Genomic DNA, 119,197 nt, shown 5'->3' with positions numbered 1-119,197 from the left:
TGATTCTAAACAAGGCTTCATTGTGAAATGACCCATTTACAGAGATTTATTGGGGATACAAGTGCAATCACTTTTCATGTTCAACCTTCCAGTGTTTCATATTGTTTTTCCCATTCTTTTCCTATTGAAGAAAAGCCACAGACTGGGAAACAAAATAAGAACCTGCAGTACTCCTAATGTTGCTGAACTATAACATCCAATAGCCCTATTCAGCATAACCAGTGGCATATTTGGGGTTTTAATTCAACATTATCTGGGAAATCACTTCTGGGTCATGTAACAGGCCAAACGAATTTTACCTTTTAAGAACAGTGTGTTTGCTGGTAATGAAAACATACAACATAAGCAACATATATACTTTCTATGTTGCCACATAAACCATTTGTCCAAAACAAGAGTCTCTTTAACTTATAATTATGAAATAAGCTTCAAAAATGAGGAATGATGATCTGAAAGAAATTTTCAGAGGCCATGAGGAAGTATTTGAGTAGGGTTTGTGTGTATAATGTATTCTTCTGCCCATTCCCCTTTCTTTCTGATTCCTTTGTAAACCGTCTAGCTTTTACAGCAAATTACTTCTTGGTATGTGTACATACATGTAAGGGCCTGGCTCATTATTGTGTTTGTGCCTGCACTTTCCCTCAAACCCAGCTGGCTAATGTTTTGAGAGGGAGGATGAAAGTACTTGGGCATACTTTGCCCCCATGGTAGGTGGGATGACTCAGATGCTTGAATCATCAGATGCCATCTGAAAATATCTCTTCTGCTAAGCCTACTAAGCTTAGCTTTGGACATGTTTGGGGCTGCGTTAGAAGGGTATGTGGAAAACAAGCAATGTCGGACCAGATGGCCAGTGAGGTACATGATACTGAAGATTCATCCACATTAGGTTTCCATATGTTTGATCTTCTGTTGTAACTCTGACACAGCATAAAACATGTCTAAACCCCTGTTTTGCCTGACTCAGGCACAAGCAGGTGTATACTATTTGCACAACACAATTATTTGAGTCATTGGTGGTGGTATCTCATGGGAATAGAAGGAGCCAATTCTCTCATGCAATTAATTTAGATTTACTCAAAAGACATCTAATTTTTGCACTGTACTTAAAACTACACCACCCAGCTTGTTATGTTGTGGAAAGGGGGGGGGGAACCCTTATGAGAAAAAGAGCACATAAAAAAGCAGGTTTACTACCGAAGCATTATAGCCTCTCTAAATCAGTTGATGATATAATAATGTTTGCTGGTCCTCTCACAATAAGGACACATTAAAGGATGGCAGGTGACTTCGGGCCATTTATTCTCACTCAGACCAACCCTTCTCACAAGACTATTGTTTGGGGAAAATAGGAGGGAGTATTAGGTTTGTTCACCGCCTTGAGTTACATACATGCAAAGATACCAATTGGGTAAAAATTTAGTAATAATGACAATGAAGTGTTCATGAAATACCACCATGCATTTCTTGGAAAAATTAGTGGGGATTCTGTATTCCAAAACATGATTTTTTAACCAAGTTAGTATGATGCTATGCTCCCAGAGCTATTAGTTGTTAGGTCCCTTGACTGGCTAATGAGTTATGTATCTCGAGAATCCCTTTCCTTTGTAGCATTTTCTTTAACAATAGCAATAGCACTACTGCTTCACAGTGCTTTACAGCCCTTTCTAAGTGGTTTAGAGTCAGCATATTGCCCCTAACAATCTGGGTTCTCATTTTACTGACCTCAGAAGTATGGAAAGCTGAGTCAACCTTGAGCCTGGTGAGAATCAAACTGCTGGCAGTCAGAATTAGCCAGCAAAACTGCATTTTAACCACCACAGCTTTAGCATCTGGTTAGATCCCTAGTTCTTTCCATGCTCTTCACTTGATCAGGCTGACACTGGGCTATCATGTTGAGTTATGACTAGTTTCTAAAAACACTGACAAATTGTAATACATATAGGAAAGAAGGGCCAGGGTCATTATTGTTTTGAAAATAAGTTGACCAAGAAATCTTGGTTTACTAAGGCCTGGAGAAAATATGCTAAAGATGATTATGGAGAGGCTAGACTTATTTTGTTGCTCTGCAGACTATAACACCAGGTCCACATTTTAATTAAACTTTGAAGAAGTGCCTAACTCTGAGATTTCTTGGTTAAAATTGTAAAAAAGGATATTCTTGCCATTGTTGAAGATATAGTCAGGTATGCCAAAAAATGTTGCTTTATAATATTGCATTTCTTTCATTTAAGAAGCATTCACAACCAGGATACAATTGAGGAGGAAGATTTTATATAATGAAATAAACTTGATGAGAGGAGGTGATTGATCAGGTCAGTCACCTCTTCAACTTTTCTATTTTGTATTGCATTGGGATAGGACATTTGGAGGCTAAACATCATTATGCCTGGCAGGAAGGGAGAAGTAATGGCAGAGATAACTTTCAGTTCTGATTGTTCCATGCCCTATAGGTAGCCACATAATAATACCCCATTACTATAATTTTTCTGATGTTCTAGTGGTAGATCCTGTTAGGCCACTGGAAATTCTAAATCAAAAACATCTTCAGAATGTGCATTTTTTTCCTACCCAAAAATCGCTGTGTATCTTTAGTATTGTTGTTCAATACTGTAAATAATATTATGAATCATTAGTGGGCAGTTTTGACTGTAAAGTGCATTCTGAATAAAGATGGAGAAAAAACCTGAATTTATAAAGACACTGAAAACATTAATAGAAATATTGTCCAAGATTTTACTGCAAACCAATGGGTTTGGTCACAAAAATGGTACATATAACCATGTTAAGTACATTACAATGGTGGTATACATTATGAGCCTTTAAAGTTTTTTTTTTCTTTTAAATATTCATTTAGCATTGCAATCAACTGTACACATCTTTTTACAAATACATACAACAAGTAATGCAAGCAAACAATACCCATAAATAATGCCCAAGTTTACAGATTATGAACAAAAAAAATGAACTAACCCAAAAGATTAGCAGACAACAGCTGGGGCATTTTGGTCCATAGAAACCATTTCTAAAAATAGAAATATTTATATACATATCTTTCTGTATATATATATTTCCATAGCAGCAATGCTTTCTTCAAGCATTTGGGATACAAGTAGTTGAAGCCCATTTGAACTATATATTTTTTACATATTTTTCTTAAAAAAATCACTATCTACATTTATTAATTTATTGTCTTCCAAATATGGAAGGAACGATCAATGCCCCACACTGCCCTCCAAGTGTCACATAGACACCTCTGAGCTAAGTCCATCTGTGGGAATATACAAATCACACTCCTGCCATTTGTCCATGTTACACACTTGCTCACACATGAATCCAAAAGCACTCTTGTGATAAAAACTTCAGAGTTCACAAAGATCTCAACGTCCGGAGGGGGAAAAAAGGCACGTCTTCATAAAGTTCTCTTCACATCCAGAAAGATCTCCAAGTTGGGGGCGCTATGCTCACCAATCAAGGACACTCAAGGAGTTTTGTTCTGAGGCTTATACTTTAGAGCAATCTATGGCAGCAGCTGCATTTTTTCCCTTCTCCTTTTAGTACTTGCAACCGTGATGTAGCACCACTTGGGTGACTGCGAAGAACCAGTAGTGAAATGTCATGAGTTCACTCAAAAGGAGTTAAATGTGCTCTTCCAGTTGGACAAGAACAACACCCCCCCTTCAAAAAAAAAAAAAGCTTTCAGCAAACGATAAAGAGTTTGAAATTAAGGCTGCAAAGCTGCCACACAGTGGGAAGATGTGCAAAAAAATTTTATCTTTCAAGATGACCAGGCAACTGGCAGCTCGATCAGAATGCCAAAAGAACGATTATTATTTTTTTTAAAAAAAAGAAAAGAAATCACAAAATTCAAAGGAAAGAATCCATGGGGGGAGCATAGGAAAAGCCCAGAAATGCTTCGGCAGCCTCTTTGACACTGGCAGTGATGAGGATGCTGTCTGAAGACTGGCCAATGGAGTTTGGGACAGGCTCCTCTGTAAACTCAGGGTCAAAGTGTCGCAGATCATTGGGCCCGCTCTGCAAGAAAATGAGAGGTATTTGGTTGTTAAATGGTAAGCTGCAAGGACACTTAATGCTACACTGTCTTCCAATTCAAAAGTGAACACTCAAGGATCTGATGAAGCCACATTTTCCTAAGAGTAATTGGAAACCAATTCTCAGGTTTCTTCTCACTGTTGACCATTCCTGAGGTCATATAAGGTCCAAGCCAACTTTCTGCATTCGGGAGCAGTCAAAGGTGCTGAAACTGCAGCTGCCAGAATTCCCAGCTAATGTAGCCAAATAATTCTGGAAGTTGTAGTTCCAGGTTATCTGAAGGCTGGCTACCAAGGTTTTAAGCATTTTAGGCACTCTGTATAGGGGAGGTGTGTGTGTGTAACATGCCAATATTAATTAGTCCTGGTGGTTCTCAAAACTAACACCCAAAAGGCATGCTCATTCAGTAGCCTATGCAGACAAAAGGCTGGATCCACAAATTCTGCTGTAGATACCAGAACAGCTTCCCATTTCTCTGCAGCCTCCTCTACCTCTTGAATAAGTCTAAGAAACACTTAGGACAAAATTTACAAAAGGAACTTTTCCTGCAGCCTATCTAGATCCAACCTGCCTATCTTGTCCAGGACAGCCTCAGTACCAAAGAACATTTACTTTTAACAGCAGGGCAAATTCAAAACTAAATTACTATGGAATTTAGGCCCACTGAAGCCAGTGAATTTGCTTTCATGTGTATGATAATGAGACTTATCACCAGTGTCCAGCAGACCTCTGAAAATCATTTGATAACTGAAACGCCTCTTTAAATCCACTACTGTGCTCTCGGGTTTAAAAAGCAAACCTTTTAAATTATTAGTTAACTCAAAGTGGTGGAAAAAATACTCTGATGTATGTTTGTGTGTGTATAAAAAGAATTTTTGTTTTTTGCCTTGCATTGGGCAAATCAATAGATGTATTATAACTGTATTTTGTAGGCTATAAAGCTTCTAATCTAGCAGAGACATGTTTAAGTCTTCTGTTAAGTCAAATGCAGGGTTTTTTTCCCCTCCAGTGATGGGTTATTAAGTGTCTGGAGAACTGAGACCTCCTGTGGAATCCTGGTGTGAACTCTGACACTTGTTCTTGATTTATGGACACATACACTTCTGACATCCCCAATAAAATAAATCTTCCCTGGCAATTATGCAATTAGAGAAGAGCCTGTAGTACAGTGGACTAAAGCACTGTTATTAACATCTGCTGCTTGCAATTACTGCAAGTTCAAATCTCACCAGGCTCAAGGTTGACTCAGCCTTCCCTCCTTTCAAAGGTAGGTGAAATGAGGACCCAGATTGTGGGGGCAATAAGATGACTTTGTATAAATATACAAAAGTATGAAGGCTATTGCTTAACGCATTGTAAGCCGCCCTGAGTCTCTGGAGAAGGGCAGCATATAAATTAAAGCAAAAAAAGAGAGCTCTTACCACATTTGGGTTAAAAGGTGGTGTAATCTTCTTATTTATAAGATCATCCCAGTTAATTGGAGAGAAGAAAATGTGATTCTTAATCTCCATCTGTTGAAATAATGGAAATTACATTAGTTTAAATGCAAAGAACTGAAACCATCTAGACAAAATCTCAAATGCCTTTCACCTCTTTTCAAAAGTTATACTTACAAAGTCTTCCTTTGCTCCTAGCCTCTTAGTTCTGTCCTTCTGCAAAAGTCCTTCCAAAAGGTGTCTAGCAGAGTTGGTGATATTTGGCTTCAGTTGTAGAGGTTTGTTCAAGATGTTGTCATACATTTCTGCTGTGTTTCTGCTGTAGAAAGGGGGCTGCAAGAAGAGTAGGAATAGTTACTATCCATTGTCTAACCTTACTGTTGTTATTTATTGATTTCCAAAGTTTTGCATCTTGTCTTTCCTCTGGGAGTTCAAGGTATCATGCATGCCACTCCTTTCTCCAATTTTGTCCACAACCACTTGTGATGTAAGCTAGACTGCAATCCTACTGAAATATTTTAACCACCCCACCATACAGTCTCTGAGCTTTGATGCAAGACTTACTTTAATGCAATATCCATTAAATAGCCAGATTGGTCTAATGGTTACTGCACCAGGCTAGAAACCAGGAAAATGAGTTCTAGTCCGATTTTAGGTATGAAAGCTGGCTGGATTATTTTGGTCTCTCTCTCAGCCCAACTTATCTTACAAGGTTGTTGTGGGGAAATAAGGGAAGGAAATGTATTAGGTATGTTTGCTACCTCGAGTTATTTATAAAAATAAGGGAAGATTTAAAAGAACATTTTTTTCTTGAATTATCAAACCCATTAGGAGAGGGCTGCTGAAGAACCTCACCAGCAAATATGGGCATCGCTGATATTGCTCCATAAACTCCAACTGACTTTCAGTAGCACCAAAGGTTTTTATTTATTTCCTCTACTATAATTACTGGAGTGGCAAACATTCCCAGCAAGCAGATTAAATATGTCGTTTCTGTTCTTACTTACCAATCCATAAAGCATCTCGTACAAAACTGCCCCAAGGCACCACCAGTCCACAGTCCGGTCATAAGGTTGCTTGTGAAGGACTTCAGGGGCAAGGTACTATTGGACACAAATGAAAGAATGGGAACATTTGATTAGAAAAAAACCTGAAGGCTAATGGCAAATCTAAGATAAACCTACCCTTCTTTAGGCATTTTGCTCAAGGCAGACATGGGGAACCTGCAACCCTACATTATGACTCCAATTCTCTTGACCACTATCTTGTCAACTAAGATGGATTAGATACAGAGGACCCAGGTTCCTCACTGAAAAAGCAAAATGCCTGGGGCTCACATATGTGAACTAGGGGCCAAGTCAATCTGGACAGTCAAACCAGTTTCTGCACCTTGAGCATTCTCTACAGGAACTCCAATAGAATTTTCTCTTTTTTTTAACCCTCTAGTGGCATATCCATCAAACAACACCACCCATTTTCACAAGGCTAGTACATAATGTCCTATAGTCTCATCAGGGAAACTCCTGCCATCGTCATGCAGTTGCACACTTACAACACTATCATGGGAGAAAGCAGAACTCAAGACTTACTTCAGGAGTGCCACAAAATGTGGAAGTTGTGCCGTTGTGTTCAATGTTCTCTTTGCAGAGTCCAAAGTCAGTCAAAACAATGTGGCCCTGAGAATCGAGCAAAATGTTCTCTGGCTTCAAGTCCCTGTGGCAAAGAATATGAAAGACGGGTCAGCTTCAAAATGTTACCTATCTGAAACTCTTGTCATTTGCAGTTGTCCAATTTACAAGCTTTTTCCCAAATAAGTCACTGTCACTATAGTTTTCTAGATGTTTTTTTACCCACGTCCAGTCCATATCCAGAAACAGCAACCCCTAACCCCTAATTATTTAGGAGTATAAAATTACTGATCTGAAAGCCCATAGCTAGCATTTTGGCAAAACAGCTTGTAAATTAGAACTCCGTTCTAATTTAATATGCATTCATTAAGTAGGGTGCTTACCGGTATACAATGTTCAAAGAATGCAGGTAACCCAGTGCACTAGCTATTTCAGCAGCATAAAAACGAGCTCTTGGCTCCAGGAAGCAACGTTCCCTCTGGAGATGGTAGAACAACTGCAAGATAAGAAAGGGGGGGGGGAATCTATTAGTGATCCCCAAACCTTTGAACAATAAATTTAATTAAGCACAGACACTAAATTAGAGAGGATAATTGTCGGAAATGGCCTAGTAATCCTCTGGCTATTTCCTGCTATTAGAGGCTGGCAAGCAGGAGACTGAATCTAGCATCTCTACCTTTAGAGTCCCCCTTTTTTTTATAACAAACAAGGGCACTTAAGTGTGTGTTACTCTGGACTGACTTCTACTTTCCAGCAAGAACCTAACTCCATTCAACTACCCTTCCCTTTGGAGGGCCCAGGTGTCCTTTTTTTGCTCACCTCTCCACCGTTGATGTAGTCTAGGACAAAATACAATTTGTCAGCTGTCTGGAAGGAAAAGTGAAGTCCCACCAGGAAAGGATGCTTCACATTCTTAAGGAGGACATTGCGTTCAGACATAATATGTTTCTCCTGGAAAATAAGAAGAGGTATGGAATCAATTGTTAGTATTCGCCAGAACAACACAACTGAATTGTTATAAAGCAAACCAAGTGACCGCAAGAAAAATCCTAAATTTATACCAACTCAAGAGGGCATAAAACAGCAACTAAGCACCTTTGGATTGATTTTCCACATTCTGCTTCAAAGTGGTGACTTTAAAAGTGGACATTCTGTAGGCTTTAAGATTTGTCTTTTCTGCTTCCTGTCTACTATTTGTTTACCATTGCGCTTTAGGAGGAGTTCTGGGAAGCTGAAAGCTTACTCATTATATTGTAATTTATGAACTGCCCTAAGGTAGAATTATTTTCTTGCTTGGAATTTATTTGGAACAAGATTAAGTCAATATTTACCTCCTTCTTTTTCAGGATTGCTTTTTTCTGGAGTACTTTTACTGCATAGAATTGTTCTTCTGCCTTGTGCCTTGCAAGGAGAACCTGAAAGAAACCAAAGTTCTTGTAAGTTTAAGGGCGATTTCAAAAAACCAAATTAAAACTACAATTTCCTTTTTGATAGTTGCAAAAATACAGCTCAGTATAATTATAGGCTTAAAGTTTTGTATCTGAAGGGCAATACTTTAAAGACAGAGTTAGGCAATGAAGCCATCAAACCCCTCTTGAAGATAATCCAAATTCTCTCAGGCTTTAAGATAAATTGTTCTTTCTCAAGAATACCAATTTAACTGCACTTATTCAATTTATTTTCTCAACTTCATACTAAGACAAATGTCTTGGATGAGACTGACTCTCCCAAGGCCATGGGGATGCATTTTAAAATCAGTCTTCAGAACAAAGGATCCATCTGACTATAAAAGCAATGAATGTTTTATCCTTAAAAAGCAATAAGGAAAATCAAGACATAGCTTACCTTTCCAAAACTACCTTTCCCAATAACTTTCAGGAAATGGAAATCTGATGGTTTAGCATGAGGGTTAGATGATGGGCCAAGGTTGATTTGCTGAGATGGACTAGGCTGCAATGGGAAAAAAAAATCAAAAGTGTTAGATTTTTGTACTGAAATAGTTGGATACAGACTTAAAAAACAACAAATACAATTGTAATCTATTTTGTGATGGGGCTTCAGAAAACACGCCCACTTGGGCTTCAGGGAAATAAAATGCTTATTTAAAAATGTTGCCACATTTCCTGCTTTAAATGAGGCAGAGACATGAGACGTGGCTCTTTAAAAAATCTTCCCTTTTAAATTAGCATGCTGGTTCTTTATTTTAAAACATCTCTTTCCAAGTTCAATATACATGGAACTAAGGCCACTTACTGGAGGAGAAGGATTGGCATTCATAAGTTCTGGTTCTTGAGGCTGGGAAATCTTCAGAATTGATTGTACTTCAGGACTGCAAGGATAAGACAGAATGGAATTAGTCCAATTACAACATGCCTGGAATATGGAAATTATCTCACCGCAAGGCGGCAGGCTAACTCTAGTTGAGCAAAATTCAGGCTGGTAAGCTTAGAAAAGGCGATTGAAACAGCTTATTAGGTTTCAAAGGTAAGATGGAAAAAGAGACACAACACAAACCTGAGCAAACAGACTCAGGTTTCTTCTGTAATTGTAAGTCAGAGAAAAGGAATGGCAGAGAGATCAAAAAAATTCAAACAAGATGCCATTTCTCTGGATAGTTTTAGTCCCTATTGGGGCAACAGAAACACATACTATTTTCTAAAGCCAGTACACGCCCTGGCCCTTCTCAAAAACAACTCCCACTGAGTTCAACGAGATTTGCTTGTAAGTAAGTGGCATAGGATTGCAGTCACTATAACATACTTTTATAGTGAAACTCTTCACAAAGAGTTATTAAAGCATCCACACGCACATTCTTAAGTCTACTTCCTAAATATGCTGAACTCAGTGGAACCTGACTCTGTGTAAGTTATCAATAGACTAGAAGTTCAATTTACAAACAGATCGTGTTTCAACTCCTCTCCTCCCTGGGGAAGAAGTTAGGTAACATCGCACAAGGCTATAATTAAATTGTTAACTTCCGTGGCATCTATCATGCAGAAAAGCAAAACATACTTACTGTTTGCATGCATAGGAGTTGGTGGCTATTTTTTGAATGAAGTCGTTCAGCCCCATTCTTCTCTGTTTCATGAAAGCTGCAAATAAGAAAACACAGAAAATGAATTCCGATCAATCGACAACTTCCTTCGTGTTTTTAAAAAATTACATTTATTTAGATGCTCTTTAAATTTATTTAAATTTTAAAAAATTAAAATTAGATGCTTCTTGTAAATGTATTTATTTAGGCGCTCTTTCATCCGGCACTCGGAAAATAATCTCAAAGGAAATCTTTTTGTGTGAGCGGCTGAGGCGGCGACGCGGCTGGGTGACCCTCGTTCGATCCCCCTTACTCACCGATCAAAATCGCCACCATTCCTCTCATCTTTGAATAAGTTAGGGTGGATCCCGAAGCTTCAGTTTTGACCGTCATCGCAGAGCGAGTAAAAAAAAAAAAAAAAGACGATAGCAATAATCCAAGCCGAAGGGTGGAAAAAAACCAGATCGATCTACGACCGAGTTAAGCGAATGAGCGAGTCAGCAAGCCAAGCCAGCCCGCCAGCCAGCCCAGGGAAAAAGCGCAAAAAGGATGCTTAGCAAGCTCAGCCTTTCTCGGGCTGCAAAGAAAACTCCCGTCTCAGGCGCTTGCCAAAGCCTTTATATAAACGAGGGCCCGGCGCTTAGCAGTGGGAGGAGGAGAGGAAAAAGGGGAGGAGCCCGCAGGGAACAATGAGGAAGAGTCTGAGTCGCCGTTCCGGGCGCCCGGGAGCCGCCAGAAGATACGCAAAGCCTGGCGCCCAGCCGCAGGCAGCGCGCGGACCGCCCTTCCCTTCCTTCCTCCTTTCGCTTTGACGTTTCCAAGAGTCAGGCCAGGCGGGCCTGCGGGAGGGGAGGGGAGGGGAGGGGAAGGGAAGGGAGGGAGGGGCAACTCAGAAGCTTTTTTCAGGAGGTTAGGAAAAAGCAGTGCGACGTTGGGGTCGGAATCTAGGAAGGTTAGAGAGGGTATTTTTTGTTAGTCCTGGGATCTTTGTGGGGGGAGGGGGGGGGAAGAGGGAGGGAGAGCGCGCGAAAGCAATAAGGGATTAATTAATTCTCCTTTTTTTCCCCCTCCCCCACTCGCCTATTGAGAACTAGGGTGACCTTGGCTGCGTTCGTCGAGGGTAACGCAGCGGGGAAGGGGGCTTGGCGCGGTTTACAATTAGGCAAAATTGGCCACTTAGGACGGATTGCTCCGTTCCAAACGCAGCGCGGTTCTAAGACGGTGCGAGGCTCGGGGTGGGGAGTTCGGGTCCGTCTTAAGTATTTTGTAGCTTTCCTTTAAGACTTTCACTAGTGGGATAAATGAATGCCTTTGGCCACACCCTGCCATCTCTGTAGCGACTGTTAGTGTGGCACCCCTCGCCCCCCATTCCTGAATCGGATGCTGGGTGTCGCTTAAAAACTCTCGAGGAAGGGTTTAGACCAAAGGAGTGTGTCTTTGTGTTTGTTTGTTTGTTTGTTTGTTTGTTTCTCCCGTGCATCCGTCTCTTTCCCCCCCCCCGCTTCCTTTTGCCACAGCCCCGAGGAAAACCTATCTCTTATCTACTTGCAGCATGGTGGCATTTTTCTTCTGTCAGAAATGCCCCTAGGGGGAGACCTTATTGCAGGATCAGCTTGTACTACAGATAAGAATGGTCCTTGCGACATTCCCCCGAGTACTGTAGTTCGCAACTTTTGCCCCTGAGGAAACTCGCAAACGGAGCGTGACGCTGGCAGCTCGTTTTCGCTTTTCTTTCCCCACCCCCACCCCCCCGGGATCTGCACAGCTCGGCCCCCGAACAATATTCTCCGTTACTAGTCATAGGAACAGAGCCTTACGACGCGCGTTTTTGTCTTAGTCAGCCTTCTGCAATCTGGTGCGCGCTCCCCCCCCCTCAAGTGGTGGGCTTGCAATGTCAGAATTCCCAGCCAGCCATTGCAGGCTGGTTGCCGGAGGGCGCCTGGTTGGGAAACTAGTCTGCCCGTTGCTTAATCCTGTAAACTGTTTTAAGTGACAGCTTAGTTATAGAACATAGGAAACATGAAACTTCTAAGTGCCGGTACACTGCATTCAAAGTGTTTTGCGAGTAATTCCTCTCTCCCTATCTGCGCTCGCATATACATTGAACGTTTCCCGTTTCCTTTAAGAGTTTGGCTTCCTAATTCAGTTACTCCGTGCAACACACCTATATAGGAATACATCTCATTAAAGTCCGTATGAATTATACAGTAAACACGGTCGGTGTGGTCATTTTCGCTTCTATTCCAAAGCATCGGAATCCGCAAAGCATTTTGGCAACCTGTAGTTCCAAATTGTCTTTAGAGTTCCCTTCTCCAGTAATTGGCATTTAAAACTGGCAGCCTCTTTGCAAACCAGACCAGACTCCCCCTTCCCTTTCTCTTTAAAAAAAACCCACCTCAGAGCAAATTCCGGCAATGAAACAATAACCGCTGGAGCCTAAGCAAAGCCTGGGCTTATCAGATGGTATTTATTAATGACCCAAAAGCGTACCAAACACAGCAGCAGACAGAGTGGTTGTCCATTGGCTACAATAGCTGGCTCCATCTCAACAACCAGCTTTAAAAGGAATCCTTAACCAAAGGAGGCATCCGGGGGCGGGAAGGGGGATTAAGTCTGCTGCCACTCAAACTCATCAAAGTCAGAATCGGTGGGGGTGGGAGGGAGGAAGCTCGTGGTTTTCCAGAAGGCAAGGCAGTCAAGTAGCCCCCAAGAAAGGAGAAAGTGTAACAATCGTCTATCCATCCATTTCTTACCAAAATCCTCACCAGAAATAACTGCACTTTTTTTTCTTCTTCCTTGAGCCTCAATAATCCCTTCTTCCGTATCAGGTCTTTTAATGCCCGTTAAGTCTTTCGCCTCCGTTACGAAGAAAGGGGGAGCGGAGAAGTCCGGCTCGCGCGGCTCAAACTTTGTCCCGCAGCAAAAGCGACCGCAGCAGCGAGAGTCAGGGGTTGGTCAGGAATGCCTTTTCAGTCAAGGAACCGCAGGGAGGGACTCAGGGAAACTGCGATTTCCTGCCCGGCTTTCTCAATTCAACAAACAAGAGCCCCTTGGAAGCAAGACCTTGGAGTTCACGCGGCTGCCTTGGGCTGTTCCCGAGAACACTTGGAGCCAAAACGTTCCAATACAAGTCGATAGATAAATAAATAAAATAATAAGCGGAGGGGGAAGGAGAAAAAACCCGCACGATCTTCCCGAGCCGAAGAAAGCAATGGAAATTTCCATACAGTATTTGCAAAAGTCATGGAAGGAAACAGGAGAAAAAAAAGTTGATTGCTTTACCCTATTATTATCACTGTGATCCCAGAAGAACAATGCGTCCCTCTGAAAGACTATTTATGTATTTATACGGCCGCTGCAATACAGCGGAACCCGAGAGGTTTGTTTATGAATGGATTAGGCCCAGATATCACCGGCCGGTGATCCAAAAACGCAGGTGGCAGGCAAGGCCCAGTCTTGCAGAACAGATAATTGGGGAGCGCGAATGGGTGAGGGGGGGGGTGCTGCGACATCTCATCACCCCGAAAATGACGCCAGCAGAATCCCTAGCCCCAAAGACGCTTTTTATCTTCAAGGGAGACCCACAGACCTTTTGATGGAACCGGAACGGATGCCCCACCTGGTAGAGGCCTTGGTCCCTTATTGATAAGATTGCATTAAATAATATAGAATCGATTACATAACATATAAGGGGGGAGGAGATAGCAGCCTTCTCCACAGAATAGATCTTGTTGATTGATCAACTTTATTTTGTTGATTGTAACTCTGCCGTCAGGTACTGCCTCTGTGGTAACCTTCCCCACATATTTTTTGGGGGGTTCTCCAATCACACTTAATAAGGATGGGTGGGAATATAGGGGAACTTTGGAGGCCACTGATTTGGAGGGTGATGAAGCTTCAAATTTCATCCCTTTGCATCTTTCACCGTTCTTGCAACTTTACGCTTTGGGATCAAGTTATGAGACAAGTTCTCAGAAGGAATGCTATTGAATAACCCGAACGGGTGTTTTTCGCGTGCTTCTTTCTCAGGCTACCCACGACTCCTAGACGAGATTTGGGAGGAATGACTGCTAATTGGATTTCTTTTCTTTCCTTTTTTTTTTTTTTTTTTTTTTTACAAACTCTGCCCCTCCCCTCTTCCAACGTAACGTCTGCGCGCGCGCGCGCGCCCGAAAACATTTTTCGCTGCCGGGAAGCGGAACGGATGCTTTTGAAGTGCAGGTTACGCCGCAGAAGAACAACTCTTCCCTAAAGGGAAGAGCGCGCGACGGAGGCTGAGCTGAACCGTCCTCCTGTCCCACTGCTAATTCTCTCTGGCTTGGCAAATGCAAGTTTGCAAAACGCAGCAAGGTCTCCGTTTGGTTAATTTGGCATCTAGAAGCTCGTGTAGCCGAATAATGAGAGCAACCGAGGCTTAAAAGACATCAAGATCAGCTGCATTTCAGCAACAATTGCACAGCAGTCATAGCGCACAAAGCCAGTTCATTGGAAGTTCAGCCCCCCCGAGTCAAAAGATTGCCAGATGGCTTCTGTTTTCCAGCAGGGCTTGCTTTAGCGAAGAAAGGCAGAGCGCCCCCTGTAGCCGACTGCAACGTCCCCTTATAAACCATACATTCCATTGCTGACAACGCGCATGCTCCGTCACAGTTTTTCCTTTTCAGCCAACACAAGAAATTTCATCAAGGCACAGAAGCCATGAAAATATACTGCCGGTACTGTATTAGTTCCCAAATCGGAGGCAGGAAACATTAAGCCCTCCAACTAATGCTGAGCTACAACTCCTGGCAGCATCGCCAGCAAAGACCAGAAGTGATGAATTCAGGGATCTGTACTTCTGTAAGGTGCACAACAAGGTCATTCATTTCTAATTTGAGTTCCTTTCTTTCTTGGTCTATTTGTCAGCATTCCTTTTCAAGGTTGTCGAACTATGGAATTAGCTATTCCAAGTCTCAATGATACTCAATGGGTGCCATCAGAGCAAATGCTCTTGGAACAATTTAGATGTTCCGGCACCCCTATACTTACAAAAGGAAGAAAAGCCCAGGATCATGTCAATTAGTTCCAATCAACTATCTGTCGTAACATTATGCAAAGGATAATGGAAAGCACCTATAAAACTGAAGGAAGCCAATTCTTACAACATGTGGACACTATGGGGGGGGGGGGGGCGGGGAAGCTTTAAAAGATGTGCAATCCCACATCTCTATTTGAGGCTTGTCTAAAGCCTGAAGAGCTACTTGCAGCTGTATTCAGAGTGTTAGCCAGGCTGCCTCAATATATGACAGGTTTCACACACATTACAGTCTGAGTGAACAAATCTAGTTCAAAGATTTTGTCTACTTGCTCAAGCCAAAGAGAGCTCTTTAACTGAACTTACAAACCCATTCATAGTCTCAGTGCTACTTCATCCTTTTCCAGAGTCTTTTCTCTTTAAAAGCCCTGAAAGGAAACTAAAGTCGGCATAAGAAGCTGAGTTCAAAACAACTATAGCTACTACACCACCACCACCCTTCTCTGAAGACATTTAGATCCACTACAACTTCCTCCATCTCATTCCTTCAGTTTGCTTTCAAAGAGGGTTTTTCCATCATTTCCACAGCACCAAAAAAAAAGGAAGAAAAGAAAAAGAGTCCAATCCTTGTATGGCTTGCTTACTTGATAAAAGTAATTACAATTTGTAAGTATCCCTCCCCCTTCCAAAGTTTCAATCACTGTTCCTCCAGATAAATTGTTGAAAAAGTCCCCCCCCCCTCTTAATGAATAATCAAACAAAAGAACTGTTAGGAAAACTAATTAACCAACCTTTTAGTGAAGGCTTTTCTTCTTTCCCTCTCATGGTTTTCTCTTCCCCTCTCTCCTTTTCCTCAAGATCCCACAACAGCAGTGCCGTTCTGTACTTTTAAATCCTTTCGTTTGTTATAATTCCCAACAATACGTCTCCTTTGGACTACTGTCCGGCTCCCAATCAGCTTGACAGGAGGCGGGCGATGAAGGAAAGAAACCAGCTGATCTAGCTGCCCACTTTATGAACCTTGCATTAAAGGTGATTTACACACGGAGAACTAAAGTTCAGCGTTAGCCACGTTGTTGCAACATAACCCTGAAATTTACTGAAATCATCCCTTGCTTATTATGTACACAACATGCCCACACGCACACCCGGTGTGCAACTAGAAATGCAGGTCGCCTATAATTAATGCATTTGTAACTGCAGCCCAGCAAGACTTGAATCAAAACACAACTAAAGAACAGAAGAGTGTTATCACTCTATATAGAAGAGTGTTTTTTATATATATATAAAAAACAGCATCAGGAGCTGGGGAAGGCGATCCCGATATGCTTTTTGGGTATACCGTTCATGCACTATTTCAGTGGATGTGATTTGTGGATTGGAATCGCTAGGCTAGAGTTTCGAGGCAAGATTTTATAGCACTGTTTAATCGCACGATTCGCTGCAGCAAACATCCAGCAGCCGATTCCCAAACCGGTTAAGTATTTGCAACTATAGAGAAGACAGAATGACTCCTTAGGGCTCCGGGTTTGGGGATCGCCGCCGAAAGATAGCGGGGACAGATGTTCCCCTGCTGCTGCTAGCGGGGTGGGGGGAGGGAGGTATGCTATTTCGGCGTCAAAACTGCGCGAGAGGACGGCTGCCGCCGGTGTCATCCCGTTCCTCCCTCCCCACCCAGCCAGCCTCCCACGCCACTTCCCCTTTCTCTTTTTAGCAGCGGAGGGAGACATCTGGGCTCCCGAACATGTGTCGTTTCAAAGGAAAGAGAAGTTGTTGAGACTGGGCTTTCCTGCCGGCCCAGGGGTGGAGGCTGGAGCAGGCGTCCCTCTTCCAGTCCTGGCACCAAGCACTTCCGAACAGGAAAGCGAGAGACACACGGCGAGGGCTTTCCCGCCTCCGGAGCCCGAAACCCAGCCTGCGGCCGCTGAACGCCTCTGTTTCTCTCGCTCTCCCCGCAGAGGGAAGGAGGACAGACGGCGAAGTCTCGAGTTCTCGCACCAGACTTCGGCTGCAACCTTTAAAGGGGACGCGGGGGGCGCTCGAGTTCACATTCTGAAGAGATGGTGGGGGGTGGGAAGGGGATTTCTGCGTGGCTGTCGAGGCCAGCCTTGTGACCTCATGGAGACCCGTTTTTAGGGTCCATGATGACATTTAGGGTCCCTGTGACAATCGCACCTTTCTCTGAGTAGGAACTAAGGCCAATAGATGAGAGTAGGCCTGCTAACACTCTGCCATCTGTTCTAGGAAGCGATGGGCACGCTAGGCGTTGAAAAAGGAGGCTCAGTTTGGCAGGGTGCTCTGAGGTGGAGGGTGAAGTCTGCAACACAACTCGCTAAGCTGAGGCGGGTGACTTCTAGCCGCAAATCCCCACCCTCACCCTACAAGACACGAGGAATTCCCTGTGCGGACTTCAGGCCTTGATGATTAAGTAAAATCTCCTGAACCTGTCACTTCGATTAGTATTGCACTCTCCACTTTAGACAAATCCTCTTCCACACATTGGCTATTTTCTGTTAAAGGCTCTGCAGCACTTTGGACTTGATTTCCAAAAGATACTTTATAGTGCATAGGGCTATGAATGGCGATTGTATCATTCTGGGAAGAGCTGTGTCTCTGTACAGACCTAGAGATAGGTGCTATGTTTGCACTTCTGTGCATCTAAAGCACTTTTTTGGAATCAAATCTGCTCAACTCTAATTTCTCCTTCCTTCCTTCCTTCCTTCCTTCCTTCCTTCCTTCCTTCCTTCCTTCCTTCCTTCTCTGATACTTTCTAAAGAATATCAAAAAATCCAAACTAGCTGAGTTATTGATAAGAAAAATTCTAAAACCCGGATTGGACAATAGTTACATTAGGCTAAACCAAGATCACCAAACACCTTTCAGATTTTCCAGAATATTAATTAGATAAAATACTGAACAAAGGAAGGAGAGTGAAAGGATAACCGTTTTGGATTATTCAAGCAATGGAGTCTACTTCTTCTTATAGACTTCAGGTGGAAAATGTGAGAAACCATTGCATATATTCAAACTGAAAATAAATGTATTACATCTAAGTAGTAGCCAGCTCTCCCCGTTCCCTTTGTTTATTAATCATTGTGTATGATGAGAGATTCTAAAGAATCTGAAAGCTTACACACTAATAAGAGTGAACTGTCTAATAATAATATTCTAACATGGATTTTAGTAGGAAAAAAAAGTTAGGTTGAACATATTCGTCTCTATTTTGGAATAAACGTGTATAGGTAGTCCTCAACTTACAACCATTCATTTAGCAACCATTCAAAAATTACAACAACACTGAAAAAAGTTACTTACAACCAGTCTTCATGCTTAAGACCATCACAGCATCCCCATGGTCATGTAATCAAAATCTGGGCCCTTGGCAACCAGCATGTATTTAGGACGGTTGCATCCCGGGGTCATATCGCCATTCCCACCTGGCTTCTGACAAGCCAAGTTAATGGGAGGGAGCCAGGTTCACTTAACAATTATATGATTCACTTAATAACTGTAGTAATTCAATTAACAACCATGGCAAAAAAAGATTGTAAAATCATGTGCGACTCACTAAATAACTGACTTGCTTTACAACGGAAATTCTGATTCCAATTATGGTCGTATGTTGAGGACTATCCAGTACATTGGTAACCATCATCATAAGTATACACCAGTGTAGCTTTGCCTTATACCTACTTGCCAACACTGAAATAGAAATGTCCTAACCTCCTTCTCCTCTTCTAAAGTCCTATTTCAAAACAGAGAATTTGTTGATGGTGGACACATATACTGTACACACACAGCCTTGAAGGCTGTCCCCTAAAGTGGAACAGTTAAAATGCACCATATTACTGGTATTGGTTTGGGAACGGGTGATGGGGGATTTTTGTGGATATTATTGAGCTGAGTTTGAAGCTGGGCGATTTTTGACTTGCACCTTGCAACAACTTATTTTTATTACTTCCATATTGCTAATATATTGCCTGGCACAAAAGGAAAGCCCAACATACAATCCTTTACTGTTCTTGTATGTAAACTTAGGGAAGTTTCTTACAAATGATTGTGATGGAAGGGTGGGTGGGTGATACTAAGAGACAATAGGTTACAACAGTCTTAACACAGATTCTATATGGTTCTGAAGCTGGAGTCTTATGTGCAAGGCTACCAGAGCATGATGTATATAGTCTCTAGGCTATGAACCCTCTACGCCAGAAGTGAAGTAGACCTACGTTAAAGTGATTTGTAACCATCTCTGAAATAGCTGTATGATAACATTTTGTTATGTGTTACTCTAATACAGTTCAGTGGAAATTCCAAGTAATATAGGAAATTGTGCTAGTATTTTTCTAACTTTTATCTTATCTGCAAAGTACTCCCTACTTCCCACCCATGCTATATTTGTTAGATTCTGACTGTCTAAATGTTAAGAGTGTACCTTAAGTGTACCTGAGGCCAATTCTCTCCCCCCCCCCCAAATTAGGAAATAAATGCTTAGACTGCAGTGTACTGATGTACTGATTGCTGCATTAATGAGATATCTTTCTTCTTTTTTTTTTAAGCAAAAGTAGTTGTTACTACTGCAAAGGTATTGCATCAGCATTGCAGGCAAACAAGCTAGTGGAAATAACTGGGAATTACATAAAATTATACCGTCTATCTACAAAAAAAAAATCATAGAGTTGGAAGGGGCCACTTAGGTCCAACCCATTCTTACTGCTATATCCAAATTAAAGCTTATCAAATGACTATCCATACTCTGTTGGAAATAAACACAGACAAGATTTAAAAAAAACACCACTTCTGTCTCTCAGATTTGTGAGAGACTGCATTTCTTACTGTGCAGAGACTTTAGTCATTTACTAATCTTATCTAAGAGACATATGTATAGCATCTTTCAACAGACAGATCTACAATTAATGTATCAGGACTTTTGGAAATTTCCATCACCAATAGCCAATGGTTGAGGGTGATGAGAGTTGTAGTCCAATATATCTTGAGAACATTGGATTGGAGATTGCTGTCCATCATATTTTCTAGTTGAAAAGTATCTACTTAGCAGCGTTCATACCAACAAAAAAAAAAATGGTAAAGACAAAAAAATGGGCTTATTAGTTTGCAAACTATAAGAAAGTATTCGTTAAACATTGAATCCACCGTTATATAATAAAGTATTTTAGTCTTATTTAAGACTCTGCTTCTCCCAGATTTGAATAAAAGGAAACAATGCCAATCCAGGGGTTTCCATTTATTAATATTTAAATATTATACAGGTAGTCCTTGACTTACAACTGGTTATTTACTACTATTCAAAGTTACAATGCCTCTCCCAGAGCTATTTATGACCTGTTTTCAAAGTTACAACAGCTGCACACACAACCCAGAGTTACATGATAGGTTTGTGTGTGTTTGGTAACAGGCTCACCTTTATGGCCGCTTGTAGCTTCCCTCAATAATATGATCACAATTTGTGACATTTTTTTGGTAGTTAGTTTCCAGTATTTACTTCTGATTTCTGGCAAAAAACACCCATCTGGGAAAATGGATTAACTGAATGACTTTTGTGTTTGCTTAATGATCACCCTGTTAGCTTAATCATTGTCAAAAAAGTTGTAATTCTGAAATCAATTGCGTGATGTCTCAATTTATGTCCAGGCTCAATTAAAGTTGTATGTCGAGGACTACCTGTTCAGTCTGCTCTTAGGATATTTGCTCAGTGCTAAGCCCCACTGGATTTATAGTTTGTCTGTTTATATATTTATTATATTTTTAGTTATCTCAGTGACCAAAAATCACTGAGTAAAGTATTTAATACTGGGTAGATAATAATTCAAAACAATGTTAGTAAAATTTCTTCATTAATGTACCATCTCCTGCATTTTTGGAACATTTTCTGCTTGAAATGTTAAATGACGGGGTGATAACTTTGTCCACATAAGGGTTATTGTCATAGGATAGTCATTTAGTTTTCTGGGGTTATTAATTCCACTTGCTTTGCCAACAGGATTACAAGTCAGCAATAGCCCAATGGATAATGAATAAGGAATGTACAGAACGTTTTTACTGCTTTAAGACTTGATCTTGTCAAAAGGTTGCCAGAATCCTCAAACAGAATTGGCTGAAAGAGTTCTGCTAAGCTGGTTTGAGTGCCATCATCCAGATAAACAATACTTCCCAGACAAAAATAAATCCATTGTCTGTTTGATTGTACCCCAGTGCCAATCCTATGGCAGGATCAATGAAAAACTTTAATGTTCTGGGATTATAGAGGCAGGATGAGGAGTGTTCCTGGACAGAATAATTCCCCTATATGGAAAATCATGGTTTCTCTTCGTTTGTTCTGTGCTTAAAATGGTTCTGAAAAACCATGATTTCCTATTTAGATACTTCCACTTTTTGGTTGTTCATTGAAAAAACCCTTGCAGAGTAAATTATCAGAGTCTACTGTATATATGTCACAAATATTTGAGCATGGGATCCATGTAGTATCAATATAGAATTATTTAATTAATTAATTTATATAGCTACTCATCTCCCCCCAAAGGAGACTCTGGCCGGTGTATAATAATAAAATTCAGCCCTGAAGCTTATAATTAAATTTAGACCTATATGTATTCCTAATATGGATAGTATATAGATCTCTTTTCTTTCGTTTTTCCTGATTTAGTTTTTCTTACTTTTTATTGTGTTTATTTTAATCAATATGCAGTCTGTAGATTCCTTTTTTTCATTATTTTTTCTGCTTGTGCTGTAGTTAATTTATATTCCACTCTTTAAAATGTTTTGGTTTAACAAAAGGACTTGGGTATAATGCTACTGAGTTCACAAAGATACAAACAATGAGTATAAGATAGCTTCAAATATATACTAAACATTAAGTCGGGCTTCAGGCACGGACACAGCATGGAAACGGCATTGGTCGCCCTGGTGAATGATCTCTGGCGGGCCCGGGACAGGGGTTATTTCTCTGCTCTGGTCCTACTTGACCTCTCAGCGGCTTTTGATACCATCGACCATGGTATCTTACTGCGACGACTCGGGGGGTTGGGAGTGGGGGGCACTGTTTTACAGTGGTTCTCCTCCTACCTCTCAGGCCGTATGTAGTTTGTCTGGGCAGGGGGGCAGAGATCCTCCTCAAGGAGGATCTTGTGGGGTTCCTCGGGGTTCGGTTCTCTCCCCCTTGCTCTTTAACATCTATATGAAGCCGCTGGGTGAGATCATTCGGAGTTTCGGGGTGAGTTACCATCAATATGCTGATGATACTCAGCTTTACATCTCCACCCCGGAAGTTCTATTCACATGTTGGTCCTTTAGGTCTTCCAACAGTGCATCTACTATCACCGTTATTGAACCTGTCCAACTTGCTTTAGGTCATTCTTTTTCCTTCCATCTTTCCCAGCACTATTGACTTCCAGAGGACTAGAACTTCACATAATGTGTTTGAAATATGAAATATGATAATTTGAGCCTGATTATCTGTGAGTGAGTGTGCTGTGAGTTGATTTGTTCTAGACTCCATATCCATTTTTCAAATCTTTCATAGCTACTATACTAAGCCTCTGACTGCTAGTTTCTCTACTGTTGATAGGTGATCCTAAAAAGTGGAAGCTATCCACAACTTCATTATCTTCTTAGTCCATTCTAAGGCTGGTTGCTGTGGCTATTTTTATTAATTAAATCTTTTTATATTTAATCTTAGTTCCATTTTTAAAAAAGTGATCTCCTTGACTCCCATTACTAGAGCTTGCAGAATAATTGCATTTTCAGCAATTAGAATAGCACATGTTACCTGTTGTTTCATTTTGTCATTGTTTTAACACTCTGCTTATAGTCTGTTCTTGAATTCATTACATTTTAAACTGCTTATTGAGATTTTGGCCAAGTGTTCCTAGGTTTAAAAGGTAAGAAATGTTTTCATAGTCATTCTTAAGATTTGTCTGTCTGATGTAAATAACAAAAGAAATGTTCTCAGCTTTATCTAAAACAAGATTACCTTAAAGTTGTTTTTAAATAACTCAGATCCCCTGGGTTACTCCCCCAGATAAGCATTCACAAAACCCCTTTGTAGCTATTCTGATAATCCTTGTTTTGTTATAAAAGCATAACAAAAGTACATATTAAATTTTTGCTTTTGAGAGATGTACTTAGGCCTCCGGGGCTTTGACCTTTCTGAGGTCACACTGACAGAAGATCTACAGTCACATCATATCAATGAGTGTTGACCCACTTATTTGTGGAATGTTTGCCTATACATGTTGCAATTGACAAGACAATTCATGGTTCTCTGGGGCAATTGCCTTGAATGCACCGAGAATTGTGCTTTAAAAAAACCTTCATATTCATAACTCGATGTTTATTAAAAAAATATGATCACATAAGTGGGAATGCATCGGTTAACACTGCTCTATTACTGGCAAGCTGTGTCAAAATGTGATGATGGCAGTACTACAGTCATGTCATAAAAATAGGATTAGGAACAATAGAAACCATCCCTAATGCATTCATAGATCAAATTTCAGCAAAAAAAAGGGAGGTATGTCTATTCGCTGTGATAACTGGTGGAAGTCACCATACCCAGAAGTAAAGAAAAATAATTTAAGGAGAACCTCAGTTCAGTAGTTCCATTAGTAAACCGACAATTTATCAACACTCTAGGGTAATTTTAACATCTTGCTTCCAAAGATGATTTATCTTGTCTTTCTGAAATTCTTCCTGGATTCTCTACAGATTTAGAAGATGTTTTACTGTCAGGCTTGAGCCAGACAAGAGATCAATACTTTAAATAAGTTTACTTCAAGAGATTGCATTTTAAATATGAGTGTCTTAGAAAAATTGTGTTTGTAGGATCCAATCTGAGTCAATCACCGGGACCAGAGATTTAATCTTCTGAGCTTTCGGATTCTTGCTGGAGTCCGTTCTCAGGGCACTTCTGTCTCACATTCCAATAGAGAGAATTTCCCCGAGGATGGGCTCCAGCATAAGTCCGAAAGCTCAAAATACTAAACCTCTCCTCCTGGTGACTGACCCAGATTGGATCTTGCAACATGATCGTGGGACACGTATATTTGCCTTCATTCGTAAATGTGTTTCTGTGTGTGGGCCTGTGCAGCAACTACTGTAAAAAATATGGGTCTTATGCTTTAGCAGTCGCTGACGTTCCTGCAATCTTAGCTTCCTTAAGAGGTAAAGCATTTACCTCTTAAGGAAAGAGGTAAATGCTTTTAAGCAGGATGTTGATGACATCTTGCTTCTTCATCCTGTTCTTCACATTTAGCTAGGCAAACATGAGCACCTTAAAATTGAATAGTTCCTTCTTTCTTTGTTAGTAGCTGTCACATTGATTCCTTTCTCTTCTTTTTATTTTGGATATACAGGTAGTATATCGACTCAAATTACAACCACAATTGAGCCAAAAATTTATGTTGCTGAGTAAGACATTTGTTAAATGAGTTTTGCCCCATTTTACAAGCTTTCTTGCCTCATTTGTTAAGTGAATCCCTGCAGTTGATAAGTTAGTAACATAGTTGTTAAATGAATCTGGCTTCCCCATTGACTTTGCTTGTCAGAAGGTCACAAAAGGTGATCCCATGAGACCCCGGAACACTGCAACTGTCATTAATATGAGTCAGTTGCTAAGAATCTAAATTTTGATCACATGATCATGGGGAGGCTGCAAAGGTCATAACTATGAAAAACTGTCATAAGTCACCTTCTTTCAGTGCCATTGTAACTTTGAACGGTCACTAAATGAACTGTTGTAAATTGAGAACTACCTGTACTGGAACCCTTTTTATTATTGTAGGAAGTTAGCACCCACCCCTTTCCTGGAAGAGTGAAATATTTTAGGAAATATGAAAAAGGCAGAATATTATATTTCCCTGGATGAGAAATGGAGAAGCATATTTTGAAGCAGCTCCCATCTTCCTGCCCCCACCCTTTGTCAATGGACCATTAAGGCTTGGGCCAGTCTATTCTACATAACAAAGATCTACCTCCTTCAGGCAGAGCCATAGTAGGAATTGCCAAAGATCCAACAAAGATAGGATTAGCCCTCTAATAGCAGCAGAAACTCACCACATGTGACCTGGGAAGCACATGTGACCATCAACCAGCAAGGCTAGCTAAGACCCTCACCCCCTGGGAGTCTGACAACCAATCAGGATACTCTTTCTGGCCCCCAAGAAATGCAAAGCCAGAAAGAGCATAAAAACCCATGGACTCGCTGTATTCCTCCCCTTTTCTGTTCAGGAACTCAAGCCATGTGATCCTGTCCACCATTAAACCATCTTTCCAAGCAGTCTCCATGTTTCCACTGTCTTTTTCCCCACTTGGAGCAGAACCTAGAAGGAGATTTCTTCCAATATTATCATTCAGTATTCTCAGTTTTAAGTTTTTACCTAATAATACCTTTCAATTCCAGGCTATCGATATGTACCCTTCCTTGATGAACTATCCCTCTTTAGTTTTTTTAGTCTGCATTGGTCTGCTCAAATCTTCACAAAGTAATTTATATATATACAGAAAGCCTCTATAGCCCCCTCTTTTTTACATAAATCAATTTTTCTATTTCCGATAGAACTATTAGTATTGCTTTTTTTAGGATATTTAACCTTAGCCAGCTTCAGTCTTCTTAAAATCTAGAACTCTAGCATTATAGGGGACGTGGTGGCTCAGTGGCTAAGATGCTGAGCTTGTTGATCGAAAGGTCGGCAATTCAGCAGTTTGAATCCCTAGTGCCACGTAACAGGGTGAGCTCCCATTACTTGTCCCAGCTTCTGCCAACCTACCAGTTTGAAAGCATGTAAAAAATGCAAGTAGAAAAATAGGGACCACCTTTGATGGGAAGGTAACAGTGTTCCGTGTGCCTTGGTGTTTAGTCATGCCGGCCACATGACCATGGAGATGTCATCGGCCAGCGCTGGCTCTTCGGCTTTGAAATGGAGATGAGCACCGCCCCCTAGAGTTGGGAAGGACTAGCACATATATGCGAGGGGAACTTTTATCTTTACCTTTTATCACCAATGCTTCTGCTACTTCCCCTTCCTCAACTAAATCTTGTCTTTTCAAGGACAATTGATCTTTTGGTTCCTCTTTACTGAAGGAGAAAGTTATCAACAAGACAAATCCAGAATTTTAGGAGAATTGCACTTTGCAGAATTTGTCTTCCAACTAGTATCTGAGTAATTCATGTACCATATGTATCATATTTTAAAATGAATATAAAATGGGAAGTAATGTTGTTCAGTAGAGAAAAAGTTAATCTTTTCTTCCAGCCCTAGGGTCCAAAGCTATTGAGGCTTCCTTACATTGTTTACATAGCTAAAGACCATATAGATTACCATCTCAACAAGTTTGGCTCTGAATCTCTATTAAAAAGAGAGAGAAATACACTGAAATCAAGGCCAGAAAATAATATTTTTCTTCTTTGACTTAAAAACATTATTCTTGAGCCATGTGAGTCTGATAAATTATATTTCAAAAAACGGCTAACCTGGAGTAGAGAATTGCTTGAATATTGGGATAGCCAAAGAAAATATGAAGAATATTGGATGGCCTCTTGTAATAGTTCAAGTTGGACATGGATTTATTAAAGAGCTGAATGTCCAGAACACACCTAATATGTCTTTTTTTAAAAAAAGAAGTCTGTTTTATTAGATCTTTGTCTACTATGGTGAATTCTTTGATGAAGAAAACAAAAATGTAGGGACAAGAAGCACAAGGTAATGACTCTTATTTTATGCAGATAAAAGGACAATAGATGCTGTATTTGTTTTTGCTTTCCAGGAGCCCAAAAATATTTGCTGATCATTTCTGTTTAGATGGTAGCTTAAATTATCCTTTCTCCTCTGATCTACCACAGCACAATTAGTACAGTAGTTAGCCGTCATTTTCTGACATAGTTGTATTCACATCTTATCTGGTGATGCCATGGATTGATCCTGGAGGAGGATTGTATAACTCAGCTAGTATCCTTCCAAATGTTATGATTTCCCAATTGAAAGATGTGGTTGGCGAAAAGTTAAAACGGCCAATGAGGAAAAACTTTCATTCCCGCCAGACTTCGGTGGGACAGTTGATCAGCAACTGAAACTCAGCCAATTCACATGATAGATGCATATCAAACAAAGCGTATAACTATGAAAAACTATAGATACCAGACAGTGATGGATTTCGACTGGTGTTACCATCTGTTTGCTTCATGCACGTGCATCACACACGCTTTGTTTGCACGCACGTCAAACCAATGGTGGGTTCCTCCCGGTTCGGTCCGGTTCGGCCGAGCAGGTAGTGGTGACGATATGACATCACCGAACCGGTTCTCCCCCCCCCCGCCCTCCCACCCACCCACCCACCCACGTTATTCTTACCTTTTATTTGGTCCCACCACCTATCTATTGCTGACTCCTGAGTCCCAGCTGATGACTAGAGGGAAAAAAACTGTTTAAACTCTTGCCGCGGGGCTTCAAAGGGCTGTCCTACAGCTGATCAGTGTTAAAAGCAAACAAATGAGTTGGGTTGTAAGTGCGAGGACTGGTTGTAAGTGCGAGGACCTTCCAGAAATGACTCTGACCAGCTAGCCACGCCCACCTAGTCACATGACCTCCAAGCCACACCCACAAAATAAGCCACGCCTACAGAATCGGTAGTAAAAAAATTTAGAACCCACCCCTGCGCCAAACCTGCGCTCCAGACAAGCGCAGTGTATTGAAGAACAGCTGAGACTCGGCAATCCGCCCTGCCGTGCCTTTCAGCTGGGTTAAAAATGACCGAATATAAGGTATGCATAACGCAGGGGCAGGCAGGGGGGCCAAGCTAACTGTCAGAAAGAACCAGTTCGCTCTCACCTCACCATCTCCGCTACCGGTTCGCCCGAACCAGGGAGAACCGGTAGCAACCCACTACTGATACCAGAATCTCTTTCCTTGCACCAGTCTCCAATTATTTGCTGTGCTTCAACAAATGTAAACATTCTTAACATAAAAGGAATATTCCAACCATGCTAGTGGCAAAAAAAAATACAATTTAGACAGAGGTGAGTTTCACATATTTTTACGACTGGTTCCCTGCGCACCAAAAATGTGAGTGTGCGTCTTCCGCTCATTTGCCTGGCCTTCTGCGCATGTGCTTTGCTCACGTGCATGGCTTGCACACAAGCACTGCTTGAAAAACGTGGCTAAATGGGATGGCATTGCGCCGGGGTGAGTGGGCGGGACCACCCCACCCACAGGTCACCACTATCGGTTCGCCCGAACCAGTTGAAACCAGATGAATACCATCACTGAATTTGGAGTGAAATTGTTGATCAATAGCTCAAGAACAAGAGGATCAATCCACTGTTGGATTCAGGCAGTGTTTATTTTCAATGTTGGGTTGGAAGAATCGTAATCAACATTTTAGCAAGTAGTTTTAAGAAAGCACGTTCTTCTGGAGCCCAGAAAAACAGAAGCTGAATCTGTAATCTGCTGATTTATACAGTCACGGTAGAGTTTCTTTTAAGTTGAGCATAACCCTTGGTGATTACGTGGAAAGGTTTAAGTTGTCTTCTTGTTAACAATATGGAATGTTTTTATGGGATTTTGTTTTTAAATTTTCCAGCTGGCTTGTAACTCCAGGATTTCTTGGTGATATCTCATCAAAGTCCTATTCAGATCTGACTCTGGTTTTTGAGATCAACCAAGGATAGCAAGGCACTGTGTGGATATATCTTACTTCAATTATACATGACATCAAAAGAATTCAGATATGCAATTCAAAGATTTTTTTGCTTGCCTATCTACATATTTTAAATATATAGAGTAAGATGCACAAATATTGCTAAAATATCTGATGGGGTCATTTTCTTAAGATATTAGAATTATATGGATCATGACAATCAATTTCCATATCTATAAAACTGATTGAAAGTTGATTCTGAGCCCTAGACTTTACCCTAAATCCTCATTTTCACCTGGACAGAAGAACTGCTTTCCAAGAACAAAAATGAAGACATGCACATCTAAAACTTTGTTATCAACATTGCATTTGATAAAAAGTAGTACTACAAATTACTGTATCTGTTTTGCGTCCGGCATTTAAGCATTAACATTGCGCCACAAAACTGCTTGTTCTCATAAGACTGTAAATTACCCTATGGTAAGGGCGGCCAATAAATTGTATAAGCAACAAACAAACAAATAATGTTTTCATATATCAGGGAATTAGACAATTGACATCATACTTAGTTTCAATTAATTAATCAATAGTGGAGTTCTTGGTGCTCTGTGAACTTGGTTGTTTGCTTGAAGAAGTTTCATTACCCAACTGAGTAACATCATCTGCAAGCAAACAACCAAGATCAGAGAGCACCAGAAATTGTACAGTTGAACCCTGAGCTACATATACATATACATATACATATACATATACATATATAAAAATCTTGCATAAAAATCTTGGTTTACATAGGAAGAACCTGGCTAAAGAGAAATACATATATATATATATATATATATATATATGAATTAATTGATTAGTATAGTACCCTCCTGTGCAAATTATCAAGCTACTAAAACTAATAACGTGAAAAATACAGATACCCTTACTTTATTTTAAATAACATGTAGAAATATCAGTCATCATACTAAAAAAAAAGAAATCCTACTAGCCTAGATCTATGGATCACTTCAGATCCATGTGCTGTTCTGCCTGTAATTTAATTCATTTTAAAAGAGAATTATCTGCCCTGTGAAAGACAGTCTCCCTGGGGACAAATAAAAAAAAAACCTGCATCAAATACCTAAGGGTTTCTTATGAACAAAGCCTTAAGAATGTAAGGTTAGCTTTTTCATTTAGATACAAATCACAGGAACCCATCCCCTTCAGCTCCTATCATCAAACAATAGAGTCCTTGAGACAATTGCTACACTTTTGAAAGAAAAAAAAGCACACAATGGAACTAGAAGCACCCAATAAACTAAATGGGCAATTGCATAAGCCTTTTCTCAGATTGCCTAAATTTATTTTTAGTATTATTGTGTTTTTTTAGCCTAAGAAGATTTCTCTTTAGTTTTCTCCATCTCTTTCCACAGCTGTTTTTGCTTTCAGATCTCCCCAAAACAAACTATTGCAAACATTCCTAAGAACTTGATATTTTTTGCCAATTAGACATATGATTCCCTCTGCCATCAGGTTTGCCAAAATTCTCTGTATCCAAGTTGCATAAGCCAAAATGTATAATAATTCTTCAAGCTGCATTTTTATACAAATACTGTATCATTTTGCTTTTCTGCCCACAAGATACACCAGGTATCTTTATATTTAACAATATAAAATACATAAAATAAAAATCCAGTGGAAAGAAAAGAGACAAGCATTTTAAAGGCAAATCTATTTGCTTTTACATAAACTTCTGAGATCACAATCCAGTATAAACCTTTGAGAGGATTACTGTTGGAGGAGATGAAGAAAAGGAATAAAAGAATCGGGGAATAAAGACAGAAAAAGTGAGAGACAGAATTGCTTTGAGGAGCGAGCAAACTTTAAGTGGCATTTAAGAATGACATGGATAATCTTGTTTTGAATAGCTGTTAACATATACAGTGTGATGGGGGGAGATATCTGTGTTTAATCAGTAATATTAAGCATTCTAAGAAATTCTGAGTCACAATTTCTGTGGAATTTAACTTTTGTCATTCGGATTCTCGAGTATCATCATTTTGAAATTATATGGGCAAAGCAGCCTGAGGAACTGAAAATTCCTCCCACCAGTTGGGCAACCCTTTGAATCTAAATAGTCAGATTTTGCCTATTTATACTTTTGTGTAGATAGGTAACCTGCTTGTCCAGTGTAAAAACGAAATGGGCCATTGTCACCTAATCCTGTTGCAAAAGTTTTAACAGGGCTACATTTGAATGAAAGGTCAGGTTCATGACCGTCAAGTTAAACTTGAATCATAGACATATTTTGCCCTTCCTTCTTAACAGAGTATTTTTATGATAGACATCTCCATCTAGCTCATACCGTGGTATTCTTGGGAAATCTCCCTTCTAAGTACAGTAGAACTGCTGGTCACGACCATAATTTATTCCATAACTTTGGTCGCAACCCAATTTGATCAAGACCCAAACCTAATTTTGGAAATTTGGTGCTTACCAAAAAAAAAAAAAAAATGGCCCAGAAGGGGAAATTGGCCATGGGGAAAAAAAAAACAATTTGTGAATTTTTTGGTCAGAGCCCGATTTGGTCATGGTCAGAAGCGTTCGTGACCAGAGGTTCTACTATATGAAGCAGCCCCATCACTTCTTAGGTTCAAAGCCGAAGGCCTGGTCAGCAAGTGAGGCCAACTGTTGAGGATAGGAACTGGAATGAAAGATCATCTCCAAGGGATCTTTACACAAAATTATACAAAGGAAATAAAATATTTAATATTACATATATTAACAGCTGCCTGCATAGCTTATGTCCAAAATTGGAAAAAAGAAAATACACCAACAGAGGAGGAGTTGATAAAAAAAATTTTGGAATGTGCAGAGATGGATAAATTGACAAAAGAACTCAAAGAAAAAGAGGATACAGAATACTATAACATTTGGTATAGATGGTATGAGTGGTTGGAGGAAAGGAAAAATGAAGAAGAAAAATAAGGGGGAGTTAAAGAAATGTCAAAAACAATGGGAAAAATTGGTAAAATACAATTTAGTGATTGAAATGAAAAAGAGAAATATGTTGTAAATGAAATGATGGGGACAGATCAGGGGTGAAATGTAAAATTTGTTACTACCGGTTCTGTGGGCGTGGCTTGGGGGGGAGTAATGTGACTGGGTGGGCGTGGCCAACTTTTTTTTTTAACTTTTCAAAGCATTTTTTCTAATGCTTTGAAAAGCCTCTGCCGATCAGGCAACTCAGCTGGGATCGTCGGAGAATTTTCAAAGCATTTTTTTACCACCTCTTTGGCCAAGAGGTTGCAGAAAAAAATGCTTTGAAAAGCCTTTGATGATTCCAGCTGAGCCTTGCGATCATCAGAGGCTCTTTTTTTTTTTTTACTTTTAAAAGCATTTTTTTGTCGGAAGAGGTTGTAGAAAAAATGCTTTTAAAAGTATATAAAAAAAAGCTTCTGATGATCGTGCGGCTCAGCTGGGCATGGTGGGGGGGGGCAGCACAGGGATTTTTGCTACTGGTTCTCCGAACCACCCGCCACCATCATTACCAGATTAGGCAATCCGGTCCGAACCGGGAGCATTTCACCCCTGGGACAGATAGTAATATGGAATAAGATGAAGCAAAATTCGTAGAAATAGTAAATAATAAGGAAGGACCACTATGAAAAAGCTGTAAAAAGAGTCTTGTATATAAATGTTGTATGTCTTGTATTGTTTTACTGTGTTATAATAAATAAACTTAAAAAAAAAGAAATTAAAAAAAAGAAAGATAATCTCCAAAATCAGAATTTATCATGGTTTCTACAGTACAAGCAACATGTGATGAGTTGATCACCAACTCATTGAATATGAAGAGAGGTTAGACAAATAAACTAATACTAGATACTGGTTATACACTGCCACCCATCACTGGGGAAGAAGAAACTTAGGACAGCAAGAAGAGTAGACATCTGATAAGTTAAATCTCTATTCATTCCAATATGACCCTTCTTCTGTTCTTTCTCAGGCAGAGGAACCTGTCAATCAGTGGTTAAGATGTTAGTATAGAGTTTGAGAACTCCAGACTAAACTCTCTCCTCAGTCATGGCAGTTCTCTGGCTAACTTTGAGTCAGTCACTCTCTCGTAGCATAGCATGACTCACAAAGTTGTGGTTGTGGCAAAGGGGAGGAATCAATCATGTGCTGTGTTTAGATATAAGCCCACAATAAAACCTTAAAACCAAAAATACTAAGCCATCATTCATAGGTTTGCCTTTGAACTTTGCTAGGGGTGGGGAGTAATAGTCTATACAGCTATACATTTCTGGACTATAGGAAGGAGATAGTGTTCTGAAGCTTATGTTTTTGCTTTCTTATCAAAGGCAAGAACTTTTCTATACTTACCAGAGTCATCACTATTCCAGAAAGTTCTCTGATCAGGTTGTGTCAGCAAATCTTCTTTGCCATAGAGTTCTTTTATCTATAAACCAGAAAGAAGAAAATAGAATTTATTGTAGAGTATTGTGTCCTGAAAACATTAGAAACCCTTTCTATGAAAAACAAGGAAGTCTTTTAAAGAAAAAAAAACCATAGGAAGAAATAAGACTTCCATGAAATATAAACCTAATCAACCAGCATGGAAGAATTTCCCCCTACATTTCCTTCTTTGATTGATTTAAAGTTTACAGCATTAGAAAAAAATCGTATTTCAATCTTACCAGTCAAGCAGTTTGCACATGCCTAACTGGTGTCCCTTTGGCAAATTAAAATTCTCTGTATGGATTAAGAGAGAAGTTAGATTATCTCCATCCTCTTTCCTTCCATACAGCGTGGACTGCTGGTTAAAATAAACACTGTAATAAACAGAGATAGTGGAGATCTTTATTCAATTCTAGGATTCAGCCTAATCACCAGAGTTGGAAGGTTGAATCCTGGTATCCCAAAGGGGAAATCTATGTTATTAACTTATGATTGATGCCTTACATGTAGGAAAATCCAATTATAGATTATGTAGGAATTCCTCTAATATAGCATTTCTCAGCTTTCTAGCTGGGGATGATGCACCACCCAGAGGGCAGCAGATTGAAATGGCTATTTTCGTATATATGATGTTTATAAATACTAATGTAAAGTATGCATCCTGAACAAATGTCACATCCTGCTAGTGGATGCTAGTACTAACCACAATCTTATGAGTGAATCCATAATCAAGTTATGCCTCCCATCCACCTTTTGGTTCAAAACATTCTTATGTGATGTTGCAGATAATTGACTAAGCTGAAAGAAGGAGGAAGGCCTTGTTCGTTGCCACAACATACTTCCTGTATATACTGAGAATGGAGTTTTGAATCTTGTGTATTTCAGTGAACTATATTGGGCACTCTTGTGTGAGTAAGGATAGGATTACCTTATGAATGGTGAGATGTATCCAGCATTTTATTTTGCTTTGATGATAGTGGTATTTTTAGATACAAAGCTTAGTTCCTAGTAATTACTTGATTCATCCCCTCCTCTCCCATCTAATCTCATTTTATCTCACTGCAGTTTAGATGACCACCTATCTTAAACAAATAACTCTTGACAACTAAAAAAAAACAATACACATGAGAAACCCTACAGTAAAACGAATATAAAACAAGACCAAACTACTGTAGTTCAATGATAACCAAGGCACAATAACCATGGTGTCTCAGGAACTAACTTATACATCAAAACACACATATCAAACTCTGCCAACCTGGCCCGAACACCTGGGGAAAACCAGGTATTCATGGCCTTCCAGAGAGCTAAGAGTGTTTGGGCCATCTGGATCTTAGGAGAAAGTCTGTCTTATAGCTTAGGGTACTACAACAAACAAGGCTCATCTGTTGGGTCCCACCAGATGACATTGTTTTACAGAAGAGACTTGGAGCTCACACACTCAGAAACCACTGAAGACAGATGGTTCCACAAGTACACAATGCAGGGCTCTAAAGATGACAGCCAGCTCCTTGAATTACACCTGGAAACATTGGGAGCCAGTGCAGCTCAGTGCAGGTGTGCCCATATGATGCAGCTCTAGCATCATATGGGCACACCTTGGTGCATCCAAGTTACATGTGCAGCTGTAATCTGGACCTGCTAAAGCCCTCCAATGTTTCCCAAGGCTGCATCATGTAGAACCTATTGCAATACAGTAATCCATTCAGGAAGTGACTAATGCATTAGGGACTATAAACAGGGCCTCTCAATCCAGAAACCCGATCCAATCCAGGAACCCAGATCATATATCAACTGTTTAGTGGAGCAGAAATGTATTTAATGATGGATGGAATATCTTCAATTTCAGGAAGTCCCAAATTCCACAATGATTCAATCTTGCTAGAATTGAGATGTAGTTCATTCTTCATTGTCCAGATCTTCACCAGCCCCAGGTACCAGGAAAGAACTTTGATGGCATACATATACAGCCCAGGCCAAAGATGATACCTCATCCTGTGCCAGTTAATGATCTCACCCACAGCTTCATGCAGATGTTAAGTAGGAGAGAGTTGAACTCTGGGATATTGTACATTTAAGGGCTCTAGGGCTAGACTTCTCCCACTTCCTCTAGGGACCTTTGAAAATGTTAACCTATCATCCTCTGAACAACTTTACCCAAATAAGGAAGGTTTGAATCTCAATAAAAATTATCCAGGATTGTTGGATACAAAAATGGCTTCTTAAAGAGCAGCTGGACTACCACCTCCTTCAAAACAGAGGGAATGTATTTTTTCTCTTCAGTTTTGTCATTTAAAACACATTTCCTCCAGCTAATAGAATTCTTATATGCTTTTTTGATGCCTCCCAAAGGTATGTTCTAATTTTTTTTAAGTGGACATAAAAAATAGAGATAGAGATACAATGTTTAGATTAGGTTAAGTTAGTCTGGATAACCAGATGATTGAGGGTTTTCTCCTATGTGATTGTCTGGTACACTTAAGCTCTGGCAGATTATAGCTAAAGCTGGTCAGATACTTTAAAGTGCTAGCAAGACTGGTTGATCAGAATTCCAAAACTCTGTGCAGTCTATTATGTTATGATACATTGCAAACAGAACCTCCAATTTTCTAGGTTCATTCTCCTTTGACCAACAGAAATACAATAGAAATACAAGCTGGGACATGATCTACCCAAATGATTCTTATTTATGCAGTAAGACTCCAATGATTATTGAGGTAGTGGAATGCATTCCTTAGTGGAAATTTTTTATGAATTCATTACCATAATTGGTACATTATAATACTGTACGAGAAACTACAGAATAGTAGAATTCTTTTAATTTACAAGTGGCTTTTGTTTTGGAAATTTCCTTAAAGCAATTTTCAGAAAGATGCCAAGTGTTTTATTTCACAAAACCAGATAACAATAAGTCATAAAAACAGCTAACCACAAACTTCACAATTAAAGACTCCATCAGCAAACCCCATAAAGAATTACTGTACATTGAATCCCCCCTCCTCCCACTCAAAGAAATACCTATTAAGAAAAGGAGTATCTGGACTTCCGGTTTCCTTGTCTTCGGCGTCGGCGGTGCTCTTTGAAGCTCCGCCAGCCCCGCCGCCTGTAGAGCCGCTTCGAGACGAAGAAGCGGCTCGAAAACTTCTAGATCCTAAAGGATTGAAGAAGAGAGATCGCAGGGCACAGGTTGAGCCCCTGTAACCCCCCAGGGAAGTTTCTGGGGAGAGAACAGGCGTGGCTCCCTTCCAGCCTGCTGAAACTCCGGGCGACGTGGGACGATTCTGCCTTTGCAGAACAAGCCGGCTGCAGGAAACTTAAAGCGAAAGAACCGGCTCTAATAAACAGCGAAACTACCTGAATCCTGAAATTTGGAAACGCAAGTATCAGCACTTTATTGACTTTCAATTTGAGAAATGTGAGTGAGTGAAAGTGCTTGGGAAAAAAAAATATGGCGCCTAGCCTCAGAGTTAACGAGCCAGTGAATGTGGATTGGTGAAGTTATCTTGTTTTGTTACAAAGTTTCCAAGTTGCTACAAAGTTGCCTTGCTTGTTATAAGAGAAACAACAATTTCTCCCCTTTTAATACTGGACTTTGCTTTATTTTAGTCTTTATTTGATCAAATCTGGGGGACTTTTTTAGAAGTCTTTGTGCAGGAGGGAAAGGAAAAGGAACTTCCCTCTTTAGAAAAACTAGATCACGAGCCAGGATGGCTTCAAAGAAGCAGGAAGGGAAGGCATCAGGGGGGGGATCCCCCACACACAAACATGAAACGCAACTTCCCCCTGCTCAACAGCTACAAACTCAGAAAAAAGAATTTGATGTGGGAGATTTAAAAGAATTTATTTCTAAAACTTTGGATGATAAATTTCAAAAATCTCAACAGGAGATAGATGATAAACTTCAAAAATCACATCAGGAATTTATGCAGGAAATTAATGAAGTTAAAGACATGGTGAAACAGAATCAAAATAAGGTGACCAAAAAAATTTCAGAAGTGGCGTCTGGCCTGGCAAAATTTATTGGGACAGTTGATTTTAAAGTTGAAGAATTTAAATCAGAAGTTAATGTTAAGATGAAAGATAATGATTATAAAATTGATGAGGTTGACAATAAAATGCAGAGAATTGAAGATGAGATTGTTATGATACAATTCCGGGCGATGGAATTCGCCATACGGCTTCGGGGAATTCGAGAGGAGGAGAGACAGGATTTGAGACAAGTTTGCTCTGAAGCCTTGGCTAAGATTTTACAAGCTAATCCTGATTTGGTATTTCATAAAATAGATAAAATATACAGAGTGAACTCTTGGGTGGCCAGACAAAGACAACTGCCCAGAGATGTGGTCATATACTTTACTGATAGAGAAATTAGAAATGATATCCTGCAAAAATCTTTTCACACTTCTGTACAAGTGGGGGGTTCACGACTTGAAATTTTTAAAGAATTACCTCCTAAAATGCTGAAAGCTAGAAAAGAATTTGGTTTTCTTGTTAAGGAATTGAAAAATTTACAGATACCCTTCCGGTGGGACGCACCAGCTGGGATAATTTTTAGATACAAGGGAGAAGGATATCGGTTGAATACCGTGGAGAAGGCACAACATTTTTATAGTACTATACTTAAGGAAAGAACTCCATCTCCACGTACATCTACAGTTTTGGAGATTAAGGAGAGTGAAGAGAGGCAATTGAAAGAACAGTCTAAGCAGGAATTAGAAACAGTGCAAGGTGCAGAAGGAGGTTTTCTGAGTGAGCCTTTGCTGGATTCTTCTCCAATTTTGGATTTGATTCAGTTGGCTGAAGTTAAAGATCAACGGATAACTAGAGCTCAATCCAAGCTATTTAAACAAAAGCAACAACAACAACAGGAAAGACAAGACAAGAAGGCAGTTAAGAGTACCGTACAAGAGAGTGGCGCTATGGGAGGAGCGAGATCGAAGCTTTCGGAGGAACTTCAAATATATTGCTCCGCGCTCCAGAAAGAGGCTGATGACCTTTAAGTGTCTATCTTGGAATGTCAATGGGTTGAATTCAGCACAGAAAAGGAAGAAATTATTTACATATTTGAAACAATTTAATAATGATATAATATGTTTACAAGAAACGCATATAACCACTCAAGATCAAAAATATTTGATAACCTCAAAACTAGGAGCACATTTTATATCTTCAACTTCGCAGAAAAAGAATGGTGTGGTTATTTATGTAAATAAAAAATTAACAGCGAAAGTTATAGAAGCAGATCAAGATGGTAGATTTGTAGCAATTGAATTGCTTACAGCAAATGGCCAAATTCTTTTGATTGGAATTTATGCTCCCAACCAACAACAGGACTATTTTTATAAGATGTTACATACTAAAATATTGCAATGGGACTATAGATCTATTTTAATAATGGGAGACTGGAATGGAGTAATTGATTCTAAACTAGATAAAAAGAGCTTGGCAAAGTCTAGAATTAGACTACCACAGACTTTTTTTGATATGAAAGAAGATATGGAATTAAAAGATGTTTGGAGAATACATAATTCAAATGTATTGGATTACACTTTTTTTTCTGATAGACATAGATCCTTTTCTAGGATTGATTTTATCCTGTTGTCAAATGATCTACTTGTTAAGACAAAAAGAACAAAGATTTTTCCAAGAACTTTGACTGACCATAGCCCTGTATGGATAGAAATTGAGATGGATAAGGTTGAGAGACGTTCTTGGAGATTAAATGAGAATTTGTTTAGATATGAAAAAAATACAATAGAACTTAAAAAGCATTTGAAAGAATTTTTTGAAATAAATTTGAATAAAGGTACTCCAATTGAAATTGTTTGGGACGCAAGTAAAGCTTATATGAGAGGGGTACTTATCTATATGAACTCTAAACATAGACAGTTTCGACAAAAGAAAAGAATTGAGTTGGAAATGGAAATAAAGAATAAAGAACAGTTATTTATTAAAAATCCAACAGATGAAAGAACTCGAAGTGCTATAAAACTTTTGAAAGACCAATTTCAAATGCTTATGGCGGAACAAGTTGCAACAAGTCTACAATACGCGAAGCATAATACATTTTGCAACGCTAACAAACCGGGCAGATGGTTGGCTTACACATTGAGGAAAAAACAAAGTATACGGACTATCGATAGTATTGTTATTGGCGGGAAAGAAATCTTTCAACAAAAATTAATTAAAGAAGCTTTTGTGGACTATTATACTAAATTATATGCTAAAGAAGAGGTGCAGAATGGACTTATAGAAAAATATTTAAATGATAAGAGAGTTACAAAAATTACTGATCAACAAAAGGAAAGAATGAATTATCCCATAACAGAGGAGGAGATAACAGCAGCAATTAAACAGTTAAAAACAGCCAAAGCTCCTGGCACGGATGGTTTGACTGCAGTGTATTACAAAACTTTACAAGCTGAAATGGTGGGACAACTTAGAGATTTATTTTGTAACATTCAACAAGGGGGTAAAATACCCCCATCTTGGACAACTGCTTATATATCTTTGATACCAAAAGAACAAGTTGGTCCTAAAAAACCAGAGAATTATAGACCAATATCTCTTTTGAATACAGACTATAAAATTTATGCGAAGGTATTAGCCAACAGGTTGATGCCAGTAATCCAAAAGGTGATTCATGAGGACCAAGCGGGATTTATTGAAGGCAGATATATGAAGGACAATGTAAGGCAAGTAATAGATTTATTGGAATATCTTGATAAGAATAAACAGATTCCTGCAGTGCTGGCTTTTTTGGACGCAGAGAAGGCCTTTGATAGAGTGGATTGGAATTTTCTACTAAAGACTTTAAAAAAGATGGACTTTGGGGACCAATTTATACAGGCGATCTCAGCAATTTATCAAGAGCAAAAGGCACAAATTATTATTAATGGAAGTTTGACGACAGAGTTTAAAATTGAAAAAGGAACAAGACAGGGATGTCCGTTGTCCCCACTTTTATTTATTTTAACATTGGAAGTCTTGCTAAACACAATACGGGACTCTAAAATTTTGAAAGGCATAATGATAAGGCAAGAGGATTATAGAATAAAGGCATTTGCAGATGATCTGGTTGTTACCCTATCACAACCAATGGAATCAATAATCTTGATGAATGACATTATACAAGACTATGGTAGAGTCTCAGGTTTTAGACTGAATTCAAAAAAGACTAAAATGATAGTTAAAAATATGACACAAGATCGTAAACATGAGCTTGAAAGGAGGGCAGGTTTTGAAATTGTACCTAAGGTAAAATATCTTGGAGTTCAGGTTGCAGAATCAAATTTGAAATTGTTTCAAAATAATTATGAGGTGTTGTGGCGAGAGGTCCAGAAAGATATGGAGACTTGGAAAAAGCTGCAACTGTCTTTACTTGGAAGAATAGCAGCAGTTAAGATGAACATTTTGCCAAGATTTCTGTTTTTGTTTCAAATGATCCCGGTGCTTAAAAGTGATAAACAATTGAAAGTTTGGCAGTCTGGTGTGAATAAATTTGTCTGGAACGAGAAGAAGCCGAGAGTGAAACTGAAAATTATGCAAGATGTTCCAGAAAGAGGAGGTCTTAAACTCCCAAACCTACAGTTATATTATGATGCGGCAGCTTTAACTCTAACAAGTGATTGGTTTGGAAGTAAAAAGACTGGAATACTGAATGCAGAAAGTTTTGATCTTGAATTTGGATGGCATGCTTATTTATTTTATGACGACAAAGTAGATAAAGTATTTAAAAGTCATATACTTAGAGACTCCTTGATGAGAGTTTGGAAGAAGCACCGACTCAAATGGGATTACAAAATACCACTATGGCTGGATCTTGGTCATACTTTGTGGAATACAAATATAATGTCACTCGGGGGGTTTTTATACAAAGAGGTTCTTTTTACAGATGCGGGCAGATGGCAGCTGAAGACATTACAGACACTGTTGGATGAAGGGCTTAATCTAACTTGGCTACAATATAATCAATTACAATTGAGATGGAAAGAGGACCAAAAAACTGGTATTATGTTGCATGAGGAAGAATTGGTTAGACATATAAGAGAGAAAGGTCCAATGCATATTAAAAGGCTTTATAATGTTTTGCTAGAAAGGGATTCAGAAACTGAATTAGTTAAAGATTGTATGATTAAGTGGGCACAAAATTTTGAAGAACCAGTGATGTTGGAAACATGGGAAAAAATTTGGGTTCAGAATGTTAAATTTACACAGTCCCAGAACTTGAGGGAAAATTTCTATAAAATGTTTTATAGATGGCATTTAGATCCCAAAAAGTTGTCATGTATGTACCCTAATGTTCAGCCAAAATGTTGGAGATGCGAATGTTTGGATGCTACGTATTATCATGTTTGGTGGACCTGTAGGAAAGTTAAGGCTTTTTGGATAAAAATTTGGTGGGTTATGCAGAATGTTTTGAAGAAAAAAATTCAATTTTCTCCACAACTGTTTTTATTGGGTATAGTTAAGGGTTTTACACGGGGTGAAATAAAACTAATATTGTATATGATAACAGCAGCAAGATTGTTGATAGGTAAATATTGGAAGAATGAAGCCTTGCCTACTATCGAGGAATGGACTTTGAAGATGGCTAGTTTTGCAGAGATGGCGAAGATTTCAGCGTATTTAAAAGACTGTTCACAAGAGACTTATGAATGGGAATGGAAAAGGTGGATAGAATATGTTCAGAACAAATATCAAACTAGAAAGTATCAAATAGCTTTTATTTGAAAATAATGTATTAGAAATATTTTAATGTAAAGAGATAAAGAGGAAAAATTATATAGGGGGAGGGACGGGTTCAGGCTTATATATTAGTGTTATTAGTTATGAGTATGTAATAGGGAAGTCTGGGGGGGGGAGGGTTAGGGAGGGTTAGGGAGGATGGGAAGTTTGGGGAGGGAGGTGGGGGGTGAAAAAGGGGGTGAAAATGTAATTGTAAAACTTTTGCAATAAAAAAAAAAAAAAGAAAAGGAGTATCTGTATCTTTTCAATGGAAAGTCAGAATAAAAATGTAATTAAAAAAAAAAAAACAGAGCATCATGGCACCAGCCCAGTCATGCAAAAGCCAGCTGCTTTGACCAAATGGCTTGTTGGAATAATACGACCATTGTCAGGCAATGAAATGCCACTGGAAGCCTTGGGCCTGGCCCTTAGCTGACTCTTGATTATGATAACCAAGAAAGTTTTCGTGCGAGAAAAAGAACAGAAAATGCAATCGCTTCACACTTGTTGTTTCTCAGAATTTCTGTTTATGGCCATTCTACTTTAGCCAAAAGAATGTGTAAAATCAGGTGTTTTCTATTCTATCTGCATAAGTATCAGTGGTGGGTTGCCCCCGGTTTGGACCGGTTCTATAGAACCGGTAGTAAAACCGGTGGGAGGCTCCGCCCATTGACCCCGATGTCATCAGGAAGTTTCTGCGCATGCGCGTGGCCCTGTTGCGAACTGGTAGTAAAGGTAAGTAGAACCCACCCCTGATAAACATGATGATCAAAGCAACTTAAAAAGGTAACTGCAAATTATGCCCAAGAACTTTGGACCTCTATGCTTCAGCTTGCATGATTAACATGAGCTAGTATAGTATTGGTTGGGCAATTACAAAGATAGTGGGGAACTCTTCAGACGTTTCTTAAGATGCCTTAAGCAGATAGCAGAAATATTAATTTGAGATAGAGCAAGTAGGTACTATACTTCTCAGCCCAAATTTGACTAATATTTTTCATTGCATATGTACAAAGATCTATTTCAGCTACACAGGTAATCTGTATGATTGTAATTGTTCTTTTCCAGGTCATGAAGAATAATAACAATTGAAGAATAATAAGACTAATAATATATACCCTGAATGCTGTTCTCATTGGGGGCAAGCAATGTTATATCAAGTGCAGAAAAGGAATAAGGGACAACAGTATCTTTATCTCCTGGGCCTCCATTCAGATGCAATGGACAACATTTTACTTAAAATTTCCCCCCTCCCCCAAACCACAAAATCCATTGTCCAGTCTGGATAATCAATGTAACTGATAGCATTTTAAATTTTCTATTGATTTATGCGTTTATGCATTTATTTATGCATTTACTTATTTAATTTATATTCCACCCATCTCATTATATACAGCTACCCTGGGAAACTTTCAACAGCTATTATGTCATTTATGTAATAATGTTAATTATATTTTACATCATTTGCACCAACTTACATAGCTTGCACAAATGACATAAAAATTACATTATTACAGAAACAAAATCAAATGACATAAATTTGTGTATAAGGAAATTTTCATTTAATGGACACCCATTCCCAGAAGTAATCTGTTACATTGAAGTTTTACTGTAGAAGAAATGTAAAAGAAATGAAGGATATGAAATTAAAAAATGAAATTTCATAAAATGAAATTTGCACTTTAAAGAAATATTAACTAACAAAGAGGTGTCATCATCTCTATATTCAAACTGTTACTGTTTTGATCCAATTTTAATTCCAGCTACTGCCTTTTCCAATACCTTCTTTTACTGTATATATTTTAATCATTTTTACATACAGAGAATCAATATTCATCCATTGTAAACCAATGTTTGTTTTTAATTTAGCAACTTATTTCTTATGTCATATTCCCCTAGATGCTATTTTTCATCCAGACACAAAGTCTGTTTAACCTCCATGAAGTTGCTTAATCACGAGTTGAATTTGCAACAAAAAAGTTTATCATCCTTCTGGCAATTTTAACAATGGACTATGGAGTTTTGAACAATATTCTTTCAACATTTTCAGCAGCTTTCATTCAAAATCAATCACAGCTTGCTTTCTCTTTTCATCTATAGTTATCCTTTCCCTTTTTTAGAGCATTGTTTCTTCTACCACAGGAAAAAAAACTGACACTAATTTATTTGGTTTTGCTTACAACAGTTGAAATGAAGTACTGGCAATATTTTGAATTCATTTGTTTTCTATAAACGCTGCACATCAGCTCTGGCCAACTCTTGGGTTTAACTGTTTTCCATTTCAATCTTTCTGTAGTCCTGGAATTTGCCTTGATGGTCTTGGGAATCACACTGGTCAAGAGTAGAGCCATGGAAATTTAAACAAACAGGCCACTCAGTGTTTTTTCATGATACTATTCAAAGTATTAATTTGGAAAGTCTGAGTTACAATTTAGGATTTTGCTTGTCCATCTCTGCTTCGTTCTGGATGGCCAATCTTTGAAAATATTGCTTTCATAACTCAGTGGGGCCTAGGACAACTAGCTGTGGCCATCTTGCCACGGCCAACTTGCTGCGGGATAAGTCACCGTGGACAATTCCATGGGGGATAACCACTCAATAAATGTTATCTGCCACTATTTCTTTGACATTATTTTCATTTTTGTCCATTTCTTCAGAATAATTTTAGCTTCTATATCATTGGTCGCGGCGAGTTGTCCTGCAATGAGCTGGCCACAGTGAGTTGTCCTACGGTGAGTTGTCCATGGTGAGATGCTAGCACCAGTTGGCTGTGGTGAATTGTCCCATTCTGGATCAGTGACAGTTTTGTTACAGAATTCTGCAGAACCTGATCCTTTCTCTGTGCTGTATATTTAACATAAAACTGCAAAGAGTAAGAATCTGAACATTTCATTTCAAAATATTAGCAAGTGTGCCCAATTTTTATCTCTTTCTCTTTTATTAAAATCCCAGTGAACAAATGCCTGAAAAAACTAATGGACTAGATGGGGACTTATAAATTGAAGTTCAATACAAATCAAATGGAAGAAGAGTTAGACATACATTCCATTTGGAAAAGTCTTCTGTAATTGGAAATGTGTTTCTTGATGCATCTGAAACAGTAAGTGTGCATTATAGGGTAATTTTGATGTAATAAATTCATTATCAGAAAGGCTGAAAATGTCCTTTCTGTCATACAAATATATAAAGTTATATCTGCAATATTTCTAGACATCTTTTGGGATAGTGGTATGTCTGGTCTGGCTATCTAAAGTCAGCCTCATTGCTAGCAATCAATGACCTGTTTTTGCTTACATTTGCTTATCCAGATTAGTGTTCTCTACTTTTCCACTTGGAAAGAAGTAACAATCACATTTATACCAGTAAAATTTGATGCAGGATGTTTCTGTGCAATGTATTCAGTTCAAAACTGGCTTATAAATAGTTGGGCTCAAGTCACTGTATATTTATATAATAAACAACTGACCGACCATATCTCCAGTTTGAGTCATGCAACAGATTTATAATTCCCCTTAGTGTGTCATTTGTTCTGCTATTTACTACTTGCAGAGAAGAGGAGGAGCAGCTGTGTACTGTACAGTTTTATGTTGTTAATCAGACTCACACAATTTTATCTTTCCAGTTGCAGGCTGCCCCCCTTTGCCATTCCCTATGAGATAACTCTTTTGTCCTCTACAGTTCGGACAGATAAATATTATCCTCAATAACGTGTCAGTCCATTATAAAGCCATGAAGGCATATACTTATAATTTAAAATTAAACCTCAGAATGCACACCTTGCTCCTCCAGCTCATTCTTCTGCTCTCAATTGCTCCAACTATGCAAACAAAGAAAATAAAAAGTCATTCCCCCCCCTTTTTCAATTTGGGACATTTTTTCCCCCTTTTCATTTAAATTCAACAGTTATTTAAATGGTGTTACATCCAGGATTGCTTGCTACAATGACTTGTATAGTATAATGATTTGATAATAACCAAAAACTGATGTTGAATCCTGGAGCTACAGCGTCTCACAGCCTGGTATCAAGGACTCCTCCTTATTTGGGTCGAGTATCAAGGTTTTAATTCATACTCTATTGTTTATCATCTAAATTATGAATGGCAAGGAGACCTGCTTTCTCTGTTTTTACAAAATCCCCCCCAAATGATAAACCCATCTTTATATGCCTCTGTAGAGTCCATTTTTCCTAAGAGGTCTGTAAGGGGCGTGCATAAGTGCACCAGCGTGCCTACCATCTCTGTCCTAATATTCCTTTTTACTTACTCTTTTCATGTATTCAAATTATGTTTATACTTTTACCTGTTATCTTATATACGCTTGACAAATAAACTTATGATTATGATTATGATTTTCTTCTGGAAGGTCTTTGGTGAGCTTCTAGCAAGCATGGGCTTTAGACTTGAGATGGTTTCAGTTGTGGATTTAATCTGAATATTTTAAGGATTCATTTTAAACATATTTTAATTTGATCTGGGCTATTTGAAAAAGAACAATAGTAATGTTTAAAATAAAGGGGAAAAAACATTTCTTAACTACAGGTAGGACTCACATTTAACCATAGTAATTGTGACTGTAATTTCCATTGCTTAGCATTGTGATTGCAAAGTGCAATAACACACGATCACATTGATTAATGACAACAATCCTGGGAGTCCCTGTTGCTGCTGTTAATTGAGGATCATGGGTCATTAAGTGAGGACCTCACAGGGCTGGGGCTTGCAACTTCCTGCCAGCTTCCAACAAGCGAAGTCAATGGGGAAGACGTCAGAAAATTGCAAGCCCCAGTCATGACAAGCCTTTCCTTAGGCAGCTCACCAGCAAGCTGGTGGGCAGGTGAGTGCTATTTAGTCTGGATAGAGGGTGGGTGCTATGGATGAATGCAAGCATGAATGCATGCAGGTGGGATGGAGGCTGTGGCCCAGTGCAAATGCAGCTGCAACGGTACTGTGAGTTGGCACAAGGATGGGCATGTGTGCATATATGCATTATGGAGTATGGGCAGGCTAGTGTGCACTACTGAGTATGAGATCCTACAGCAGGGTTCCTCAGAAGGATTGACCCGCAACCTTGCCTGTTGGCTTCTTCGTTGACTTTGATTGTGGGAAGCCACCAGGGAAGGTTATGAATGGGGATCACATAACCATGGGGCACTGCGACCATCATTAAGTACTTGAATCAAGATCCCATAGCCGCAGGGGTGCTCTGACAGTCACAACTTAATGACTGGTTGTAAATACCACTCATTCAGTGCCATTAGTGAACTTATCTGTGATTAGTGCAGATATGGGATGCAAACACACATGTATGAAGGTTTTTGTAAGCAAGTAAGTAAAAAGCTGTTGATCTTTCTAGCAATTATTCTATCTTTCAGGCTGTTTTCAGCCCATTTTGCAATGTGACTGGATCAGAGACTGAGATGAATGCCAGCTGAGAGGACAGAACAGTGAATTCTGCTCTTAAGACTTACTTGAGGGCAGAAATCATCCACTAGGGAAGGCTGCCGTAGAGGAAGCAATACTAGATTATATTCTATGTCCAAACAAAACACTATATACATATATTTCTCTCCCATTATACCTCCCCAGAGGCAAAGATTTGATCACTCTTGATTCTGCTGAAATCACATTAGCACAATGTTTACATCAACTGTCAGCCTTGTTGTTGAAAAGGGACCATTTAGGAAATAACTTGAAACTCTGACTGCAAAACTGTATTTTCCATTTCAGAGTGTTGGCCTGCCAAGTTAAACGATGACTTAGAGGCTTTTGCCAAGTCAGATAAACATAACACTTTGGACGCCAACTGCTATTGGACTTAACAGTGAAGAACACTGAAAATGGCAAATTCTAATTGCTTCTCCAATAGCATGTTAACTTTTCAGATGAAATAGCTAAACTCTGCAGCTGAGCAAATGAGCTAAAATGTAACCCATTTTCTAGGGCGGATGGGAAAAGGAAGAAAGAAAATCACGAATTTGTAAACTTAAAAGAGCTGCCAGACTTTTAAGTGCTTGGAGGGCATCTTAAATCACAATATCAGTTTCACAAATTTGCCAGGCCTAACCAAAATTATCCTCACGCTTTTCTCAAGAAAAACTCAGGTGTCAAATTTCATTGATTCATTTATTTACTTATTTTTTCCCTGTATATCCAGCTACTTTTTTTAGGACAAAAAGGAATGATCCAAAGAGAACGGAACCTGTGTCAATTTCGAATCCCATTTGTTCATCCCCCTGGAGTATCCTCAGATCAGAAACTCCAAAATGTAGAGCATCAAATGGTGACGGCATAATTTGCCATCATGTTTTGGAAGGGAGAGGGTGAGGAAACCTTTGAAATAATAGTTTTAAAACATCCTAACCTAACAACAGCCTACAAAAGCGACTTCTGTCAACTAATATGATGTTATGTCATTTTTTAAAAAAACTGCAGCTTTTTTAAAAAAACTGTTTCCTCAACTTTTCCATAGCCCCCAGAATTGAAAACTCAAAGTAGTGCACAGAAGAATGATGTCTTAGACCCATATTAACCATAGTGGGATGGCAAGTGGGAATGAATTTGGGAGACAGGAGGAAGAGCTGCAATCTAGACAATGGTCCAATAAAATTTGAGTCTAAAAGAGCGGGGGTGTGGAAAGAGTCTCAGAAGGAATTAGTTTTCTTAGTTTTCAGTACAGGTAGTCTTCAATTTACAAAGATCTATTTCAGATACATAGGTAATCTGCATGATGGTAATTGTTCTTTTCTAGGTCGTGAAGAATAATAACAAAAGTGACTTAAGACAATGGGGAAATCCAATTTTTTTTACTACTGGTTCTGTGGGCGTGGCTTGGTGGGCATGGTGTGGCTTGGTGGGCATGGCAGAGGAAGGATACTGCAAAATCCCACTCCAGGGGAAGGATACTGCAAAATCTCCATTCACTCCCCACTCCTGGGGGAAGGATACTGCAAAATCTCCATTCCCACCCCATTCCAGGGGAAGAATACTGCAAAATCCCTATTACCTCCCCATTCCTGGGGGAAGGATATTGCAAAATCTCCATTCCCACCCCACTCTGGGGCCAGCCAGAGGTGGTATTTGCCGGTTCTCCAAACTGCTCAAAATTTCCGCTACTGGTTCTCCAGAACCTGTCAGAACCTGCTGGATTTCACCTCTGACTTAAAACCATTTTTTCATACTTATGGCCATTACAGCATCCCCATGGTCACATGATCAAAATTCAGATGCTTGGCAACTGACATGTATTTATGACGGATGCAGCATGGATTTATTTATTTATTTATTAGTCATTTTTCTATGCTGCCCACTCTCCGAGGACTCTGGGTGGCTTACACCAAAGACAGTATACTAAATAGCATATTGCCCCCTAATAATCTGGGTCCTCATTTTACCCACCTCGGAAGGATGGAAGGCTGAGTCAACCTTGAGCCGGTGAGATTTGATCCGCTGATCTGCTGAACTAGCAGTCAGCTGAAGTAGCTGCAGTACTGCACTCTAACCACTGCGCCACCTCGGCTCACTGATTCCCCTTTTGCAATCTTCTGTCAAGCCAAGTCAATGGGGAAAGTCAGATTCCCTTAACAACCGTGTTCCTAACTTAACAATTGCAGCGATTCACTTCACAACTGTGGCAAGAAAGATCATAAAACGGGACAAATTTCACTTAACAACTGTCACACTTAGCAACAGAAATTTTGGGCTCAACGGTGGCTGTAAATTGAGGACTACCTGGAGTGAAAGTGAGGGGTGAGAGGGGTACCTTCAGACTTTCAAGATTCTGTTAATAAAGGTAGAGTACTGGTGTTCCCCGTTGCCCTTCTTGCCTAGGTGACCTCTCAAGGCTACCATCAGTCTTGCTAGTCTGTGGCTCTTCCTCCTGTCTCCCAAGGCTACTCCCACACATCATTATAGTGTTGGAATGAGATCTTTTTGAGGTTTTCCACACATTGACAGCAAGGGGGAAGGGAGACACTGCTTTTTTTAAAAAAGAAAACCCTATTGCCATCTCAAGTAGTTTCTTTTCTAATGGATTTTTACAATGGAACTACCAAAATACGACTTCAGTAACAGAGTGGTCAATGCCTGGAATGCACTACCTAACTCTGTGGTTTCTTCCCCAAACCCCCAAAACTTTAACCTTAAACTGTCTACTGCTGACCTCACCCCATTCCTAAGAGGTCTGTAAGGGGTGTGCTTAAGTGCACCAGTGTGCCCACCGTCCCTGTCCTAATATTCCTTTTTACTCTTACTCTTTTCATGTATTCAAATTATGTTTATACTTTTACCTGTTATCTTATATATGCTTGAAAAATAAATAAATAATAATAATAATAAAAAAAAAAATTGTTGCCACCACCTGAAAAAAGAGCTCTGGCTGTCAGAGGCAACTGTGGGGAAGCAGGGTAAGAAAGGCAGATACTAGGTAGGACAAGGCAACAGGGAGGTCCAAGACAGTGGTGGGTTGCTCCCGGTTCTGTCCGGTACTTTAGAACCGGTAAGTCAAAGCGGCCATAGGCCCCACCGTCCCACCCGGATGTCATAATTGATGATCTGTGTGTGCACGTGCTCCCATTGTGAAGCGGTAGTAAAGGTAAGTAGAATCCCACCCCTGGTCCAAGGCTTCATGCTTACTAGATGTCAACTCTGAAGCGGACCTGGCTGAGGCCATCTTAGAGGGTTGCCACACAACAGGGGAAAGGACAGGGAGGAGGGAAATAGCTAGATGAGGATTTGTAGCCAAAAAAATAAGTTTTCCTGTGGGAACCAAGGACATTCCAACAAGTGGCTGGACAGAGGAGGAGTGAAGTAACTAAGCAACCGGCCAGCACCTTGACTGAACAACGTGACCAGTGACTTGGGAGAAGGGGGAACTTTTACATTTTAATTAGGTAAAAACCAAAGGAACTTTCAGAGTCACTTTTCACCAGTTGTGCCAATATGATGTATCCAATAAATTGTTCTTTGAGGAATATGCTTGCCTCAGAGTTATGTGTTTTCTCGGAGAAGAGAAAACCCAAGCAGTAGAGATTACTGACAGGAACAAAAACCTTGAGCAATGCCTGTCAGGAGATCACTACAGATAGTCCTCAACTTAGGACCACAATTGAACCCAAAATTTATGTTGTGAAGTGAAAAATTTGTTAAGTGAGTTTTGCCCCACTTTATGATTTTTCTGACCACATTTGTTAAGTGAATCACTGCAGTTGTTAAATTAGTAACACGGTTGTTAAGTGAATCTGGCTTCCCCGTTGGCTTTACTTGCCAGAAGGTTGCCAAAGGGGATCACATGATCCCGGGGCACTGCAACCATCATAAATATGAGTCAGTTGTCAAGCATCTGAATCAGTGGTGAAATCCAAATTTTTTTACTACCGGTTCTGTGGGCGTGGCTTGGTGGGCATGGCAGGGGAAGGATACTGCAAAATCCCCATTATCTCCCCACTCCTGGGGGAAGGATATTGCAAAATCTGCATTCCCATCCCACTCTGGGGCCAGCCAGAGGTGGTATTTGCTGGTTCTTTGAACTACTCAAAATTTCCACTATCGGTTCTCCAGAACCTGTCAGAACCTGCTGGATTTCACACCTGATCTGAATGTAAATCATGTGACCATGGGGATGCTACAATGGTCATAAGTGTGAAAAATGGTCATAGGTCACTTTTTGCAGTGCCGTTGTAAAATCGAATTGTCACTAAATAAACTGTTATAAATCAGTGACTACCTGTATTCATACTTGAGCTAAGAAAGGGGGAAAAAAAATTGTTCCCTGGCTTAGATCTCTTTGGCGGCCAAAACAGAACTTGGTTGTGGAAGCACAAGTGCCATAGCTAAATGGGAAGGGAAGATTGGTAGGATCCAATTTGAAACTATGCAGGTGTCTCACTTGCCTCAGAATATTCACACAGGAGTTATATAGTTGTCCTTGATTTACAATCACAATTGGAGCTGGAATTTTGGCCCTAAATCAGGGTAATTGATAAAAAGAGCCTGGATAGCTCAACAGACAGAGCTCTGTAATTTAACACCAGCTGTCTGCAATTAAAAGTAAGATCGAATTTTGCCAGGCTCAAGGTTGACTCAGCCTTCCATCCTTTCTAAGGTAGGTAAATTGAGGACCCAGTTTGTGGGGGCAATAAGCTGACTTTATACAAAATATACAAAAGTATGAAGGCTATTGCTTAACGCATTGTAAGCCTCCCTGAGTCTCCGGAGAAGGGCGGCATATAAATCAAATTAAAAAAAAAAAGCTGGTCATTATGTGACCTGACTCGATTTTGCCATTGTTTTTACAACAGTTGGAAAGCGAGACATCACAGTCGCGAAGCAAACCTTGTGGTCATTAAATGAATCCAGCATATCCAATGGCTGCTTTCTTCACAGAAAATGTTAAAAAAAAAGTCACTAATTGCGATTTGCAATTACAGGATGTTACAACCACTTGTTAATGTGGTCATATGACTGCAGGGGTGGTGGCCGTATGATATTTTATGATAGTCAGAAGTGCTTTTAGGGGCTATATGTCAAGCACTTTTTCTGAAACTTCTGATAAAAAATGAAGATGACACAGATTAAATGTGCAGCCCTCTACATATCATGCATATGCTCTACCCCAGATATTTTTTGACCTTTCTGAATGTTTATTGGCTTTAAAAAAAAAAAGATTAACAAAATTGCAAGGGACTTTATAGGTCATCTAGTCCAGCGGTCACCAACTGCTGGAGGGAAGTGCCGCTGGTGGCAAAAAGCCGGAGGGTCTTGTTCCAGTGGGACTGCATCATGACGTGGAATTGGCTGACCATCTCAGCCCGCTGAGCCTCCAGGTACCAGTACATGTCCTTGCACTCCCGCAGGACTTCCCTCTGCTTGGAAAGCCTATGCTCCTAGTCCTCAGTGAGGTGCTTCTGCTGAGCCTCCTTCTCAGTCAGATCCAATTTGAATTTCCAGCTGTTTTGCCAACTCTTTCTTGTGAGGCGCCCTTTGACGTGAGTGACATCGAGTTGGCTATGCCCACCCAGTCACATGCCCACCTAGCCACGCCCACCCAGCCTGTCATTAGGCAGATCATATTAGTGGTCCGCGAGATTTAAAATTATGAATTTAGTGGTCCCTGAGGTCTGAAAGGTTGGGGACCCCTGATCTAGTCCAACCCCCCACCCAAGATGACTCTAAGTAAAGGATTAGTTTAGATGACTTGGAGCCTACTTTCTTGTAACTGTGTACATGAATCAGCTATTAAAAACATGTTTCTGCAGCAATTAATAAAATAACTTTTGAATCTATGGAGAAAATATTTGGAGCTGGTTATTGATTTTTTAATTTTTTTCTGAAACAGTAAAATCAGGAGTTTGTCTTTTTTCCCCCCTCTCTTTTTGATATAAGCATATCACACTGCTTTAATTTTGCTAATCACACTTCCAAGGTAAACAAACAAGCAAGCAAGCAAAGACAGTTAATTTTGGCTGAGAAAATCTTCCTGAAGGGCTTAGGCATTCCCATGCTAATCTAAGAGTTGTATAACCTGTTGTTAGAGAAGGAAAACATAACCCATATTAAGTTAAATGAAAACTGGTCTTCAAACTTGTTTTGTTAGCTCTTTCAAAGCTAGCTTACTCACAGTAGGCTCTATTATATAATAATGCATAATTTCCTTTGTTTTGAAATACGCCAAAACAAAGTGCAGAATTAAGTATAACCTTCATTGATGAAGTTTACGTAAAGTCAGAAGTCAAATGGATAAACAAAATCATGTAATATTTCATAGCTTCGTCAAAAACTCTTGATAGGATATGAATCAGTATTTCCCTACTCACAAGTCACTTCCCGACTCACAACTACTTGTTTTGTCTTCCAAAATTCTGTGCAACATGTCTGTCTGTCTATCTGTCTGTCCATCTATTCCTCCAAATCAATCCCATGCTCCTATGCCAGAATTTTAAGGCTAAACTAACAAAAATCAAGATGATATAGCAGATGTCTAGAAGACTAAGATGGCTCAGGAATTGATAGCATAGGTAGGACCTCTGCAACACTGTCCTGACATTTTCTCTTATGTCTTCATTTCAAATGTACATCCTGTTTTAGGACACAGTTAGAAGTCCTAAGAGCAAATGATATAAATTTAGTGTACCAACCTTACTAAGATTCAGATGTAGCAGTGAAGATTCAGATATTTGACAAAAAAAGAGAGCATTCCTAGTACACCTTGGTTAATGCTCAGAGACCCCTGAAAAGTGCATGGGCCCATGGCTATCTGCGGGAGGTCACAAACCTTTGTGGCTTACATTCAGGTACTCCCAAGGATTACCTTCTCCAATCAACCTGCCTGGCCTGTGTATCCTGGGAGAAGTTGCCCGTGATCGCTCACTTCCCCAAAGTTGACTCATAAGTACTGCTTTTCAGAGACAATGCCAATGTTATGGAATATCCTCTCTTTGGAAATCATGTTGCTATTATTATTGTTATGGTCCATCACACAGATAGCCAGATGTTGAGACTGGATGTGGCATTTTTATCCACCTATCAAGTCCTTTCCAAAGACCTGGGATAGGCAGATGTTGACGTTTGATGGTGTTATAGGAATTGTCGCAGGATGTAAGCTGTTCCAAGTAAAGTTGCTTTCTGCAATTGACTGATGATGAATTTGTCAATGCTGATGATGTTCAAATCATGCTCCAATTGTTTTGGGATTGCATCTGTTATTATTGGTATTATCTTTCCTTTCTTTTGCCACAATCGTTCTATTTCTATTTGCAAGTCTTTGTGTTTTCTTATCTTCTCCAGTTCCTTCTTTTCTATTCTGTTGTCTTCAGGTACTGCCATGCCCACTACCCTTATTATTATTATATTTTCATGCTGCCTTCTTATATATATAACTCAAGGCATACCTAATACTCCTACCTCCTATTGTCCTCACAACAACAACCATGCAAAATGGATTGGGCTGAGGGAGAGTGACTGGCCCAAAGTTGCCTAACCATCTTTCATCCCTAAGGCAGGTCCAGGTCTCACACTCTCTGGGTTCTAGGGTAGCACCTTAACCATTACTGTGCACCAACTTGGCTCACCTTCCAGAATTATTGAAAATCAAACTACTTCAGAGGACCTCCAATGAGTCCTGCTAAATCAATCCCCCTTTGCCATCTACAGTACAGGGAAAGAAATTTGAGGAGCAAATCACATTCTGCTAAAACTTTTCCATGAGCGCACAAGCATAATAAAAACCAGTTATTGCAGTGCCTTTGTATAACTTGCACAAGAATGCCTGCATAATGTTACACAAGTGACTTTTTTATTTCTCTAATTTTGTAAAATTCCATATTAGTAAGAAACGTTACTGTTAGAGCTCAGCTTTTGAAGAATAATTAGATGATATGATTCCACATTTTTATTATCTCCCTGCACTTTCTTCTCCTTCCATGACTTTAATTTGTTGTCAGATTTCCCACCCAAGCCCAAACAGCTCAGCTGTTTTGAGATTTGTCCATTTAGCATTTTATTTGATGACTTCTTCACAGTATGAATTTCCGCTGTCTGAGAAACCTGAATTTAGACTCCAGAATGCACACATAGAAAAAAAGTGCATTTGGATATTAATCATGACAAGTAAATGTTCATTTACCCATTGGATTCTATTCTTATAATAAGATTGCTGCAACAATAGAACACAATAGTGCATATCTACTGAGAAATAAGTTTTGTCGAGCAGAAGAGGACATATTACCAGAGAGGTCTGTGTAGGGATGCAGCTTTAATTCATGGAGTCATACAGTTGGAAGGGGATTTATTGTCCATTTAGTGCAACCTACTGCTTAACACAGGATCCTCTAGATCATGGGCATCAAACTTGCCGTGTCACATTGCCAACATGTGACGTTTCATGATGTTTTTTCCCTTTGCGGAGCTGGTGTGGGTGTGGCCTGTGTGTGATGCATCCAGCCCACAGGCCACCAGTTTGACACCCCTGCTCTAGATTCTAGAAGATCACTGAGAAACCTCTGACAAATCTCATCAACCTCTGATGAGGTAAAAGGTAAAAGTTTTCTCTGTCCAGTCATGTCCGACTCTAAGGGATGACGCTAATCTTGTTTCTTAGCCAAGGGAGCCAACGTTGTCCAAAGACACTTCCATGATCATGTGGCCAGTATGACTATACATCGAAGCACACGTAATGCTGTTACCTTCCCACCAAAGTGGTACCTGTTTATCAACTCTCATTTGCATGCAGTCGAACTGCTTGACGGGCAGGAGCTGAGGAAAGTAATGAGAGATCTCCCTGTCACACAACACTTGGGTCTCAAACCCTGGCTGAAAAGCTCAATGTTTTTAGCCACTGAGCTATCATGCCCCTATATAAGGAAACAAAGTCTCATTACTGTACGTCAAGAGGCAGCCTGCTCCAGTGACTGACACTTCATACAGTCAAGATGTCTAGTGTCAAGATTTGCTAATGTCTAGCAAAAATCACTTCCTAGTAGTTTGAATATATTGTTTTTGGTTTTGCCCTTTGGGACTACAGCCTCTCTCTCATGCGACAACTTTTCAAATGTTCGAAACTTGCTTTTATGTTCTGTCTTCTGTTGAATAACCAGATCCTTTGATTGTTCCTCAGAAGGTTTGATTTCCAGATTTCTCACCATCTCGACAGCCGTCCTATGAACTTGCTCCAATTTGTCATTCCATTTTTAAAACTGGGGGGCCCAGAACTGGAATCAGTATTGTGAGATCTGACCAGGACAAATAAATGTAGTATTATTATAATTTGTGAACTGGATTCTACGTTCCTGTTAATACAGCCAGAAATAGCATTTGCTTTTTCAGCAGCTATTTTATGCTGTTGGCTCAAGTACAAAAATTGGACAAGAAGGGACAGAGCCCTATCGCTGAACCATTAATGATCATTCTTTGGATGTACTCTGGCCTTGGATACTTAAATTTATTGAAATTAGCTAAGCTTATTTGTATATGTATGCCTTTGAGTCAATCCTGGCTACTGCAGACTACCTGGACATGACCCTGTAATTTTCTTGGAAACATTTTCAGAAGTAGTTTGTCCTTGTCTTCTTCCTCAGGCTGAGAGAGAGCAAGAGAGTTGATGTCATCCAGCTGACTTTCTGCCTAAGGCAAAACGACTAGAACTCATAGCTTACTAGCTATGGTGTCTCTAACCCTTATTGTACACCAAACTGGCTCTCGAATACTTTTATAGCAGGGCTGTCAAACTCGCGGCCCATGGGACAGATGTGTCACACACAGGCCATGCCCACGCCTGGTTTAGCAAAGGGGGGGGTGAAAGTCCTGATACATCACGTGATGCTGCCGTGACTGCCGCGAGTTTGACATCCCTGTTTTATAGGCTTTCTTTTTCAGTCCTAAGTTGCAGCTTCCTCTTTCTTCCAGGAGTGTATACAGTGATAATGATCAGCTAGATTTCCATCACCCTTCTAAGAGAAGACTGATGTAAAATGCAAGTTCTGCCTTTTCACCATTCCCCATTGTCAATTCACCACTTCCTTCATTTAACCGACCTATATGTTCTCTAGTTCTCTTTTTGTTTCTAACGTACCCATATAACTCTTTTTTGGTGTTTTGTATCTCTTGCTAGTCTCAACTCATTTTGAGCTTTAACTTCCCTGCTGCAGTTCCTATGTTTCTGGAGACTATCTTATTTCTTCTTTGCTTATGTGTTCCTCCTTTCCATTTCCTGTATATGTCGCTATTTCTGCTGAGTATTTTAGAAAGCTCTACTTCTAGCCATGATGACTTCTTGAAATTTCTCAAATTTTCCATTCTTTCAGAAATTGTGATTGTGCTTTCCATATCTTATTTTACAGAATTTTCCATCACTCCCAGACACTTTTCTCCTTTAGAATTATTAGATCTTACCTACCTTCCCTTGGATTTCATCAAGATTTACTCTTCTGGAATCCAATATATTGGCCTGATTCTTTTCAATTCCTCCCTCTGGATATCATGAATTCAGTGATAATGATTGCTTTCCCCCCCAAGGTACCCATTCACCTTCCTTTCTTGAAAAAAATCCTTCAATTTGGTAAGGATTTAGTCCAGGGTAGTAGAATCTCTTTTCTTTCTTTTACTTTCTGATAGACAAAGTTATCAGCAAGAAAGGGCAAACATTTGTCAGATATCTGACTCTTGGGCAGAATTATATTCCCAAAGATGTCAAATTAATTTGGATTCCCATTATCACTGTTTCGTGAAAGACTTATCTTCTGATGCAGAAGAAATTTCTTCTACAGTGTATAATAAACTCCCACAATGGCATCATGTTAGTTTCTCTCTCCTTTTATTTTTACTCAAACACATTAAAAAATACCACCATGCTTCCAGTTCCTGAAATTCTGTGCAAAGATATTTTTTCTTTACATACAGTGAAACATTCTCACACTTTCTGTTGACTCTATTCATTCTGAATAGGTTGGAGTTTTCAAGGGCTATTTGACAGCCATGACTATCATCCTACCCTGTTTGAATGACTTATCTTGGGCATCTCTGAAAGATCAAAAATTTATCCCAGGACTTCCAATGGATTCTAGCTAGGCCAACATTAGGCTTACACATTACCCTCAGTTTTTTGTGACACAGCCAGTGGTACAATCAGATAATTTCAAGTTCTGGATTTAAGGCACACAAGCTCCTTCTTAATTTTCAATGGAAATGTGTATTATTCCATACCATTCAAATTGTCCTAGGCCAGTCAGCTAAGCTTTGGAGATTTTCTTTTATTTTGCTCAGGGAGACCTGGACTTCTGTTGCAAAGTTCTTCCTTGAGGCCCCAGGAATATGTAATCATTTGTTTACTGGCAAATTCACTATACCAGTTTCATCATTAATAATGTTATAATGCCTATACTCCCTATTTTATGAATGCACAGACCAGCATGAACTCAAGAACAAACTGAACAGGTCCATTTTCATCCTGAAGCTGAATATCAGAATCATGCTGCTGGATCAGACCAAAGGCTACTTATTTCAATAATTTGTTTCTCACAGTGGCCAACCATATTCCTTTGGGGAGTTGTAAACATGATTAAAATTGTTTCCCTCTCTCACCATTAATCCCTTGGGACTGATCTTTGGAAGCTTGGGGCTTCATGAGTTACATTAAATCTTCAAAAATATAAATCTTGATACCCCGTTGAATTTCCCCAATCAACTTTGAAGTCATCAAAGCTGGAAAGCAAATTGTCTACAACTTCTTGGAATGGCATAATGCTACTAGGCCCTATGACATATGATTAAAATTGCTTGGAGAATGAATCTCATATGCCACAAAATCTGGATGTAAATTATTCTTCTGACAATACATTGCACCAAATAATAGTTTAGTTAATCATGCTTGGATGAATAACTTACAGTTGGCCTAGTTTTAATATAAAGTTCAGTTAGTTACACTGGTTTATTGACTACAACTGCTGTCTTAAATACAAACACATTTAGCCAAAACAACTACCCACATTAGTGCAAATTATGAATATATATATGGAGAAGGGGGGAAGGAATTCATTTGCTTTAAATTTCCATGTTCCCATTAAGACCCCAGGCAATGCTTTAAACCGGATCACAGTGTTTACTGTTTCATTTTTATTAAACAATACTGTTGTCTCCCCTGCCTCTTAACATTTCTCTAGAATCTCCGGCAGAATCTTTCACATGACCTGCAAGGAGCCCTTTCACACAATACAAACAGAAAGGTGCTACAGTGATCGGGTCAAGAGATGGTAAGATATGGGGAAGTCGAAAGAACATGTTCTTCCACCTGGCATTGTCTTTCAATGCAGAGTCAACATAGACAATAAAGACTGGACTGTGGATTTCGTGAGAGGCTCAACTGCTTTTGAAAGATCTGCCTCACTCTTGCATCAGTGAGCTGCAGCTCCATTTCCATTCCCGTAAATTTACTATGTTCCTTTATGATCACGTTCTCACTATAAAATGTAGAAGTCAAGCCTTTCTGAAGAAATATATGTTTCAGAGACTCTTTGGGGGATTTTTGAGCAAGGGCCCTTTCCTGCCTTGTTCCTAAATTATGAAATGCACCAGGTACATTAGGCCTTTTCCTCATTCATACTGCCTTTCAAAGAGAAGCAATGGCATGTCTCTTTTGGCAGCCTTTAATTGCTAATTATTTTAGCACTGGTTTTTAGCGTGTATTTGGGAGCCCTTAGTTGTACTGTACTAAGCTACCACAGGTGTCTGGCTGAATAGAAAGGTAGGGTATTATTGTGGCCCGCCAGTGGCCTGCACGGATCGTGGCTGAGCCCGATAAAGAGGAGGCTGGTGTGGTGTCGCGCCAGCAGCCTGCACAGCCAGCACTCGCATCGGACAGCGAGGAGGCTGAAGAGGATGTGATGCCAGAGGCAGAGACTCAGCCAGGGCCTTCAGAACGTCCAGGGGCTCCTTCCAGTGGAGAGAGCGAAGTGGAGGAGCCTCTCCTCAATGCTCAGGCATGCAGGGCTGCCAAAAGGCAGGAGTGGCTACTCAGGAGGAGGAGGTCTACTCGAGAGAAGAGCTTGAGGATAATTGGCCACTCCCTTAGCCTATTTAGGTCGCACGCAGCTAGTGCGTTCTTGCTGGAAACAACTTGTATTATTATCAGAGTATTTTGGTTTATCATATCTTGTTTTCTGGGCTGGTTGCCAACCTTTGCCGGTCCTGTTTATTCTTGTTACTTAATAAATTTGATAAGGACCGTTGGTGTGTGTCAATATCCTCGGAAATCCGGAGCTGGGGCAGAACAGGTATAAAGTATAAACCAAATAATTAAAACAGACAAATAAGCGAGCATTTCTTAGGGTGAGAAATCTAAGTACAGCCACCAATATGCAAGAAAGAGGCCTGCTTACATTGCAGCTTCGGGGTCCTTCCCAGGAACAGGATTCAGAATCCTGTGAGATGATCCCTTTTGGAAACGTGTGATCATTGAAGCACATCTGACAAAATGGGACTTCAATGTCAGGCTCCCCCTGAGGTATGTGCATCACAGTGGCGCCCGGATATTTAAGACTGCTTGTCTGATGTTTTTCCATGCTAACCATTGGGCTCTTGATCCATCTTCGTACCTGTAAATATAAAACAAGACCTGTAAATATAAAGTCTGTAAATATCCTTTCTTGGATATTTTCTATTATTGCCTTTTTCCTCATGGAAATTTAAAAGTCACAACGAACAAGATTGGGATGTAACCTTCAAAGAAAATAACAGCTTTAGAGATTCGGTGTGATACATTTTGGAAGTACCTGTTCATTTTTTGGCTCAGTGGATTTTATTTTATTCTCCTCATAGCTGGACTGTCATGCTGATTTACCTTCTCATTACTTTCTGTTATATGGAATGGAGCATAATGGAAATATATTGGCGGGATTTGAGAGAGTCAATTCTGAGCTTCCAGTGAAGCATCCCCATCCATATCTGCGAGGCTTTAAGTCTCATAATTCCCAGCCAGCATGATCGCTGGTTGGGGATAGTGGAAACTGTGTTAGCCACAGACACGAGCCCATTGTAGAAAATTGTCTTTGGCCCTTTATCTTTTCCCCTTCTATCTCCAACTGTTTCTGGCTTGAAGATATTCTGGAATGCTATTCTTTAATTTTTTAAACAATACCATATCAGAAAGATGTCTTCTCTTTTATCTCTGTGTATTTGTTTGTGTGTGTCTGTGTGTGTAGCTTTCTTTGTGCCCTACACATCCCTTAATCAATGTTCATCCCATGACCTGGTTTCAGCCTCCTAAGTAGGGTTGCCAGGTCTGCTTCCAAAAAATGGGGGGAGGGGGGGTTAAGTAGTAAAAAAATAAAAAAAAAATTACAATTAAATTATATATTTTCTTACAAACATTTTAACACGTATTAAAATAATCACTTCAAAACTTTACTCAAAATTCAAAACATCAAATATACTATAATAATATGTGAAATATTAAATTACATTTTACTTTGCTGTCGTGTGTATTTTTTATTTGACTGCGCAGCTTTGTTCAATTCTTTGTGTTTAAGGAATAATTCTTTAATTTCAGTACAACGTTGAGAAATATTAAAAAATATACAAAGTTCACTTCGAACTGATGGTACAAGCAGTCGGTTACGTTCGTCAGTCCACAAATTTTCCATGACGCTGAAAATTCGTTCAACATTTGCATTTGATACCGGAATTGATGCACAATCCTGGAACAGTTTCAGTAAACTCGGAGCTGGCTCTTTCTTGAAAAAGTATGTTTGAGCCGCTATTTGAGCGGAGAATCGAGTTCAATGGATATTCGATCTTTGTCTCATTCTAACTTATGAAAAAAAAAGACAAAACGCGATTCTCCTATCCTTATTCTCTTAGACTGTACAGCTTTAGATTACGTACCATTTCATCATAAAGCTTTTGAATTAAAAAAATGTCCACTATTTTGTGAAAAAAAAAATAGTGAACATAATGTGAAAAAAGCGGACTGTCCGCTCAAATAGTGGACACCTGGCAAGGGTACTCCTAAGTGTTTTATTTTTCCATAGAAAAGACAGCCAATGATTCATTCTCAAGACACTGAGGTGATGCGCGTAGCCAAGCTGAATTGTTTATTAAATGTGCATTAGTATTTGTGCAGGTTTTTAAAATTGCAGCCATTGGTGGGGGATGAAGGAAGAAGAGAGCAAAACCATGCTGTGGAGAGCAGGGGTTAAACCCTTCTCTTGTTGCAGGGAAGATAAATATCTATTGCTCCTCTCCCAGAAGACAAGCCTGCAGTTGGATGTATCTATACATGGGGATGGATCTTAAACTATATTACTGGGTTGCTAAGCTGAGGAGGAAAGCACTTGATGACTAATTAATTACAGTAACACAAGATGGTTTGACCAATTCCCCATGCAACTTCCTGTACCACACACGGTGTCACTCAGCAAAGCAATTGGGATGGCTTTTGTTTATATGTACTGGAGTACAGCCAGGCTTATGCTCTGAATGAAGCAATTAACCATTTCATGAATCATCCTGTGTATTGTACAAACCCCTGAGAGTAAACCTGGCACTTGGTTGCCAAGGAGTCATGGTAAACAGCTCCTATAAAATACAGACTCAAATGGTGACTGATGAATTACTCAAATCACATTTATAGGGCTGTGGGGTTTTTTTTTAAATCACATAAACAAACCTCTCTATGGACACAAGACAAATAAAGAGCATGCCTGTCATTTTCCCATGCTTTCTATGTTTGCATTTTCCCGTCCGGAGTCCCCAGTGTCTGCTGATTAGTTTAAAACTGGGTATCTTTGATGTTTCTTTGAGACCTCTGTTCTTCTCAATCCTTCAGAATCTCAGAGCATTTGCAGATGGGTACATGATTCAGATCTTTTCTATATTTTCCAATAGAGCACAGAACTTTCTTTCTTTCCCCCCCCCTCTCTCTCTCCCTCCCCCCCACCTCTCTTCCTTCCTTCCTTCCTTTCTTTCTTTCTTTCTTTCTTTCTTTCTTTCTTTCTTTCTTTCTTTCTTTCTTTCTTTCTTTCTTTCTTTCTTTCTTTCTTTCTTTCTTTCTTTCCTTCCTTCCTTCCTTCCTTCCTTCCTTCCTTCCTTCCTTCCTTCCTTCCTTTTCTTCCTTTTCTTCCTTTTCTTTCTTTCTTTTTCTCTTTCTCTCTCTCTCTCCCTCCCTCCTGCCCTCCTTTCCATGGATTATTTGTTGCTACCCTGTTTCCCCGAAAATAAGACATCCCCTGATAATAAGACCAATTGGGATTTTGAGTGCATGCGCTAAAATAACCTCCCTTCTGAAAATAAGCTCTCCCCGAAAATATTTAAACGCATGCACAGTTGGTCCCCACCATTTCCTCTGGTTTCCTCCATGCACCCCAAAATAATAAGGCCTTCCCGAAAATAAGGCCAAGTGCTTATTTCAGGGTTCAAAAAATATAAGACAGGGTCTTATTTTTGGGAAAACACAGTAATTGTTACAGAGCCATCTTCCAGGATATGCTAATGTCAATGTAATTCTTTCTTCCTCACCCTCACATATACCAAGGACAGAACAGGAAGCAAATTAGTTTTCCAAGATGCAAAATACAAATATGCTTTTGATTTAACTTTTTATACATTTACAATTTCTTCATTCCATAATAGGACATGAGAACTGTTCTTTTATTACTCTATGTCTTAAAAAACTCGTGTATGCTATTTGTCTCCTTTGTTTCAAGCACAACAACTTGATTAAAGAAAAATTGGCAGGTTTGTGTGGCATTCCTTTTGCCAAAGAAAAATGAGTCTATGATTGCTAAGTACATTCTTAGGAGTGAAATCATAACTTTGTGCTTTGACCTATTTACCAAGGCTTGGTAGCTTGACATAAAAAAAACCTCCTTGGATGAACATACATCCAAGCTGGAACATATTGAAGAGTTATGTATATCAGAGCCTATTTGGTGTTGCAGTGATTAATAAATCTAAGTCTGACTAATTTATATCACACCCTGATGAGACCTGAAGGATTCTACAAGCTGATTTGGAAATGTGTGTTTCCCAGCTGCCTGGTCCTTTTCTTATTGGTTGGAAAGAGAATGAAGCCTGGAATAGTCTGCCTCCTGGATTATATCAGCCCCAATCTCCTAGGAGCTGGTTTCCACAAGAGAATTCAAGGGACATTGCCAGATTCAGATCTTGGAGTGGAGGGTGGGCTGTATTTCTGGACTATTCAAAGGCTGAGACCTGGGACTGGATTTCAGATTTCCCAATTTTGTGAAGGCTTTCCTGTCTCGGATGAAAGCAAAGCAGGAATGGATGAGAACAGAGATGTAATATAGACAGCAGCTTGAGGGGCTGATTCAGGCCAATTCTGCATAATCTTCTTGTCCCTCTTGTTGCTATCAGCTATTTCTTAAGCCAATTTCAAAAATTCCGTCCAGGTTATGGTAGGCTAGCAACAGGGCCAGGCTGGTGGTTTGACTGAATCATGTATGCTTTGCATGACTTGAAATGGCCATTCTCCTGTTTTCTTTTTCTCCCTCCCCACCTCTCTTTCTCATACTTCTTATCTGCCCATCTCCCTCAGAGAAAGGCTCCTGTTGATGCAGGGTGCATTTGCAATGAGCTGGAAGTGGGAGGAGGGTGACATAATCTCTTTCTGCACAAGGGAAATGGAAAGCGGCCAGTATTGATGATGGATAAAGTGCAAAGTCAAGATCTGCCCTTCGCCTGCTTCAGCGTGACCTGTGCTAGATATCTGAGGAATTCCTTGGCTGGAGGGAAGTGCTGGCCAGTATGAGCAGAGGGTTGTAAGGGAATGGAGTTTTGGTGACAGGCAAGAGGCCCTGAGAGTGAATGTACCCATGGAAGGTAGGTTTAGTACATTTGACTCATTGCTTTTTCTTGCTTTCAGTTCTCACACCAGCAGCCAGAGATCTACAGTACAGGCTTCAACCTAGGGGTGAAATCCAGCAGGTTCTGACAGGTTCTGGAGAACCAGCAGCGGAAATTTTGAGCAGTTCTGAGAAGCAGCAAATACCATCGCTGGGTGGCCCCAGAGTGGGGTGGGAATGGAGATTTTGCAGTATCCTTCCCCTGCCATGCCCACCAAGCCACGCCCACCAAGCCACACCACACCACGCCCACCAAGCCACGCCCACAGAACCAGTAGTAAAAAAAATTGGATTTCATCACTGCTTCAACCCCAGGTATTTTGGCTGCTGCTATTAAATGCCAGGTTGGTTGGTCTGATCCACACTCATCCACAATCAATGAAACTGGCTGAGAGAGGAATGTTACATTCTGTTATATTACTCTCTGGTTATAAAAGTCCTTTCCAGGACTTCTTGTTTCCTGAGTTTACCAACCTCTCAGGGCTTGACATTAGTCTGAAAAAACTTCCCAAAGTAATTTTTTTTTTTTTTGAACAACTTATACCTAGTGTAATTGAGGCAAAGTTACTCTGGGCCTCCTGCTTTCCCTCCCTGGACACTTCTGTAAATTGTCCCGTTTCCCATATTCACTATCTTGTTTCTCCTCTGAATTCCCAAAATCTGTTATGCATTTTATCACACTTAGGGAGTGCCATCTGATGGGCTTTGAAAATGGTGTTTCTAGTAGCTGCCCTAACTTTCTGGAACCAACAGGGATCTGTTAGCTTTGTTCCTCTTCACTGTTGAAGTCCTTCCTCTTCTGCCTGGCACAGGAAGAGGGTTTGCTATGAATGAAGGTGGAGCTTGTGGGGAAAATTACATATGAATGTTTCAGTTTTTAAATCCTTTTTTGATTTTTGTCATTCTATGAGTACCTGGGGGCTTGACTTGTTATTTTGTTTTATGTTGACGATGTTAACTGCCCCTTGAGCCTTTTTCAGGAATGTGTGGCATACGAGCAATGAAAATGATATGAAATATTTACTAGCTCTGTTCCTTTGCTTTTGGATTCTAAAGATGTGCTTTATTTGGAATTAAAACTTCTCAGATGTAGCCTAAAGAGCCACGTCAAGCCAAAAACAATATAGGCATGAGGATGCTTTTTGCTCCAGGACAATTATTTCCAGATAAGTCTTAACTCTGTTCCTGGCTTATGATAAAACTACCCAGAAACTTAATTTAAATGAATTTGAGAAACAAACCAAAGAGTTCCCATTATGAACATAAGGAAAAGTGGAATATGATTACTAATCTAGTAGGTAAAAGCATTGGAAGCAAATTAGGGGTTGAAAGAGAAGTTAGTAAAAAATATGAATTTCTTCTTCTTGCTAACAGCATCTAACATAGTTGGCAACTCTTAGGACCAACACTTACCCCTGTGTAACTATCTTGAGATACTACCACTAGATAACTTGCAGTCCTAACTCTTAATGTGCTACAAACATTATCTTTCTCATCTTCACTAGGTGACAAACAACCATTCCTTCTTTTATTGCAACTGGATAGTTTAAGAAAGGCTACATCTGTGATGGCGAACCTATGGCACGCGTGCCACAGGTGGCACACGTAGCCATATCAGTGGGCACGTGAGCTCAGGTCTGGTGCGTATGCACGCACCGGCCAGCTAATTTTCAGACCTTCTGGGCCCACCAGAAGTTGGCAAACAGGCCATTTCTGGCCTCGAGAGAGCCTCCGGGGGGATGGGGAAGGCCATTTTCGCTCTTTCCAGACTCCTAGAGAGGCTCTGGAGCCAGGTGAGAGAAAAATGGGCCTACTGGGCCATCACGTGCCAGGAGCAGGGGAGGGGAGTGTGGGGGGGCTGCACGCGCATGCGCGGGGGGAATTATGGGTGTGGGCACATGCGCGCATTCCCCGCCAGCCCCCCACTCCTGGCACGTGATGGCAAAAAGGTTAGCCATCACTGGTCTATATGAATGGAAACGTTGATAATTTTTTAGAAATGAATGCAAAAGCTTTCCTGTTGGTTCCAAACTCTGGAGAAATATTTCTATCCTCTAGCTGATGTAGATTTGCCTACTTTACTGCTGGAATCAAGGAAACCTGACTTGATCATGTTTGGTTAGGCATAGTTTAAGTTCAGTGTTCAGCCAAGACTTATGTGGTTTGTTAGTTTAGCAGAAGTAGTTTAAGTTTCAGTTCTGAGAGCTGCTCCAAATGAACCCCACAACCCAGAGAAAGTTTTTAAGGTCAGTTAAGCCAAGGCTGGATTTTGCCAAAAGCTCCTGGAAACTGAGCAGACATTCAAAGCTCTTGCATTTACGATCATCTGCACTCAGTAAACTTCTTAGCAGTTCTGTCAGTTGGCAGACATGAAATCTATCTTGTACTAAGGCGATGTTAAACAATTTAACAAAACACATGCCTATTATCATTGGAACATGCAATGGAAAAAAGGGATAACATATCGCTGACAGTTATCCAAAAACATTTGCAATGTAGACATAGAGCTGCAAAGACAGGGGTTCTGATTGGCCTTTTCCCTTTCTGTTGCATCAGTGCTATCAGCAGTCTATCAGTATAGTGTTGTATACTTTATTGATTAGTCAGTTGAACGTATCAAAGGAGCAGACTGCCCCAGCCATATTTAGGAGCATGTTTCTGCTACTTAATGCATTACCCTTTTCAGGGAAAAATGTATATATTGAGATTGATGAGATCTACTATATATTCTGTGAAGCAATCTTTGTTTGACACAGAAAAAATAAGCAGGAGATATCAAGCTGTAATTCCATCTCATGAAGGTTTAAAATAACAAAGGTTGCATGACACTATTGTCCTGCTAGCTCCTCCCCTTGGCATTTGAGTAACATCACAATGTAGATATAAAAGGGAGACAGCTTATATATCCATAGCACAATGCTGCTTCAATCAAACTGATTTGTTTCTTCCTGCCTAAAGATTGGTGGTACTATCAGAAAAACTCTTAAGTTAGATACTTGGTCCCTAAAGTCTAAGGAAGCAGAGAGGGGTTTTTCTCTCAACAGTGGTGACTGATTTTTTGTCAAAACCAAATGATTCCAAATATGGCACCTTTCTGATAGTACAGCCACAAGGGAATCACAAGCTGTGGAAGTATGTAACTCTGAGTGGAGTACAAAGTTAAAAACATAAACAATACGTCTTGGGATAGGGGTTGCTCCTCTATCCTGGTCCTGTTAGACCTCTCAGCGGCTTTTGATACCATCGACCATGGTATCATGTTGCACCGGTTGGCGGGGTTGGGGGTGGGGGGCACCGTTCTGCGGTGGTTCTCCTCCTACCTCTCTGACCGGTCGCAATCTGTGTTGACGGGGGGCAGTGGTCGACCCCGAGGCACCTTGCTTGTGGGGTGCCACAAGGGTCGGTCCTCTCGCCCCTTCTGTTCAACATTTATGTAAAGCCGCTGGGTGAGATCATCTGTGGCTTCGGGGTGGAGTTCCATCAGTACGCTGATGACACCCAGCTGTACATCTCCACCCCAGGCCACCCCAACGATGCCCTTGAAGTGATGTCCCAGTGCCTGGAGGCCGTGCGGGCCTGGATGGGGAGAAACAGGCTCCGACTCAACCCCTCCAAGACCGAGTGGCTGTGGCTTCCAGCGTCCCGATATAGCCAGCTGATGCCATCGCTGGCTATTGGGGGCGAATCACTCGCCCCCATGGAGAGGGCTCGTAACTTGGGCATCCTCCTGGACGCACGGCTGTCTTTAGAAGATCATTTGACGGCCGTGGCCAGGGGGGCTTTTTATCAGGTTCGCCTGATACGCCAGTTGCGTCCCTTTCTAGATCGGGACTCTCTACGCACAGTCACTCAGGCACTAGTCACTTCCCGCCTGGACTACTGCAATGCTCTCTACATGGGGCGCCCCCTGGGGTGCACCCGGAGGCTCCAGCTGGTCCAGAACGCGGCCGCGCGGGGGATTATGGGGGAGACAAGGCGCTCCCATGTGACACCTCTCCTGCGTGAGCTGCACTGGCTCCCGGTGGTCTTCCAGGTGTGCTTCAAGGTGTTGGTGACCACCTTTAAAGCGCTCCATGGCTTAGGGCCAGGGTACTTACGAGACCGCCTTCTGCCACCAATAGCCTCCCACCGGCCAGTACGCTCGCACAGAGTGGGCCTCCTCAGGGTGCTGTCCACCAGACAATGTCGGCTGGCGACCCCCAGGGGGAGAGCCTTCTCTGTGGCGGTGCCCACCCTCTGGAACAACCTCCCCCCAGAGTTACGTACAATAACAGACCTCCGGATTTTTCGTCGGGCCCTGAAAACCTATTTATTTCAACTAGCTGGGCTGGCTTGAGTTAAATTTTAAATTGATTTTAAATTGGGTTGTTTTAATTTACGGCCAAAATATTTAATTATTTTAATACTGTTTTTAAATTTTGTATGCTCTGTTTTTACCTTGGCTGTGCACCGCCCTGAGTCCTATTTGGAGAAGGGCGGTATAGAAATTTAATTAATAATAATAATAATAATAATAATAATAATAATAATAATAATAATAATAATATAACCAAAAATATGAGAAAAATTCCTGCAAACACTAAAAAAAATATATTAAATGATTAAAACCTGTTACAAAAAAAAACAATCTGTCAGAGAGTGCACTCAATTTCTCTAGCCACTTTGCAGACTCCATACTCACAGAGGCAAGCTGGCAAAGCCATGACTTCAGATCCTTCCAGAAGCCAACAAGACAATCTAATCATGGAGGAATAATATCCCAAAGGGCTGGTGCTGTACCCCGAGTCCCATCAGAGGACTTTCCTTCATGGATGGGACCTACAATGTGGCTTTCCTGCCACATGGCATGGGTAAATGTGATTGAGGAGAGGTGGCAGACAAGCGAGCAAGGGCAAGACAAAACAAAGCAAAACTTTCTCATGGTAAGCAGACACCATTCTGATTTTGAACTGTTTCATAACCACCTGCAGTTTGTTTCTCTGGTCTTCGTAGATGACAATTTCTCCATGCATCTAAGAATGCTGGTATAACATTGAAATCTAAAACACCCTCATGTTTGAATTTCAGTCACCTACTTCTTAATATTTGTAATCCAATCTTCCCTGGTGCTTCCCAGATGGAATGCAAATGCCATTCTCACAGTTCCTCATGCACAGGGTATCTGGGAGTTGTTGCCTCACACATCTGCAGTACAACAGATTGAAGAAGCTTGTTCTACACGATGAATATTCATTTTCCACCAGACAGCTAGGGCTGATGTGATTGTGCAGTTTGTATGTCAGTAATAGCAAGTGTTCTTTCACTCTCTGATCTAGATTGGTTCATTTGATCTATCCTTTGTTCCCATGGCGTTATCTCTTCACACCTTGTACCTTTTATATATATATATAATTGCAAGTTGTACGAATGTCAGGAAATCCACTTTTGACCATGAAAAATGTTTTTGAATGAAAGATCCATTGTCCATGATGTATACTCAGCTACTTCAATAAGAAATTACAGGTAGTCCTGGACTTAAAGGCCACAACAGAGCCCAAAATTTCTGTTGCTCTGTAAGACAGTGAAGTGAATTTTGCTCCATTTTACGACCTTTCTTGCCGCAGTTGTTAAGTAAACCACTGTGGTTGTCAGGCTAGGCTGTTAAATGAATCTGGCTTTTTCCCCATTGATTTTCCTGGTTAGAAGGTTGCAAAAAGTGATCCCATGACTCAGACACTTCAACCGTCTGTGCTGCTGCTGGGGAAGCTGCCCAACTCACCCCACACCTGCTTACCTCAGGGCCCCCGCAATCAGACCACCCATGACCCGACACCTGCTTCACCTTGCAACGATGGCTCTGGCAGCCCCGTCCAGCAGGACCCCACATGGCCGCCGGCCTACTTCTGCTTGCATGCGGCCACAACAGAGCAGGAAGCTGAGCATTGCACTGGTGCCACGGCCACAATGTGAGGCGGGGTGGGTGGAGCTGCCCCATGTGCCCCGCATCAGCTTACTTCAGGGCCTCCACAGCCAGGCAATCCATGCCCTGACACTTGCCTCGTGGCCGCGGCACCAATATACCACTTAGTCTCCTGCTCTGTTATGGCCATGAGCAATCAGAAGAAGTGAGCTGGTGGCCATGTGGGCTGCTGTACATGACTGCTGCTGCCATGAGGCAGGTGTCAGGGTATGGATGACCTGGCTGTGGGGCCCTGAAGTAAGCCAGTGTGGGGTGCATGGGCCAGGTCCACTCCCCTTTCTCACTTCGTGGCTGCGGTACCGCAAGCAAAGACAGAATGGGCTAGTGGCTGGCTGCACAGGCTCTTAAGTAGGGCTTATTTTTAGGGTAGGGCTTATAGTAGGCACACACACAAAAACATGCCAGGACTTATTTTCGGGATAGGTCTTATTTTCGGGGAAACAGAGTATTAATTTGAAGTGAAAATTAACAAACAAAAGAGTTCTTTATTTAGAACTAATCTAGGGGTGAGCAATCTCAGGTTACCTAAGACTAAATAATAGACGTTACCATGCCTGTTTAGGCAGTGAAAGAGAATTAATGCAATGTTTCTCAGCACGTTTTGTCTGACTCTCTCCCTCTCCCCCCAAGCTAGTATTAGCTAACTGCTCCACAGGTGTCAGAGCAGAGAAGCTTGTTTGCAAGTATGCAGTTTTATAGATGAGATTCCTGCTGCAGGGAAAGTGATAGAAATACAGGTAGTCCTTGACTTACAACAGTTCATTTAGTGACTGTTCAAAGTTACAAGGGCACTGAAAAATGTGGCTTATGACCATTTTTCGCACTTACGACCTTCCCATGTTCACCTGATCAACAGTCAGATGCTTGGCAAGTGGTTCATATTTATGACCCCAGGGTCATGTGATCCTCTTTTATGACCTTCTGACAAGCAAAGTCAATGGGGAAGCCAGATTCACTTAACATTTATGTCACTGACTTATCAACTGCAATGATTCACTTAACATGTGGCAAGAAAGGTAGTAAAATGGGGCAAAACTCACTTAACAAATGTCTCACTTAACAACAGAAACTTGTTGGGGGTCAGTTGTGGTCGTAAATCAAGGACTACCTGAAGCTAGATTCAGTTCTCAATCCCAATTTCTGTTATGAATTTCAAAGAATGATTTTGTGCCAGTCTCTTAAGGTTGCTAAGTGAATAAACAGATAAGGAAACCCTGAGCAACTTCCAGAAAAAAAATGGGACATAAATATTATGAATAAATCTCTGGTAATTCACCTGAATACAAAACAGTCAGTTTACCACAGCATCCTTCTTTTAAACTCAGGTTTAAACCATAAAAACCTGGAAGAAGAATCATTATTCACCTATACAAGAACAATGATCCTCTACCAATCCTAACACAAACACCCACATTACACTGTGGTAAGAGCCCTGGTGGTGCAGTGGTTAGAATGCAGTACTGCAGGCTACTTCTGCTGACTGCCGAGTCCCAGCAGTTCAGCAGTTTGATTCTCACAACTCAAGGTTGACTCAGCCTTCCATACTTCTTGGGTCGGTAAAATAATTATTGGGGGCGATATGCTGACTCTGTAAAACTGCTTAGAAAGGGCTGAAAAGCACTGTGAAATGATATATAAATCAAAGTGCTATTGCTATTGCTGTGATGAAGTTTCATCACAGATGTTGCTGTATGATTCAATTACCAGTCTAATCAAATACTGTACAGAGGCCACAGTCTCATCCTTGGATTTGCTATGACTCAAACTGTGCAAATTGAAATGGTAATATACCTAGATTTCATATTTGGAGGCACCTGATCAACCAATACTAGCAACAACATACACTGTACAGGTGAAATATGGGGATACAGATTCTGAATTTCTTTCATACACTGTTTTTTAAATACAACTAATTCATAGAATACTGTTCTAAGTAAAAGTGCACCGATAATATTTCACATAATCTCACTAATGAGAGTTGGGAGGTCTACGACTCCAAATAGCTGCTGTGGTATAGTATTTAGATAGTATAAGTAGGTTTAAGGAGCCCCCTGTGGAAATGTTTGTGTTATAAAGCCCACTGAATAAGCATGGGCCAAATTGTCATTTTTTCCAGCCTATACTAATTTACATGGTCACCTAAATATGTGTTGGGCAACTATACAAACCTATTTATCAGACAAACATTTGTCCTAGATAAAATGAATGCAAAATAAGCACATCCTATGTTGTTCTCAACATTAATTCTGGACTGCAGGTTACTATGTCCATCTTCAGTCTTAGCTCTGGTGAAGCCTGTATCTAAGGTAGCTTTTTAAAAAATTGCCCTGCTATAGACATAACCTGTGTTGTTTTTCCTGCTATGAATGTGTGTCACCAGTTTCTAAAGTTTCTTTTGGTGAATAACCTCCACAGCATACATGAGACTAAAATGGTACATTATATCATAGAGAGCAAATAGGAAGTTGTTTAAGATTTCATTTTGGACCTGATACATCTTCATGTTATTCTTCTGGGTCAATGTTTCAAAATAAAATGGCTCGAGTTTCCTTTACATTTAAATTATCCTATCCAAGGAAGAGATGATAAGTATATGATAGTACATTCATGGGTACACCAAGTCTGTTGTGATTATCTAACAAAGTGGGGATATTCTTTCAGAAACGACTTCCTGAATTTTTAAAGGTTTATTTGCATTTCTCTATTCTCAGAAGTATATTCAAAGGATATAATCAGTTATGGGAAGTGTGGAAGGTCCAGGTAGGAATAATCTGTACTATGAGCAATCTTCATTTAATTATAGGAATTGTAATATGTCTCCTGTTATTTCAGTATTGGCTGCAGGCAATTCTGTTGGCATATAATCTGAACATATAGAAATAATTGTCAATAGCTATAACTTGAAAGAATTATATTACTTTCAGGCTGGTAATATTACTAGATATTAATTTTATTACACACACATATGTGCATACATAGACAATGTAGATGTAGTGGCCTTAGGCAGCTATCATTTAAAGCTAGACTATTTTATAGACCAATATATCTTGTCTTTTCTCCAGGAGCAAAAGATGGCATATATAGCACTGCCTGTTGAAGTGCACCAGCTCAACCATGGTTGATGATCATTAATAACTCTCTTTTGGATGAGGGAATAAGTGAGTTAATACGTAGATGGGACTGGCATGTTGGTATTGCTACTATTGAGGGTAACTACTTCACTCAGTGTAGTATGCAACAGACCGGACAGCAAAGAGATACGTTGCTGGTTACACACACAGATACTCACAGACTCTGAACGGTAAAAAAAACCATTCTTTACTCTTAGTGAAAAAAAACAAACTTGGTTTCTCAAAACAATGATAACACGTCTTTGAATAATCACTCTCCAACACAAAACACAGTTTGCTTACAGTTCTCTTCGGTCACACACAGTCCCTCATCAGGAGATCAATCATCAAATAGCAGGAGCAGGAGCTCTCGGGCTTCCTGTCTATTTTTATGGCTGCCTGATCATAGCACAGCCAATCATTCTTCTTATATCATTTAAAGTTGCAAACATAGTTTTCTATATATTACCTACCCAATCATAGGGTAAATATCCAACAGCTACCATAGCTGGGTGGTTGGTTCCAACGTGTGTGTAGACTCCCTGGTGCAGAGCAATGGGCCTTCCTGAGGTATGGAATCATTGTCAGTTATGATGGCTTACTTGAAGCCACTGTCTTAATAAAGAAAGGAGCTAGGAGACTAGTATTCTCCATTCAAAGCAATTCCCACTTGCAGATCTCCGTGGATCCATGCAAAACTATTTACAGAGCCAGTGGGCTCTTTCTCATAGATGCATTAATAGACATTTCTCCAGTCCTTGAGTCAGCAAAACAGCATTATAGCATAAATCCAGTGGTGGGATTCAGCCAGTTTGCACCACTACGGGAGAACCAGTTGTTAACTTTCTGAGCTGTTTGATGAACTGGTTGTTGGAAGAAATCATTAGGGCAGAGAACCGGTTGTTAAATTATTTGAATCCCACCACTGCATAAATCTCTCATCCCTAATCATCAAGCCCTGTTCTGCTTTAGATGAGGCCAGAAACTGGAATCATTCATTCAGATTTAATATAAGAAGTAATTGGTACATTCCCTCAATTTTGTTTTCTCACTTAACAGTACATGTTGATGGCAAAAACAGGCAGTAATATGCCCTTAATATGTGGAGTGTTCTTAGCAAAAATAGGTGGGAGCCTAGAATGGAGGGTTTAGCCATTTTGCAAGTTGTCTGTAATAGATGGGAGGCATGGAAGTACTCCATACTCATGACTGACAAACAAGGTAGTGGAGTTGTGAGAAGCACGGGGTGTAGAACAGGGGTGTCAAACTGGCAGCCTGTGGGCTGGATGCATCACACACAGGCCGCACCCACTCCAGTTCCATGAATGGGAAAAACATCACGAAACATCATGTGATGCAACGTGACATGGCGGGTTTGACACCCGTGGTGTAGAAGATGACCAGGTTGAACCTGAGAGAGGGGTCAAATTCATCATCAGTCTTGAGTTCCTTTGCGCCCAGAAGGGATCTAAGTCCAGCCCACCTTGAATCCATTGACTCTTATCTACCACATATTGGCTTTGACTGTTAGTAGTTCAGATTCTGTTTTTAATATACAGGTCTAGCACTCTGTCAAAAAAACAACTAAACCCGTTTATATAAGGAACCGATTTAATATCTGAACATTGCTTCACAAAGGGCTGGAGTTTAATGACACGCTGCTTGGTAGCAATAGCTACACAATCATTTAAATACAGTCCAATTTTATTTTTATGAAACTACCCAGGGGTTAAATCCAGCAGGTTCCAACAGGTTCTGGAGAACTGGTAGCGGAAATTTTGAGTAGTTCAGAGAACTGGCAAATATCACCTCTGGCTGGCCCCAGAGTGGAGTGGAAATGAAGATTTTGCAATATCCTTCTCCCAAGAATGGGGAGGGAATGGGGATTTTGCAGTATCCTTTCCCTGGAGTGGGATAGGAATGGAGATTTTGCAGTATACTTCCCCTGCCATGCCTACCAAGCCACACCCACCAAGCCACACCACACCCACAAGCCACGCCCACAGAACCGGTAGTAAAAAAATTTGGATTTCACCACTGAAACTGCCGTATAAACAAGCTCAGATGTTATTTGTTTCTTGAAAATGACAAAGTAATCTACACTCCGGACATGGCTGTCATTACATATTTTGTTGGTAAGCCTTATGCATGCTGGCCTCCAACCACCTGAGGCAAGTTTCCCAAATGGAGGGCCAAGCCACAAAATAATAATGCTTTACAATCCACAGCCGTTCTGAAGTTAATCAGTCAATGGCATTCTCAAAGTGATTTTTGCTTATGTGGTAACCTGGTTAGGGAACGATTCAAAAACAGCTGCCAGTTAGAAAGCCAAAATGAAAAATATTTCCTGCATGAGCGGATTAAAGGAAGGATGGAGAGTATAAATGAGAGGCTCAAAGAGGAATCAGCACTAAAAGTATTAAAGGAAATATTCAGCAACACAATAAATCAAAGTTGCAAACCTAGTTATTAAAAGTGTGCACAAGACCCAAGAGCAAGATAATCTTGTGTTGCTCCTCAATAAGCCACTCTCAGAGTGAAATTTATAGGTGCAAGATAAACAGCAGGTTTAACAGGAGTGAGATTCCTACAGTCATCCTGAAGACTCCAGTAGTTCTCTTTTATTTATATACTACTAAAACTTGTTGGGTGAAACACTGCAGGTTAACAAGTTTTTGAACCAAGGTATCTCTAATGTGCTAACTTATGAAATACTTACAAAATTCAGGACCCATGACTCCCAAGGGAATGAAATTTGGGCAAGCTGTGCAGGGGTGGGTTCTAATATTTTTTACTACCGGTTCTGTGGGTGTGGTTTATTTTGTGGGCGTGGCTTGATGGTCATGTGACAATTATTTAGGATTTAGCAGAGGTACTGGTCTACTAGGCTTTTAACTGCTTGCAGAGCTGTACCGATCTACCCATTTATTTTTTGCAGGCACTGATCTACTCATGTATTTTTGCAGGTACTGATCTACTCATGTATTTTTGCAGGCACTGGTCTACCCATTTATTTTTGCAGGCACTGATCTACTCATGTATTTTTGCAGGCACTGGTCTACTCATTTGTTTTCTTTTAACACTGATCAGCTGTAGGGCGGCCCTTTGAAGCCCCGCGGCAAGAGTTTAAACAGTTTTTTTCCCTCTAGCCATCAGCTGGGATTCAGGAGGCAGCAATAGATTGGGGGTGGGGCCAAATAAAAGGCAAGAATAACGCGGGGGGCGGGGGGCAGAACCAGTTCGGTGATGTCATATCACTGCTACCGGCTCGGGTGAACCGGGCCGAACCGGGAGGAACCCCCCACTGAAGCTGTGCCTGCCTCAGTGCTATTGGCTGCTGGTGTGGTCAATTAATCTTTATTTTCAATGTTGTGTGACAGTTTCTCAGCCAGTCTTGCAATCCTTCACACCCAGCAGCCACCACTGATCTGCCTTTTGGGAAGAGAAGGGGAGAAGACTTTTGATGCTCCAAGCCAGATTCCCTCAAGGAAACTCAAGGGAAGCCTGCAGGAAATCAGAAGTCACTTCTCCCACTGTTTTTTTTTTTTTTTTTGCCCACTCTTGGACATTCTGTTTTCCTATCAGCTAAGGAAATATTTCTGAAATGATGACCCAATGGGACACGGGTTGTCTAGTAATATTTAAACAGTGGCTTTCCAAAGACAGCAACTCTGTTCTTGTTGGAATTACTTATTGGCTACAAAAAGTATTGCTTTGAAAACACTTCCATAGGGGTAAGAAGACTTTTCCTGCATGCTTAATCTCTAATATATGTCAATTCTAAGCCAAGCATAGAAATCACTTCAAAATCACATCGGATGCGTATTGTCTTCAATGAACTCTGCACCCTAGCTACTTACCTCTAATCAGGTTGAAGGATTGGCAACTTCTATTGGGTAACCTTTTCAGTCTTCTCAATTTCAATGGCCTTATTATTCCAAGAAAAATTAGCAAGGTCTCCAAGTGTTCAATTTTGGCTGGCGTGTGCCCTTGATTTGTTAGACAGAGTTTGGAGGAGACAGATTGCTCTTACCTTTATTGGAGATGGGCAACACAAATAAATATTCTGTTATATTTGCTTGCCTTTCATGCTGAAAGAGCTCAAAGGAAATTCAAAAAGAGCATCTCATGAATGGCAATTAGTGCCTGGAGGGTGAGAATTGGTGAGGAAGAACAGGAGCCAACCCTGCTAGAAGGCAAGGATTTTTTAATGAATCTTTTCAGGAAGTGATGGGCAACTTTGATACTAGATGCAGGAATTCTGATGGCTCTTTATCTTTTTGTAAACATCTAAAAAGCATGCCATTCCCCTCTCCCACATACACAATTTCCACTGAAAAAGTTTTGGATATGTAGAACATGTCTAGTATTTTCTTCCCACGATTTTATTTTTATTTATTTATTTATTTATTTATTTATTTATTTATTTATTTATTTATTTATTTATTTATTTATTTATTTATTTATTTATTTGTTCGATTTATATGCCGCCCTTCTCCGGAGACTCAGGGCTGCTTACAATGCGTTAAGCAATAGCCTTCATACTTTTGTATATACCTGCTTAGTAGGGCTTTCGGCCCCCCCTAAACGATGTTTTTTTTTATATATACAAAGTCAGCTTATTGCCCCCACAATCCGGGTCCTCATTTTACCTACCTCGAAAGGATGGAAGGCTGAGTCAACCTTGAGCCTGGTGAGATTTGAACTTGCAATAATTGCAGGCAGCTGGCAGCTAAGTGCTATTTAACAGCGCTTTAGTCCACTGCTCCACCAAGGCTCTGGTTAAATGATTATATCCCCTTTATGATTATTATTCTGAACAAATTTGCACAGGTGCCCTCCTTCATCTGAACCATGAACACTTGAGCCTAGCATAAAAGGAAAGGAAAAACAGCTTTATAAATGTCCTTGCTTCCCTTTGCTTCTCCCAGGTTATGAAATCCTGACAAAATCTCCAGTCTCCAAATTCACTTTCTAGATTGCGGTGCACTTTATTTTCTTAAGTGTCAATTTGCTCTCCAGGTGTGTATGTGTTTTTTAAATGATGTATGTTTTTACTAGAGAAGGCTACTGATCAAGAAGTTTGTGTGTTTGTTCAGCAACCTTATCCGTGCAGGCGATGAAACTAATAACTAATTTTCCCTCTGGGCCTGGGCAAGGATAACAGTTTTCCCCTTTGCAACTTGTCCCTAGGCAAGAGCTTAGCTCTAGAGCTATAAGCATATCCCATTTCATGATAATGAGATAGGACATTAGCGTGTCAGAGTTTATGTTCTTTCCCAAAATGTGTGGCATTTAGCAAAAAATATGTAGCTTCCTTAATTATTTAAAAGTAAAGAGCATTTTCCCAGCAGTACAATATGGGATATATACCAGTGCAGCTGTTGTTGGTATACACTTTTTTTTTTTTTTTGCCTTCAAATCAGTATTTGACTCTTCACAACTGTCTGGACTACTTCCTGCAATTTTCTTGGCAGGGTTTTTGGGAAGTGATTTGGCCCTGTCCTTTCCTTGGGGCTGAGGTAGAGTGACTGGCTCAAAATCACCCAACTGGTTTTGTGCCTAAGGCTGGATTAGAACTCATGGTCTCCTGGTTTCTAGTCGAATGCTTTAACCACTACACCAAACTGGCTCTGATGGTATACATAGGATCTGGCTTAGATGGAACCAAACTCCACAGCTGCCTATTCTCAACCCAGACGTGGAGTGGAATCCTATGCATGTAAAGGATCTTGAGCATGTAAAATTTGTATTGGACTACTGTGTTGTGATTAACTTTTTTAGTATCAGTTTTAGAGGCTGATGGAAGTTGAGGGGGAAGATTGGCAATTTGGCATTAGGGACACACTTTCTTATAGGTGTCCTTTTTTCCAGGGCTGCAAAATCTATCACAGACTTGGGAAAGGGCAGTTTTCATTTTTTGGGGAACAATTCAGGTATTTGTTTTTGTTTTGTTTTTTAATTTTTGGTATACAGGTAGTATACAGGTAGTATACAGGAGTCTAACCAACTCCCTCAGGAAGTGACTGTTCTCTTTAACAGATTAACAGAGTTGGAAGGGACCTTGGAGGTCTTCTAGTCCAACCCTCTGCTTAGGCAGGAAACCCTACGCCACAATGATGAAAAACTAGTTTTGTGATCAATCCTTGCCTTTATGACCTTCTCAGCTGTGTAAAGCCAAGAAAAATTGATTGTGACTTAGTGACTGCTTTGATTAATGATAGAATTGCTGGACCCAATTGTAATTGCTAAAGACCGCCAGTACTACATCTTTTTAAAAGCTTCCATCAGAAATCTGTGGCAAGTCAGTACTGCTATTTTTTTTTTTTTAAGAAACTGCCAAGTTTCCATTGCGTGAAGCCAGGACAGGAGTCAACTAAGGCTGGAGGAAGGACTGATAGATAATTGCAACTTCTTACACTATTTTGCACTTACTGCCTTACTAGCACTATATTCTAGGAATAAAATACAATGACATTTAATGGGGAAGTAAAAGATGGACTTCTTTGACAGCCTGGGACTTAATAATGTTGGCAGAGCTAATGATGATGAATTACCTTTTGCTTTGCCTGAGATTCAGAGAGGCGGTTGGTCTCATAACAAGACGGTGGTTTATGTTTATGGAATTTTGGACAGAATAATGGAAAGATAACCTCACCAATGGGTGACGTGATGTTTATAAAACATGTTAACATTTTTCATGCTGAAAAACTGGCTACATTTCAGCCTCCAGTGTGATTAACTGCAGCAACACACACGGCAGATTTCCAAACATAGTGGTAACACTCTATGCAGAAATTCTTAAGGTGAACACATTCAACAGAAGTGTTGAGTAAGCATTCCTTATTCCTGGCCAAACTTAAAAACACTTTGTGGTCTGGCTGATTTATGATAAGCTTGTACTGAAATCATTTCACTGAAAATGACAGAACTAAAACAATGGAGGTTTCCCTACTATTTGATTGGTGTAAAGACGATAAATATTGATCTGATCTGGTCAAAAAGATGCATCTGCCATCTTGCCTCTGGTTAAGGAGTCTTTATAAAGCTGAACAATTCTTTAGCTGAAGGAAAAGCTGGAGTGGTTAAACCTAGGATGTCATATCTCTTTCAAACTATCTACTACAGGTAGCTCTCAACTTACAAAGTTCATTTAGTGACCATTTGAAGTTGCAGGGTCGTGCCGAGGATTTTGTCCAGTATCTGCATGATAAAATCACTCCGATTCGGGAAGGCTTGGTCTCTGACTGGGTAGGTACAGACGGGATGATGGGTGTCAGTCTTGAGACTGCCATTTGGGAGGAGTTCGACCCTGTTGCTCCCGAGGACATGGACAGGATACTGGGGCGGCTGAACGCAACCACATGTTTATTGGACCTGTGTCCCTCCTGGTTGGTGCTGGCCTCCCGGGAGGTTACGCGAGGCTGGCTCCAGGGTATTATCAACGCTTCTTTGAGCGAGGGTGTCTTGCCATCCGCCTTGAAAGAGGCGGTGGTGAGGCCCCTCCTCAAGAAGCCTGCTCTGGATCCGGCTGTTTTGGCTAACTATCGTCCGGTCTCCAACCTTCCCTTCTTGGCGAAGGTTGTTGAGAGTGTGGTGGCGCAACAGCTTCCTGGGTACCTGGATGAAGCTGTCTATCTGGATCCGCTCCAGTCCGGCTTCAGGCCTGGGCACAGCACGGAAACGGCATTGGTCGCGTTGGTGGATGATCTCTGGAGGGCTCGGGATAGGGGTTGTTCCTCTGTCCTGGTCCTGTTAGATCTCTCAGTGGCTTTTGATACCATCGACCATGGTATCCTGCTGCGCCGGTTGGAGGGGTTGGGAGTGGGGGGCACTGTTTTGCAGTGGTTCTCCTCCTATCTCTCTGACCGGTCGCAGTCGGTGTTGGCAGGGGGGCAGAGGTCGACCCCGAGGCGCCTTGTTTGTGGGGTGCCTCAGGGGTCGGTCCTTTCGCCCCTTCTGTTCAACATTTATGTGAAGCCGCTGGGTGAGATCATCCGTGGCTTTGGGGTGGAGTTCCATCAGTACGCTGATGATACTCAGCTGTACATCTCCACCCCGGGCCATCCCAACGATGCCCTTGAAGTGATGTCCCAGTGCCTGGAGGCCATGCGGATCTGGATGGGGAGTAACAGGCTCCGACTCAACCCTTCCAAAACCGAGTGGCTGTGGCTTCCGGCGCCCCAATATAGCCAGCTGGTACCATCGCTGGCTATTGGGGGCGAGTGATTGGCCCCCACGGATAGGGCTCGCAACTTGGGCGTCCTCCTGGATGCACGGCTGTCTTTAGAAGAGCATATGACGGCCGTGGCCAGGGGGGCTTTTTATCAGGTCCGCCTGATTCGCCAGTTGCATCCCTTTCTGGATCGGGATTCCTTACGCACAGTCACTCAGGCACTCGTCACTTCCCGCCTGGACTACTGCAATGCTCTCTACATGGGGCTCCCCTTGAGGAGTACCCGGAGGCTCCAACTGGTGCAGAATGCGGCTGCGCGGGGGATTATGGGAGCAAGGGGTCGCTCCCATGTGACACCTCTCCTGCGTGAGCTGCATTGGCTTCCAGTGGTCTTCCGGGTGCGCTTCAAGGTGTTGGTTACCACCTTTAAAGCGCTCCATGGCATAGGACCTGGGTACTTGTGGGACCACCTTCTGCTGCCGATAGCCTCCCACCGTCTAGTACGCTCCCACAGAGAGGGACTCCTCAGGGTGCCGTCGGCCAGGCAATGTCGGCTGGCGACCCCCAGGGGGAGGGCCTTCTCTGTGGCAGCCCCCGCCCTCTGGAACGATTTGCCCCCGGAGATAAGAAGGATATCGGATCTTTGGGTCTTTCACCGAGCCCTGAAAACTCTTCTTTTCCAGCAAGCAGGGCTGGCGTGAACCCCGCCCCCCCTTTTTAGTTTTTAATGGTTATTAATTGTTTAGTTTTAATTTGTTAATGGGTTTTAATTCGCACTGTTTTAATTCGGGCCAAAGTATATAATTCTTTTAATTAATTTTAAATTTTGTATTGTTATGTATTTTAGTTTTGGCTATGCACCGCCCTGAGTCCACTAGGAGAAGGGCGGTATATAAATTGAATAAATAATAATAATAAATAATAATGGCACTGAACAAAATGACTTATGACCGTTTTTCACACTTATGACCGTTGCAGCATCCCCACGATCATATGATCAAAATTTGGATGCTTGGCAAGTGACTCACATTTATGACGGTGGCAGTGTCCCAAGGTTATGTAATCACCTTTTGCAACCCTCTGAAGAGCAAAGTAAATGGGGAAACCAGATTCACTTAACAACTATGCGTTTAATTTAACAACCTCAGTGATTCAATTAACAAATTGAATCATTCTATGGAAAATTCTATAGAGGAATTATTGAGTCTGTCAACTGCACCTCTATAACGGTCTGGTTTGGCTCTGCAACCCAACAAGACAGACACAGACTTCAGAGGATAATTAGAACTGCAGAAAAAACAATTGCTACCAGCCTGCCTTCCATTGAGGACCTGTATATTGCACGAGTCAAAAAGAGTCATGGACATAAACTGTTTCAACTCCTACCTTTAAAACGACACTATAGAGCACTGCACACCAGAACAACTAGACACAAGAACAGTTTTTTCCCGAACGCCATCGCTCTGCTAAACAAATAATTTCCTCAACACTCTCAAACTATTTACTAAGTCTGCACTACTATTAATCTTCTCATCGTTCCCACCACCCATCTCCTTCCATTTATGACTGTATGACTGTAACTTTGTTGCTTGTATCCTTACGATCTATATTGATATTGTTTCCTGATTGCTTATTTGTACCCCATGACTATCATTAAGTGTTGTATCTTATGATTCCTGATGAACGTATCTTTTCTTTTATGTACACTGAGAGCGTATGCACCAAGACAAATTCCTTCTGTGTCCAATCACACTTGGCCAATAAAAAATTCTAATTCTAATTCTAATTCTAAATGTGGCAAGAAAAGTCGTAAAATGGAGAAAATTCACTTAACAATTTTCTCACTTAGCAACATAAATTTTGAAAGCTTATTGCCCCCACAATCCGGGTCCTCATTTTACCTACCTCGAAAGGATGGAAGGCTGAGTCAACCTTGAGCCTGGTGAGATTTGAACTTGCAATAATTGCAGGCAGCTGGCAGCTAAGTGCTATTTAACAGCGCTTTAGTCCACTGCTCCACCAAGGCTCTGGTTAAATGATTATATCCCCTTTATGATTATTATTCTGAACAAATTTGCACAGGTGCCCTCCTTCATCTGAACCATGAACACTTGAGCCTAGCATAAAAGGAAAGGAAAAACAGCTTTATAAATGTCCTTGCTTCCCTTTGCTTCTCCCAGGTTATGAAATCCTGACAAAATCTCCAGTCTCCAAATTCACTTTCTAGATTGCGGTGCACTTTATTTTCTTAAGTGTCAATTTGCTCTCCAGGTGTGTATGTGTTTTTTAAATGATGTATGTTTTTACTAGAGAAGGCTACTGATCAAGAAGTTTGTGTGTTTGTTCAGCAACCTTATCCGTGCAGGCGATGAAACTAATAACTAATTTTCCCTCTGGGCCTGGGCAAGGATAACAGTTTTCCCCTTTGCAACTTGTCCCTAGGCAAGAGCTTAGCTCTAGAGCTATAAGCATATCCCATTTCATGATAATGAGATAGGACATTAGCGTGTCAGAGTTTATGTTCTTTCCCAAAATGTGTGGCATTTAGCAAAAAATATGTAGCTTCCTTAATTATTTAAAAGTAAAGAGCATTTTCCCAGCAGTACAATATGGGATATATACCAGTGCAGCTGTTGTTGGTATACACTTTTTTTTTTTTTTTGCCTTCAAATCAGTATTTGACTCTTCACAACTGTCTGGACTACTTCCTGCAATTTTCTTGGCAGGGTTTTTGGGAAGTGATTTGGCCCTGTCCTTTCCTTGGGGCTGAGGTAGAGTGACTGGCTCAAAATCACCCAACTGGTTTTGTGCCTAAGGCTGGATTAGAACTCATGGTCTCCTGGTTTCTAGTCGAATGCTTTAACCACTACACCAAACTGGCTCTGATGGTATACATAGGATCTGGCTTAGATGGAACCAAACTCCACAGCTGCCTATTCTCAACCCAGACGTGGAGTGGAATCCTATGCATGTAAAGGATCTTGAGCATGTAAAATTTGTATTGGACTACTGTGTTGTGATTAACTTTTTTAGTATCAGTTTTAGAGGCTGATGGAAGTTGAGGGGGAAGATTGGCAATTTGGCATTAGGGACACACTTTCTTATAGGTGTCCTTTTTTCCAGGGCTGCAAAATCTATCACAGACTTGGGAAAGGGCAGTTTTCATTTTTTGGGGAACAATTCAGGTATTTGTTTTTGTTTTGTTTTTTAATTTTTGGTATACAGGTAGTATACAGGTAGTATACAGGAGTCTAACCAACTCCCTCAGGAAGTGACTGTTCTCTTTAACAGATTAACAGAGTTGGAAGGGACCTTGGAGGTCTTCTAGTCCAACCCTCTGCTTAGGCAGGAAACCCTACGCCACAATGATGAAAAACTAGTTTTGTGATCAATCCTTGCCTTTATGACCTTCTCAGCTGTGTAAAGCCAAGAAAAATTGATTGTGACTTAGTGACTGCTTTGATTAATGATAGAATTGCTGGACCCAATTGTAATTGCTAAAGACCGCCAGTACTACATCTTTTTAAAAGCTTCCATCAGAAATCTGTGGCAAGTCAGTACTGCTATTTTTTTTTTTTTAAGAAACTGCCAAGTTTCCATTGCGTGAAGCCAGGACAGGAGTCAACTAAGGCTGGAGGAAGGACTGATAGATAATTGCAACTTCTTACACTATTTTGCACTTACTGCCTTACTAGCACTATATTCTAGGAATAAAATACAATGACATTTAATGGGGAAGTAAAAGATGGACTTCTTTGACAGCCTGGGACTTAATAATGTTGGCAGAGCTAATGATGATGAATTACCTTTTGCTTTGCCTGAGATTCAGAGAGGCGGTTGGTCTCATAACAAGACGGTGGTTTATGTTTATGGAATTTTGGACAGAATAATGGAAAGATAACCTCACCAATGGGTGACGTGATGTTTATAAAACATGTTAACATTTTTCATGCTGAAAAACTGGCTACATTTCAGCCTCCAGTGTGATTAACTGCAGCAACACACACGGCAGATTTCCAAACATAGTGGTAACACTCTATGCAGAAATTCTTAAGGTGAACACATTCAACAGAAGTGTTGAGTAAGCATTCCTTATTCCTGGCCAAACTTAAAAACACTTTGTGGTCTGGCTGATTTATGATAAGCTTGTACTGAAATCATTTCACTGAAAATGACAGAACTAAAACAATGGAGGTTTCCCTACTATTTGATTGGTGTAAAGACGATAAATATTGATCTGATCTGGTCAAAAAGATGCATCTGCCATCTTGCCTCTGGTTAAGGAGTCTTTATAAAGCTGAACAATTCTTTAGCTGAAGGAAAAGCTGGAGTGGTTAAACCTAGGATGTCATATCTCTTTCAAACTATCTACTACAGGTAGCTCTCAACTTACAAAGTTCATTTAGTGACCATTTGAAGTTGCAGGGTCGTGCCGAGGATTTTGTCCAGTATCTGCATGATAAAATCACTCCGATTCGGGAAGGCTTGGTCTCTGACTGGGTAGGTACAGACGGGATGATGGGTGTCAGTCTTGAGACTGCCATTTGGGAGGAGTTCGACCCTGTTGCTCCCGAGGACATGGACAGGATACTGGGGCGGCTGAACGCAACCACATGTTTATTGGACCTGTGTCCCTCCTGGTTGGTGCTGGCCTCCCGGGAGGTTACGCGAGGCTGGCTCCAGGGTATTATCAACGCTTCTTTGAGCGAGGGTGTCTTGCCATCCGCCTTGAAAGAGGCGGTGGTGAGGCCCCTCCTCAAGAAGCCTGCTCTGGATCCGGCTGTTTTGGCTAACTATCGTCCGGTCTCCAACCTTCCCTTCTTGGCGAAGGTTGTTGAGAGTGTGGTGGCGCAACAGCTTCCTGGGTACCTGGATGAAGCTGTCTATCTGGATCCGCTCCAGTCCGGCTTCAGGCCTGGGCACAGCACGGAAACGGCATTGGTCGCGTTGGTGGATGATCTCTGGAGGGCTCGGGATAGGGGTTGTTCCTCTGTCCTGGTCCTGTTAGATCTCTCAGTGGCTTTTGATACCATCGACCATGGTATCCTGCTGCGCCGGTTGGAGGGGTTGGGAGTGGGGGGCACTGTTTTGCAGTGGTTCTCCTCCTATCTCTCTGACCGGTCGCAGTCGGTGTTGGCAGGGGGGCAGAGGTCGACCCCGAGGCGCCTTGTTTGTGGGGTGCCTCAGGGGTCGGTCCTTTCGCCCCTTCTGTTCAACATTTATGTGAAGCCGCTGGGTGAGATCATCCGTGGCTTTGGGGTGGAGTTCCATCAGTACGCTGATGATACTCAGCTGTACATCTCCACCCCGGGCCATCCCAACGATGCCCTTGAAGTGATGTCCCAGTGCCTGGAGGCCATGCGGATCTGGATGGGGAGTAACAGGCTCCGACTCAACCCTTCCAAAACCGAGTGGCTGTGGCTTCCGGCGCCCCAATATAGCCAGCTGGTACCATCGCTGGCTATTGGGGGCGAGTGATTGGCCCCCACGGATAGGGCTCGCAACTTGGGCGTCCTCCTGGATGCACGGCTGTCTTTAGAAGAGCATATGACGGCCGTGGCCAGGGGGGCTTTTTATCAGGTCCGCCTGATTCGCCAGTTGCATCCCTTTCTGGATCGGGATTCCTTACGCACAGTCACTCAGGCACTCGTCACTTCCCGCCTGGACTACTGCAATGCTCTCTACATGGGGCTCCCCTTGAGGAGTACCCGGAGGCTCCAACTGGTGCAGAATGCGGCTGCGCGGGGGATTATGGGAGCAAGGGGTCGCTCCCATGTGACACCTCTCCTGCGTGAGCTGCATTGGCTTCCAGTGGTCTTCCGGGTGCGCTTCAAGGTGTTGGTTACCACCTTTAAAGCGCTCCATGGCATAGGACCTGGGTACTTGTGGGACCACCTTCTGCTGCCGATAGCCTCCCACCGTCTAGTACGCTCCCACAGAGAGGGACTCCTCAGGGTGCCGTCGGCCAGGCAATGTCGGCTGGCGACCCCCAGGGGGAGGGCCTTCTCTGTGGCAGCCCCCGCCCTCTGGAACGATTTGCCCCCGGAGATAAGAAGGATATCGGATCTTTGGGTCTTTCACCGAGCCCTGAAAACTCTTCTTTTCCAGCAAGCAGGGCTGGCGTGAACCCCGCCCCCCCTTTTTAGTTTTTAATGGTTATTAATTGTTTAGTTTTAATTTGTTAATGGGTTTTAATTCGCACTGTTTTAATTCGGGCCAAAGTATATAATTCTTTTAATTAATTTTAAATTTTGTATTGTTATGTATTTTAGTTTTGGCTATGCACCGCCCTGAGTCCACTAGGAGAAGGGCGGTATATAAATTGAATAAATAATAATAATAAATAATAATGGCACTGAACAAAATGACTTATGACCGTTTTTCACACTTATGACCGTTGCAGCATCCCCACGATCATATGATCAAAATTTGGATGCTTGGCAAGTGACTCACATTTATGACGGTGGCAGTGTCCCAAGGTTATGTAATCACCTTTTGCAACCCTCTGAAGAGCAAAGTAAATGGGGAAACCAGATTCACTTAACAACTATGCGTTTAATTTAACAACCTCAGTGATTCAATTAACAAATTGAATCATTCTATGGAAAATTCTATAGAGGAATTATTGAGTCTGTCAACTGCACCTCTATAACGGTCTGGTTTGGCTCTGCAACCCAACAAGACAGACACAGACTTCAGAGGATAATTAGAACTGCAGAAAAAACAATTGCTACCAGCCTGCCTTCCATTGAGGACCTGTATATTGCACGAGTCAAAAAGAGTCATGGACATAAACTGTTTCAACTCCTACCTTTAAAACGACACTATAGAGCACTGCACACCAGAACAACTAGACACAAGAACAGTTTTTTCCCGAACGCCATCGCTCTGCTAAACAAATAATTTCCTCAACACTCTCAAACTATTTACTAAGTCTGCACTACTATTAATCTTCTCATCGTTCCCACCACCCATCTCCTTCCATTTATGACTGTATGACTGTAACTTTGTTGCTTGTATCCTTACGATCTATATTGATATTGTTTCCTGATTGCTTATTTGTACCCCATGACTATCATTAAGTGTTGTATCTTATGATTCCTGATGAACGTATCTTTTCTTTTATGTACACTGAGAGCGTATGCACCAAGACAAATTCCTTCTGTGTCCAATCACACTTGGCCAATAAAAAATTCTAATTCTAATTCTAATTCTAAATGTGGCAAGAAAAGTCGTAAAATGGAGAAAATTCACTTAACAATTTTCTCACTTAGCAACATAAATTTTGGGCTCAATGGTGGGCATAAGTTGAGGACTACCTGTACTTGGAGAATGTGAAATAAATGTTCAAAGATTTACTTGTATTGGCCTGTAGCAGCAAAAACAGTAACTTCTTAGCATCTTTCAGGAAGATTACAGAAAAGCCAAAACTCTGCTTTATCAGATATATGAAGTCATACCTTTGTTGCATAAGAGAGGAATATTTGCAAACCAATCATATATTTAGGACTTCTGATTAAATTTGGCAGGGATGGAATAGCACACTCACAGACTTCTTTGGCACAGCTATCAGATTGTTAGAGAAGCTGTCTGGGAAATTCAGTTCTTGAAATGTTGACAACATTTAGCAGTGACAAGAAGAAAATATATATTCTCCAGCATTCATAGCCAATCTGACACACAAGTACTGTATTTTTCGGAGTATAAGTCACACTTCCCCACCCCCCTAAAAGAGGGTGAAGATTTGGGTGCGTCTGAATGTAACCAAAAACATGAGGCACGGAGGAGGCGATAGTCTGTGGCAATCCCTGCAGCCTGGAACAGCTGATTGGGGGTATTCCGGGAGGCCGATCCACTCGCCAATCAGCTGCTCATGCTGAATCAGGCTACAATAATGTGCTGAAGCTGACCTGGCTGTTCGCTATTTGCTGCAAGGACGTGTCAGAGTTTGCAACAGCAATCACATCCAGAAAGCACACACAAGTAACTGATTCAGCAGGATTCAGTAACTTCTCTTTATATATAATATAACACATGAAGTAAATATACAATACCAAAAGCAGGTTTTCCAAGGTGGTAGTAAATACAAGCAAAACAGAAGCAGAGGAAAAGAGTTTCAGTTTTAGTTTCAGAGATCAGGACAGCATGCAGCTTTAGAAGAGTTGAGCTAAGCCACGCCCAGGCTCCTTGCTGTCTCCTTCCTTGATGCTCACACAGCAAATACTGTTTCAGTTTTCAAACAGCCCTCAGCTCTCTCACACACTGACAGGACGCTAGCCAGATGAATATCAATGGATGCTGGTAGGCAGGGGCAGAACATTTTTTCTTATTTTCCTCCCCAAAAACTAAGGTGAGTCTTATATTCCGGAGTGTCTTATACTCTGAAAAATACGGTATTTTGGTGGAAAGGTAATTCCACTTGCTAGCTAGGTGGATCCCAAGGAAGAATACCGAGATTGTTGAGATGATTTATGAGGACAAAGCTGCAATCATGCTCATCAGACAAGCGACTCTAGGATAACTAGTCCTATTTCTCCTTCTGGAGGCAGATATAGCTGACATACAATAAAAAATGTCAAAATGAGGCTTTCTCAATTCTTCTTAGTCTCTTTGATACATGTGGTAGAGCCTGCAAATCCATTCAGCTTTTATATGAAAAATAAGAACCAAGTATCATTTTTTCCTTTGTGTCAGCCACCTAAAGTGTAAGAAAGGCCTCCATAAAATTCTGTCTGTCTATCTGTCTATCTATCTATCTATCTATCTATCTATCTATCTATCATCCATCCATCCATCCATCCATCCATCCATCCATCCATCCATCTATCTATCTATCTATCTATCTATCTATCTATCTATCTATCTATCTATCTATCTATCTATCTTTTTCTTTCTCCTTTCTTTCTCTTTCTTTCCTTCCTTCTTTCTTTATCTCTCTTTCCTTCCTTTCTCTCCCTTTCTTTCTTTCCTTCCTTTTTTCTTTATCGTTCCTTCCTTCCTTTCTCTCTCTTTCTTTTTTCCTTCCTTCTTCCTTTTTCCTTCCTTCCTTCCTTCTTTCCTTCCTTCCTTCTTTTCTTTCTTTTCTATAGATTTTCTGCTTTTCTTCTCCTGGTCCCACATCACCTTTGTGCAATTACAAACCCAAAGAAAAATGGTTTAGGGAAAATAAAAGAAATAAAAACAGAACATGACTGCCTCAGATGAGAACTAAGAGCAGAAGAATGGATATTTCCTTTGTCCCAATTCCCCCTTTTTAGCCTTCTGTCAGGTTTTCCCTACTCGTTTCATGTTTACATAATCATTGCTCAGGAGTTTCAAAGCAATCCTCCTTGTGATTTTAGGCTTGCCCTTAAGCTAGAGATCAAAGGGAGGCCCCACAAATTTTGCTGCTAGAGGGGGCCGAAGCAAATGATGATGCCTCCTACTTATCTAACCCAAGACAGTGTTTAGTAATATTTTTAATTTGGCATGTGCTTATATCTAAGATGCATAGTGTTTAAGGCCAAAGAAAATGGTTAGGCTTTGGAGCCAGAATATTCAACCCTTCGTGATCTTTTGACCCAATCCATAGTACAAAGAAAAACAAGCTCTCCTCTTGCCCTCATTATTTATCCCCTTTATTTTTGTAACATTTAGGAATTTGAAGAGCATTACTCAGGTCATTCAGTGTTTCATACGCCTAAACTGGACTTAGGTTAAACAATTGTCTGGCCTTAGTATCGGCTTATTTATACAATTCAAGCTAAATCTGTACACAAGTATCAGCTTCTCAGAAGCATGTCTTCTCCATCTGCATAGCACATGGAGTGCCAAGAGAAATCTGCCTTCCCTGATAATAAAAGCACACTAAGACTCAGCCAAAAAGATGCTAAGCATTTGCATTATTTTTACTGAAAATAATTGAATTTCAGTGATTTAGTTGACTAGTCTTAGGAGTAAAGCATGATGGGAACAACATTTGCATCACCTAATTTTAAATAAAAAATCTTCAAAATGCTATTTACTATAACCAAACCGAGAATAGGGGAGAGAGAGAGAGAAATTGCTTCCACTTATTTTTATAGCTGTAGAGCTCTGTTAAAAAGTAGGCAGCTAGCCCAGATCTGGCTGGCATTTTTGATATTCCCCATAGGAAAAATCATTATCATCCTAAAGAGTCTAGTTTGCAGCCCTTTCTTGGAACTTTTCCTGGTTTTCTAATGGCAGTATTGCAAGAAAACAAAGCATAAGGAATTTTTCATATGAATTAAACTGGCGACTACAGATGACCTTAAATATAGTTACAGACAAATAATTCTGCAACCTGCCATTTTCCAGGAGCAAGCCTTCAGGCTCAACACACTGTTCCATGCAGTCTGCACCTATCTGCAATTTATCCCCTCCTCTTTGCCTGCAAACTATAATTAGAGAAAACAGTCGATTCTAGAAAAAAATATTCAGTGCAAGAAATCAATTCTGAAAGATGTTACCTAAAAGAGTAGACTGAATTCTATCTGTTCTGTTCATCTCACTAAGAAGAATTTGGACAAATATTTGGAATACCTTCAGGGAAGAATAAGATAACAAGAGGATTGAATAGTTAGTCATACAAGGGGAGGGAGAGCAAAGAAGGAAAGAAGGAAGGTGGTGCATGAAATTTTAGGAAGAGAATGAATGATGAGAACTGTCTTCAAATATCTGAAGGGGTCTCATAAGGAAGAAGGCCATGTTTTTCTAGTCAAACAAGAGTTCAGGATTCAAAGCAAAGGTCTTACATTACAAGAAAGCAGATTGCCCTTGAAGGACATTTCCAACAGTAACAGCAGTTTTACCACAGAACCAATTATGTAAGGGGATGGAAGGCTTCCCTTTGCTGGATGAGCTCAAATGGAGATTGGCAGTGTAGGAAGTTAGCACCCACCCCTTTCCTGGAAGAGTGAAATATTTTAGGAAATATGAAAAAGGCAGAATATTATATTTCCCTGGATGAGAAATATGAGAAGCATATTTTACAGACAAAGCAGCTCCCACCTTCCTGCCCCCCACCCTTTGTCAATGGGCCATTAAGGCCTGGGCCAGTCTATTCTACATAACAAAGATCTGCCTCCTTCAGGCAGAGCCATAGTAGGAATTGCCAAAGATAGGATTAGCCCTCTACACAATAGCAGCAGAAACTCACCACATGTGACCTGGGAAGTACATGTGACCATCAGCCAGCAAGGCCCCCACCCCCTGGGACTCTGACAACCAATCAGGAAACTCTTTCTGGGCCCCAAGAAATGCAGAGCCAGAGAGAGCATAAAAACCCGAAGATTTACTGTATCTCCCCTTTTTTCTCTTCAGGAACTCAAGCCATGTGATCCTGTCCACCATTAAACCATCTTTCCAAGCAGTCTCCATGTTTCCAGTGTCTGTTTTCCCCACTTGGAGCAGAACCTAGAAGGATGTTTCTTCCAACAGCAGCCTTCTATTGGAGATGCTGTAATATCTCTCCTTGCAAGGAGTGGTAGTGGAAAGGGCTAGAAATAATGGCCTGACTCCTTCATGATTTATCCTAGTCTATCCCAGGAGGAAGACTAATGAGAGGACCTTCTCATTTGTGGCACTCTGAATGAAAATTGTTTTGATGTTTTGTCTGTGGAGATTCTCAGGCATCCAGGTCATAGTTGCCACAAAGGTGCTTTTTCAAAAGGCAACTGGACTAGGTTTTTTTCCCCTTGAGGAAGAAACACATTTCATTTCTCATCCAAGTAACTCCCTCAGTTGTGATGGGGGTGGAGGGATAGAAGGACAGGTGCTTAGAGTTGAGACTGGATTGTGGATTGGGGTGATTGTGGTGGAAGGATTGTATTTCTTTGCAATCATCATTAGCATTCTACCTGAGAGCTCTTGAGGCCACTTGGGGGGTTATTTTTTTATCCCTCAGGGTCACCTGAATCAGAGTGCAAATGGGTCTGGAAACTGCTGAAAAGAACTGCGTTGTAGACAGGGGATAGATGGTGTCTCATCCCGCCCCCTCTGTTGAGAGATGGCTGCTCAGTGTTAACATAAATGGCCTCTTTTACCCCTCTTGTTGTTAACTTTCAAACTAAATCTGAGGGGCTTTTGATCAAGTCAAGCTTGAATCCCAGTTATTTCATAGAGACACTGAACTGGCAACTATATGGAAATAAATTATCATTGACTTTTTCCAGATATTTTTTTCATGTTTCATCCAACTTCCAGTTCTGTAATTTCCTGGAGATGTTTCAATTTAGTACTACTGAAACCCAAATCTGTTTAGTTACCAAGCACAGCCTTTGGAAGAGGTTTGTAGAAAATATTCAAACATACCCTAATATTGTTGCTAAACTTGACTTTATTTGTTACTTGGTTAAAGCTCTTTGAATTGGTTATCCAATATAAGCTTTTTTTATCTTAATTATCAGGATAGTGAGATTTGGCTTGTTTGCAAGAACTGACTTCATAGTGTTGCAAGTGTGCTTGTATTTTAATGTCTATTGTTATACTTCTTGTATCTCACATAAGATCTATGACACGAGGTGAGATAGAAATGTTTTTGAAAGTACAAACATGAATGATAAAAAAATTGATAAGATTGATAAGTTCAATGGAATTGTTTTCTTCAAAATCAGAGTAGCTTCACGTTCTAGATACTAGATACTAGGAACAAACAGCAGTAAAAGGCCATCACAGGTATACCATCTTTGTAAACAGCTGGAGGCATCTGGTGGGTTGATGTTGGAAATAAAAATACTACCAGATTCAGTATCACAAAGAAGATAATCTGAATTTGGACAGAGAAATTGTATTGTGATAACAAATTCAATGTATTTTGGTTAGGATGAAAATTATGCCCAGTTATGTATAATCCACTCAGAAATACTTTTAAAACTTCAAAACTGGACCATGCCAGGAGGAAGGCAGAGTTAAAACTGGGACTGGGAAAGACATACAAGTTGGGGGAAAAACCAGGGAAGAAGCTTGCAAGAATGGATCAAACATGCAACAGTCACAGAAAGTTACTTTGCTACCTGAACAGAAGGATTTCTATCAATCAGAAGCATAAAATTCCAATTCTTATATGAAGCTATATTATTTTTTCAAAACTATCTTGGGAGGAATTTGGCCTAAAAATAAACTTTACATTTATTTGAAATTATAATGAAAGGAAAACAAGAATTTTCTCTTTGTCTTCCATGTCTTCTTTCCACTGTCTCACCAAAGTTGATAGAAAAATCACAATCTATTTTTAAAATGGGAACCAGATCCATCATCAGCACTGTGATTCATAAATCCTAGCTTCAGATTTTCAAAAGTAAAGAAAATTAATTCCCCTGTCTCATGGAGAAGGCTATGTTCTTGTTCCCATTCATCATCTATTTGTCTTTTTAGCCTTTATCCAGCAGATAAATAAGCTTTCTTTTAGTAAGATTGGAGATAGTTGAGTTTACTGCTTTTATCTGTCACAGGGCTTAAGCAGAGCATCATTTCAGAAGTTGTGAAACTGCAACCCATTTTCCCTTTCTTCTCTTTCTCCCACACTGTACAATTTGATGTTGCACCACATGATTTCATGAAATTTGGAGCTGATCTATCATAACAGGCTGAGCAATTAGCCTTTCTTTACAGAATGAAAAGCCAAGATAAGTGAAAGAATTAAAACTTGCACTTCAAAAGAGCTCTTATTAAAACCATCTGGAGACAATTTAGACCTACAAAAAAGGTGTCAACTGTTTAGGTTAGATAACATAGCAAATGTATTTTAAATATATTCTCCCCACAATCAGATCTTACTTGGATTCAAAAAGAAATGAATAAGTTTATTGCCAGAACTTCATTTTGCAGAATATTATGCTAGTTTTTTTTAAAAAAAGACATCCTGCAACTTTTAAGAAAAATTAAAATTGAAGAATATAGAAAAACCTATCTAACAATGATAATTCATTAAAACCCATGGAGTCTTCATGAAAATGCTGACTAAAATTCTATTCTATTCTATTCTATTCTATTCTATTCTATTCTATTCTATTCTATTCTATTCTATTCTATTCTATTCTATCCTATCCTATCCTATCCTATCCTATCCTATCCTATCCTATCATATCCTATCCTATTCCATTCCATTCTAAAATCCTTCCACAAATCCCTCTGTAACTGAATGTACATGTAAAATCTTTCTGTAAAAGTGCAGGGGTTAAGATGATGGGACCAGTGGAGATTAGAGAAAGCCCAGTTTACAAGAAGTATAAATGAATGAAGGGAGTTTTGTTTATATAGTCTGCCTCAATAGTGGCAAAAAATTGAATGGAATATTTCTGAAATCACCTAACTTTAGTATTTAGCCAGTAGAAATGTAGAGGGTAAACAAAGCAAGGGAGATGGGGCAGTTTAGAAGTAAAATAAAGTAAAATAAATCAATAAAATAAATCAATAAATATAGTAAGTAAGTAAGAAGAAAGAAAGAAAGAAAGAAAGAAAGAGAAAGAAAGAAAGAGAAAGAAAGAAAGAAAGAAAGAAATCAATTTCAGTTCAAATGGTAAGCCATAAGGTTTTTGAAAGGAAGACATTTGTTTTAGCTTGACAAACTTAAGATAAAGTATAAGGGTGATATCTTGGTACTCATCCTTAATTGGTTCTAGGAGGCGCGATGAGTACCAAATTTTTCCCATATGGAATAATGTAGTGGGTTACAAGGCAGCTGACACCAACAAGTTCTAGTTTATGCATTGAGTACCAAATAAATGGTGAGTACTGGGATGAAATTTTCATATCAAAATGGATTGAATACCAAATTCTATGAGTTTCAAGGCAGTTGAGTACCAAAGTGCCACTGTAATTATATGGTCTGGAGCTATTTGTTTTTTTTTAATTCAGTGAGTTTGTTCACGGAACTGAGTTGATGATGGATGACTGATCTGTTGCCCTCTAATTAAAGTTGATGTCACTTTGCAGAGAGAGATGGGCAGGATATAAATTTAATAAATAAACAAATCAAATATTCTATTTGAAATAAGCCAGTGTCGCTCCTTTTGGGGGAACAGAGGATTATATCTGACAGCACCTGAAAAAGTAAAGGATTCGGTCTTTAATTTTGCTCTTTTTGAAGATACTTTTAAAGGTTATTTTCTAAATTGAATTAACATTTCCCACAAATTTCTTGATGGAGAAGGAAAAACAAACTAACTAACCAACATCCCACAAGAAAATAAAGGCAGACCATTTCCATACCTTGCCAAGAAAACTGCTAAGATCTGTTAATGGATGTAACTGAATTCAAAGTGATTTTTCCCGTTTTTTGAAAATCTTACATACTTATATAAAATGGGTTCACATGAATGAAATAATCTATATTGTCTGCATTTTTATTTCTTTTTGACCTTCTGCTTACAGTTAGCAGCCCCAACAGTGTGTGGGTGGCTATGTGTATAACTTATGTATGTGTTGATACTGGTAAATCATGTAATACAGAGACTCTGCTTGTACCATATTTTAAGCTGATGACATGAACTTCAGGGAAAAGAAACAAGCTCAGACTGCAGGAATGCATACAGAATGCATTCCAGGATATTGCTTCAGGGTGCATATCAATTATGAATTGTACATTATTGCTTTCGTGCTCTTATGACTATAGGGTTGTGGAGACAAGGACAAGAATGCATTTATTTCCTGTTTACTGAAAGTCAGTTTCATTGCTCATAGTATGAATACTTAGTTCATTTCCACTATAACTGAAAACTTTTTATAAATCGCAAGGACAAAGTGAAAAGGGATTCTTTAGATGCCTGATATTATTGGATATAACTAATATCATATCTGATTCAGCTTGCTTGCCCCTATATATACATTTTTAGTATGTTAGGGATTTAACTGGATATTGCTGGACTAGTGTAGCTTGCAAACTAATTGCTGCAAAGCATTAGGTCTTGAATTCTAGCTTGGGCATAGGCTGTGTGAATACAGCACTGATATGTGAATAATTTGAACCACAGATCTCCATAGAAGTAAGTAATACAACAGATCTTTCCTCAAGAAAATTGATTCTATTCAAAACATCTTACATTTAGTCTGGGTTACAATAAAAGCCATTCATATTACTCAGTAATATATTGTCAGTAGCAGGATATTTGGGATTCCAGCTCAATACAAATTTGAATTTGCGTCTTAGGGATGCCAAGAATGACGTAGACAGGAAAAATAGAAATGGGAAATATGCAGGTTTGTGTTAAGCAAAGAATGATCATGAGGAATTGCATCCAAATTATTTTTTTATTTACCTTGTCAATGGTTTTTATTGTTCACTCTCGATTCATAATCAGCACCAGAAAAAGCAAGAATTTGTATAGAATATGTAACCTTATTCCACAGTGAATGATATGGTTTGTAGGAAGAAATATCTTTCTGGGTTCAGCTCCAAGTGGGGAAAAAGACACTGGAAACATGGAGACTGCTTGGAAAGATGGTTTAATGGTGGACAGGATCACAGGGCTTGAGTTCCTGAACAGAAAAGGGGCGAGATGCAGCGAGTTCCCGGGTTTTATGCCCTCTCTGGCTTTGAACTTCCTGGGGCCCAGAAAGAATATCCTGATTGGTTGTCAGACTCCCAGGGGGTGGGGGTCTTAGCTAGCCTTGCTGGCTGATGTAATCTTCCTAGGTGCCATGTGGTGAGTTTCTGTTGCTAGATGGGTCCTATTGTGTTAGTTTCTGTTGCTAGATGGATCCTATTGTGTTGCAGTTGATGGTCCATTGACAAAGATTGAGTTTCTGCCTCTGGTCCATTGACAAAAGGGTGGGGGCAGGAAGGTGGGAGCTGCTTTGTCTTTAAAACATGCTTCTCCATTTCTCATACAGGGAAACATAATATTCTGCCTTTTTAATATTTCCTAAAATATTTCATTCTTCTAGGAAAGGGGTGGGTGCTAACTTCCTACAGCTTTATATTAACAATTGGTCTTGTAACATTAATCTGAATATGATTTTCAATGGGGTGTACCTGTTAGGATCATACAAGCAACTCTGCTCCTCCTACCTCCTCAATCAAAAGCCTTGCCTCTCTCTTTTGTCTCTAGCATGACTTGGTCAGGATCTTTAAAAATGTGTTTCAGTGTTCTGAAACAACTTGACCAGTGGTGAGTTTCTACCAGTTCACCCCAGTTCAGGCGAATCGGTAGCGGCGGGAGGTTCCGCCCACCCGCCCGGACGTCATCACAGATGCTCTGCACATGTGCAGAAGTGCCGTGCACAAGCAAAGCGGGCAAGCATGCATACGCTCACAGTTCCAAACCGGTAGCAAAGGTAAGTGAAACCTACTACTGAACTTGACATTATCTGAGAGACTAAGGGCAAAAGAATTGAAGTTCACTTCAGGGCAGCCCAGTTTTTATCACTACAGCTTTGCCTCTTGATTCTGGGACTTTGTTTAAATCCATGGCCTAAAAAAAAGTCTGAAAACCCCTGACTTAGCCAAACTCAATAGCATAGGCAATCTGCCCTCCACCCACCCACACACTTTAAACAAAAATCTGGCAGTTACACAGTCAGCATCATAAGATCTGTGGGCTTCCAGTCTTTAGGAGAAATGCTTGTTAAGTTTAAGCAAAACATGTTGCTAATTTCACTGGAAGTTGAAGCAATTGGGGTGGGATTTCCATCCCTGTACAAAAAGTTGTAGGTCTTTGATTGGAATGTCACGCCTATATTTTTGGAGATTTTAACACTCCCCCGCCCGCAATGCCCCTGTGAAACAATAGTCCTGCAGACCCATGGCTCTACAGGGTTTGTATGGGACATTTGCAGCAAAATTGTAATGGGGTGCATTTTTCAAGGTCAAATGGACTATCACTGGAGAAACACTACTGTAATTCTTCATTTTGTGTAGCTGAACCATCAGTTTGGCTCAAAAGGTCCCTTTTGATCAGCATAGCTTGCTAGTAGGGCTTACCAAAACTTTTGCGCAAAAGAACAGTGGATTAGTTTCATGTTTTGTTGAACAACACATAAGATATTCTTTGTATGATACCCCTTCCAACCTCTTATTGTATTGATTTTTACCACTTTTATTTTCCTATTTTGAAATATACAGCATGTTTATGAAATTATTCTGATATTGACTTAAAAATGAATTTATAGACAACACACGCACACCAGGGGTGGGTTCTACTTACCTTTACTACCGGTTCGCAACGGGGCCGCGCACATTCTCTTCTGCGCATGCGCAAAAGCAGTTTGATGACATCAGGGTCAGTGGGCGGAGCCTCCCACCGGTTTTACTACCGGCTCTATAGAACCGGTGCAAACCGGGGGGCAACCCACCACTCACACACACACACACACACACACACACACACACACACACACATGAATGAAAGTGCATTTTATGTTTGCATGCAAACCATTTTACTTTTAATGCCAGTGGCAATGGAAGCAATAGCAAGTTTATTTTGCCCTAAGGTTCACTGTTTGTTAATCTAGTTACACTTGCAATACCTAGCAATAAGAATTTCAGCAGAACTCAGCAGATATTTTATAACAATATCACATGTATCTTTTAGTCATTGATACATGGTTTACCTACCAGACTAGGTAAACTTGGAAGAAATCAGGATAAGTGAAATTTAAAATATATGGTTGAATTTAAAACCAATATTAAACTCTTGTGCATTCCCATGTAATATCCAATTTCCCATAACTTTAAATATATTTTTCCTCAGGTATCTACAGAATACCCTAAGTCACACATTCCATACCAGTGAGTTTTGAGCTGCTATCTATCCCAAATATTATTCCAGGGATGAACTAGCCATCAATGGGACAAAACTCATTCACTCACATCAAGCACTGTGGTCTCTATTGAGAAAGTTGGTTTATCTATTGACAGGGCAATAGTGATGGGTCAAGATGAGCAGAAACATTTTTCTAAAGAAATAAACAGACGCCGTGACCTCTAATGTCTCTGATTGGGATTCTGCAGATGGAGAAATGAGAATTTGCTTTGGCCTGGAGCGCTGAGTGATTAAAAGCCAGAAGTCTCTTCCAATGGAATTCCATCTCAAGTGAACCTAACACAAGGCATGGGTGTTCATACAAACCAGCAATTATTATGGTGTACATTTCTCACATTCCACAGTTCGGTCAGAATGTACAGATTGATGAGCATGTGAAAGAAAAAGAAAAGGCGCCAGCTGAAGTAATGTTGACATTTTTTATATGAGACATGTGTCTACCAGGGATGCCATTCCAAAGAGCACTGGGAGGGGGAAGAGGTTTTGGCATGCTGCTGTGATAACCCCTGACAAAGCTTCAAAGACTTACACTCATATACAGTTACAATTCAATTTCAGGTAGTCCTCGACTTACGACCCCAATTGAGCCAAACATTTCCACTGCTAAGCAAGACAGTTGGTGAGTTTTGTCCTATTTTTTGACCTTTCTTACCACATTCTTATAGGTGAATCACTACAGTTAAAAACACGGTTGTTAAGTGAATCTGGCTTCCCCATTGACGTCGCTTGTCAGAAGGTCTCAAAAGCTGATCACATGACTCTGGGACAGTGGGACATCATAAATACAAGCCAGTTGCGAAGCGTCTGAATTTTGATCATGTCACTATGGGGGAGGGGATGCAGCAACGGTCGTAAGTGTGAAAAATGGTCATAAGTCACTTTTTTCAGTGCCATCATAACTGTCACTAAACAAATGGTTGTAAGTTGAGGTCTACCTGTACAGAAAACAAACTAAACAAATGTGGATTTGAAAAGAATACCATATAATGAATCTTTCTCCACAACACAGTTCTAGGCTGCAGATCACGTGAAGTGTTAATACCACTTTATAATGCCTTGGTAAGGCCACACTTGGAATACTGTATTTAGTTTTGGTTGCCATGATGTAAAAAAGATGTTGAGAAAGAGTGCAGAGAAGAGCAACAAAGATAATTAAGGGACAGGAGGCTAAAACATATAAAGAACAGTTGCAGGAACTGGGTATGTCTAATTTAATGAAAAGAAGGACTAGAGGAGACATGATAGCAGTGTTCCAATATCTCAGGGGTTGCCACAAAGAAGAGGAGTAAAGCTATTCTCCAAAGCACCCGAGGGCAGGACAAGAAGCAATGGGTAGAAAGTAATCAAGGAGAGAAGCAGCCTAGAACTAAGGAGAAATTTCCTGACAGTTAGAACAATTAATCAGTGGAACAAATTGCCTCAAGAAGTTGCGAATGCTCCAACACTGGAAGAAGATGTTGGATAACCATTTGTCTGAAGTGGTGTAGGGTTTCCTGCCTAGGCAGGGGGTTGGACTAGAAGACCTCCAAGGTCCCTTCCAACTCTGTTATTCTATTCTATTCTATTCTATTCTATTCTATTCTATTCTATTCTATTCTATTCTATTCTATTCTATTCATGCCAATGATATTGAAGAAAGCCCACCTGCCAAAAACTAACTGTGGCCTTACCTAAGACTAGGGCTGTGACCCTCACTTATAACTAGGAATAAACATTATTAAACTCAATGGTTTTACTTCTATAGATGCATGTAAGATTGCAAGGTAAGCAGACTCTGAGGAAAGCATCCTGACCATATGGCCGCACGGAAAGGAGGAAGACCATGTACTGTTACACCAAATGCACAGCTGTGGGAATTGTTTCCAATTATCCACTTCATGCATCGAAACTAGTTCCTTGCAGTGCGCGACTGGGTCACAGCTTTCTGCTGTGGCGAGTTAAGAGAGATGGAGCTTCCGGTTGGAATCTCTTTTCTGCATTTAACCACTGGGCTAAATGGAAGTGACAGTCTCCTCCATATAAGGCAGAGGGAGGGTGAATGGAAATTGGTGAATGAAGGAACAGCACAATCTGCCTCCTCTTACTATTGTGCTTCACAAGAAATATAGGTCCTAAAATAAACACACACATACAGACACATGAATCCTTGTAGAAAGTATTTAGGTAGAAATAGGGCTCTTCACTCCTGTTTCTTAATCATCTGCTCTCGATCTTCGTATTGCCATTCTAAGAAAGAAAATGTTGCCTGGTTGATTAGCTAAATGTCATGGAACCCAGAACTGCTGAATGAGAGTGGATGCGGTTAATGGGGACTAACAAGGAAGACTTTGTAGGTAGCTGTGAGCTTGTACCCAGACAAGGAGGCATCAACAGCGAAGCATTACATCATGGGCACAATTTTTCCCCACTTCAAAAGCAAACTGGATTTTATCTGTTATATCACATCGTGCAACAAGCTAAGGAGGACCCAGAGAATTCAGTGAAATAAGCTCTGTATTAGTCTTCCAATGCAAACAATTGTCGCCAGTTCTTCTTTCCTGCTTTAGCATCTAGGATCGCGATTGCATGGAACAAACCTTGGTTACTGGGTAGATTATAGGCTGTGGCACAGTTCTGCTGAACCTGCAAATAGCTCAGCATCCAGAGATGAATGGAGACGAAATAATGCAGCACTTTGGGAGTTTATGAATGAAAGGGTCACAAACTGCTTGAATGATAAAATGGAGAAAGCTAGAAGAGCCACACAATGGGAGAGGCTGTTACAAGGCTGGACAACCATCATTTTATGGCTCCTCAATATTCTGCCTTCTATTTTCATGCACAGTTTGTTCTTTCCATCTGTCCAATGACCAAATCCCCATTTTAGAGGGGGAGCAAAGTAGGTCAGGGTGTATTCCAGTTTTCAGATGAGGAACTGTGAGGAAGGAGAGAAAAATGAACACACCTCCCCCCTCCCCCCCAAACAGAGCATACAACCAAATGCAGACTATCAAGCCATAAACAAAGTTGCGAGGGATCGAATCAAAGATCTATTGAATTTAGTGAACTCTTCCCAACACAAGCCGACCAGATGCCTCTGGGCAGATCACAACAGATCACCACAAGATGCAAAAGGCAACAAACCTCTCCATCCTCTGTCTTTGATATTTCAAAGATACACTGCCTCTGAGCATGAAAGCTCCATCTAGCCACTATTGCCAAATTCTGTAGAAAACGGAAAGGTAATCTCCTGAGTTCGGTTTATACAGAACCACTCTGTATACAGCTTTTATTCGGGCATCGTCCTACCATCCAGCCTCATCCCGACCCGCAAAATTAAAACTGATGCTTCTGTAGTGCCATGCACTCCTACATTGTCCAGTTTCTGTTTAAAACAAATCAGAGCCCAGATGTCACTCCACTGCACTTGTACAACGACCCTTCCAAACGAGAGAGAGAGAGAGAGAGAGAGAGAGAGAGAGAGAGAGAGAGAGAGAGAGAGAGAGAGAGAGAGAGAGAGAGAGAGAGAGAGAGAGAGAGAGAATCAAATAGGCTTTAGCATCACCAACAAGCCCTGCGTTGAAAACATTCTTCTTACCCTCTTCTTAAAAAACTGAAAAGCGGAGCACTTCTTGACAGGAAAGCCATTCATGTCTCTATTGACCATTTTCCTCGAGAGAGAGGAGTCCACGGGGATAGATCCAAAGCAGGGCTTGCTTAGCGAGTCGGACATCCGTTTCCCTCCATGCCCCTCCTGGAGACGGCGACTGAAGACCGACGAGGAGGAGGAGGAGGAGGAAGAGGAGGGAGGGAGGGGGGAGGAGGAGGAGGAGGACCAGAGAGGCAGCTCAGCCTCTGCTCAGGCGGCTTCGCCCTCACACCTTCATTGTGCTGCGCCTGCTTTCTGCACCAGCAGCCTCTCTCTCGCCTCGCCTTGCCTTCTTGTCCTCCTCCCCCCCCCGCAACCTCCGCCACCCCTTCGCTCAAAACCTCCCCGGCATCCCCTATCTAGAGACAGCCTTATAGCCAACCTCGACTGAGGAAACGGGAGCGGGGCTCGTGTTTCGGCGCGGCCGAAGAGGCGGCGAGAGAGAGCGAGAGAGCGAGAAAGAGCTTGACTGGGCGACTTCCAGAGGGAGGATGCGGGAGCCCCAGAGGACGCCGGAGCCTTCGAGCAGAAAGCAGGGCAAAGGATGGGAGGAAGCCAAAAGCGCCCGAAGCGCCCGAGCCGATGGGCTTCCAGAAGGCGGAAAGGGGTGGTGGGGTGGTGGTGGGGGGAGATACCGGCAGCTCGGGCGTCCAGGAGAGCCATCTCGGTGCCGCCGAGGGGGGGGAAAAAAAAACGCCGGGTGCTGGGCTGCCTCTGATTTGCCCTCTCCATTGCTCCCCAGGGCTGCAAGCAAATCAAGCAATAAAGCGAGCTAGAAGGACCGTTGTTTTTTTTTTTTTTTTTAAATATCTCTCCCCCTCCCATCCACCACCACCCGCCAAAAAAAAAGAAAAAGAAAAAAAAAGCTGGATTTGAAGATGTGAGGGACGTGATAAGACGAAGGGAGCAGAACTATTGATCAAACCATTACAGTTGCTGCAGGGATGACAGGCGGGAAAGTGTTCGAGCATCTGATGGAGCATCGCTCTTGCAGAGCTCCTACTGTGGACCAGGTCCTCCATGAAGCATCGGGACTCAGCCCTTGAATGACACTGGTTAATTCCTCTCTTAGTCAAATTTATCTCCTGCTGTACTGGTAGATGGATTCCTGAGAGAATAATAAAAGGAGGAGGAGGAGGAGGGAGAAAGAAGCTTCGGTTAATGCTGGAAAAGGTGGAAGGAAAGAGGAGAGAAGGGCCGCCAGCAAGGTGGATGGTCTCAGTTACAATGGCAAGGAATGCACCCTTGGGAGACTTGAAAGAACAGGTTGGGGATAGATTGTCATGGAGAAAATCTCTCTCTGTAGTAACTAGAAGTTGAAAATGACTTGATGGCACATAATCAATCAATCAATCAATCAATCAATCAACCAATCAATCAATATAATAGGTCAGAATACACCACACTTGCTCTTAACCAAAATAGCATCCTAGGCAGTTCTAAGTGCAATGTACAAAGGTCTAAAAACCATAGTCTCAACATATTCAGGACTTTCTCAGTTCCATTCTCCAAATGGGTTTCTTGTACATGAGCCAAGTGAGTTTACTCCATTTCTCCTGCTTAAGAATTCTCAAGCTACCAAAGGATGACATATTTGACTAGTGATATTCCTGTGGGTTAGCAGCCACAATATGGGCAAGTCCCTGGACTTCCCTGTCTTCCAGTTCTATCAGCTTCACAAATACTTCTCCAGAGCTCTGGTTGTGCTTTGCCTTCCCTCTTCTCAGTCAGCCTTCCTCAAGTTGACACTTTGCACATTGGAACTACAGCTGCATACTCTGCCAGGTCTGGAATGAATCCAATGCTGGAAAAGGCCACTTCAAGTTGAAACACAGTGCATTAGAGGTTCCGGCTGGAAAATAATTCATGTCCATTTCTGCACCATGGAATCTACTTGGCTTCGTAATAGAATCCTGAGATCCATTAACATAAAGTCTGAGCAACAATGTACTAGGAAAGAATTCCTAGGCTACCAAGTGTTTTGAATTAAAAAAAAAAACAAGTACATTAAACACAACCACATATCTGCCACACACAAAAACTCTGCACTGTTGTCTCAAGCTTCCTTCATTTCAGTTTATAACTTAAAGGGGAAAATCATTGTATTATTGTTATTGCTACAGGATGATGATGATGATGATAATGTTGTCTATTCAGTCATGTCCGACTCTTGGTGATTCTATGGGCCAGGTCTCTCCACATTTTTCAATCCTGCACTATTTCTTTGAGATTTTCTATGCTCTGGCTGGTGTCAATTTAGATGGTGTCCAGCCATTGTGTTCTTTGGGGTCCTGGTTTCCTAACTCTTCCCAACGTAATTGCTTTCTCCAGTGAATTTGCCCACATGACATGGCCAAAGTAAGTGAGACACAGTTATGTTACAGAATAAGAAATCTCAAATTTTTGTTGACCTCTGTCCAAATCCCATTCACTATTCTGTACTACCCCCAAATTAAAGACCATTTGGAATACTCTGTAAAATCTATTTGTGCATTTTCCAGTTCTCTATTGGCACAGAGATGAAGCTCTGGAAACATATAGTAGAGCCCCAAACCTTTCTCCTTATTCATTTCATGGGGGATGAATGTCATGGAGCCAAATACTTTTATCCGTCATGCCAAACGGTTTGGCTTTTCAGATAAAAGAATACAATAAATTGGGATGCTTGTTGGTTCATGGAAGGCTGCAAATCTATTTTTCTCAGAATAAAATAGAACATCTTTCCACAAGAATTGATTGGCATTACCCTTGTTCTCTACAACTAACTAGAAAGATTGCCATAAATTGAACTTTTGTTCACAGGCCTGGGACAAAATCTTCCTCCCCATTATTATTTTTTTTTTTTATCTGTCTGCTACTTGTTTGTAAAAGACCAACAGGTAGGACAAAGGGTGTAAATCTTTACAGACAATCTCACACATTGGTGTTCCCAGTGTAAAATAAATCAATTCATTGTCTGATTCAGCTCCACCACTCTCCTGCTCACTTTTGTGGAACCATGCTTCATTGTACTCAGTTGGACCTCTTGTTCCATACTTCAGTATAGAATTAGCTGCATCCAATGTATGTTGCCAAAAATCAGCTATTTCTTGTATTAACCATGGGCACAACCAAGTATCCACTTTAAAATCCCCTGAGTCATCAGAAAAGGATCCAAGAGAATAAGGGCTTCCCTTGAGATATTAGACATTAGAAATATTGGATTTGAAAATTTAAAAAGAGACATAAATTGAGGGTCTCTGCTGATGATCTAATACAAGAGCTAATAATGTAACTGAAAAGGAAGAACTTAAAGGTCTTTTTGGTGCTTTAACTGGTTTTAAAGCAAATAATTTTTTAAAAAACCCACAATATTGGTTAAGCCTAGGACCACAGAAAATCAAGCAACTTTGATGAAAAAGACTGTCTTCAAAATTGAGAATAAGATTAAATTTCTGGGGGTTACACTAATTAATATGAATTGTATGTTGTTTTAAAACAACTATGTTAAAATACGGAATGATGTGTCCTTCAAAGTAACAAAAGCTTTTCCCCAAAAAACCCAGGAGAAAGCCTGTACCACAGAATCAGCAATGTAACATCTGGCAGAAGCTGGCTCTCTTTTCTTGCTTAAATCTATCATCTATGCATTACAAGACTACTACTTTCTCAAATTACCAATCCTGTTTGTCAGCCCAGGTCTATATCTATATCTATGTCTATGTCTACGTCTACGTCTACGTCTATAACTATGTCTATGTCTATGTCTATGTCTATGTCTATGTCTATGTCTATATTTATATATCTATAACTATGTCTATATCTATGTCTGTCTGTCTGTCTGTCTGTCTGTCTGTCTGTCTGTCTATCTATCTATCTATCTATCTATCTATCTATCTATCTATCTATCTATCAAATGCAGCTACATAATCCAACAAGCACTTTGGGAACCATTGGTTAAGGTCCATGATTCTACAGAAGTCTATTTCAGTTTCTCCTACAATTTAACCCAAATGGTTGTGGAAGACAACTCCCAGGGACCAGAGAGAAGAGACATGTCTTCAGCAGTCTAAAGCAGAGGTCTCCAACCTTGGCAACTTTAAGCCTGGAGGACTTCGACTCCCAAAATTCTGGGAGTTGAAGTCTGCCAGGCTTAAAGTTGCCAAGGTTGGAGACCCCTGGTCTAAAGTGTTCAATGAGAGATGGGCAGATTGTGTCTTTGACCACACCAGCAATTACATCATTGATAAAGCATGCAAGAATATAGTCATGGCCAAAACTGTCTCAGAAGGAGACGGAAAATGAATTCCTAGATGTTTTCCCTTAAAGCTTTATTTAAGAAATCTAGTCCATCCCTTTCAGCCTTTCCCCACCCACTGCAGCTTAATGTGATTGTGCATCTCTTTTGTAACAATGCTTCATACATTTTGCTGTTTTATAAATTGCTTAAATGTGGTTATTCTATTATCTTATAAACATTAAACCATAAATTTTTGATGCCTTTTTCTGACAGGACTCAGGAGTAATGGTTTCCTCTTACCTGCATTAACTGTACCTACAGGAATTCTCACATGGCCACTATCTGCCCACAAATGTTTCGAAACTTATTTTCCTTTTTATTTGCTTCCAAAAGTTTGGGATATCACTTTACTATCCTAACATAATATTCATGTTTCTGTTTCTGTTGCTGTTGTTGTTCTGAAATTATTTAGCAGTAGTAAGATTAAGATGATTTCAATTATGCTATTAGGGTAAGTCCTGATTGGTACAGTGAGTTATGCAAAATGAATAGCAATCATAACTTCATTAAATAAAGTATCTGATAAACTGATCCTGAAAATAAACCTACTGTAGATGGAAATCCATAAGAACTTTTGCTAGTCCATCTGCCAGATATCAATTACATATGGCAAAAGGCTGTCTTAGAGAATGGGGAAAACCCAGCTCTTTTCCTTTTTGCGCTATTTTTATTTTGTCATCATGAAAAGCTTGTGGATTTTGACAGGAAATAGCAATAAATCTTTCACTTTCCTGTTAGTGAGAAAATGAACACTTCATTAAACAGCTAATAACATTCTGTTGATAATATCCTTGCTTGAATTCATACAAGTGTTCCTCTTCAAAGCCATTGCTTTGCTTCCTAAAAATATTGAGGGTTTTTTATTAGCAGAATCTATTTTTTATTGTTCACCTTCTTACTATATTCAGTTATGTATCTGTTCATCTGTGCCCCAGAAGGTGGAAAATTTATTGGTTCCACTTTTATTTTCACACATTCCAAAGTGGTTAGAAGCAATCTGTATCCTGTACACATATTTTATTTGAATAAAATAAACCATAGAATTGTATGCAATCATTTAAATAGTATCCCTAGCAGATTGTTGCCTAGATTCTGCTTAAATACAGCCATTATTTTTCTGGGTAATTGCTTTTATTTTCAAACTGGTTAGAAATGGCTTTTTAAACAATCAAGAAAAATCTTTCTTTCCATTCCTTAAATTCCACGCCCTGCACACTTAGATGGCAGAGGATCTGTTTTTGATTTGACATTCTTCCAGATATTTGAAGACTGGTATCAGTTACTGTTAAGTTGTTAAGTCTTTCCTCATCTTTGCAAGAATAAATAGCAATAGCAATAGTACTCAGTCTTATATACCATTTCACAGTGCTTTACAGCCCTCTCTAAGCAGTTTACAAAGTCAGCATATTGCGCTGAACAATCTGGGTCCTCATTTTACCAACCTCGGAAGGATGGAAGGCTGAGTCAACCTTGAGCTGGTGAGGATCAAACTGCCGAACTGCAGGCAGCTGGCAGGCAGCAGAATTAGCCTGCAATACTGCATTCTAACCACTGCGCTGCCACAGCTCTTAAAGATTCCCAATTCCTCTGGTCTGTTTTCATAAAGAATAATTTATGGCTTCCGTGATTTTCCATGTCAGACTTCTCTGAAACAGTTTGACGAAAATCTTCATAAGTACTTTCCTTTTTTAAATTATTAGCTATTCCGCCCAATGCGGTGCTATCTGCAAACTGATTACAGGTCTTGATTTATCTTATGACCATAATGGAGCCCAGAATTTATGACTGTCGTAAATGTAGCAGACTTAAGTTCATTTTCCCCCTCACTTTAGAAATTTAAAGTAATTCAGAATAAATATGTATTTTTTCCCCATTTTTTATTTTTATCAGTTTCAAACTTTAGTCTTACCTCTAGATTCTGTTATGCACAACTGAATGGTAGATCACCTAGCTACTTGCTAAAAAAGATCAAGCTAAATTTGGAGCTGAATAGCTCTGTTCTTCTTTGTTATCTATTAACACTTCATCATCTTCATTAAGCAGCTAGTATACCAGCTGTTGTTTTTATCATCCTTCAACCTTCTGAGCTTTAGTTTTCCTGACACTTGCTTTACAATTATAGGCTATCTATATACAGTCTTTGGTGTTTCCAATCTCTTTATATATTCTGTATGTAACATTTTGTGTTTTCACTAAGGTTTTTGTGCAGCAAAATTGGTTTCTTCTGCTGTCTTCTATTCTTCCCCCCCCCACCATATTGGAATTGTTTGCAATTGTGCTTTCAATATTTCCTTTTAAAGAACTTCCATCCATCTTGAGCTCCTTTTTCATTAGCTGCTGCTGCTATGGAACCTCAGAATTGTTGCTCTGAGTTTATTTTAAAACATTTTCCTGCAGTTCAAAAATTCATTCTACTCATTTCCCTTTAGAATTGTAGCAATACATGATCACTTTCCTTCGAAGATAATTTTACTTCCTCTGCTAAGTTATCCCTATTGTTCCATATCAAATCAAGGATAGATAGCTGCTTCTCTGGTGGTTTCCTCCATCCTCAGAAGGAGAAAGTTGTCAGCAGAATAAATCAGGAATTTCCCTGAAGGAACATATTTGGCAAAGTTTGTCTCAAAAAGAGAAGTCAAAAGTCATGACTCTCTTCAATCCCTACCATTGTATGTCTTGCCGAAATTTGCGATGTCGTGTACAATTTACATTTGTACTTCTACTCATTTTAGTCTTAATGTTCTCTACATTATCACCAAGTTCATGTACTTGAATTTCTGAGCATGTGTGAATATAGTGCATTCAACATTTCATGTAACATCAGCATAAGCTTTCATAGGACTCAACTCACTTCATCTGATCCATAGAATGGCTTGATTGATACCACATTTAAATTGGGGTGAGGTGAGGAGTGGGATGGAATGGGGACCAGACTGGTTATGCAGGTGAAGAAATTACTTTATCAATTAAGAACTATAATACGTTGACAAGTCTTGTTTGCTGACACCTTTTGAAATAGCCTGAGATCTTTTGTGTGTGATTTCAATTCATGAAATGTATGCAAAGCAGAGGTGGGTTTCAGCAGGTTCTGACCATTCTGGAGAACCGGTAGAGGAAATTTTTAGTAGTTCAGAGAACCGGTAGTAAAAATTCTGACTGGCTCCACCCACATCTATTCTCTGCCTTCCGAGTCCCAGCTGATCGGGAGGAATCACGCCCACCAAGCCACGCCCTGCACGCCCACCAAGCCACACCCACCAAGCCATGCCATGCCCACCAAGCCACACCCACAGAACTGGTAGTAAAAAATTTTGAAACCCACCACTGCTGCAAAGTATGAAATTCTATATCAGTTAATCCATTCTATACATCTGATGAAGTGAGTAAGGAAAGGTGCTGCCAGATTCTTTCTGATTGTTTTAACAAATGGTGTACTACCGCTACTTATTTCAGTCATTGATGGTGCCCTTCCCAGATAGACTAGGCAGGAAACAGACCCAGATGAGCTAATTCTATCTTATTGTAAGACTACATTAATACAATCTTGCAAGTCTAAAAGTAGAAATCTCCCATTATCTCTTTTTACAGCCTGATAAATTAGGGAGGACACTTTCTGAGTTTCTTTCTCTGCCTGTTATGCAACTGGGGCATTCCCAGCTGATCATCCCTCCATCTCTTCCTTCCATCTCCCAAGGTCATGCCTGGACATCATTACATCAATCAATCCCATAAAGTCTTTGATATACCGGTACTTATTAAATCATTTAATATGCCTACTCACCTCCTGTACTATGAGTCAAACATATTTTGTTAATCTTCGTACATTCAGATATCAATGATCCCTAATGCAGCAACATTTCTACTTCCTTTTATAAATCACAATTCTTTATCCGAGGTTCTGACTGCAGTGTTTTTTGTCTGTTACCCACACAAAACTCAGTTAAAAACCTCTTAATCTAGTTTATCAGGGTTTGGCCAAATGTTTTTTTTTTTTAACCATCCTTATAAAATGCTACTCACCCTGTTCTGGTAGTATTCAATTAAAAACTTAGGATGATCTGAAATTAAATCTTTCTTCCCAACATCATTTGTGTAGCTAGTTATTTTTTTTTCCTGTTCCAGTTTTCATCTGTGGGGAGAAGAATATATGAGAAGACACCTGATCCTCCAGGCTCTTGAGTTTCTTTTTTAAATTTTCAGAGTCCATAGCAATAACGTTGTTTTTTTTTAAATTTAATTTTTGATTTATATGCCGCCCTTCTCCGGAGACTCAGGGCGGCTTACAATGCGTTAAGCAATAGCCTTCATACTTTTGTATATTTATACAAAGTCAGCTTATTGCCCCCACAAACTGGGTCCTCATTTCACCTACCTTAGAAAGGATGGAAGGCTGAGTCAACCTTGAGCCTTGGAGAGATTCGAACCAGCAGTAATTGCAGGCAGCTGTGTTAATAACGTTCATCTCAGCATTGTTTGTTTGCCATATTGCTTAGCAAGAAGAGATGACTTCTGGTTAATTTGCTAAATTGTGGGAGATTTTTCTTTTCTGTCCCTGGTAGACAAAACATTTGACAAGTTGATGGGCCCAATTGGCACAGGTTTGTTTTGATTTCTCGTAGTAGACAACCACAAATTATCATAAAATTTCTCTGTCATCTTGAAAGGCCCAGCCACAGCTCTTCTATCCTTTGGAGTTCACCATCCTGTCCTTTGATCCACAATGGTTTGTTTGTTTTTTCCTTTGGGGGCTTTTTTTATTATTCTGAAAGATCCTAAAAGCTGTTTCTGACTTCTGTGGGTGCAGAGTATCCTGTGCCTATTTCTTGCTTCTGGTTGTCACATTTATAAATCACTATAATTTGTTTTACTAACCTTTTTGGGAGAGTTATTTTCTCTAACAGCATCTTTTTGTAGCCTTGTTTGTTTGATAAATCTTCATACTCTCTCATCAGCTGAAGTCTCACTACTTGCTTTTACAATCCTCTGATATTTTTTTATTGTTAAGCCCCACAACAAGTTGGCACTTGCTGTAAATATATACCAGGTTGTACCAAGCCATCTGCTACAAGCACTGTAAGTTACAGCTCTAGAATTCTGCACATAGATCTTCAGTCTGGTTTCCTGACCCACTGCCATTGTTGTTGTTAGTTGTGAAGTTGTGTCCGACCCATCACGACCCCATGGACAACATTCCTCCAGGCCTTCCTGTCTTCTACCATCCTCTGGAGTCCATTTAAGCTCACACCTACTGCTTCAGTGACTCCATCCAGCCACCTTGTTCTGTCGTCCCTTTCTTCTTTTGCCCTCAATCTTTCCCAGCATTAGGTTCTTCTCCAGTGAGTCCTTCCTTCTCATTAGGTGGCCAAAGTATTTGAGTTTCATCTTCAGGATCTGGCCTTCTAAAGAGCAGTCAGGGTTGATCTCCTCTAGGACTGACCGGTTTGACCGGTTCTTGCAGTCCAAAGGACTCGTTCAAAGGCCTCAATTCTTTGGCGCTCAGTCTTTTTTATGGTCCAACTTTCACAGCCATGCATTGCAACTGGGAAAACCAAAGCCTTGACTATACACACTTTTGTTGGCAGGGTGATGCTTTTTAGTATGCCGTCTATATTTGCCATAGCTTTCCTCCCCAGGAGCAAAAGTGTTTATTTGTTCTCTGCATGGGTTATCTGAGTGCGTATTGCTGACTTAAAAAGAAAATTGCTTGGGAACATAAATTCTTTTCCTGCTTCCCACTTCTTTGTGTCAGCAATGGTTGGCTCTCCCTCTTTACTTGCTCAGTAAATTTGCTGCCACATTCATCCTACGGTGCTTCTTCAGCAGGAAGCAGTTGCTCAACCAGTGAATAATCAACCTCTCTTTGGACGTATACCTTGCAATCAGCAACTATTAAGGAGATGACCTTTTCACCTGTCACAGCTGAACAAATAATTGTGAGAGAAAAATCAAGAGCCAGAGGTTCTCAGGACAGAGATATCATTCCTGCCGACAATCAACAACTGTTCAACTTCAGGCTATGAAACAGAAAGCAGAGTCTTACAGAAACCTGAGAAAGAGGAGAAGAAACAGCAATGGGTCTAAACTGTAAAAGGGAATTGCTGAGAAATGGTAATCAACCAATGTAGCTTCAGTCTTGCTTTCAGGAAAGATCCCAGTCTACCTGCCAGTATCAAGCTTCTGAGAAATTTCTGCTGAGCAATTAAGTTAAACTGTGCAGAATGGAGGACTGGAGATTTACAGCCAAATTCCAGTCTGAGAACCTGACAACAACTTGGAAAAACCTATCATTCCACCTGTATTTCTTATGTGGTCACACAGTAAATATACTCCCTGGAAATTGTCTTGTACAGTATTCCTTATATATCCAATAACTACAGAATAAATACCGAGTTCTCTCCAATGGTGTTTTTGCTTTGGTGGAAACCCCTTTCATTCAGGCTAATTCAAATGACCACTTTTCACTTTCCTCCTTGCCTTCCAAAAATACTTTTTTCTGAGGTAAATGCAACATTTAAGCTTTTCCAGCTCCCTCTTTCTCCAGTCCTGTTTTTAGCACACTACTTAAGCAAAAATGTTTTAAAAGGAACTGTTCTTATCCACAGACCTTCCGTGTTTTCAAATATGGGACAGAAAAGAGAAGTTTAGCTAGGGCCTTTTTTCATATGCCTGAAGGAACATTGTATCTTTGACTAGTACCAGTGTAACTAGTGACATGCCCAGAGAACCTGAAAGATAGAAGCATTTGTACATGGGTTTCAATGGGGCAGTTGGTCCAGTTTCTGGGATGCTAGGCCTGCTGTAAGACAAGTATCAATATTGCTGACAGATGTATTTTCCTCCTATTTCTGACACCTGTAAGTAGACTGGGACCATCTCTGTCAGTCTGTAGTGCACTTTTCACTTTGTAAAAACTCATTAGATCTTCACCTTCTTTAGAAAAGTGGCCCATTAAAGCATATTCAAAAGCAGAAATGCAACATTCTTGGCACGTGGCTTGAATTTGGCAGAATAAGGAAGTTCTGAATGGTTAAATCGCTTTTAACAAAAGTAATTACCGCAGTGCAGAGATGTTACATTGAATCAATATATGTGACATTTATCAGAGGTGTGTAATTTGTACTCTCCATAACACATATCCTTTACATAAATCACCTCAAATGTGGAGGAAACGCGGAAAAATTCATCCTGGCTTTTATTTAAGAGATTTGGCAAAACAGAGAGAAGCTAAGGACTATGCTGTACTGATAGACCAATTTTTCCGCTGCTCACCAAAAGAGAAAGACACAGAGGGGGAATTTCCAGGATCATGAGATTTGCATAAATAAGTAAATCAAAAATTCTGGAGGGCTGAGAGACTAATAGAGGCAGGTGTTTGTTGCCTTTTATGTGGAATATGGGTCACTCTGCTGCTTCTTCCTGCTTTTGCAATGGTGGTGAAACATATCCATTCACAAGGGGAACTGTACTGCTTCCTAAAAGTACCTGTGAAAGCTCAAAGAGTTGTTTCCCCACACTATAGTAAATCTGTAATTTTGTGTCCAGTATTGCAGCATTTACTTGGTTTGAGAAATTATATATTTGCCCTGAATACAAATAGTTTAAGTACATTGAACCATTTATATAAAAATACTAGCATTTCTCTTTTTTTGTTGGTTTGTCATTAAAATATATACTCTGCTTTTCTGCTTATGTACGATTCAAGGCCATTTTATGCCTATAACCAAAGTACAAATTATAAAATATGACATTAGCATTGATAAAGTTAAGATCAATTAAAAGTCCTGTGAAAAAGATACATTTTGACCATTTTCCTAAATCGTGGAGAGTGGGAGCCAGACACAAGTCTTTTGGAGAGTATCTTCCATATCCTGGGAGCTGTGTAGAAGAAGGCATCTTCAGACAACAAGAGATCTTCAGATGTGCCTCATGTTCTAGCTCTGGAGAACAAGGGTGGGGAAATGTGAGGCACAGACGGAATAGAACGTACGCCGTTTATTCAGAAACAGCAGTAAGCTAACAAGTAACGGGAACCGGCAACAACAACAGAGCGGGACAGCTGCTATTTTTATAGCAGCTGTCAAATAGGCCGACCAATAGCGGGCATCCATTTTTCCCGCCGACAGAACTGTCACGCCTCAGCCAATGGGAGGCGTTTCCTTGTTACTATGCCCCGACGTGGCAGAATACACAACACCTCACTTGCTGATTTCAATAATTAGGCAACACCAACACTTTCAACTGTGCCCACTAGCAGCTGGCAACTAGTGCAAGTCTTTCCAAGCAGATATCATGCAATCACCACACCTTGTACCAATGAGCAGTGTGGTTGCTATATGTTGCAACAATTATAGTTCCTGGATACTTTTGAGGGTAAATTCACATGAAGAGCATTGCAAATTCTGTAGTTAAGACAGGCTGTGGCCAAGACATGCTTAAATTGTTGGCAAATCTGACCAAGTCACGAAGGATCATAGCTGGTACTCTACCTATTATTGTGCAAACAAAGTCCTCACCACAATGACTGGGAGTCAATTTCTTTGAGTGCAACGACATCTCAAGAAGTCTAATCTCAATACTTGTCAAGTTTTACCATCAACACCTCCCTTGCTTTCTATCCTTCAGTTCATTAAGACTAGGCAACACTCAAGAGAACTGAACGCTTTGGAGTTAAATGGTAGGGATCAATGGAACTGTATATTATCTACACGCTGATGGCATCCCATTTTAAGATTCCAAATAGTCTCCCTTGCTGTTTTCATATAGGGGACAAAATGGAACTTTGTGAGATATAACAAGTCAATGACTCTGATTCTTTAGGATATTCCTCTGGACACATTTGACAAGAAGGCACAGAGCCACTGCAAAATAGTGCACTGAATGCTCAATTAGTCTAGATGGATACTATGGTGGTTGATATTGAAACCACTAAGAGATCTGGAAGACTTAGGAGGTTCTACTTCCCTTATGTAGTTTATAATACACTTTATCAAGCAAGACATCCAAAAGCAATCTTAGGACCTTATCCTTGATGAAACCATGATTGAGATGAGCCTAGATAACTAATTTCATTCAAATTTGGAACTGCAAGGTCACTGCTTTCTTGATCCTCTTATCAAAGAATAGAATATTTGAGAACAGCCTAGAATTATAGAGAACTTTTTAATTGAAGGAGGGCTATTTCTAGAAAAGTCATATAATGTCCTCTTTTAAACATCTTATAGTCAAGGAGGCAGTGATCTCTTAATCATGCAAGCAGTTCCAAGTTAACTGATTTAATCAGACTGGCAGGACAAGATAGAAATCTGATTTCCCTTTCTTTCTTTCTTTCTTTCTTTCTTTCTTTCTTTCTTTCTTTCTTTCTTTCTTTCTTTCTTTCTTTCTTTCTCATCTCACCACAAGAGGATTCTGGGCAGCTTAAACAATAGAAACAACATTCTTTGCAAATTTGTAAATGTCCAACATTTTATACGGTATAAGGACCCATATGTAAGGATAAGAGCCTGGTTCAATTTTAAAGTCACAGTTGGAACAAATCCAATCAATCTATGAAAATTGCTCACAATGATTCCCAAGTAATGTCTCTCCTCACAATATTTTGTGGGAGAGATGCCTGCTTTGGGCAAACACAATGGAGGCGTAGAACTCACCTCTCTTCTTTGCATGGATTGCTACAGAAAAGAATACTCAACTTGGTTTTTTTATCTGATCCTTCTCAAATGTACCTCCATTTGCATTGTGCTCCATCCCTCTAAGTATCTGTTTCACTGTGCTCAGTACTATGGGAAACCAAAGTGCCAATTTAGTCTGCAGGAGGGGAGAGGATACTTAGGAACAATTGTGTCAACAGCTTAGGCCATCTCTGTCTTCCATTGCTTCACCAAAACTTCAGCAACAACACTGACAAACAAGTAGGTGATTTCCTAAGCACTTGTAGAAAACCCATTCAGAAGTTTGTCAAGAT

The 119,197-nt window shown here is 40.4% G+C and overlaps 1 protein-coding gene across 3 annotated transcripts; it reads right to left on the bottom strand.

The window, feature by feature from the left end:
* Positions 1 to 2,722: 2,722 nt before the first annotated feature.
* SGK1 (serum/glucocorticoid regulated kinase 1) lies at positions 2,723 to 105,041 on the bottom strand. Of its 3 annotated transcripts, XM_070932702.1 has the most exons (14): positions 104,907 to 105,041; positions 60,842 to 61,057; positions 33,178 to 33,253; positions 10,134 to 10,209; positions 9,371 to 9,446; positions 8,963 to 9,067; positions 8,449 to 8,532; positions 7,937 to 8,068; positions 7,501 to 7,613; positions 7,079 to 7,202; positions 6,497 to 6,592; positions 5,667 to 5,822; positions 5,475 to 5,564; positions 2,723 to 4,035 (listed from the first exon to the last, which is right to left on the bottom strand). In XM_070932702.1, the coding sequence occupies exons 1-14, from the start codon at positions 105,039 to 105,041 to the stop codon at positions 3,868 to 3,870; spliced, it is 1,647 nt and encodes a 548-aa protein (XP_070788803.1). In that variant the 3' UTR covers positions 2,723 to 3,867. The 3 variants fall into 3 exon arrangements, with proteins under 3 accessions (XP_070788803.1, XP_070788805.1, XP_070788804.1); XM_070932704.1 differs by lacking the exons at positions 33,178 to 33,253; positions 60,842 to 61,057; positions 104,907 to 105,041 and adding an exon at positions 15,954 to 16,087; XM_070932703.1 differs by lacking the exons at positions 33,178 to 33,253; positions 60,842 to 61,057; positions 104,907 to 105,041 and adding an exon at positions 10,469 to 10,723.
* Between the last annotated feature and the right edge of the window lie 14,156 nt (positions 105,042 to 119,197).

Source organism: Pituophis catenifer, unplaced genomic scaffold (assembly GCF_029215685.1).
Source record: "Pituophis catenifer annectens isolate HBS135680 unplaced genomic scaffold, rPitCat1.0.hap2 SCAF_1, whole genome shotgun sequence".
NCBI classification, from domain to species: domain Eukaryota; kingdom Metazoa; phylum Chordata; class Lepidosauria; order Squamata; family Colubridae; genus Pituophis; species Pituophis catenifer.
The sequence above is the reverse complement of the archived record's forward strand: the minus strand, read 5'-3'. Positions and strand labels throughout refer to the sequence as shown.

Coding starts and splice junctions, on each gene's coding strand:
- SGK1 (XM_070932702.1), bottom strand. CDS start 105,041: ATGTCCGACTCGCTAAGCAAGCCCTGCTTTGGATCTATCCCCGTGGAC. Junction 33,254..60,841: donor AAGGACCCCGAAGCTGCAAT/GTAAGCAGGCCT, acceptor TCTGGTTTATAG/ATAAAAGAACTCTATGGCAA. Junction 7,203..7,500: donor TCTTTGAACATTGTATACCG/GTAAGCACCCTA, acceptor TCTTTGCCACAG/GGACTTGAAGCCAGAGAACA.